General features: G+C 39.5%; 12 protein-coding genes across 16 annotated transcripts; 7 read left to right on the forward strand and 5 right to left on the reverse strand.

The window, feature by feature from the left end:
* The first annotated feature begins 6,225 nt into the window (after positions 1 to 6,225).
* LOC115742527 (protein NIM1-INTERACTING 3-like) lies at positions 6,226 to 6,963 on the forward strand. The gene has a single exon (XM_030676869.2). The coding sequence runs from the start codon at positions 6,323 to 6,325 to the stop codon at positions 6,785 to 6,787; it is 465 nt and encodes a 154-aa protein (XP_030532729.2). The 5' UTR covers positions 6,226 to 6,322; the 3' UTR covers positions 6,788 to 6,963.
* Positions 6,964 to 10,415: 3,452 nt separating this feature from the next.
* On the forward strand, positions 10,416 to 11,157 carry LOC115732638 (iroquois-class homeodomain protein IRX-4). The gene is given in 2 exon segments (XM_030663325.2): positions 10,416 to 10,734; positions 10,737 to 11,157. Coding segments are annotated over 2 exon segments (462 nt in total). The 5' UTR covers positions 10,416 to 10,541; the 3' UTR covers positions 11,006 to 11,157.
* A 9,925-nt stretch (positions 11,158 to 21,082) lies between these two features.
* LOC115742434 (GDSL esterase/lipase At1g09390-like) lies at positions 21,083 to 26,055 on the forward strand. Of its 3 annotated transcripts, XM_048282225.1 has the most exons (6): positions 21,105 to 21,373; positions 21,793 to 21,978; positions 22,084 to 22,241; positions 22,346 to 22,616; positions 22,700 to 22,734; positions 25,818 to 26,055. In XM_048282225.1, the coding sequence occupies exons 1-6, from the start codon at positions 21,106 to 21,108 to the stop codon at positions 26,013 to 26,015; spliced, it is 1,116 nt and encodes a 371-aa protein (XP_048138182.1). In that variant the 5' UTR covers position 21,105; the 3' UTR covers positions 26,016 to 26,055. The 3 variants fall into 3 exon arrangements, with proteins under 3 accessions (XP_030532574.2, XP_048138182.1, XP_030532575.2); XM_030676714.2 differs by lacking the exon at positions 25,818 to 26,055 and having other exon boundaries at positions 21,083 to 21,373; positions 22,700 to 22,969; XM_030676715.2 differs by lacking the exons at positions 21,105 to 21,373; positions 21,793 to 21,978; positions 22,084 to 22,241; positions 22,346 to 22,616; positions 22,700 to 22,734 and adding exons at positions 24,215 to 24,567; positions 24,822 to 25,007; positions 25,091 to 25,245; positions 25,315 to 25,585 and having other exon boundaries at positions 25,783 to 26,055.
* Positions 26,056 to 27,164: 1,109 nt separating this feature from the next.
* Positions 27,165 to 31,410, forward strand: LOC115742436 (ADP-ribosylation factor-like). 2 transcript variants are annotated; one of them, XM_030676718.2, is made up of 7 exons: positions 27,165 to 27,322; positions 28,892 to 29,047; positions 29,240 to 29,310; positions 29,833 to 29,952; positions 30,805 to 30,923; positions 31,017 to 31,098; positions 31,196 to 31,410. In XM_030676718.2, the coding sequence occupies exons 2-7, from the start codon at positions 28,900 to 28,902 to the stop codon at positions 31,199 to 31,201; spliced, it is 546 nt and encodes a 181-aa protein (XP_030532578.1). In that variant the 5' UTR covers positions 27,165 to 27,322; positions 28,892 to 28,899; the 3' UTR covers positions 31,202 to 31,410. The 2 variants fall into 2 exon arrangements, with proteins under 2 accessions (XP_030532578.1, XP_030532579.1); XM_030676719.2 differs by having other exon boundaries at positions 27,274 to 27,432.
* A 1,321-nt stretch (positions 31,411 to 32,731) lies between these two features.
* On the reverse strand, positions 32,732 to 34,406 carry LOC115742435 (galactinol synthase 1-like). Its single transcript, XM_030676716.2, has 4 exons — positions 33,989 to 34,406; positions 33,570 to 33,890; positions 33,295 to 33,429; positions 32,732 to 33,177 (listed from the first exon to the last, which is right to left on the reverse strand). The coding sequence occupies exons 1-4, from the start codon at positions 34,316 to 34,318 to the stop codon at positions 32,956 to 32,958; spliced, it is 1,008 nt and encodes a 335-aa protein (XP_030532576.2). The 5' UTR covers positions 34,319 to 34,406; the 3' UTR covers positions 32,732 to 32,955.
* Positions 34,407 to 44,091: 9,685 nt separating this feature from the next.
* Positions 44,092 to 45,791, reverse strand: LOC125316004. The gene is made up of 3 exons (XM_048282652.1): positions 45,672 to 45,791; positions 44,323 to 44,842; positions 44,092 to 44,230 (listed from the first exon to the last, which is right to left on the reverse strand). Exons 1-3 carry the CDS (start codon positions 45,789 to 45,791, stop codon positions 44,193 to 44,195), a joined length of 678 nt encoding a protein of 225 aa, XP_048138609.1. The 3' UTR covers positions 44,092 to 44,192.
* A 12,251-nt stretch (positions 45,792 to 58,042) lies between these two features.
* Positions 58,043 to 59,348, forward strand: LOC115742489 (transcription factor MYB108-like). Its single transcript, XM_030676795.2, has 3 exons — positions 58,043 to 58,323; positions 58,471 to 58,600; positions 58,699 to 59,348. The coding sequence occupies exons 1-3, from the start codon at positions 58,188 to 58,190 to the stop codon at positions 59,258 to 59,260; spliced, it is 828 nt and encodes a 275-aa protein (XP_030532655.1). The 5' UTR covers positions 58,043 to 58,187; the 3' UTR covers positions 59,261 to 59,348.
* A 19,474-nt stretch (positions 59,349 to 78,822) lies between these two features.
* Positions 78,823 to 82,601, reverse strand: LOC115742562 (gibberellin 2-beta-dioxygenase 2). Its single transcript, XM_030676949.2, has 4 exons — positions 82,558 to 82,601; positions 82,077 to 82,519; positions 79,590 to 79,953; positions 78,823 to 79,439 (listed from the first exon to the last, which is right to left on the reverse strand). Exons 2-4 carry the CDS (start codon positions 82,454 to 82,456, stop codon positions 79,158 to 79,160), a joined length of 1,026 nt encoding a protein of 341 aa, XP_030532809.1. The 5' UTR covers positions 82,457 to 82,519; positions 82,558 to 82,601; the 3' UTR covers positions 78,823 to 79,157.
* Positions 82,602 to 103,467: 20,866 nt separating this feature from the next.
* Positions 103,468 to 108,274, forward strand: LOC115742512 (SWR1-complex protein 4-like). Its single transcript, XM_030676838.2, has 16 exons — positions 103,468 to 103,776; positions 103,867 to 103,953; positions 104,438 to 104,503; positions 104,591 to 104,650; positions 104,814 to 104,870; positions 105,037 to 105,166; positions 105,259 to 105,323; positions 105,446 to 105,538; positions 105,656 to 105,703; positions 105,910 to 106,083; positions 106,242 to 106,352; positions 106,684 to 106,779; positions 107,219 to 107,290; positions 107,458 to 107,515; positions 107,670 to 107,704; positions 107,811 to 108,274. The coding sequence occupies exons 1-16, from the start codon at positions 103,663 to 103,665 to the stop codon at positions 107,889 to 107,891; spliced, it is 1,347 nt and encodes a 448-aa protein (XP_030532698.1). The 5' UTR covers positions 103,468 to 103,662; the 3' UTR covers positions 107,892 to 108,274.
* A 792-nt stretch (positions 108,275 to 109,066) lies between these two features.
* On the forward strand, positions 109,067 to 110,462 carry LOC115742567. The gene is made up of 5 exons (XM_048282488.1): positions 109,067 to 109,453; positions 109,582 to 109,700; positions 109,814 to 110,002; positions 110,147 to 110,198; positions 110,304 to 110,462. Exons 1-5 carry the CDS (start codon positions 109,145 to 109,147, stop codon positions 110,418 to 110,420), a joined length of 786 nt encoding a protein of 261 aa, XP_048138445.1. The 5' UTR covers positions 109,067 to 109,144; the 3' UTR covers positions 110,421 to 110,462.
* A 4,895-nt stretch (positions 110,463 to 115,357) lies between these two features.
* Positions 115,358 to 118,025, reverse strand: LOC115742374 (probable glycerol-3-phosphate acyltransferase 3). Its single transcript, XM_030676610.2, has 2 exons — positions 117,093 to 118,025; positions 115,358 to 116,393 (listed from the first exon to the last, which is right to left on the reverse strand). Exons 1-2 carry the CDS (start codon positions 117,822 to 117,824, stop codon positions 115,455 to 115,457), a joined length of 1,671 nt encoding a protein of 556 aa, XP_030532470.2. The 5' UTR covers positions 117,825 to 118,025; the 3' UTR covers positions 115,358 to 115,454.
* A 3,264-nt stretch (positions 118,026 to 121,289) lies between these two features.
* LOC115742437 (cleavage stimulation factor subunit 77) lies at positions 121,290 to 141,276 on the reverse strand. 2 transcript variants are annotated; one of them, XM_048282223.1, is made up of 23 exons: positions 141,000 to 141,276; positions 140,837 to 140,917; positions 140,670 to 140,732; positions 139,446 to 139,555; positions 136,990 to 137,090; positions 136,632 to 136,693; positions 136,394 to 136,534; positions 136,140 to 136,268; positions 133,513 to 133,559; positions 132,831 to 132,894; positions 132,459 to 132,579; positions 131,858 to 131,916; positions 131,694 to 131,762; positions 131,053 to 131,193; positions 130,585 to 130,649; positions 128,885 to 128,981; positions 128,410 to 128,469; positions 127,373 to 127,525; positions 126,315 to 126,381; positions 126,127 to 126,228; positions 125,470 to 125,568; positions 122,381 to 122,593; positions 121,290 to 121,698 (listed from the first exon to the last, which is right to left on the reverse strand). In XM_048282223.1, the coding sequence occupies exons 1-23, from the start codon at positions 141,036 to 141,038 to the stop codon at positions 121,538 to 121,540; spliced, it is 2,244 nt and encodes a 747-aa protein (XP_048138180.1). In that variant the 5' UTR covers positions 141,039 to 141,276; the 3' UTR covers positions 121,290 to 121,537. The 2 variants fall into 2 exon arrangements, with proteins under 2 accessions (XP_048138180.1, XP_030532580.2); XM_030676720.2 differs by having other exon boundaries at positions 121,328 to 121,698; positions 125,470 to 125,643.
* Positions 141,277 to 141,424: the final 148 nt, after the last annotated feature.

Here is a 141,424-nt window from a genome sequence, read left to right on the forward strand (position 1 = left end):
TGTGAAAATGTCTGGGACTAGATTGGTCTAATTAAAAGATTTGAAACTGAATTAATACCAATGCAATGGGTTCATGTTTTTTTTGATACTTTTATTGAAAATTACCCATTTAGCCATAATCTATTACACATATGTCAATTAAATCCTAAACTTTTTATTTGTCAATTCAATCTTAAATCTTTGCACGAAATTTTATTGTAGTCCTTTTGGTCAAGTTTTGTCGAAAATTTCTAAAGTGGCGGTTCGGTCATCGCCGGCCGTCCTACTCGGCACACTGTCGCACGAAGATTTTTAGCGAAAATTTGGTAAGGAACTTTTTCTTAAAGATTTGGGGCTAATGAATAAAATTAAAAAGAAAAAATGAATCCCCATCCATATAATAAGTTTAATTTACGCAACTTAACTAACAAAGAGACCTTCAAAAGGACGTAGTTGCTCCTGCTTCTAGTCCTATTGATGTCAAGATTCGCAAAAGCAATTCGTCACTAAGATCACGTCGGCGCACGTCATCCTCCATTGTACTGTTAATACCTACTCTCCCCTTGGAATTTTGCGTCCCACTTTGTGATTTTCTTTTCTTTTTCTTTTTCTTTTCTTAAATTTTTGTATTTTCGACCGAAAGACCTTTCGGGCGTTTAAGTCAACCGAATTTCCATTTTGTCGGCTCGCTTTTTACCGGCAAATTTTCTCGCGATTATCTTTAACGGGACGGCACGAGCTAAAGTGGCAAAGACTTGCAAAATAAACAACCCGATGTCTATTGCGAGATAACTTCTATCGTAGAGGTCGAGAGTATAGCCACGGATGAAGGCTATATCGAGATACCGAGCGATCATGAAAATAACGATAAAATAAAGGGTCCGTCATGTTGATGGTCTGTTTGTAAAATAAACGAAAGGTGCCTTATCCAACATAAAAAAGATGCGAGTGTGCTAGTCAATGTATAAGTGTGGAAGTCTTCTAACCCTATAATTGAAAATCATGGGCTAATTGGGCTATACCCTACAAGACCCTGCTTGTGGGTGCACGAATAATTAGGCACACTTAGCACTTGATGTGCTCATAAATCAGAATTGGTTATGTTTTTTTTTTTTTTTATGTATATTTTTGAGTTTCTAAAAAAATACAATTTATAATTTTTCAGACATAAAAAGTCTTGTTCTTTTTGAAACATCATATTTGTTCGCCAAAGGTTTTAGTTATTTTATATTCAACGTTTCTATTTAGTGTTTTTTACTTCAACCTCCCTTTTTTTTTCCTCGCAATATAGTAACTATTTTCTAATTATTTCGTTTTCAAGAGTTTCTTGGAGGAATACTAGAATTGTTACTTAATAATCTCATTTGAGACATTGTTATATCCTGTAGAATTTTTGCCTCGAAATGTAAGTTCATTCCTTACTCTTCCCAACACGTTATGGCCGCCCGGGTATTTGCATTTTTTAGCTGCATTGACGAAGGTCCATAGTTACTCGGTACCGACGTAAGCACCGAGGAAAGAAAAAGCCCGCGGACTGGTCGTTGGGGTCGTTGAGAAGAACCGTGTCCTCGAAGCAAACCTCGGCAGCAAAAGTGGCCTTTGACGACAGGCCAATAATGGCTGAAACAGAAACCCTAGATCGTCAGAAGGGGGAATTCGTGAGAGCAAGGAAAAGGAAGGCAGTTAGTTCCTCGTGACCGCAAAAGGGAAGAACATTCATTCTGTGTCCGAGGACGGCGATGACGGGGAGGAGGAGGAGGAGGAGGAGGAGTTCTTCTTTGCCCTAATCAAGAACGTTCGCGTATCGCTCGGGCGAAACCGATCGTTCGGGGCACTGGTCGTCGTCGCGAGAGGAGGAGGCAGATGAAGGACTACATCTCGGCCTCTGGGATCCATGTTTCCCGACTCGAAGACGTCGAGGAAGAAGCTGTGTCTGGGAAGAAGGCCACGGAAACCCTAGCTTTCGGAGCCGAAAAACAACGGAGGAGGCGGCTTAGATCTTAGGATTTCCCTTTAATTTAATCGACAAATTGATATTATATTTTTTTTTTGGTAAGGACAAATTGATATTATATGTTCCCTGCTTTTTTCTTTTTTCTTCTTTTTTTGGGTAATTTGTAGAAATCACAATGCAATTGGCTATGAAGTTCAAGCGGTGTTTGAAAGCTATGAAGTTGATGGCCTACCTACCTTAAAAATGTGAGGGACCACGTAATTATTGGGTTGGTCATAGGTAAATTTCTCCGTCTACTTCAATATAAAATGACCAAGTTTTTTTTTTTTTTTTTGGGGGTCGGAAAATGACCAAGCTTATAAATCAACTTTTGGTGGGCACAACAGTAAATTGGAAAGATTTGAGATTTTTTTTATTTATAAATTTAAATAGTTCATGATATTCCCTCGAAAATCAACGGTAAAAGTGTATTCACGCTCTTCATTTTCTCAACCACAAAGTAGTAGAGCTTGTCTTGGCGACCGTCCAATCTTGCAGCTCCTCCCGTGAGATCTACATGATTCGATAGCTTTCCGTGAGGGAAAAAACATCAAGGATTGCAATTGCGTACACTTCAATTATTATGGGATTGCCAATGATATATGGATGGTCTATTCGAAGTTGCTTTCTCTTTGAAATTTCACGAGAAAAGCACAAGAATCGCTTTTTAAAGTAAATCAAATAGACTCGAAGGGACGAAAAAAAAAGAGAAGTTGTGTTTGCCCTTTGCATGAAAGGGAAAAAGCACCGCACACGCCATCAATGGCTTGTTCGGGCAATAGAGGGAGGAGGAAAATATGAGGGCCAACGAGAAAACACTACAAAATATTTTAAAAATTAAATCACGCATTGTTCAAACATACTACAAAATCCCGCACATGTCACATTTATCTCAAATCTATTTTTGTGCAACAAAAAAATCTAAAAACTAAAAGTCCATGTCGCATTTATTCAAAATTAATATTCATTTCACAAAAAATCCTAAACCAATATATATCCGCGACGAATATACTCCTCGTCGGCTTTTTTCTTTAACATTTTTTTATGCCAATTTGAAAAAATCTTGTAGCACAAAAATATGAGAAAAAAAAAAAGAAATTCCAAATTTTTCGTGCCACTTGTCATATTTCTCCCACGCTCTTTAGACAAAGTTACGAGTACCTTCTACGCTAACACTTACCTTTCGTGATGGGAAAGGAATCTCCGACCACGTGAGGATTCAGACCTCGTAGCACGACATGGACCATAATAGGACTGCGAATTCCTCCTCTCATTACAATTGCACATGCTGGGACGCACCTCACGATGCCCAATTATATCCATTTTTTTTTTACCGCTTACTTTAATTCGAAGAATAACAACATAAATGATTTGTAAACTTTAATTCAATATACAATATTAATTCTTAAATTTTTAATTTAACCAATATAATACTTAGTCCCCGAGCTAATAAGAAGATGTTTAATGCGGTTGTTCTACTGATTCATGTTCGGGGACGACATTTGACACTTTCTTAATGTTCAAGAACTAAGTTGAATATATTTCAAAAGTTTGAAAATCATATTGAATAATTAAAAGTTTATAGACCGCATTCTAATCATATTAATTAAATTAAAAGTTTCGAGATCACGTTACGCGTTAAATCAAAGCTTGCAAATTTGTTTGCGTCATTTTTCCTGTGCGCAGAGAACGTGAAAGAGAAGTAGTTTGCTTGTCGTCCAAATGATGTCAGCATCCGGCAAAAGCAATGCGTCACTAAGAGTCGTGCGGCACGCGTCATCCTCCAATCACGCTCGGCAATTACTTCTTTCTTCGTTTTTTATTTTATTTTTTCATTTTCTTGTACTTTATGATTGCTACTGCTACCCACTCTCTCCTTGGAATTTTATCTCCCACTTGGCGATTTTTTTTTAAATTGTTTTATTATTTTTGTATTTGTGGCCAGAAGACCCTTGCGGGATTTTAGTCAACCGAATTTTTATTTTCTCGCCTTTTTTTTTTTTTTTGGGTCGGACTGTTTTGTCAGTTTACTTTATTTTAATGGGACGATGTGAGCTAAAGTGAGAAAGACTTATGAAATGACTTATGGAGTAGAGTCATGTCTCGACTCGATACTTAAAACACCTCAAACTTTAATATTTGTAACAATTATATCCAATTTTTTTTTATCTCATAAAAAAAATCTTTAACTTTTACTTTTATCTCAATTCTACCTCAAACTTTTACTTTTGTTTCAATTCTACCAGGCCTAGTATAAAAAAAAAACCATCAGCTTTAGCATGTGTCACATATTATATCAAAAATTTTTTTTATTTCATAAAAAACCTTCAACTTTTACTTTTATTCCAATTTTACCACCATTAACCTTCCGTCTATAATCATCATTAGTTAATCTTATGTGGCATTTTCATGTCATTAATGAATTACACCTCAACAAAGTTGATATGAAAAAATCCCAAACTTATCTTCCGTTATTTGCTTGCCCTACATAATGCCAGGAGATACATAGTCACTCAATACAACACGTTTCGTATTCTCTTCGGCACCCAACGGCTCAAAAAAGACTAGACATGGAGATATTCAGACGAACTATTTAAAATCTTGTTGTCCCCGAAACCTACTATTTCTAAATTTCGAAGATTCATTGATAAGTTCGGTGAGAAAATTCGGGCCACTTAGGATTAACTAATAGTGATTATGAACGGAAGGTTGATGGTGATAGAATTGGGTAAAAGTAAAAGTTGATAGTTTTTTTATGAGATAAAAAAAAATTTGGACATAATTAGGATATATGCTAAAGTTGAGGATTTTTTAAGGTATTAGACCAGTAGAATTTGGACAACAATAAAAGTTGAGAGTTTTTCTGAGATAATATTTTTGTTAATATAATTATCCCAAATGCTAAAGTTGGAGGTTTTTTTAGTATTAGATCGTCTTGTCTCGGATGCATATTTCAAGGTAAAATCCCCCAACGTAACTATAGAAGAAGATTGAGTTTGGGACCCCACCTCCTAAGCGTTCATCATAGTAATAACAAAGGAAATGTTTGACGCGCTATTCTTGTATTACCTTTTTTGGTTTAATCGGCACATGTGTGTTTGTGTAGTTAGCCATCGGACGGTCTCTTAGGTAATTGGCAGCCATGTGAAGTAAATGATGAACGGCAGGGGTAGATGACGACAAGTTTTTTGCGAAGGCAAAGGTTTTCACTGCTTAGGTGTCTCTTAGGTCTGTTCACGTAACGAGAGGGCATCATTTTTGGCTTTTTTTTTTGACTCCATCCTCATATGATAAGTGAACTTTTTTCCTACTTGAAAGAGCCACGGACCCCAGAAACTTTTAACGCCTTTTGCTGCTCTCTAGAGGCGCTTAGTATGAAATAATTAAAGCCGCACAGAGCTAGTTAAATATGCTACATGGAGGATTAGATTTTCTAGAGTTTAATCGCTACTTTTTTACCGAGGCAAATTTTCCTTTTTTTTTTCCTTCCTTTTCGCCGATGGCCAATCTTAAGTGATGGTTGGCCCCCAACAAGTGTTGGACGAGGCCGCCCTCGACGGTGGCCTCACCTTGCCCGGGCGAGGGTCGCCTCGTTACGGTTAACGAGGGCCTAGGCGACCCTCACTTGATCATCACGTTGTCTTCTTCTCCTTTGCGGCCATGATCGACTATGACTTTGACACCTCTTCCCTTCACGAGACACCTCTTCGTAGTTGGCGAGGGCCCGAGCGCCCGGCCTATGGCTATTAAGGCGGACCCTAGCCAATCGCAACACGAAAAAAAAAAAAAAAGAAATGGGAAAGAAGAGAGGGAAAAAATAAATGAAGAAAATGCATTTGGTCATGTCATTCTTTGAAACAAAAGGCAAAATGTCAGCATTTATTTGAAATAAGATTTACTTTAGGCACTTATTCAAGAAAACGAGACATTTTAGATCCTTATTTATAAAATTTCTCTTGTAATAGAGACATGGGATATGCTAGTTATGGTGGAATTATCCGTTGAATTTGAATGTATTCTAATTTAAGAATAAATCAAAATAAATCTTGTATCATAATTTTTTTTTAATTTTATTTTGTTTGTGCGTCTTAGGATTTCCTAAGACAGCTTTGATGTAAAGTACTGAGTGGGCCTTTGGTAAATTGCAAAGGAAAAAAGCAGACATGAAAATGATGGAGCATCTGTCACTGACAGGACGCAACATTATGTCACACACTTTTGGGACGGTGAGAAGAAGCATCCTCGAAGCAACCTCGAAAGCAAACGGGCACCGTTAGGCCAACACACTCTGTTTTTCCGCGTGCCTGTCGTGTATCATCGTTGCTCTTTCGTGTGCTTCCGAAGTCAATAATGGCCGAAACCGAAACCCCGGATCGTCCAGCGGGGATTCGCGGAAGCAGGAAGAGGAAGGCCACAGTCCCTCCCGACCGCGAAAGAGAAGAACGTTCAGTTGCCGACGACCGCGGCGGCGGGGGCGACGGCGACGACGATGAGGAGAAGAAGATGGAGGAGTTCTTTGCCCTACTCAGGAACTTTCGCGAGGCTCGCGATCGCTTGGCCCGCTCGAGGCCGTACTCAGCTGCGGGCGAAACCGGCCTCTCGGATGCTGATCATCACGAGGGGAGGAGGCGGAAGAAGGGCTCCGTTTCGGCTTGGGATCCGAGTTTCCAACGGGAAGACTTCATGGAAGAAGCCGCGCCTGTGGAGAAGGCCAGGGAAACCCTAGCTTTTGGCTCATCAGGATCAGCTGGACCTGCGGAGGGCGCTGAAAATAACGGAGAAGAAGGAGAATTAAATCTTAGGCTTTCCCTTTAATTGAATTGATAATTAATATGCGTTCCTCGCCTCTTTTTTTTTTTCTTTTTCCAACCTTTCTTGTTAATAATTATAATTTCTTATGCTCTGAAATTGTCATGTATGTTCTCTAAAAGTTATGTAAATTCCCAAGTTTGGTCTATTAAGTAATTTTCCAGTTGTTATGTAAATGTCCATCTTCTCCATTGGGCACCCATATTTGTGACTAACGTTTTTATACATAGCATAAATAGGTCACGAATTTCGTTTGACTCTTAAAAAGTCATATGCATTCACATACTAATAATAAAATTAACAGAGAGTTGACAGCCGAATATTACCTAACTGGTGAAGGTTCGAGGGGCAAAAGTGCATTACGCCCAAAATTCATTGGAGTTTTATGTAATTTCGCGCAGTTTAGTCACTTATGTCATACCACGCTTTTTCACTTTGATTTCATACCCATCGGAAAAAAAAAAGGGGAAATTTACCGATAAAGTCCAAAATTTATCGTAATTGTGCCAATTCAATCATAACTTCTTTTTTTGGCTAATTGAGTTTTAAAATTTTTGTAATTGTGCTAATTCAATCAATTTGACCGGCCGATGCCGACGCGGCAAGTTCTTTTATAATATTTTACAATATTTTTAAATTTTTTAATCTGCCTTTTGTTTTTCTTTCCTTTCTTTCTTTTATGGGTTGTACCCGCGGAAATCTCACCAACTGGCCAAATGGAATGAAGTGGCACAAATTGTAAAATATTTATAACTCAATTGCAAAAAAAAAAAAAAAAAGAACAGAGAGTTTATGATTAAATTAGCACACTTGTAATAGGTTTAGAATTTTTATGATAATTTTCTCGAAAAAAAAAAATACATAGAAGCATGTAATCGGGCATTCATGTAGCGTGAGGTAAAGGGTTCATTCGATATTCAAGGAGTATCTTTAAAAAGTGAAAAGCTCTCTCCTATCATAAAGACTAAATTTCTTGTCTATAGTCAAGAAAAAAAAAAAAAAACAAAACTTTATTGCATGTGATGTGGGTGAATCTAATACCCACTCACCTGCCGGTTCGTCGCTTTCGGGCATTTGGCGAGACGGCGAGTAACTTTTTCGAGGAAGTTTCGCGGGTTGTCGATATGAGCATTGGATTATTCTAATCTCGACAAGCAATACTATGTACATTCGATTTCCTGTCGAAAGTGACCTTCAATATTCCCTATCTAAGTCACAAAAGAAATTGGTACCAACTCTATGCAAAACTTTTGAAAAAAAAAAACATGCCTTTAAACAACAAAGAAAAATAATTTAAAAATATTATAAAAAAAGTCTCTCGTCATCGCTTGAAATAATTTAATACATTTTTCGAATAAGTCATTCTCCGCGAAACGAGTGGAACGTGAGTTACCCATGATTTCACTTCCTAGACCCGATTTGAGGACTTGGGGGTACCGTGGTAATTTATGGGGTAGGCACCGAAACTTAAAAGTGGTCTCTTTATATAGTTTAGAAAAATAGATACACATAGGTTTTTTTATTTTTATTTTTATGGAACTTATTGATAAAAATTTTTAGGTAGAAATCATCTTTTGAGTTCGCTTCATGATATGGAGAGATTCAGTGTCAGAGAAATGGAGAAGAAAAAGAAAAAGAAAGACACTATGATTTGGCCCTAAGCATGATCTTAAAAAAAAAGGCTTCATTTGAATTTTGGAATGTAAAATTTGAGGATATTCCCTAGAATGAAGGGAAGAAAAATATTTTCTCTCAACTTAGGAGGATGGCGGTGGAAAAGGTAAACTCCACGTCAACTTCGATTGGTTACCACTGGGTAGGCAGGTATAGCAGCCTCCCGCGCCTGTGACAAGTCATCGGAGTTTTAGCTCATGCATGGCTGGCCTATGTTTCACACGGTGCTTATTAACTAGCTTGCTGGCTACGTACCCGCGGTCAATAAGCACCGTGCACACGTGGCATATGAGCGGAAAAATGGAGAAGAAAAAGAAAAGGAAAGGCATTGTGATTTGGATTGTTCCAAAAGACAAAAGTAAATTCTCTAGGACACGGTTAAACTAATATAAGAATTCGTCGTGGGTTTTGAGAATAACCTGGTTATTTTGTGGGGGCTTAGAAACTATTATGTGGAATTACCGCATCCAAATTAAATACACCGTTCTCAATTAGGGCCACATACATAGGGTCAAGAAACCGATTTGCGAGGCCTGTAAGTAGCCAGGCCCCCCACGTTTGTGCCATATTATATATACGGAAGAAATGAGTTGAACCCTTGCACCCGTGATATTAGCGTCCTCACTTCCTTAATTCCTTTACTAGCAAAACCACATGTCTATTGGCGTATGATTACCTTCTCAAAATGCAAGAACGCAAGAACGGTTTCTTGATGCATCTTATGGACACAGAGCGCAATGCATCTCGATTATTAAATCCCGTGATTTTCATGCCGAACCGACCCGTATTTTCGCAAGTGCATCACGCCCGTGTGCATCCGGATCGCTTCAGAATTCCTTGGGCATCCGCTGCGAAAGGATTCCTCCCATGAATCACGAGGCTCGTGACTCATGCGTCCAGCTTTCCTGGTCATTTTTTTTTTTTTACCGTACTTGCTTTTATCTTTTTGTGTTTATTTTCGGTGAATAAAAATCCCAAGACGAAGAGGACGTAAAATGTAAGGCGGAAGACCACGAGTTGTTTTAGTCGTCTTGCCACGTCATCGTTTTGCTTTCGATTTTGCTTTTGGAACAAAGTTTTCGCCGTAGTGGCGACAAGTAGTGACGCGCCACCTGGTCCACGGGGTTGTTCAACCATCGCGACGAGACGACCGGGAGCCATCGCGTTCTCGGGCCCCACGTGAAATCGTCCCACCTCGCTGACGTCAGCCGTGCCCACGTCAGCGATACGTTGCGTCGCGAGGCCCCAGAATTCCGCAGCGCCTAGTCGTCGTGACGTTTGGACGCTGACGAAACCCCCGACGTCATACCGCGTCTTTCTCTTTCCCCAAATTACATAAAACCCCCTACGCTTTCAACCTAATCACGTGTTTCCTTTTTTTTTTTTTTTTCACTTCTAGCAAAAAAAAAAAAAAAAAATCTCTTCCATATGAAATAGCAAAAACACACGCAGCGCAAAGTGGCCGGAGGAGGTTTGCGCACCAACCGGGACGAGAACTCCCGTGCCACGATTGCAACCAAGCTCGGTGGTGATTTCGTCTCGCATCGATCCGCACAGAAAGTGACACGACCCAACACTCCGACTCATTGATTTCGAATCGGACATTACATTAATATTCGAGTTGAAATGAAATGATTTGAGTTCATGTTCGAAAACATTACCATGAATGCATTCCAAATCGGCTGCTTATGAGATGTCAATGGAGATTTTATACTTGTGGTTGTGATTTGTGCTCACATGGGGCTTAAAGACTTCACGGGATTGGAGTTTTAAATCCGGGTACAATGAGGTACAAAAATTGAAATTATCTTTTGCCAGATAGCGGCTCCATTCCCGGGTGGGTGTGAGACTCGAGGGCAATACCGTCATTTTAACCTTGCCATTCATCGTATAAATCCTTTGTGTTCAGGGCCAAAATTAAAGCGTAGAGATTTCGAATAGCAAGAGGAGGAAAAAAAAAAAAAAAGAGAGGAGAGAGATCCAATAAACAAAACAAAAAGCGCTTCACTTTCCTGCGAAATTCCTCCGTTTCGCAATCGTTTGTCGCAGATCTCTGTCTCTCCTCCGTTCTTCACAGCGACCCGAAATGCGGAGTGCGGAGTGCGAGAGCGACGTCGGAAAGCCCGAGGATCGCGGCGATCGCGGACGAGGCGAGGGCGAAGAGGAAGAAGGGGAGGAGGAGGTGGAGGAGGAGGAGAAGATCGAGCTGTTCTTCGCGATCCTCAGGAACTACAGGGACGCGCGGAACCGGAGGAGGATCGAGTTGATGGGGGAGCTGGAGCGGAGCGGGAGGCGGAGGAGTCGAGGCGGAAGAGGAGGAGGCTGGCGGAGCTGGACGGCGGGGATCGGTGCTCGAGCTGGGTCCCGAGGTTCGAGCCGGAGGATTTCAGCGCCGACGTCGAGTTCAGGACAAGGCCTCTCCCGCTCCCTCATCCTCATCCTCCTCCTCCTCCTCCTCCGCCTCCGGCGACTGTCATTTCGCCGGCGAAGGCGGTGAAGAGGGAGGGGAAGGTAAGGGACGATGGGTTGGAGCTCAAACTGACGATCTGATGGTGGATATCCTCGCCGGAGATTTCGTAGGATCTGTTTCTTCTGCGATCGCTCTTGTTTAGGAAAAAAAAAGGTGGGATGAATCTGATCAGCAATGCTCTTTCCCTTTTTTTCCCTGAAAATCCTGATCGCTTTGGTTTAATATTAACTGCAATCTCTCTCTCTCTCTCTCTTCTCTTCTATCTCTTCTCTTCTCTCCCTCTCCATCGTATCGTTCGATTGGTGATTTCGATGCGCGGATGAACGAACACGGAGCTTTAAAAATTCATGGAAGTGCGTCTGGCTTCTGAACCTTCTCGCAACCAGGAGAGGTCCGAAAATTCAGTTGAAGTCGCCAAGTTCGGTGAAAATTTGTTTTAGGGTGCTGAAGTTTTGGAATTCTTATATTTCAAACCCCCACTTTCTATTTTTTCTTTCGCACAGCATCCTTGTGGAGAGAAATGACTCCGTTTCTTATAGGCATACTAAAAATTAATCCGCTAATTATCATTATCGGGCCATTAGCACCTCCCAAAAAGTTGCATCTTCAGTAAGACGATTTGATAATCTCAAAAGAGAGAGAGAGAGAGAGAGAGAGAGAGAGAGAGAGAGGAGGATTACGAGAATGTTTTTAATTTCTTTCTGCACTGACGTTAGGATTATTGGGAGGTCAACGGAAGTCAAGTCTGGTTAAAGTAATTTAATCGAAATGAGATTGACTTTGGCAAACCCCCGTCAAATGACATAATAATGCGACTCAAGTCTAGATTAAGTCTTGGGTAGCGGTTTCGGGTGACCATCCTTAAAAGGTCACCCTAAAAATGTCAAATAGTCCGACAAAAAGTTAATTTAATATTTCCGATAATCTATCCTTCGTTTTCATTTTGCCGAATATATTGGAGTATCCCGTAAAATGCATAAAATTCGTGAACATGCACGCATTTTAATGGAGGCATTGGCCAGAACATTGACGAAATGTAGACTTGAGTAGTATCAGTTTGAAATTTTGGAGGTTAAATGTGTCGTCAGGAAATAAATTTCGCCAAGTGAGACAATACAACTTAAAGATTAGATGGTGATTTCACAGTCAGAAGGTTCAACGATTCGCTACGGGCATTGAATCGTGACGGAATGGAAGAGTGGAGTCTAGAAAGTTTTGACTCTAGTCGAGATTATAGAGATAGAGAGAGAGAGAGAGAGAGTCGAATGCAGAAGCATGGAGAAATGGCAAATGCGAGAGCCTAAGCTAGTCGTAGAGGGTTGGCAATGCGAGTACAAGTCCCTTTCGGCTGAGCTCCTATCGTCCCCAACAACAAATGCTTTAGAGGGAACGAGGAATCTGTCGCTTTTGAAGGCGAAGAAGGAGCGGGCAACAACGAAGCCCATTTCCATGTAAAAGTACGTGGTCGGGGCCCTTCGCTAGCTGCCCGGAACCGGTCGATATGATTCAAGGTGCGTTTATTTCACTCGAAACTTTATGATAGGGGATTTTTTTTTTTTCACGATTAGTTTTCGTTTGTTTGATGGTTTAGAGATAATGATTTCCTTCTTGTCAGAAGAAAAGCCGGTTTCCCACGATCTAATTTCATTATTTTCAGTCAATGAAAATCGTCTTGCGTGGATCTTATTAGTTCTTCGTTACCTAAATATTAGAAAGTCTGAAAGTAATTTTCCTGTCAAATGAACGGATCCTTAGGGCTCGAATGACAACCATTCTCTTTTCGAGCTCTATTTCTACTAAGAAATAGATATTTCCCGGACTAGTTTCTGAGCAGAGTCATGCGTTTAATAACTATGCAAAATTTTTTGTTCTTGGAACAGAAATTTGTTTTACAACTACACAAATTTTCTATTCTTGAAACAAAATTGATTGATAATAGTATAAAATTTACGGTTGTCAACTGCTGAGCCTCGGGCGGCGATCGATGGACGGTGAACGGAGACTAGCGGCGGGCGGATGGCGAACGGAGACCGGTGGAGGGGCCTTGGCCAGCGATCATCGGATGATGGTGACGAGCGGATGGAGACTATCGGATGGTGAACAAGAGTCAAGAACCGAAGACCGGTGGCGGGCGACTGGCGAACGAAGAATGGCGGGCCGGTAGATGGTGAATGACAAAAGGCAACCAATGGATGGCGAATGGCGAATGGGAGCCGAGGACCGGAAACCGACGACCGACGAACGGTGGCCAGCAAATGGCGAATGGTGCCGGGTGGCGGGCGATCGATGACCGGCGGGAGGGACTTGAGAGAGGGAGACCGCACGCGATAGAGAGGGAGTGAGCAATGAGAAGAACTCTTATTTTTATTCCAAACCTATTTCGAATCAAAAAATTTATCTTGAAAATAGAAAAATGAAATTGCGTTACCAAGCGGATTTATATTCCAAACATGTTCTCCGAAATAGAAAAATAAAAAATAAAGAAATAAAACTGTTGTCTTGCCCACACTTAGTCTCGAACGGGGACAGATGGCGGGTTTTAGGACAAAAACTTAGGTTAACAACGACTGGGATTCCGTGTTTTTCATGAATAAGTTTTCTCATTGAAGCCGACACGTTTTCACTCAAGAACTTTGCTTATAAAAGTCAAACGTGCTAACTTGGTACTTGGCTTAGTTGTGTAGGTATAGGGTGGACGCAAGGCCAGCATTATCTATTTTCGTGAAAGTTTGGTGAATGCGAGGGAAAAATAATTTTTTGGGCTAAATCCCACCGTACAAGGAATTATTTCATATATCAATTATATGGCCGATTATGTATAACTGAATAAATATATTATCAATTATACTATAGAGGTATATAAAAGGCCTTGAAGTTTTGGCGCGTGCGTGGGACGGGTGAATGTCGTCTTGAGTGATGGATGAGAGAAAAAGAGGATGGGAAAGAGAGTTCGGGGACGGATATTGATGGATGCCAATACAAAATCGATACGACATACACGAAGGGCGTAAAGGAGGCACCACCGGTTGACGATACAGATCGTGATTGACGAAGCTCCTCACCACGGTCTAAAGGCAATGCCACCAACCAAGGATAAATGTTGCGTTTGGTAATCGGGATAAAATTCAGGATAAAATAAAATTTATCCTATCATGTGTTTGCTGCCTAGCCGTGACATGATAAAGAGGGATATAACCGAGATAAAATTACCCTGTGGGGGAGGTGGAGTAAAGGTGGATGGGATTTTTACCAACTCTAATACATGAGTTATTTTTTTCGAATAACAATTTTCTCCAACTAATAAAAATAAATAGTAGTAGAATATTAATGATATTTCATTTATAATATAAAAAATTCAAAATAAAATAAAAATAAAAATAATTTCATTATTTATTTCCATTTTTATTTATGTACTCAACTTCATTTCTATCTTATAATATAATTTTTTAAATTATACCATATTTATATTTATTACATATTTTAGGTATTTTAGTAATTTTGGAATATTAGTATAATTTACTATTTAGTAAAATGTAATTAGAGAATGGTGGAAGGGGAAAAAAGAAATAAAAAAGGGAAAAAAAAAGAGAAGGAAAAAAAAAAAAAAATAAGCAATAAAAATGAAGTAGGTAAGAATGTCACGAGGGATTTTTACCATTTCCGTTTGTGCAATTTTTAGGTTCATTTACACCGATATGTGTCGATACCAAACAATAAACAAAATAGGTTGTGAAAATATCCGATATTGTTATTGTGAGTCACCAAACAATGGATAGGACATAACAAAATCCTTAGATTTCATATTCTATCGTATCCAATTTCATCTTATTTAGAAATCCCGATGACCAAACGCAGCTAAAGGGCTTTCGGGATAGCAAAACTCACCACCAAGGTCTAAAGATATCACTAGCCGAGGATAAAGGGTTTTTTGGCTCACCACCAAAGAGTAACTCACACTCCAAGGATAAAGAGACCAAAGAGTTATCCACTCTCTGAAGATATTCACTCAAATTAAGCAAACTCTTATATATATTCTCGTTCATCAAATAATCAAGTCCGCCTTACAATTGAGATTCCGCCTCTTTATATAAAGGACCTAATACATATGATATAGACTAACCATTAAAGACTCTACAACCACCCAACTAACAATGACTTGGGAACTAGAGAACCCGTTAAAGTCTTAGGAACCATAATATGTAATAAATCACCTAGCAACTAGTATTTTGACTCTCAAAACTTACAAAATAATTTAAGACACCTAAACTAAGACTAAAGACACTTAACTAGAAATAATCAAGACTCTACACAAAGACTCCAAATTCGTCCGTCGGCATTGATAGCAAATAACCATCTTGGGGAATCAGAAAATGACTAAGGAAATAGCTTGAAACAGTCGCCCTATTGATATGTGGTTGGTTTGCGTCGAAATCAATAACTTTCTTGGTGAATCGATACCTCAATCTGCAAGGAAGAATCGATAGCTCTCTGATATTATTTAACCCACCGTAATAAGTTATAGCCATAATCCGACTTGGCCCAAATGATCATAGACGTCATTGGACTTGTCTATGGGACCAAGTGGATACTTGTAGATGGAGCTACGTCGGAACTCAAGGATTGTTTCGATGAGTCGAATGCTCTTGCATCGAAATAACTTTGAGTTTTGATATCTTGAAAGTCTATCAACAACTCCTTTGTAGAATCAATATCTTCACCTAGGCTCCATTGAATCAAGTTATGCTCACAATTGGTCTTTTCATGCAAGAATAAGAATTGAGCCGGATCAATCGACGCGTTCCGAGTTATGCTTGAAAATCGATTGACTAGAGCCGATGCTTCTACATCAAGTTTCAAGCTTAACAAATCCTAAATAACTACCAAATAAAACAAAAGTTAGAAAACAAATAACAAAGCATACTATTATCCCTCAATAACAAATCTGCCACAGTTAACGTTCGGCGGCCGATCACCAAATTTAGTTACGAGCACAGGCTGAAATTGCTCACTTCATTTGCAATGGCTTGCGGTTGCATGTTTAGGTTTAATGTCCTTATCACCATCGCCGTACAGAGACACCGATAGCAAAATATCAAATGCCTATAAGGAAATCCCGAATCTACAGCTAGATCTAGTTCGGGAGAGTAAAACACCCCAAAACTTGACCTAAATCTAAACAGAAGAGGAGAGCGGCTTTATCTCGGAGAGGATGTGGAGTCAAGTTATGAGCATTCTTCTCGATGGCTGTCAACTAAACGAATGGCCGAATTGGTCTCCACGTTCAGCCAAAATCAGTTGCAGAAATTTATTCACATGCAAAAACTCCCAGAACGGATGAGGAGAGAAAAGAAAGACAAAGAGCTTCAAAAGAGGGAAGAGAGCGCGAGAGAGAGAGGGTCTCTCCCTTAGGGATGGCACTGCAGAAAGGCGGCGGCTTCAAGGGAAAAGAGAGGAAACCAAAACCCATCGTCCATCTACTTGAAAGAGCCTGAAATTTCAGACCAGTCCGATCCGCTGCATCTCTCTCCTGTCCGTGCACACACTGCCCCGCCATCGATCATCACGGCTGTTGCCCCCACCTTGGACCTCCACCACCACCTCCTCCGTCGTATCTGGCAATGGCTACCCTGCCACACAGCAGCTCTAGAGGATCCATCACATAGGCTCAACAAATCCTTTGCATAGGCTTCTCCCAACTCTACTAGCTACTGGGACTGAATGGATCTGCAGATCTGGTGTAGATAACATACAAAACTCAGAGAATGCTCGATTTGTTCTTTCAGTAACCTTCGCATGATTGGAAAGCACCCCATTAAGCAGGCCAGCGTTCCTTCCCTCCTCCGCATATGCTCATAAATGGAAGCCCCATTTAAACATAATAGCCCCTCCTTTTGAACATTCAAAACATCGAACTTGCACGCGCGACATCGACCGACGTAGCGCAGGTATGAATACGATTAGGCGAGTCGTTCGTTCACCCATCAAGAGAGGCTATGATAATTCGCCGGTTAATTCATTTCCCGATCACCGGTCACCGAGTTATCTCCTACTGAATTCCATCCACGAAACGTCAACGCGCAATTTTGTTCGTCTCTCTTTGCAAGGCTCCTCTTTTTGAGAAGCATTCCAATGCAAGACTGCAATAGAAATTGAACGGGCCCTTTTGTCCTTGTGTTCGGTGGGATCAAGATCCAGCAGGGACATGGCCTTGCCATTTGCAGCAATTTACAGTCCATTTACAATCACAAATAGCATGCATGATGGAGTGGTCTTCCTTAGACCCAACTCGGCCTGGTCTGGCCTCGTCTTGCCAAGGTCCGAAGAACGATTGTGGAAAGTAAGGGCCTACATGGTAACCATTCTCATTCTCCGATTCTCATCTCAGAACAGTAAAAAATGAGAATGCTGTTTGGTAACGTAAATAATTCTGATTCTGTTTCCAGAATCGGTTTTGGAGAATCAGAATCGGTTTTAGAGTAAAATACGTAAACAAAAAAAAGTTACTTCTGGAAAAAGAATGACTTTTAAAAATAGCAAACAGAATAAAGTCTCACATCTCTAACTTTTTCCTTGTAATTTTCTCGTCATTTTTTTCCCTCTACCTAATAAAAATAAAAAATATTTAAAAAAAAAAACAAAAAATTTAGAAAATCCTAAAAAATAGAAAAAGCTTAGATTATGCTAGTTTGACCTTATTTTCATAAAGTTGGGCCTAAATTTCATAAATTTCATAGATTTCACTCTCCTACAAAGAATATTGCAGAGGATGAGGGCATCCAACATGCATACTGGTAGCCGTGCGTCACAAGATGTTTCTATGTATTTAGAAAACGCAACATTTAAAGAACTTTAAACATCATGTATTAAAATTTGTATTTCATTCATGACATGCTAAAAAATAATGTATTTTAAATTATTTGAGTGTGCATTGAAAATTAGCCTTTAATTTAGGATGAAATTTTATAAATTAATTGCATAGTTATTTGACTTAAATGAAAAAATAGGGAAAGAATCATTTTTTTGAAACATAAATTTTGTGCGGTTATCAAACACGTTTCGATTCTCTAAAATTCATTCAAGAACGGAATCAAAAAATTCATTTGAACCGTAATCAATTTTTTTGGATCAGAATGAGAATCAGAGAATGAGAATGGTTACCATGCAGGCTATAAAGCTATTTAGTTATAGAGTTCAGCTCAATATGGTACGAGCCAGGCTTGCCCCGATCCGGACGTAGTACATATGAAGAATGACATCAACACCATCACTCGGAGGGATTCGTGGTATCAAGGCGGGTCACTCTCGGTGTCGTTCTTATTGAGTTTCATGCATAACTCTCACGTTAAAATGTCGCACGAGGTATGATTATTAGTTAATATACTCTCTAATTGGACATTCCCGTGCTCAAGATCGACCACACTCGAACAACATTCGCATCTTGGCACGATCTTAATCCGAAGGAGTTGGCGGTCTAATGGGATCGGAGTCCGATCCGTGCCCGTCGCCTTCTCCCAGATTTGTCAATACACGATTGTGTGGACGCACCTAGTCATCTGTGTGCCATACTTGGAGCTTGTTTATCATTGCAATTGTTTGGGAGAAATTACCAAAAAAGTTCTAAACCTACTGCAATTTTGGGTAATCTAGTACTAAACTTTTTAATTTTGCCTATTCAATCTTAAACCTCACTTTTTTCCAATTGAAGCTATCCGGCCAATTTTGGCAGGATATTATTAACGTGGATGCTAGCCGTTCACGCGCCACGGCCGACGCTGAAGTTGACAATTTTCATTAGATTTTCATAATTTTTGTTAATTTTTATGAATTTTTTTCCTTTTCCTTACTTTCTTTTTTGTTTTTGGAATTATGACCGACAACTCTTGCGGGTGCTGGGCGAGGGCGTCACGACACTCATTGTGGCTAGCCGAAGGCTTGGCAGCACTCACTAGCCAAAGCAAGGGCGCGTGAGCCCTCTCCCAATGGCCCCATGAGAGTCACGACACCCTCACCCAGAGCTGACGACTCTCACCGGCTCTCACTCCAAAAAACAATATAAAGTAAGGAAAATGAAAGAAAAAATAATAATAAAAAAGATGTAAAAATTCAAAAAATTATTAAAAGATTATTAAAAAAGATACAGATTAGCACCACCCGTGCCACGTAGTCTAGATCCATATTAGTAATTTTTGACCAAAATTAGCTAAAGAAACTCAATTGACAGAATGTGAAAAATGTTTATAACATTTTTCGTAATTTTTCTCATTTGTTTGTGGTAAGTTCTTGCAATCGCCGAGTAGAAAGGTTAGGACATAATACTTCTCAACAAAGATTTCAGCAAAGATTTAGAGAAATGTATAATGCGGAGTACGGAACGCATCGTCAGTGCATCACGTGAACAAAGCAGAGCGGACAGTGTGGATTTGGGATCTTCCGGAGGCACAATTTAAGAGCAAAACGTCACGGGCTTCGTCTGGTGGGAATGAAGACAATGCATGATGGACCAACTGTATCGATCGCATTATCATCTTCCCCACTGAAGTTTGAAATTGCTCGTGCCCTCTTAGAAAGTGGTACGTAGTAGGTGGTTCCCATGAGGCTTGGAATGATCTCAACTCGGGGACCTCCTGCTTCGATTCAGTGATAAAGATTTTGTAGATCGCTGCCGACTGTTTTACAAACTTAATCTGTTTGATGGAGACGTGATTTAATATTTAAGACATCCGACAGCTTTGTTGTTATCCCCATTGACTTTGATTAGTACCATCAAACTCTAAAAATTTGCAATTTTCAGGATTTGCTAGATTCTGTTTAGTCAATGATTATTCTCGTAATTCTCGGGTTACAATTCTAGTCTAGGGGGAACGAAGACGATATATGGACCATTTGTACCGATCAACTCATTATCTTCACCACTAAAGTTGAAATTGCTCTTGCCCTCTAGAAAATGGTTCGTAGTAGGTGGTTCTTATGATTTGAATTAAAGCCATCATGCTATGATATTATGTACAAATTATGTGATTCACTGTCAAAAGTTCTAAAAACTTAAATTATTAAACGAATGCGTTGTTTTCTATTTAAGTCTTTTAACGGTTTCATTTTTGTCCCCCATTCACGATGATTAGTACTGTCAAACTTTTATATTTGCAATTTTTTTTTTTGGAATTTGCCAAATTTCTTTTTATCGATGATTTTCGCAATAAATCTCGGCTTGGAGGTCTAGTTATAGTAGGAGACAATTGTCAAAAATAAAAAATCTAAACCTATTATATGTATATCAATTCAGTTTTAAACCTTTTAATTTGGCCGATTTAGTCCTAAATATTTTGTCAATTTAGTCCTTCAGTCATTTTTGGTTGGAAACTACCGACGTTGATGTCGCTTGTTTTACGTGACACGGTCGCTGGTGACGTGGACAATTTTGAAGAATTTTCTAAATTTTTATATATTTATTTTTTTAATTTTTTCCCACCATGGCAGCGAGAGTCGTCGGGGGCATTGCCGGCCTTTTGTGGAAATAAAAGAAAATAAATAAATAAAAATATAAAAATTACATAAAAATTATCCACATCAACGCTGGCCATACCAAGTAAGATAACCGGCTTTCGCAATGGCAATTCCCGAAAGGACTGCATTTGCAAATTGTCGAGAGGCAGTTTAGAACTGAATTAATAGTCGTGCATAGATTTCAGACTGTTTCAGCAATTTTCGCTGCGAATTATTTAGAGACTCTCGAGCCATAAAAATGTTTGGTACGTGGCTGTTGAAACTAATCATAATGCTCATTACCAACCTACATAAATTATGGCTAGCAATATCGAAAACGTGGAACGATATACAACGATAGTGCCTGCGAATTTGACATCGAAGCTTTATTGCGAAGACGGTCGCGGGACGTAATTCAAATGAAAATGGCAACGAGAGAGCCCCTTCCAAGTTTCTGGAGTCAATAAAGTCCCTCGCTGTCGACATTGAATGCATCGGAGAAAATCTAGCACGGATGATCTTTTTCTTAAGGACGTTTCAGACTGTCAGCAATCACCGTAAGAGGGCCAGGACAAGATCGCCAGAACGACGTTGGACCCAATTGCAAGATTTTGTTCCGCCCGGTGTCCACGTCCACAAATTTAAGTTCCTCCAGAATTTTCGTATAAGCAGCTTCTTTCACGCTTTGCCGAGAGATATGGCGAGGGAGAGGGGAGGGCTCTGTGTTCCCAACCTCCGTGCTTCGGCATGCGCCGTCGTGTTGGTTCTCGGCCTCGGCCTTCGGAGTTTGGTCGCCGCCCAGTGCAAGAGGGGACCGGTCGTCTTCAACTTCGGCGACTCGAACTCGGACACCGGCGGTTACTCGGCCGCGCTCGGAGCTAACTTCGGGTTGCCCAACGGGCGCGCTTTCTTTCCCGAGGGAACCGGCCGGTTGGGCGACGGGCGGCTGATCATCGACTTCCTCTGTGAGTTCTTGCCCTCCACTCTCTGATTTTCCGAGGGGACCTCCCTAGGCACCGGACTATAGAAACAAATCGGGAGCGCTAGTTTGACATCTATTGCTCGAGGTTCTCATGTGAGCTAGGGATAGGAATCGGTCTCATGGACTTACACCTCATGTCAAATTTAATTTACCACGTCAATGATTTCCATATCGCGATTGGCTTCCTCCAAGAGTCGGAGAACCCGATCGCGCCGGATATAAACTTTGGTGATCAAATTGCGTAAATTTAGAAAGCTAGACGACTTCATCGAATAAAATAAAAATTATAGGGACCAAATCGCGGAAATGCTGAAATTTAAAGGACTAAATCTACTTAAACAGGGGAATATTTTTAAGCAAGTTCAAGAAATTTTGGTGGGATTTGTATGAAATTGAAAACAGGTGAGAGCTTGAACACGAGTTACTTGAGCCCGTACTTGGAATCACTGGGCCCAAATTTCAGCGACGGAGCCAATTTCGCCATCGGCGGGGCGGCCACCCTCCCCCGGTACAAGCCCTTCAGCTTGGACGTCCAAGTCCTCGAGTTCCTCCGCTTCAGATCTCGTTCGCCTTTGCTTCTCTCAAGAGGTAATTTGCCTTTATTCTACTTTAAGCAAATGAAGCAAATGAGATAGGTGTACGGAAAATCCTAAAACTAAGATATCTTGAATCTGGTGTCTCGCCCAAATTCAGGTTATCCAAATTTGGTCGGTGAGGACGGCTTCGGGAACGCTCTTTACACCATCGACATCGGCCAGAACGACCTCGCGGGTCAGTTCGATCACCTTCCGTATTCGCAAGTCGTTCAAAACATCCCCACCTTCATCGAAGAAATCAGGCTCGCCATCTGGGTTAGTCGAACGATTAACGAGAGATCTTTCATATCTATTATGGAAAAGTAAAAATTAATCCCAATATTTCGAAATTTAATTTACATGTCTAATTGTGATAATAGGGTATATACAAAAGTGGAGGGAAAAATTTCTGGGTGCACAACACCGGGCCGTTGGGCTGTTTGCCTCAGAAATTGGCTACGATCGCCCACAATGCAAGCGATGTCGATGAGCATGGGTGCCTCAAATCTCTCAATGATGCTGCTCGGGTCTTTAATCGGCAATTGCAATCCCTTTGTGAAGAACTGAGGTCTCAGATGAAGAACGCCACGATCGTGTACGTCGACGTCTTCGCGATCAAATACGATCTCATCGCCAATTACGCCGAGCACGGTAGGGTTCTGTCTGTCGTCTCCGATCCCGAGTCCATTCGGCTCATGTTACTGAAGTATGGGTCTCTTGTGTTGTACGGATAGGTTTCGAGACTTCCTTAATGGTGTGCTGCGGCAACGGCGGCCCGCCCTACAACTACAATGTGAACATTGGCTGCGGCCAGAGCGGCTATACCGTGTGCAAGGAGGGGTCGCGCTACGTGAGCTGGGACGGCGTCCACTACACCGAGGCGGCCAACTCGTTCGTGGCCTCTCGGATACTCTCCGCTAATTACTCCACCCCTCCCGTTAGTTTTAATTTCTTCTGTAGCGTTTAATTTCAATCTTAAGATTTTTTGGAGTTTGCTTGTTTAGTTGCTATCCGAGAGGCCACGAACTGATCTTGAGACTAAATAAGCAAACTCCCAAAAAAAAAAAATAGTTAATTTCACTCGAAGGTCACATATCTCCTCCATAAGAGCACTCACCTCCTAGTTGAACTGATCTTGAATGGATGATTTGGATCATACATTAGAAAATATTGTTAAAAGCATATTAACGCTGGCGCCGGCCATGCCACATAGGATGGCCGGCGTCCACATCAACGATTTTTTATCATAACCGATTGAGTAGACTCGATTGGCAAAATGTGAAAGGATAAAAGACTCAACCGACATAATTAAAAGGTTTAAGACTAATTTGGCATAAGTACAATAAGTTTATGACTTTTTTGGTAATTCTCTCACATGCTATACTTGGAGCTTTGTTGTCATTGCGATGGTGGTAAATGCTTGTTATCTTTTGAGTAAGAAAACTAGGTGTCATATTTCTCATCTCGCTAAAGAGAGACAAATCCATAGTGTGAACCACACTACACGTCTTCAGCACATCACGTGAAAGGATAATAACGCAAATGATCCTTAAACTTTAGTGCAACGTGTAATGCCGCTATTAAGTTTTTAATTTATTTAATGAGGTCCTTGAGCTTTGGCCAAATGTGTAATGTCATATCTATAATTTTAATTTGTTTGATGTGATCCTTAAACTATCACTAATTATTATTATTATTATTATTATTTTATCGAAACGAGGATTTCATTCGTTAAGCAAAATGAGAGTCACGAAGAATGCTTTCAAGCCTAGCAAGTCCCAAATAACTATAGAACAAAGCAAAATCCGGAAAGTAAATGGCAAAGCACACTATGCAATTACGAGCACACTCTCATTCCTTAAGAACAGATTTGTCATTGTTAATGACCGGCAACCGATCACCAGATTCTGTGATAATCACACGCCGAGATCTCCCACGCCATTTGCATCAATCCCGCCGAGGTTCCTCCTTCACGCCATTTGAACTACATCATGTTGAAAGACAGAACTCCCGGATCTATTGCTAACTATACCACAATACTGGGGATGGGCAAATAATTGCAAATTGTCACGTGCTTCGTCTAGGGGAAGTGAAAGACAACACATGGACCAAATTTTCTTAGATTTCGTTTAGTCAATGATTAATTAACCATTAACTCCCATGACACTTTTATTTTTCAAATGATCCTCCGTTGAGACTGTCTAAAAATTGTCAGCAAGCCATGTTCTCCCCTGTCTCGAGATCCGCAGCTCAGATCCCTCTGAAATATTCACATAAGCGGCTCCTGTTTTGACCCTTTTGCATTCTAATTCAAAGCCAAAAGAAGAAGGCGCAGAGAAGAATATGGCGAAGAAGAGCGTTCCCAGCCTCCATGCCCTGACGTCCGCTGTGACGATGCTGGTGCTCGGCCTTGGCCTTCCGACCTTGGTTGCTCCTCGGTGCGAGACGAGACCCATCCTCTTCAACTTTGGCGACTCAAACTCGGACACCGGCGGTTTCACGGCCGCGTTCGGGATCGACTTCGCACTGCCCGACGGCCGCGCCTTCTTTCACGAGGCCACCGGCCGGCTGTGCGACGGGCGGGTGACCATCGATTTCCTCTGTGAGTTCTTCCTCTCCCTACTCTTTGATTTCCCAAAGGGACCTTCCTAGGGAGGTGTAAAGCACGTCGTGAGCACCAGTTAGATGTTAATTTTAAGGTTCTCCAGAAAGTTAAGAGGACTTTATTGAACGGCATAAAAGTTAGAGGATCAAATTGCGTAAATGCCGAAATTTAAAGGGCCGAATCTGTTAAAAAGGGAATTGTCTCAAGCACGTCATGAAATTTTGTTGAGATCCGCACGAAATCCAATACAGGCGAGAGCCTGAACACAAGTCTCTTGAGCCCGTACTTGGAATCTTTGGGCCCGAATTTCAGCAACGGAGCCAATTTCGCCACCGCCGGCGCCGCCACCCTCCCTCGCTACCAGCCCTTCAACTTGGGCGTCCAAGTCCGCCAGTTCCTCCTTTTCCGATCTCGCTCGCCGCTGCTTCTCTCGAGAGGTAATCCGTCCTTAACTAAACAAATTAACCTCTGCAAGAAAGCAAACATGATACATCTCAATTCGGTGTCCCTAATTGTATAGGCTATGCGAATCTGGTCGGTAAGGATGGCTTCACGAACGCTCTCTACACCATAGACATCGGCCAGAATGACCTTGCGCCGTATCCTCCTATTCCGTATTCGCAAGTTATAGGAAATATCTCAGTCTTCGTCGAAGAAATCAGACTCACTATCTGGGTTAGTCAACAGTTATCTATATGGAAAAGATCAAACATATCCCCATTTTTGTAAACTTAATTTTTGTAGAGCATATACCAAAGCGGAGGGAAGAATTTCTGGGTGCACAACACCGGGCCATTGGGCTGTTTGCCTAACGTATTGGTTAACCACCCCCATGACGCGAGCGACATTGATGAGCTCGGGTGCCTCCGATCTCGCAACGATGTTGCTCGAGAATTCAATCGGCGATTGCAATCCCTTTGCGACGAGCTGAGGTGCCGGATGAAGAACGCCACGATCGTGTACGTCGACGTCTTCGCGATCAAGTACGATCTCATCGCCAATCACGCTAAACACGGTACGGTTTCCTATCGCCGCCGATCCGAGCGCCTTTCGAGTTCCTATCAGAATCGACTGTCGGAATCGCAACTAGATAACCAGCGGGCATTTTGTTGGTTTGTCTCGTGCCCGCGAGAGCGGTGACGATGCGTCGATGACGAAAGTCAATGCTGAAGTTTGTCCGTTCTTGATTTTTTCTGTGTTGTGATGTGGTAGGATTCGAGAACCCGTTAATGGCGTGCTGCGGCAATGGCGGGCCGCCCTACAACTACAATCCCAACATTACTTGCGGCCGGAGCGGGTACACCGTGTGCGACGATGCGTCGCGCCATGTCAGCTGGGACGGCAACCACTACACCGAGGCGGCTAATTCTTTCGTGGCCTCTCGAATACTCTCCGCTAACTACTCCACCCCTCCCATTAAATTTGATTTCTTTTGTAACGTTTAATTTCACTTGAAGAGATTTCTGGAGTTTTGCGAATATCCGGACGCTTGGACTGCGTGCCGGCTTTCGAGGGATTGCGCTTTCACCGTTCGACAACGGTTCCAGACCCGTAACCCCATACCCTCAACTCGTCGGGTCCTGGTCTTTCATTTCAAGATTGGATCGACCTATCTTTATTTCCTCTGCGAGAAAGCGACATCCGCCAAAATCTACTCGTACTTGATTTTACGATACTTGCTTCTTTTTTTTTTTTGTTCAAATTACTTACACGGATCTCAAATTATTTTTTTTTGGAAAGTTTTTGCAATTTTTCCTATTTAAATTAGAGCAGGCCGAGGTTGTGAAGGGGCAACAGCAATTGCCCAGCTAATAAGTGGCCAGATGACCACTTCATAAGCATTTCCATAAGGGAAGTAAATGGTAAATTTTGATGTGCTCCGTATTCATTGCCAATCAAATCTCGGATTTTGATCTGCGCCATCGATGTTAAGACATGGTCACGTGCTCATTTCGATTTTAAACATTCCGTATTTGTTTTCACATTATGGGTACCAATATCTCGAATTTTATAAATATAAATTACACAACAATTCTTGTTAGAAAAGTAATTATGTCAATGAAAACAAAAAAATGAACTGAATTTCAAATTGCCCACGTTCGGGACAATTAGATTCGATTTCATTCGACTCATTAGCCCGCCACCCCCGCTTAGGTGGAAAATAATAAGATTTCTGCTATGTCGTTGATCGAGTGGCCACACAGGACAAGTTTTCGTAAAAATATCTAAAGCGTTCTCTCCGTCGCTCGTAAAACCGAATGGATAATTTGGATTGCATGCTCATTAAAGATTGCTCTTGCTAACCTAATCCTCCATTCGAAAATAAATTGAGAAACTAGTTGATTTTTCTTTGTGCGCTCATTCATTTGTTCTGTCGTGATTGAGATCGGCATTACATTTTTCAACTCGCTCATTATGTTTTTATTAACTAGAAATAAAATAAGTTCAAAATCGAAACCCAAAATATGAACAACTATTCTCCTTTGAATTTTTTTACCAAATGACATATATTTTTTTAATTCTCGATAAGCAAACAAAAATTAATTCATATATTTACTGTCCTATAAATTAAATAAAAACATTTTTTATTTGTTTATTTTTTGCGCGAATATCGCAGCTATAAATTCGCAAATGGGGATCTGCGTGAATACGTTGTCAATCGTTCGTTGAGGGACAGCTCCATCGTCGCTGCTTCGTTCCTTCAGATCTCTCTCTCTCTCTCTCTCTCTAGCTCCATTTGCGACATCGCCAGGCAATCTCTCTCTCTCTCTCTCTCTGTGAAATTGCTTTTGCGCCTGATCTCATCGAATTGGCGGAGGAAGGATCGATCCATCTGTCGATTCGACCGGTTGCGCAATCGAGGTTCACTCCGTCTCTGCGTTTTTAGATTTTGTCTTGCGAAAGCAGGTTAGGCGCTGTAGGATCTTGGTGGTTGGAGCGTCTAGGGCACGGTTTCTCATCTCAGGACGCTCGATCTGCTTTTTGCTTCTTCTTTTTTCAGGCGTTTGCGCTCCCTCGATCCTGTTGTCGAATCTCATTTTGAATTTCGCGGATCTCCGGATCATTTCGTCGCTCTTGCTTGGTGCATTGCGTGCGTGCGTGCATCGCTCGTGGTGTTTCGATGTTCATTCGATTCTCTGTGAGTGCAAGTTCCTAGTGTCTAAGCGAATGGCAGATCTGGCGCTTTTCGGTGCAGATCTCGGAAAGTAGATGTTTGTTCTTGCCTTTTCTTTTGGTTTAATTCTCGTACAACCAGGATGGTTTCGTATCTATGTGATTTTACTAACGTCTAGAAAGTTATTAATGAAATAATGCAATTAGCAACACAAAATCACTACCACATTTAAAAATCGAGGATTATCTATTAAATATTACCCACTCACGGAGCAAAAATCCGCTATATCAGTTCATGGATTTGATGAATTCTTGCTACCAATTTCTTAATCTTCAAAGATGAGTTTCAGAATTATTTTGAGTCAATTACATTTTCTGGAGCGGAGTTTCTTGTTACACATTTAGTGTTTTACGTTTTTGGTTCGTAATACTTGAAGTGTATTTGTGTGTAGACTAGTAAGTTGCTATTCCGAATTGCCAAACTTTAGATCATTAAATACAGGTCCTTAAAAGTCTTGGTTCCAATATTGCATTCGGCTTGATTGCAGGCCAAGAATGTAAATTAGACTCTTGTGTTTGAGGAAACACACAAATCTCTTAGAGGAAACACCCAAGATTAACTTTTACAGAGTTTAGGAGCTATTCAATGGTAGTGAACCGCTTGCACATCATAAAGAGATAGTTTGAATGACTAGTAGAATTTGTAACATGATTTAAATAGGTGTCTGGAGAGTAGGTTGAGAGTCTGACTGTAAAGTTTGTAGGAATATCGAGCAATAATCTCAATAAAGTAGATGCCTACAACCTGAGGACACTCTGCGATAAGTCCCTACATCGCTGCAAAAAATGCGTTTTACACTGAACATTCTCGAACTTCATATGTTGTCAACGGATCAATTTACGTAAGATAATTAGTAAGATGACAAACTTTTATGTAGTAGTTGTCATGTGACATGTTTGTACAGTGAGTCTTTTGGTATGAATTGCTGTGTACGACTTCATTGTAAAATAAATGCTTTTGGCTATTCATTGCCTATTTTAGATTGGCTTTGAGTAATTTACCTGGATGACGGTTGTTCCAATCAGGTCATTGTTAGTATCTCTTAAGTTACTTTATTGCTTTTTTTCTGTATTCTCCTTGACTTTCAGTTATCTAATCTGAATGAATTGGAGAAAGTATGTTAACTTTGATAATTGCATTTGGCAGGCTTGAAAATGGGGCTGTCTTTCACGAAACTTTTCAGTAGGCTGTTTGCTAAGAAGGAGATGCGTATTTTGATGGTGGGTCTTGATGCTGCTGGTAAGACTACAATCCTGTACAAGCTCAAGCTGGGAGAAATTGTCACCACCATTCCAACCATTGGTGAGTCCGAAACTAATATTTAGCAATGTAAAACATTTTTCTTAATCCAATTAGGAACATATTTCTGGTTAACATAGAGTAAGGAGTCCTTGCTTACTGCACTTCTTGATTCTTATGCTAATCTTTCCTTGTGCACCTTGGGGAATTATTTTATGTCTTCTTCACAATTGACCCTGTTCCTTATGTGGTCAGGATTCAATGTGGAGACTGTTGAGTACAAGAACATCAGCTTCACTGTCTGGGATGTTGGGGGCCAGGATAAGGTCCATTTGTCTATGAAGAGTTCATTTATTCATGTTATATGTGGACTGTTTTGCCTTTGATAAGTAGTGTCACAAGAAGATCATGACAGATTAACTTTTCCTAAGTCAAAGTGGCATATGTATTGTGCTGTAATTCCATTTAATAATTTGAACCTGTGACACTGATTTATGTGCCTGATAAATGCATCTTGTTTGGTGGATAAGTTGGTACCTTGAACATGGGAGAGCCTCCTCCTTTATTGGAGAGAGTCATGCTTGTTTTACTGTTTCTAGTCACAGAAGTATATCATTTGTTGCGACATAATGGTCAAATCAGCAAGCCTGTAACTTTGGACTACCTTTCTTTATTGAACCAAGTTCGAACCTCATTTGGATGCATTCTTCTTGTTGTCACATTCACGGAAGATGCTGGGATTCTATACTTTATGCCATGGTCATATTTTCATTCTTATTTTTGGTTTTGTCGATTTGGCTTGTATGTTTGACCATGAGGCCTCTAATTGATTGATCCTTTTGCTTCAGATTCGCCCCCTGTGGAGGCATTACTTCCAAAATACCCAAGGCCTGATCTTTGTGGTTGACAGCAATGATCGAGACCGTGTGGTTGAAGCTAGGGATGAGCTGCACAGAATGTTGAATGAGGTACTAGAAAGCCCCGTGTCTGCAACTATTGCTTCTAAATTCGATAGAACTAGAAGATGCAATTTGTTAACGAGGGATGCAAATATTATGTATCCAAGATTATCTAATTAATATGGTTAAAATTGGTAGTTCAATCTCCCGTCTAAAGATATCACAATATTTCATGCGACTCTGTGCATGACAAACAAAATATGACGAGTTACAAACAGAGCCTTATTGCGGTTTTGGACCAATTCTGCAAAACTTTGGTGGAACATATATTTGTAGTCTACTATCTACCCCTTGCAGTGGTGGAAAATCTGAATCTTCGATTTTGATTTATTGCTCAAATATGATGCTGGCAGAATCCAACATTAGATTTGTATCTTCTGAGTGAAAAGAGATGGGGCAGAGAACCTTGTGCTGCTGGAAAATCTGTTGCAGCGTAAATCATAGGTGATAAGATTGAGATACGGAAGATTATAAATTCCAGAACCAGGAACATAGGGATGAGTTGTCAACTAACTTTGCTCCTTCATAACAGGAATAGAATAGTTCAAGCATAGTAAGATACCATTTTCCTGCTACAGGGATACCATGTCATTGATCTTTCAAGTATTTGATGCTATTTGTTTAATGGAATAGGAAAAACAATTAACACATACCGACGCTGACAAGTTCTGACATTCTCACTCTCAGATGAAAATTTAGCCAAATCTGAGAGATGGCAAGGTCGAAAATTATACCTGACAACTCTAGTAGTTATTCTCTCTTAGGTGATCTTGTCTGAAAGACGTAGGGAAAGCTTTTGTGGAATTCCTATTGTAAAGGAAAGCAAGTGACAGAGTAGACTCACTGAATTTGTGGTTGCAGGATGAGTTGAGGGATGCTGTGTTGCTAGTGTTTGCTAACAAGCAAGATCTTCCAAATGCAATGAATGCTGCTGAAATCACCGACAAACTTGGCCTTCACTCTCTCCGTCAACGTCATTGGTAATTAGTTTTACCATCTCCATCTCTCTCTCTCTCTCTCTCTCTCTCTCTCTCCCTGGCAGTCTCATCATCCCAAACATATGCTCATCACAGGTACATCCAGAGCACTTGTGCCACTTCCGGTGAAGGCCTCTATGAAGGACTGGACTGGCTCTCCAACAACATTGCAAACAAGGTGATGTTTCTCGAGCATTATACTCTTAAGGCATGATTTATGGAGAATAATACAAAAGAAGTCTCATTCCTATTGAATTTCTTGTATGTCTGTGCAGGCATAAATATGTTGATCCTGAGGCATCTCGGTTCGAGGGTTCGAGTAGGAACTTTGCATTACTTTCTGCTGTACTTGAATTTCGGATCTTTTAAACAGTTTGTGTTCAGTTTGATATGTTACTGATTTTCATTGTCGGTGATATCTGTAGTTAAACAAATATTCGACGGATCTTATTCTTTATTGTCATTTGTAAAACGTTATTCTTTTTCCCAATGTGGCTTTTTGCACGCGTCACCGCAAATTCCCGTTCTTTGAAATCAAAGTGCCAGATTTAGCATTAAGCCACGTTAAAAGTGCGAATGAATTCAATGTTTTTGGTTGACCATGGAGGCAATTCAGTTGTGGAGTGCAAATAAGTAGTTGAAGTGATCTTTTCGTTAATATAATTCTTTTTTGTAGGCAAACTAACCTCTGAACTGAAGGGTTGTGTTCCGACCGAAAAAAAAAGGAACGGTAAAGGATTTGCTGTGCATTATTTTACCGAATAGTGAAAAAGGATGATCATACGTTTTTAACAAACTGACGTCCGTTGGAACTAAGCCTGACTTAGATTCTGCGCATGATTTTGCTGGCTTCATGCATTTATTTTGCTGAACTAAAGTAATCAGCATCAAATTGCCACTGTAAGCTCTTCTATATAACGAGGGAAAAGAAATTCACAATAGGGTAAGAGGAGAAAATACCAAAATCTTCCCTCCCGCATTGGGGCTAGATTCTCAGAGTATCTCAAGACTTAAGTAAGACCTTTGAGCGGACAACTTTGCTCTAAGTGAGCGACCCCCCAAGCGCATCGGTATCCCAAAATGTTTGGTTGGACGGCGAACGTGCGCGAGTCAGATGTGCATTCGTGTGCACACATAAAAGGCTTCCTATTCTGCCCAAATACACGCGGGTCACTAGAAAACATCTGATTAGGAAGAATTACTGAAAAAGCCTAAATTTATTTTAATTATTTCAACTCAGCCATAAACCTTTTGCTGTTTTGCCAACTTAGTCCATTCGGCTAATTTTGGCTGGCCAACTTAGTCCATTTTGGCTGGCCGACGTTGAGGTGAAATTTTTAATGTTATTTTAATAATTGTTTGAAATTTTTATATATATATTTTGTAATTTCTTTCTTTAGTTTTCTTTTTTCTAGACTTAGCCCCAAGTAAAGGTCACTGGCCGGCCCTAAGTCTAGAGAGAAGAAAAACTAAAAAAAAAAATTACAGAAAATTTTAATAACTATTAAAGTATTATTTTAAAAAAAAATACGTTAGAGATTTTCAGCTGAGACCGATTCGTTGAACTGAATTGGCACAATCTAAAAGATTTAGAATTGAATTGATACAGTTAAAATAAATTTAGGGCTTATTGGGTAATTCTCCCTATCTCATTGGGTTCGCATCAGCTCATGACTTTCTCAATCCATCCCTCGTTCCACACTTGCACTGATTCAATCCCAAAAGTTAAGGAATTCTCCAATTTCTTGCCTCTTCTGCATTATTTATTATGGATTTTGACCCAAATTGCACAAATTGGAACCTCATGCACGTTTCCATCGATGATAACATAACTTGTCAATTCCCATTTCACGGTTCATGACAGAATCTTTGCTTCATACACATAGACAATACTGCTGACTCCCAACCCAAAAACAGAAACCAAACGACAACTTTCTCCCCATTTCTTGACATGAGGGTGGTGATCTTTCCTCCACCCCTTCATGTTCCGAACTCCAAATTATTCCAGGGTACTATTCGGAAATGGAGTTGGTCCCTAAGCTGCGGACGGGGCGGCGACATATTGAACAGGCGCAGCTTCGGACAGAGCCGCTATGAATGGCTCCATCTTCACCGCCTTCTCCACGGCCTCGGCCTCGGGCCCCTGGTAGTCCAGAGACTCGTCGTTGTAGATGTCCCACCACTTCTGGACCAACATCTTGATGTCCTCTCTCTGCATGTTCTCTTCCTTCCCCGTGTACCTCCACGGCTTCGACCCCTGCAATTTCCACGACATTACGCAGGATGGCATCAGAAAAGTTAAGCAATTCGGGTTCAATTTGCCATCTCATCTTAGTAAACTTTGCATAGGATTTTGAAGGCTGATTCTGCTTACCGCTGCGCAGTAGTGAACCACCTTCACTTTCTCGAGCTCAACATTCTCCGGGTGACGCCATAACATGGCCAGCACGAGATTGTAGACCAGCGGAATCGGCGTGTAGACATTCCTGAAGTACATGTTCAAGAAATCCTGCCACAGAAATTTCAGAGTTAAATATCGAAGATATCACCGTTCGCTTGTTAGACAATGGTAGGAAAAAAAAAAAAAAATCATTTCCCCAAAATGGATTTGTCTAGTTAGCTTGCTGATTAAGTTATTATGCAATTCACCTGCTCAGCAAAAGGTGTTGGAGGAGTGATCTTGACGGTCTCCAAGAGGTCTGTATAAGTGGCGATGCTCGGCTCGTAGACGAACATGCCGGCGTTGAAGTAAGGTGCAGGCGGCTCGCCCATCTCCGCCGGCCAGTTGACCTTCTCTGGCGACTGCTGGCAGTACCCGATCTTGTACTGTGGGGTGTGGCTCCACGTCTTCTCGCAGAAGCAGTCCATCACGGCGTAGAAGTAGCCGTCCGGCAGGTCGAACAGATGGTCGATGTTCTCGTACACTTGGATGTCCCCATCCAAGTATATCATCTTGCTGTACTCCACAAACTGCACACGCAAATCAGAAAATGAAAAACGTCACGAAAGGCAGATAATGTTTTTACTCAATTCCCAAACATGTAACCCGAGAAATCCTAAACACGCACCTCCCAGATACGGAGCTTGGAGTAGTTGATGACGTAGTAGGCCATGGCGAACTGGGTCTGGTTCTCGGGCGGGTAAACAGGCTCTATCTCCCGGACCACGCACCCCTGCGACTCCAGGATCCGCCGGTGCTCCTCCGGCACGTCAGGCAGCACCGCGACCACCAGAGGGTATGCCGCCTTGGCCTTCCTCAGGCCCTTCGCCAGCCCAACCACCCCCTTCACGTAGTCGCCGTTCCCGGCCAGGAACGTCACGTACGCGGGGCCTGGGAGGTTCGCGGGCACAGGTATGTCGGCCGGCTTCATCAAACTAGGGACCAGCTCAGGTGCCATTACTGACGATGATCGTCCTGCTTCGCTCGGAGTGTAGAGATTGGCGAGAGCGCGAAGAAGATGAGAGCGCAGGAGGATTCTTTATCTGAGTGAGTGTGCATGGAGTGCGGACTGCGGAGGTGTATATATAGACACGGGGGAGGAGAAGGAACGAGGTTGGCGAAGTTGGTAGAAATTGGAAAAGCTGGATGCCTTCGATTTGATAATTTTTATTATTATTATGGTCGCAGTTTCTTTGGATCGATTTGAGGCCACGTGTATTATAGGGTTGATCGGACGGCGATTGTGGAGGCTGCCGGAAATTTCTGGAGAATGTATAATGTCAAGAGACATTACTAGAAGAGCCCGCACAGTTTTATATGGACTAAGGTTTCGGAAGAATGGAAGTGTTTATGTGTTAGGTTTAGGAATAAAATAACGTAGCCGAAGTCCATTTTGTGAACCAAAAGAAAATTTTTTTTTTACCCAACTTATGTAATTGTTTGAGATATCAATCTATTGAATGCGAATATTGCCATTTGATGTGATAGAGGGAAAGGAGGACAATAGGACATAAAATCGAATCACCATATCATGTCGATAAATCGCACTACTTTTTATCGTGTGATCTTGTAAGAAGTGTTTCAAAAAAAAAAAAAAAAAAGCTTGTAAGAAGTGATCAGAGGATGCGAATTTTAGCATAGCAAACTTTTCTTGGTATCACGTGTTTCGTCTAAGAGGGTGACTATTCAATAAGAAAAGGAAATGCAGAGGGATAAGAAAAATTCGAGGTCGGGACTTAATTGAAGTAGCAAATTTACCGCTCGTTGGTTTCTTTCTTCCTCTTGCTAAACTTTCTAATTGCGTTCTGGTGAACCAGCAATAGATACAAAAACAATATTAGTTCGTGATAGGACTGATCGATTTTAAGATAGGTGGTCCCATCCCAGAATTGAGAACCACCCGCTAGGGACTGGTTTTGCAAAATGCGGAATCATAAATCACTTACTTGTTACATGGATTCACCCGAGAACCGTACCATCGGTCGGTCCGGTCCGATTCCTGAATGGATCCATGGAATCAATTTTACCAAGCACCAATATCAATTAAAAAAGATGCTAATATATGTTCTTACAATAACTGCCGGAAAAAAAAAAAAAACAGAACATAAAGCTGTCCTGTGTACCAAATAAACCACCAAGAAAATTGATCCCATTGAACTTTTATGAAATAACATTGCGTCATAGGAAAGGATAAACTAGCATCCAGAACGATTCATTGAGTGTTGAAGTGAATGTTTTCAGGACCAAGCAGATTGCTGAACAAGGTCCATTTCAAGTTTACAAATGCAGAGAATTAAAATGGCTCAGCCCACCTGATTGAAAATTTGAGGATTTTAGCTTCAATTAAAAATTTACATATCTATATTGTATCAATGGGTTTGGTTCGGTTGAATGGTTGGATGGAATGAACCGAGCCGGTACCCACCTGATCTAGAAAATTAGAATCGGAAATTAGATCGGTATCCACCGGTAATCATCCAAAATTAGCCGGTTGGGTACGGTCCGGTCCGATTTGATTGGATCTTGATTTTTTTGCTCACCCCTAGTCCGTGATATTGGTTCGTAAAATGACACGAGACCCTTGTTGAGTGATTAACAAAATTGCTCGCCAAAACTTCAAATTTTGTTAAATAAAAGCGCAACATATTCAAGCTAACTTCTGGTCGAAGTGCGTTCTTCCCTCTTCGAATCATTGCAACTTTCGCATGCCAGCCAAGTAAACCTGACCACCACATACTTCTCTTCGAAGTTTGCCTTCGCTTTCTTCTCTATGGATGCCTTGGTTTGCAAGTTCTTCAGCGACAGTGAGTTGAGTAAAAAGGGCAAAAAAATAAATTGAAATAAATATATAGCAAAGATTGCTTTTTACCCGATGCCGTGATACCAAGAGGGTTTTAAAAAAAAAAAAAGGATGGCCTAGAATAAAGTACGAAAGGGATGAAATGACATTTTGTCTCTTTCTTAGAAGATAAATTTGTAGGAAAATTATGTTAATATGTTCATGTTGGGAAAGAATTTATAATTATTGAGAGCGCATAGTAGAAATTCGATACCTTTATTTGTAGAGATCGTAATTTTTTTTTAAGGTTGAGCTCGTCAAAATATTTAATTGGATTAACTTTCACTCAAAAGTTTAAGTCAATGAGTTATGAATTAATTAGATATATTAACTGTTTTATACTATATTATTTTTTTTTAAAATATAACTTTTTTAATACAACTCATACGGCCAATTTGACAATAATTTACGGAACAGTAAGTGCCCAAAATCAGCCCACAAATTCAGTTTAATTTGGACCTTCAAGATGGTCGACAGAACAGACATCTGGGCGCTAGAAACATGGAGAAACATTTACAAAAGTTGACAAATGGCTGCCTGAAAATTCAACTTTTCTTCTTCTTTTTTCTAACACGTGGCGAGAATTGAATTGCAACCCACTTCTTGTTGGCCATTCATCAGCAAGGTCCAGACAATCACCGTCACAAATCACATTCGAGCAAAACGTGGATTAAAAAAGATAAATTTTTTTGTGGGGCTACAAAGTGCTCAAGAGATTCTAAGGTCAAATTCCCGCATTGCTTGTTGTCTTGCCTCCCTTGTCTTCGTTAGGTTTTGTGGCTCGTAACGTTATTTTTATCTTGTGGGGTTGCAGCTGATTCTATGTTCTTGGCCAAGCAGGAGACTGCGTGCAACATCATCAATTCTCAATCAATCGAGCGGAAAAGAAAAAGGAAAACAAAAGTAAAAGTAGACTGCTTTTATTCCACGTACCAAAATTCCATTCCATGCTTTTTTGGGAATTTGACAAAAATGACTTCCTTTAGAAGCAATTTTTGGAAAACCCTAGAATTATGTTTGATAGTCTGGATTTTTAATCAAGATAGGATTTGTTAGGATAAACTATGAAATAAAGAGATCTTGTGACATCATTTTCATTGTTTGGTAAATCGCAATAATAAAGCCGGATATTGCACATCCTATCAAGTCTTTTATTTGATAGAAAATGCATACCGGAGTATATGAACCTAAAATTGCACAAACATAGATGGTAAGAATCTCTCACGACTCTCTTGGCTATTGCATTTTTATTTGCTTATTTTTTTTATTAATTTTCCTCTCTCTCTTTTTTTTTTTGAATTTTTTATATTAGAATTTAAATACTAATTAGATCTTATTTTAATTTTATTAATTTAAGAAATTTGTTATTCGAGAAAAATAACTTTTGCATTATGGATACTAGATATCATATCCACTTTTATCCCACCTCCTTCCGAGGATAACTTGATGCGGGTTATATTTCTCGTATATCCGACTTTATTCTGTTTTGAGCAAATACTAAACACAAGATATGATGAATTTTATCATATCCTAAATTTCTTCCCGACTACCAAATGTAGCCGGATGTCGTGTGAATTGTGATCTTCCTTTCGAGGTTGAGTAACATTGATGAGTCGAAGCTTTATGGGCTAGGTTCGTGGATGCGTCTGTTTCTTGCTTTTACTAAAGTGAAAAATTCCCATGTTTCATAGCGGGGGAGATGACAAAAGTTGTGGCCATACGATTCACGATCTCAATAATTGGTATTGGAATCGATTCATGTGAGACGTATGCGCGTGGTTTACTGTATCTCTTCGAGTTTGGGATGATAGGGAAAATTATATATAAAAAAAAATCATAAATATATTGTAATTGTGTTGATGTAATCATAAACATTTTTTTTTGTCAATTCAGTCATAAACCTTTTACATTCGTGGCAATTCAGTCCTAAACTTTTTGTATTTATGTCAATTCAGTTTTTCCAACTAATTTGAATGGAAATCGCTGACATGACATGGCCGATGCTAAGGTGGCTGATTTTTAATAATATTTTAATATCTTTTAATATTTTTCTTTTTTGTATTTTTCTTTTTCTTCTTCCTCAAGCCATCCATTGAGCCCGGCGATCAGCCAAAGGTGAGGGCTAGCGAAGCTTGCCCCCGCTGTCGGGGGAGGTTGTGCCTCACCAAAAAAGTAATTAAAAAAAATTAAAAATTAAAAATATTATTAAAAGTTGGTCACCTCAGCGTCGGTCGCTCCACGTCAACTTTGGCCGGGAAGGACTAAATTGACACAAATGCAAACGATTTAGGAGTGAATTGGTACAAATACAAAAGATTTAGAATTGAATTGACAAAAAATAAAGTTTAGGATTGAATCGGCACAATTGCAATAGGTTTAAGACTTTTTTGGTAATTTTTCCGAGATGAGATGCCTTGGGCGGCAAACCCGCCTTAAAGGGATAGAGATCTTCCATATCCCAAGGTGCTTCCTTTTGGTATCTTGATCAATCTTTGTCGCTGATGTATGCAACTCAAAAGGATGGAGAATCCGCATCCGGTGATACGATATCGCGGAACATGTTTACCACCTTTGAGGTGGGTTTACTGCATGAGGCATGATGCCCTAGGGCATGGTTTGCGTACGTAAATACTTCTATAAAGCAAATAATTTTGTTTAATTAATCGGATCCAAGATAAGGAATTTCACATAAAAGTGAAAAAGGTCGAGAGAGGAAAATTCGAACAAAGCTAAACAATCTTGCTCGAATTGAGATATATATTTGTTTTGCACAGTATCCCTAACTGTGTATTTTAATAAGGAAAAAGATCCAAACAATTAATTTGAAGACGGGAGCTAGAGAACATATTGAGACTCGGAATTCGAGAACAAACATGGTGAGACTCAGAATTCGAGGACAACATCCGAGGAAAAGACTAACAGCCTCAACTAGGGTTGTACAAGCTTCTAGGTGGATGGGATATTTGCCCTAATTTCGAAACCTATTTCATAGTCATTTGGTTCCAAACATTTGAAACCTCTGCAATCATCTTGAAGCTTGCATTCGTGAACCCGACATATTTTATCACCAATTTCCAAATCTCGAAACTATTTGGAACTTGAAAGCTACTTCCGCGACCTTGAGTACCCACCCTTGGGACCTATACCGCCATGTCGGTTTTCGCACACTTAATAACTTCAACCAGCTGAAAATAAACTCTTCTTTAATTCGCACCGTATAGGATGCTATTTACCCCGCCACCAATGCTTTTCAAAAACTAATCCATATAGGTCCCGCAACAAACAAGAAGAAATTCTGTCTCCCGAGCCTAATCGGAGCTTTGCACGTGCTACAACTCACGTGCCAAATCGGCGATGGAATGCAAGTTTGTTCTTAGTATGATGATAGAGATATGACTTCCAAAGTTCCAAAGGTTTGGTAATCTAATTTGAAAAAAGATATGGGAATCACTGCACGACTACTTTTCCCTTCCCAAACCCAGAAAGTTCCAAGGGTTTGGTAATCTTATGTAGAAGGGTACATCTGGCCCGACCCATATTAGAAAATAAACACTGTGTTTTGGGCCGACACCTGGAATTTTCCTTTCACTCGAAATCTCCTAAGTCTACTGAACAGTAGGAGTTCTACGATCGATGAAATCATCTTTTAAGGATAAGATTGGTCTTATATTGTGCCAGGCCCGAATTTATTCGACAATCGACAAAATATCCTTCAATCTATGTTTGTCCCACGCCCAATGTAAGGGAGATCCTCTTCCACACATGGGATTCCTGTCTGTGTTTCAACCAATCTCAACTTCAAGATATTTGATCGTAAATTTTGTAAGGGAAAACGATTATGTGAACGTCCTTAATTCACTGTTCTGGATCATGAGAAAATAACAAAATAATTAGAAACTATTGTGGGGTCCATTCCTTCAGGAATTTTGTTGCCCACAGTTTGTTGTTACTCCTGTCGTCTTACGGTAATCCAAATATTGTTATGCCATCAAAGCCCTTTCACAATTGCTTGTATTCATGATTATCGATGAGAAAAAATAATAGACGGAGTTCGTTTTTCTATGTCTTTGGTTAAGGTTTGACTTGAGAGAAACCATGCAACTATGCTTGTAATTCCCCGATCAAGATCTAGGTTCGAATCATCGCTTTAACGTATCTTATTCGGCGAGCTAGAATTAGTTGAGTTCTCAAGGACTTGCATTTTATACACTTCATATTGCTCAAAGTCTTGCCTTGCCTTTTTCCCGAATAGGCTACTCCATCAACAAAATAGAGTGAGAGCCCCAAACACGTGCTGCTAGACCTAGTGCGCACGTGCTTTGGAGTTTGGATATGCTCAAAAGTTCATCGACCGACCATTCAACATAAGTTCCACATGCAACCCCCCTCACTTATTTTTTTTTGAATAAAACTTTGACCCACTTCACTCTTGTCCCCCTCTTCTGGATTGAATTTTTTTTCCTTAAATCACGTGTTGCATATGGATTTTAACATAAATATACTAAAGTTTCTAACCACAATTCTCTGAAAAATTGGTGATTTATGACACACGTGCATATCATTCGAATAGCATTAAAACAAAATATTAGAGCTATACATTTCTCTATTAACTTGTTCAACATTACAAAAAGAGAGAGAGAGAGAGTTCTGAACCTATTATACCAATGTCAATTCAATAATAAATCTTTTAATTTTACCAATTGAATCTTAAACTTTTTGACGATTTGCCATTGTTATTCTTCCAGCCAATCTTAATTGGAAATTACTAACGTGAAAGTCAATCGTCCTACGTGGCACGGATTGCTGGCGACCCTCCCTAGCCAGGTTTGGCCGCGAGCAAGGGTTGTTGGCCATCTGGGATGGCCCTCACCAGCCCTTTCCAAGGGAAAGAATGGTGAAAAGAAAGAAGGAAAAGGAATGGACCTTTTTCTCCATGGAAATTCGTTACAATATAGGTGAATATTTCTCGAATGCTTTTTAGGGTTTTTTTGGCTCTTCGGAGATGAGAAATGAACATCGGGGTGTATGCGTAATTCTAATAGTTTTGAGGCTTTAAAAACAGGATGATCTTCCAAGGTCGTAGTTCTTCCTTGTATTTTCACGTTTATTTCTTCAGGAATTAAATCGACTAGAAACAAAACAAAACAAAACAAAAAAAAGAAAATTCCAAAAATTGAACTCGAAATGCAAAATGCAATTCAAGCTTATCGGCTTAAAAAGGGTCAAAGCCACTGGACGATTTCAAGTGTCAGAAGCTTCCATTTTGACCAAAACAGTCAAAAGGAGCCTAAGACTCCGTGAAGCTACAGAACGGAAATATTTTTTTCGATTACTTTATTAGGTGTACGTGGTCTTGTCGTATTCGTCGTTTGTGCTAGTTTTCATATGCGTAACGGACCAAGCAACTTCTATGGGTACTTTTTTAAAAAAATAAATAGGCCCACCTATTTTGGCTTTTGGACTTCAAATGAAGGCACCCCTATTTATATATTGTTGTCTATATATGTTAACCTAATTTTTACCTTATCTATGTCGAATTTACGGGTAAATCTCCGGTAATACAGTGTTACTGCTAGGTAGATTACATCATGACAATGAGCGTGTACGTGTTCTTGGCAAGTTCAGTTTTCTTTTCCAGTTCAAGTCAACATTAAGAGTTGGCAGGAAAAAAGAAGGGACGAAAAGTTCGACCCTAAAGAAGTTGTTCGACCTTGTTGAAATATCAAGATCATAATCTGAAATGAGATACAGCCATCGAAATTTTTCGATGGAACAAGAATTAATACTTTGCATACACATAAGCCTTGTAGTGAGATCAAGGTCTCCTTTTGTTGATATTGACGCCGTTGCAAACGTGGTAAATCACTCATGGGTTTCCTTCCGTGTATCCATAAGTTTCAACAATCGATCCGTGAACGATATCGTTATAAATATTATTTGCAATTCAGTCCTAAATCTTTCAATTTTGCCAATTGAGTCTGCCTGGCCAATTTTGACAAGAAATTGCTGAGGTGGACGTTGGTTGTTAACTCGTTATACGTGGCACGGCCTGTGCTTATGTGTGTGTATAATAATTTTTATATATTTTTAATAATTTGTAATTTTTTTTATATTTTCCCTACCTTTTTCGTTTAAACTTAGGGCGGGAGACCACTGGCAAAAGCATCGCGGCCCTTGCCGGCCCTAGACGAGGCCATCGTGGGCCCTTCCCGACCAAAAAGAGGGTAGTGGCCTCTCGTTAGATTGGGCCCGGGCCTTGCTCGTGGTCGGCGAGGGTCTGCCGGTTGGCCCCAAGTTAAAAAAAATTAAAGAAAAGAACAAATAAACAAAAAATTCAAAAATTATTAAAATTTACTAAAAAATGTACACATCAGCATTGGCGGTACCTAGTAATAAGACGGTCGGCATCCACGTCGGTGATTTTCAGCCCAAATTAGTCGGATGGACTCAATTAGCAAATTGTCAAAAGGCTTAGGACTTAATTGGCAAAATTGAAAGGTTTAAGATTAAATTGGCAAAAGTGCAATAGGTTTAAGACTTTTTGGACAATTTTCCTGCCCCCGAGAATAGGTGAAAGAAAACGGATTCCAAAGTACACATGTACATCCATATCATTATCACGTCTCTTTGTTTAGCGAAAAAGATTTGCACGTCTCTTACAACTTCACAGTTCATCCTTTTCCGTATGGAACTAACTAGCTTGTTTTCCTCCCACAAACATCGACAATCGCCCTACTTTACACCCCGGCACTACGAATGATTTAACACTGCGACACCGAGTCATCACATCCAAAATGCCAACAAAGAAGTCTTCACAAGCAAATTTTGTCTCCACAGACATTCAAGTCTTCACAGGTTATTCTGTCGCCAAAATTCGAAGTGTCTTCTTCGTTATGTCGATTGTTGTACAGCGACGGGGGTCATCTTCCGAGGACCAACTTCGACATCGCTGCTCCCTCGGAAGTGGCCGGCAACAAATGGCACCAAGAAGGAAATGCAGTTTTGGGTAGGGGTGAGCGGTTCCGGTCCGGGTCCGGTTCCCATCAAAAACCGGGAACCGGACCGGTGGTCCCAATTCTCACTTTTTGGAACCGTGGACCGGACCGGCCACCCTCGGAACCGGGAACCAAACCGGACCATTGGTCCGGTCCGGTTCCCGGGCGGTTCCAAAAAAAATTTCAATAAAGGGGCTGATCACAAAAAACTCATTACTTGTAATAAAGGGGCTAACTTGCTCTAAAAACAAGTAAATTCTATTTACAAGTAGGCATCTTCAATAAAGAGGTTGATCACCAAAAACCCATTACTTGTACCATTCAAAGAGGCTGCTCACTGCCCAGTGTCTAGTCCAAATTCAAAAACCCAACAACAAGTCAACGTGTCCCCATATGATCATCAAAAGCTCATTAAAAGCATACCCAAAGGAAAAAAAAAAAAACGTACACTTGATCACAGAAAATTAACGGAAATGACGGTGAAATAGAAAAATGGGAAGATTTCTAAACTTCAAGTCCTTTCTTGATATTTGATGGATGAAACAAAAGTGCGGGCAACCTGCAATAAGTATATATAAGCAACATACATTAGTTTTGAATTAGAAATGGAATTAATAGAAAGTGAACTCAAAGGGATCATACTTGGAGAAAGAGGATGTTGATCGGGAAGGTATAGGTGACTTGTAAGTTGGGACTTAGCAATAAAACAACTCACATCTTCCTGCAAAGTTAACTCCAAATAGCAGCAAATTAACAAGTAATGAGCTTTTGGTTTGGAGAACTTAAGACAATGTGCTTATGCTAATGGTTTCAAATCTGTCATACACATGCATCACATGGCATGCGAAATTGCTGCAAATGCTTCCCCTTACAACAAAGTGCAGAAGAGTTGCAGACTGATTTTTAAGCACGGGCTTTAGCCAATAAGATGCAAAAACCGAGGCGAAAATTAGTGAATGAAAATCTCACCATATATTCCTTCCACCAACTTGTAAACTCTATTTACCGGTAAGCTCCGAACAAGCATCATCCATAGCTAGAAAAAACAAGATATTAATAAGAGCATTCACTTATTAGATATACAAAAGAAATACAAGATACAAAAGAAAAGATATATCCATGACTTACCCGACTCGAACTTTTCTGCGTTCTCGATGCACTCCTCCATATTGACCGGCTTGTTAACCACTCTCAACCAGTCTTGAGCGCAAATCAAAGCTTCCACCACTCTAAGAGTCAAAGAACTTCGATAGCCATCAAGCACACGACCAGATGTGCTGAAAGTAGACTCCGAGGCAACGGTTGTTACGGGAATAGCCAAGATATCCCGAGCCATCAAAGAGAGGATTTTAAACTTTTGGCCAGCAATATTCCACCACATCAAAATGTCAAGAGTACGACCTTCTTCACGTGTAGCTTGAAGATATTTTTCGATCTCGGATAAATTGCTCTCGGCCCCTTTTTTCTCCTCATCCATAAAGAATTCGAATGCCTTATCCCCATCGAAATTCACATCAAAATCCACGGTGAGACCAATCTCATCTTTGTGACCTTTCTCATGTTGACCGCCTGAACTACCACCAGCATCAATTAAAAGTTCACCACACAATTTTTGTCGAAGGTCCGGAACCACAAGACTTCTCGAAAACTAAACAAACGTTCCGATAGTCTTCACATAATCGCACCTCTCATTTACTATCTCATCATCATCATAGATTAGTTTATAACAATATCGCACATACTTCATCTTTTTCTTGGATCCAATATCACCGCAATCAAAACCATCATGTTCACTTTTTGAAACTCCCATAATATTTGTCAAATTTTTCCTTCATCTTCACCCCCATGGCTTTCACTCTAGCATCGAAGCATTCGCCGCTTGTTTCAAAGTTTTTATAAACCAGCTATCTCGTCAAATAATCATTTGAAGTGATATACAAAGTCCTACATCTTGTTGGTGGAATCATAAAACTTTTTCAAAATATGACAAGAACTTTGGCATTTTCCCAATCTTCATTTTTGGAGTTTCATTTCAGCTCTAGATCATCTTTCTGCCTTTCAAGCTTTTCTTGCTTTATGGTCACATTGTGTTCCACCTGTGGACATCGACTGAACCCTTTACACCTTGCACCTCTACAGCTTGGATGATTTGCTCATGGAGAACCTCTCCTCCTATTTATACTGTATGATCGATCTCGTGCATCCATCCCTCCACAGTTCAAATATGGCCGTGACCTCATGTGTAGCTTCACCATCTAGATCACAACTTTCTTTTGAAACTTAGCTTTAAATATGGCTACATCATTGGCATTTCCCTGATCGTGGCACTGTTTCTTTTCCTTGTAGATGCATTCTCATCATTTTCCATTTCTTGCCCTTGTGACTAGACATTCCCACGATGATTCTTTTGTGCAATTTCATCATCATCAATAAAATGGTAGACATAATGTTCGTGTGCTCCTGTATGGTCGTGTGACCTGACTTAGCTTGCAAAAATTCTTCAACTTATTCTTTGATATAACTTCTACAATCTCTGCCTGTAATCTTGATGGATAAGGGTTGTGCTGTTTTAAAATCCGGAATCCCACGTTCACCATGAAGGTTGTTCATCCACTATAATTCAACAGCATTTGCCTAAGTTCGATCAACTCCCATGTTGATAAGTCATTCCTCTGGTTTTCTGTTTTGGTCCTATCCACTCTTGTGGACAAAACTTTTGTTCTTTTTTTGATACTTTTGTTTGTCAGTGCTTCACTGGTTTTAAAATCCATCTGGCGCCATTTTAACACCTCGTTTTCCCTTCTTATTTTGTTGCCTTAATAGCCGCTTGTGATGATTTTCTTTACGTGTTGGACCATTTTGTTACTCCTCTTACTTCTTCCCTTTGTTCTGTAGTCCATTGGCGTCATCTCATATGGATTTGTCCACTCCCTTGATATGGTAGATCCCCGATCAACTTATAGTTATAAGCTAAGGGAGATCGATTTTTAATTCCAATGCTTAAAGACACCATAAGCAAAACCTTCAAGAAATCAATTGAATTGAAAACAGCAAATCAGACATGCAAAATCATCCAAACATATTAATGCTGTGTTTGATTGAGATAGTGAAGCAATGTGGGCTATGTTGTGTCGGTAATTGGGCTTTCATACTTGGATGTGCTGTTAAGCGAACGGATTTTGTTGGGCTGCCATCACTCGAAACATATGGACTTACTCCACTTTCTATCCTCATTAGAAGACACCATCCTGATTAAATTTTAACTGTCCACTATGTTTATAAAATCAGAGAGATACCAACTATGATATCGCAAATTCCATGCCTTCATTCCTAGTCGCCAAGAAGAAAGAACGCTCCACGAAGGCAGCCAAAGGCGCTCGAATTATGGAAATAACATGGCAATGGTTCGGTTTAATGCATAAAGTACCGACATTGCTCGCGACCAACACGGACCATGGCAAGTGAATGTCCCAAAGGCCACACAGCATCGTGAAAAGGCACATCTTTACCCAGAACAATACCGGGACTCCCAAAACTAACAAGAGCGATCGCGAAGGAGGACCACTTCAAAGAACGAATCCACCTCAAAGAATAGCACAATCATCCCAGGCCACAGCATCGTGAAGATGCAACATTTTGCCCAGAACAAATAACCGGACTCAAACTAACAGAAGCGATCGCGAGGAGGACCAACTTCAAGACGAATCCACCTCAAGAATGAAACGCACAAATCATCGTGAAAGACTCCCAAACTCGTGGATCGAGATCTTCGAGGGACCGTGTGGGGAGCCTTTGGGGTGTCAGGGTTCGTGTGTGAGACAGGTTGGCGTTGGCTCTTGGCGGTGCTCGTGCTTGTCGAGCTGGAATCGGTCAAATCGCTTGCATTGCATGAGGGTTGGCTTGATGCGGAGAAAACAAATTGAAGAGGGGGAAAAGGAAACGAAAGAATGATCAAGGGAAAACGGGGGAGATCGGGGATGGAGAAGAAGGAAGAGATGTTGGGCTCGCAACGTAAAGAAGAAACCCTAACGGCTAAACCTAACAAGTAAAGGTGGATTTGTTTTTTTCTTAAAAGAAGACCCCGGTCGTGGTCGTCCGGTTGCCTGGACGCGGTCCGTTCATTTAGGCGCCGACCGATCCCTAAATCGGCCGACATCGCTGGCTTTTTTTAGTTTTGGGCGGCGAAGCAAGAAGAGATTCGTCCACTTTTTCTTAGGTTTGAGAGATGATAGATGGAGAGCTGCTAATGTGACGGGCTTTAGTCTATTGTGAGATTCATAGCATGTCGTGAGTCCCGAAAAAATAACAATAAATAATTAAAACTTATCATAAGGTCCACTTCTTCAAAAATTTATGGCCCACGATATGTTGTTACTCTTGCAATCACTCAAAGACTGTTATGTTACCAAAGTCTTTGAGAGATTGTGTGACACCGTTAGAATATTTAAATAATAAATCACATCTCCGTCTGAATAGTTTAAATTTTTAGAACATCACAAGATACACTGATAGTTCTGGCCATTGGTAAGCTCGGCCCATGAACGGCAAATGAAATCGCGGATTATACATGACAAAAGCAAATCTTGTCTTCTTGTCGGTCACCCTTCGCGCATCGGACTAAATCAACCTCCAATCTTATAAGAAAGGAGTCTAACAATTAATACTGGTATATATTATGTTAATGTTCTTTTAATTCAATCGAGTCCGTACTGATATAGAGATTGAATTTGAATATAACTATAGCATGTCCACTTTGGACTGTCTAATTGAAAAATCATCTAGCTTTTGCTAACATTCCACGTGGTTTCAATTGGAGATTTTGTTTTTCAACTGGGTACTGCTGTCGTGTGTCGATTGGTTGGTTCCCAAAACAGGCCGAAGCATTTCTTTTTTTTTTTTGAGTTTTTGAATATTAAAATTGGAAAGGCACAATAATCAAATCGAATAATTTCAGTGTGATTCCCATCTAGAAAGTTAAAAAAAAAAAATACATATTCTGTAATTTTTATTATTCATTTCTTTTCGTTGATGCCCCCACAAATCATTTTTTGCAAGGGGTAAGAATATAAATGAAAATAACCCCCAAGTGCGCAATATGAAGTCCGTCATTATCAATATGGATTCATCAGTCATCATATGAAACCGGTGCAGATTATGGACATATTTTAACAAAAGAAAACAAAAGAAATGCCGATTGAATGTATGAAATTTTGTGGGACCATTGTTAATTATTTATAAAATGACTAGTTAATAGACGAATGCGTGATTTACTATTTAAATACTTTAGCACCCGTCCTCACGCGTTCATCTGAGATTAAAGCATGAAAAATATACAATAGTGGAGACAAGTATTGGTTTGGAAAGATTTGAACCGACTCTAATACCACATGATCACTACTAACCGTTTTAAGAGTAGTTGATCAATGAAGGCATGGTTCGATATCTAATTTTTTTTAAAAAAATATTAGTTAAGGGGTGATTTAATGTTTAAATACTTTAACACCCCTCCTCACGGGTCCATCTAAGATTAAAGCGTGGAAAATATACAATGGTGTAGACAAATATTGGTTTGGGAATATTTGAACGGACTCTAATACTTTATGATCACTGGCGCTGCTAACCATTTTAAGAGTTCAAGTTGGTTCATGAAGGCGTGGTACGATATTAAAATTTTTTAAAATTTTTAAAGGATATTGACAAGACATGTCTATTTTGGAAAAACCATTTAGCATTTTTTGAAGTTTAGAATATTAATTTGCAAAAGAACAATAATCAAAATCGAAGAATTTTAGTGGCGATTCCCATCTAGAAAGTTCGAGTCTCTTAAACAAAGACTTTGGCCGGGCCTATGGCATCATAAAGTTAAATGTTCGGTAATATTTTTACTATACTTTTCAATTCAATTTCCGTTGATGCCCCATAATCTTTTTTTTTTTTCCTTTGCAAGGCATAAGAATATAAATGAAAACGACCCTTCTTACGTAACACAAAGCACGTCATAAATCATGGATATTTATCTTGATCAGATATCCATCAACCGTCGTATAAAAGAATGAGAGAAGGAGCTGAGACCGAATGTTCAATTGATACGGTCAATAAAGAAGATGTTTTATTTTACATCTTGTGTTTATCCACTTTGTAGGATATAAAATCCGATAGGAGGGTGACCACTGACCAAATATGTTTAGGAAAAACGAAAGACAATAGAGGCTTTTTGCAGAGGAGCAAAGAGATCTGGTCAAAAGAATTGAGAAAAGGAATAAATCATATCCATCAACCGTCGTATAAAAGAATGAGAGAAGGAGCTGAGACCGAATGTTCAAATGATACGGTCAAGAAAGAAGATGTTTTATTTTACATCATGTGTTTATCCACTTTGTAGGATGTAAAATCTGATAGCAAGGTGACCATTGACCAAATATGTTTAGGAAAAACGAAAGACAATTGAGGCTTTTTGCAGAGGAACAAAGAGATCTGGTCAAAAGAATTGAGAAAAGGGAATAAAGGGAAAGGCATGGAAAGAAGGATGTTCGAAAAATTAATGAAACTTTTGATCATTTGCACAATTTATGAAAATGGTTCTATTGAAAGGCACGAGGCTAATAATATTTTCTTGGTACAAATCCACATGTAGGAATTTAGTACGAACTGATGCTTTTCTCAATTTATGTTGCGTTTCCGTTTGCAATATATCTCGTGTGAAGAGACTTCTTAATTTTTAGCATCTTAGTAGGGCCGCATTGAATGAATTTTTATCTTGAACCTTGGGATCGCATATAACGATAGCAATTATGATTCAAACCAAACATTTCGTATCGTGGAAAAAGACCCTTGCAGTAGTATTCAAAAGGAATTGCTAGTGCTGGTTACCCTTTTAAAAAATTTCACATATGTCTAAAAAAAGAAGTAATTTTTTTTGCAATGATCTTAAATTAGCTGTTGCTTTCTTTCATTTGGTTCTTGGGATTGGGACACTGAAAATTAATTTAAATAGGGATTATACTTTCTTGGAACATATCCACATGCAGGAATTTAGTACGAACTGATGCTTTTAAAGGAGGGTCTTGCATTTGCACAAGTAGTCAATACTTGGTCTGTTTGCAAGGGGTTTAGTTTAACTCAAGCCATATACTTTGACATAAAGTAATTTGTTAAATAAATTTTATTTCTTACAAATATAATTAATTGTTATGTACTAATTATCATTTGTTAAATACAGCATTACCTTTTGGATTTCATGTTTTGATCTCAACCCGCTACCCCGTTTGTGTCCCATCAGGTTTGGACGGGTAGAATAACCCTATAATAGCCATCCACTTCCATCCCTAATCTCGGTCCTAATTGTCCTCAAAATTTGTACTTTACCCCTAAAGTTTTGTTATTATACAACTTTTGTTTAGAGCTTGTAATCTCCCTTACGATATCGTAGGTTTGCACTGGATAGAATAAAAATCAGCTAGGATAATTGTTAGAGTGTGATGTATACTTTCCATCAAGGGAAAACATTGGGTCCCGCTCCCCAATGGTTAGGCGAGGGTTCGTGAGAGCTGCTTTGGCAGGATTGTAGAGGGCAACAACCCTGGACGCCAAAGCCCATATTTTATTAATATTTTGGGCTTACGCACATGAATAACTACTACTTACATAATTTCTTTATATTGTAATTGAGAGTTGTAACATATCCACATGCATGAATTTAGTACAAACTGATGCTTTTCTCGATTCATGTTGCTTTCCCGTTTTGCAGTATATCTCGTGTGGAGAGACTTCTTAACTTTTAGCATCTTAGTAGGGCCGCATTGAATGACCCTTTACCTTGAACCTTTCGGGTCACATGTAGCGAAAAGCAATTATGATTCAAACCAAATATTTTGCATCGCAGAAAAAGACCCTTGCAGTAGTATTCAAAAGAAATTGCTAGTGTTGGTTACCCTTTTCAAAAATTTCACTATGTCGAAAAAACAAGTAACTTTTTTCCAATGATCTTAAATTAGCCGTTGCTTTCTTTCATTTGGTTCTTGGTATTGGGGCACTGAAATTAAGTAAATAGGGATTATACTTTTTTCCCTCTTTCCTGTTTGGAAATAATGAAATTTTTTTTTTTGCCCTTTTATTTTATGTTGCTTAGTGGATTGCTCCTTTATCTATTTATTATGCTTGGAGTAGCAGGCATCGCTCAATCCAGCTTTTCTATGTGCCAACATTGTACTTTCACTTTTTCCCTTTTTTGGTATAGATTGGTGCTAACATTAGTGAAATAAGTTGTCAAATGCATAACACATCGCTCTATTAAGATCTATAATCTCCGATAAGATTTCGAACTTCAGATGGTTAGAAAACTACAGGACATCATAATGTCTCATCTAGAAAGAGTATTAGCAGCAAATCCAAAATTGAAAATTGTTAACTGATAATAAGTGCAAATTCAATCACAAACCACCCGTTTTGATATCGGTCAATCCGGTCGCTCCACAGGAACTACAACCATAGCTTCTATGTGAATTTTTGCTTCTCGACCACATAAATTATGTAAGGCATAAGGTAATTTTTTTTACTGTCCTCCATTATAAGTTTGACACGACAGGTATATAAACCTGAAATTCCACCTCTCTTTTGACTAAAATAAAGGAACAAATTAAACACTCACTTTGAAGTGGCAATGGCATTTCTTTGAATATATTCGGCTCCATTTATTCTTCTACGCCCAATGGAAAAGCTAGCCTTTTCGTGCATTATGTGTGAGGATTTACATTATATTCATGTTTTTAACTTTTGACCCGTCACTCATATTTTTACCCCTCCACTTGATGAGATTATATGCGATGCACGTTAGACTTAATTTTTTTGGGTGGCAGCACCTTTCCATCTAATTCAAACTTGATCTTTCGCTTTTGAGAATATAGTTGACGGTCAATCGGTGCTGATGCAAATAATATAGTCGACGTTCAATCGGTCCGATGCAAATCTGTATTGATTTGAAAGTAGAGAGGACGAAGCGATACGAGTTTGTTGTTACATTCATATTTTGATCGGACGAGGTGTTGATGAGACATGAAATTTAATGTACAATAACAAATAAAAATTAGTGGTGGCATCGGTCAGAATCAAATCATGTCAATTTTAGATCAAACATATCATGTACGACGTGATTGCAAAAGAATATAGAATGGCCAGACACGCAAAAATCAAATGTCTGTGCTTGTTATAAGAAATTGTGCCTTATTAATGTTGGTAAGTTTCATGGTAGATAGATATAGATTGTTTGACTCGTCTCCTAATAATTCAAAATTTTGCGGAGAACGGTTTATATAACATAGAACGCGGGTTATGGGATCAAATTCTGATATTCGTTCAAATTTTCTCATTAATAATTACCTTAAATCGAGATTAATTTTTGCCCCCAACAATCTTAAGGAGAGATTAATTTTTCTCCCTTCTTTGCACTAGGAAAGTGGGGCAACAATGTGTAGTTCCTGTTCGAGACTTGTTCATCCTCACGTGGTTGGATTACTGTTGTCCTCTTATTCAGTAAATTTCAACTTAACAATGTTGTTCTTTTCACACTATAATGCTGAATAACTAGCAAATGTTCGGTATTGCAATTATTAGCTACAAAAATCGTTTCTGCTGGGTGTTGACACCTGATTTTTTAACGGTCTGGGCGACATTGGGTAATGCCAGGGGATTGCAAACATTTCGTTGACTTGTTGAGTAAGCTAAACCCCACTATTTTTTTTTTTTTTGAGGGGTGCGATCACCAAGCTACCAAGGATATATCTATTCAAAGTAAGAGCACTCAAGGTTGGAATAATTGAAAACATGAGAGAGTGGAATGCATAGTGCTTCTTGATAATTCCAAGGTCTAAAAATTGTATTCGTCAAAAAGTGTTGCAAGGAGAAAGAAAGTGAAAATCGAGACGTGGAAGGATCTCATCCACATACATGTTCATTTTGTGGGAATTTGTTCTAGCTTTAATTTTATTTTTGGTTTTGTTGTTTTTTAGCTTTTGTTTGCCTTGTTCCGTCCAGTCTCCACAGAGGGAGCAGAACCAATTTTGAAGGTTTTAACCCAAGAATTATTCTTGGTGTTACCTCATTTTGACTGCCTACCTTCACAAAGGAGTCCCCTTTATTCTTTCTTACTTTCTTCAATCTTGTTGGATATAAAGTACTTTAATTTGTAAAATTCCTCCGCCGTACCTTTTTTTAATTTGGATTTACTTTAAATGATCCAATGAAGCTACGGATTTTACGGATAGCATATAATGTGGAATATAGGATCGGTGGATCTATCTATAGATTAAGAGGGAGATGCCAGAATAGGTTGTACTTTCAGTGCCATTGTTTTCCTAGGCGGGATATCGGAACATTATATTGTCTTTATTTCTCCGAGTCATTGGTCCTTCATGTGCATGCACAACTTTAAATAATAATATACTAGTTGTTTTCCCTAAAGGAAAATTGGAAATACAAGTTATGATCCTTTTCAAGTGACCATTTTACCCTCGAAACAACATTTATACTAAGAAGTTAGGAACCTTGGGGTCTACTTCTCTTTTCTATAGTAGCACTTGAATAGATTATTCGAGCTAATACTATAACGTGGCTTTAATCTCTACTTCTCTTAATGCGGGTGGAGGAGAATCTATTCAAGTTATGACATTTGGCATGTCCTAATTGCTGTAAGAAGGGTAGGATGTTGACAATTTTTAATTCGGTTATGATTTTCAAAAAATCGGAGACCTGTGTCATGATCATGTATAATCGATAGAAAATAGAGGGGAAAAGTGTCAAAAAAGTCCTAAACCTATTGCATTAGTGTCAATTCAGTTCTAAACCTTTTTTTGTGCCAATTCAGCCCTAAACATTTTGCATTGATGCCAATTAAGTCCTAAACCTTTTATTAGTATGAATTCGGTCCTAAACCTTTTACATTAGTACCAATTTAGTCCTAAATATTTTGCATTTATGCCAATTGAGTTAATTAAGCCAATTTTGATCGAAAATTAATGGCATGGACTTCAATTATCCTACGTGGCACGGTTGGCGCTAACGTGTATATTTTTTAATATTTTTTATGTTTTAAATATTAAAAAAAACAAAAAAATGCTTAAAAAATAATTTAAAATATTAGAATGATACTGAAAAAAAGTCTAAGTTAGCGCTAGCCGTGCCACGTAGGACAATCGATATCCACATCATCGATTTTCGATCAAAATTGACCGAATTAACTCAATTGGCATAAATGCAAAATATTTAGGATTAAATTGGCACTGATGCAAAAGGTCTAGGACTAAATTAGTACCAATAGAAGGTTTAGAACTGAATTGACACCAATACGAAAGATTGAGGATTGAATTGGTACAAAAAAAAGGCTTAGGATTGAATTAATACTAATGCAATATGTTTAGGACTTTTTTGACATTTCTCCCGAAAATAGAGACATGGTAAAGATCTTCATCATATACTGGACGATGTCCATACATACCAAATGACATAGACATCGTAGCCTGTTTATAATTTACCTTATCTATTACAACCAAGCAATTATTTCCATTGACAAAGTAACTGACTTCTTCAATTCTTGTACGTTTGGGTCTCTCACCCCACGATTTGACTTAATCATCTGCGTAAATTTTTGTTGTCAACTTATTTGAAGAGGTAGCGTGCGACTTCTATATGAATTTTTGTTTTGCTTTCTTCACATAACATTTATATAGATAATTCAACGCTTGACAAGTAGTGACAAGGTCAAAATTGAAAGGCAGAGAGGTTCTTTAGACGCTTGACATTTTTTTTTTTTTGGGGGTCGGACTTTAGACGCTTGACATTAAGGGAGAGCATTTGTGGACACTTGACCCCAAAGTAGCCGGCGCTTGGACAAATTTCGATCTAAGTCCCATGTTTGAGACCATTTTGTAAGAGACTTAAACCCTAGAAAGCACCTCAAAAGTTGAGAAGGTGAAATTGCATTGAGCAGCTCCTTCACACCCCCATTTTGTTTGGTCAATCGTCAAGAAACTGACGCAATGTTCGGGACATATGAGAAGATTAATTAACAATTACAGTTGAAAATTAGGTTTGCACTCTACGCATTTCAAAAACTGCACATAGATTTACGTGTTCCACATGGTGCCCATGCCCACAAGCGAGCGAGTAGCGAAAATACACTCTATTGAAATTGAAAGTAACCAAGATAATCACATTATCATCGAGTTCCCGACAATGACATCACAAAAAGTAAGCCGTTTTTTGGAAACAGTTTGTGATCTTGAATAAGTTAAGAACCAAATTACATCCATGAATTGCATCTCCGCTTCCCTTGTTTGAATCTTGGGTTCACGGTTAGGCAGATCTCCAAGATCATTTTGCTTCAATGGTTACACAAAAATCAATAAAAAACATTGTCCTCGGTTGACATTCTAGGTTCTTTTTTCCGGTACACATCATTCTTCTATTTAATCTCCAAATAAAATCATATTTGTCAACTTATTGTAATTAAAATTATACCCATTTGACACTCTAATTTCTCTATTCGGGTTCCTCCCATTCTTTTATTTAACCTCCGAATATCATCTTATTTGTCAACTTATCACGAACAGTACCTTGGATTATTCTCTTCTAGATCGGTCACATGAAGCCAAAATAGTTAGTCAACTCACACATCTGGCAGTTGACCTTTTCCCCTCCTCAGCATCAAACCCTAAAATCTCCCAAAAATATTCTTGACTCACCTAACGCTAGCATTGAAATTGAAGATGCGAAATGTTTTGTCCTATGTTAGTGATTTTGTCACCATTCTTGAATGGTTGACCTTCCAGATTTGACTCAATAATGAAGAGACAAAGAACCACAAGAGACAAGCAACTCGTGTACTTCCCCGAGTTGGGACAAAACTGTTGTGGCGTGGACGACCAATAGGGTCACTCTACAAGTCCACGGTGGCCTAAACAAAACGTATAACAATAATTTGCCTAAAAAGCAAATTGGACATACTCTTGTGGCCGGTCCACATTGTAGTTTTGTTTAAAGAAAATTGGGCATGATCTACACATGGAGGAGACCACATTGTCCGAGCTGTCCCGTAATTTGGTTTGCATACGAGGATTTAACTTGTAACCTTCTTGTAAGAAGGTGAGTCAAGATGTGAGAATTTTCAATGGAATTGTTAGGAAATCAAGTACAATAACACTCCGACCAAAAAAAAAAAAAGTACAATAACACATTGACCGCTCCATTCAAAGGGGTAAAGAAATTTGTACAAGAAAAACCTAGTTTTCAACGTTGAGATAATCCACGTCATCACGTCGTCACCTACATGATGCATAGTGCATAAAACTTTTAGGGGGTTGAACTTCACTTACGTCGCTAAGTCATAACAACATTTGCCAATAAGTTGATCAACTTTGATTTTAACAATTAATGCACTGTCATCGGAATCGGCGGTCAGTTTTCCAACAAAGAGGATGACGGAGCAGTCGTGTGGCAATGACGTGGCGTTTAGAAGTTCAACTTCATGTCTGCGACGTCAGAAGTTTGCTAGGAAATTGGTCAGGTTCCAACCAACATACGTTGGTTATTAAGAGATGAATGTTCACTGTTTAGGGTGATTGGAACTGAAGTTTAGTGACTTCAATGCAAATTTCAACTGAATTTCAGTGACTAGAGACGGGATTTACTTAAATTTCGAGGCTCCTGCTGTATGTCTTGGTGTTAGAATTATTAGGAGCCATGATGTCGAGAGAAAGAAGGAATCGCTTAGACAAAGAAGAAGAAGAAGAAGAAGAAATAATGAATAAGAATATTTTCTGCCATTTTTATCCATTGATACAACCTCTTGTATTGATAGGAATCATATCTACAATTAAGGAATCACAAATGGAAACTAAATATTTGATTTGATGATTGATGGAAAGAAGAAAAGTCTGATTTCTGATTTGGTGGAGCTTGATTTTCGGTGTTGTGATTCTGTTAAGACTTGGGTTTGTGTATGTCGAATACATTATAGTCTCAAATTATATGTGAACCTACGTGATCCAGTGGATGAAATAACATTTGGCTACTGTATGAACCCGAGCATGTGCAATGGTTTAGGGGATGATTATATTCATAGCCGGAAATAGGTGATCGCTCTTGGTCCTTATTACAAAATAGAGCTTGTCCTGTGGTGACTGATCATCGACTAAGACTCTTCATCGACTAAGACTCTCTCAAGTACGCGACTCGATTTAAAATTGTGAGGGGCACGGGATTCGGGTCATCCTATAATCACGACGTATCACTCTGAAAAAAATTATACCTAAACCGTCAGGGGCATATACAGATCATGTACCATCATGTGTGATGCATGGTCAACTTGGCATCCGAGTCCAAGGATCGTATTTCGGTCTCACCCGGGTCATGACGCTATGGACAATCATGGGGGTGAGAATAATAATCTAACCCAAACTCAAAGAAAACCTTGTTCAAGATGTACACCAACAAAGATAAAGTACTAAAATCTCCATGTGGGGCTTAAAGAAAGGAGTTAAACAAACTCACCTCCCCCGCAGAGAATCAAGCATGTTTTGCGACTTGAACACAAGAAAATTGTATTAAATTAATCTAATCTTGATGGTGCCATTAGTGCAGCGCGTGCGGAGTTTTAGCAGAGGCGGACAAAGTCAAAGGGTCAAACTTAGAGAATATTAAATTCCCAGTCGCTGAAGAATTTTAACGAGGTTCGCCGGCTCTTCAAATCTGAAGCGCGTTTACTACCATTTTGCCACTTTCTCTCTTTCCCTCCTCTGCAATCCATCGTCATCAATCTAAAGCCCTTCGCTCTCTCTCTCTCTCTCTCTCTCCCCTTCTCTATATATACCCTCTTTATCTGAACTATCTTTGCACGAGTCTAGTTAGTCTGAAGCACTCCCATCCACCCAAAACAATTCCAAGCTTTCGACTTGTGTATTGACCACGACAGCCATCGTCTCGTGCTTCTTCAGCGGGAAACAATGGACGTTGGAAGCGAGAACGAAATGGTTACTGACGTCAAGAAAGGCCCGTGGACCGAGGAAGAAGACGCCGTGCTCCGGACCTATGTTGAGACTCACGGCGAAGGCCGGTGGAACTCCGTCGCTTATTTCGCTGGTACCCACCTCTTCCCTCTCTCTCTCTCTCTCTCACACACACACACACACACACACACACACACACACACACAGAGACACAGACACGCAGATACACAAACACTGTGTGTTTTCATAACTTGTGAAACGATTGATTTCGTGCATGCAGGCTTGAGAAGAACCGGGAAGAGCTGCAGATTAAGATGGTTGAATTACCTGCGACCCCAAGTCCGACGTGGAAACATCTCTCTTGAAGAACAGCTCATCATCCTCGAGCTCCATTCTCGCTGGGGCAACCGGTACTTTCAACGTTCCCTCATGAGCAGCATGTTTCCTTAGGCTTTTCTAAACGCTTCTTGAAAGACTGATGTTTTCTAGCTGTTGTCGATTCGAAAAGGTGGTCGAAAATCGCGAAACATTTGCCGGGGAGGACCGACAACGAGATAAAGAACTACTGGAGGACCAGAGTGCAAAAGCAAGCCAAGCAGCTGAAATGCGACGTGAACAGCCAGCAATTCCGGGACACGATGCGCTACGTGTGGATGCCCCGGTTGGCGGAGCGGATCAGGGCCGCCGAATCCAAGGGTCGACCGGCGTGCCTCCCCATATCTTCCTCAAACGACCCGACATTCGATGACGTAGGTGCCCACACAGCTGAGCTCAAGTCGGACCGGAAGGACCCGAGCTTCATGCCCGAGCCATCGTTGGGGATCTCGTCGGACTCCTGCTCCGAAGCCCAAGTTTCTCCAGTTTCGGGACTCACCGAGTGCTACAATCTGCCGGACGGCTCGACCTGCGGGCTGGGGAGCGGAGCTGGGCATTTGGGTTGGGATATACCGGGTCAAGAGGATATCATGAGCAGCGAGTTATTATTGGACGGCGGAGATTCGTGGGATAGCTTGTGGAATGAAGAGAACATATGGTTCCTGAGACAGCAACTATCCGACGACCACTTCTAGAAGGAACTTGCATATTTTATTTTTTTTATTCCTATTTTATTTCTTTCATTAGGTGGGGTTAAAAGAAAAAAGAAAAAAAAGAGAGAAGGGAATTCGCTTACGTGACGTAATTTGGCACTTAGTTGAGCTTGGGGAAAGAATGATCCAGACATGATGTGGCAAAAAGAAAAATTTTTGTTGAGTCACGCTTTGCAAAACCCTAATGTACGGTCGTGCATCATGGTTTCAAAAGTCGCTTGATGTCGAAACCGGATGTTTATCATTAACTTTATTCAACGTGACGATAATGTCTTCATCTCCTGTGGCCAGCCCGTGATAAGATTTGATCGATAAAGATCATCTAATCTAATTATGTGATTACATATTCCAAATGCTGATCAATCACCTAATTATGGTTAGCTTCATGCAAGCATGCAAGCCTCCGAAGTGATATGCCGATAGTCAACTTTGAGGGCTTGCAGCTCATCGTGCTTCAGTTGAATTCATTACTAGATTTGAGTCATTCGCCTATATAAATCAGAGATTAGGTCCTCTTAGAACCTTACATGTGGGTACACGAAGGAGACATTTTTTTTTTTTTTTAGGTGTATGACATTGATAATGGCAAGTCTCCAAGAGGGGCTACTGTAGCCATCGCGAACCTGACTATTAGGTTTTTCATTCACCTGGATAATAACATATGTCATTCACGAGAGGTACGACAGGTTGGTCAACAACAAATGCTTGAAGTGAAATATTTGATGGGTCTAATCTTATTCAAAGCTCAATGAGATGGTATTCAAATAGTATCGAGGTGAAAATTGCGGCAATCTCATGCATATTTCATTACAAAAGGTCGGAACCAACATGATTAGGGCTTCATACAGGCCAAAAAGAGAGTGACCAAGAAACTATTCCAACACACATTGGTTACTATTAACGTGACAAAACGTTTTACACAAGCGGCTCTCTCCGCCATTGATTTAAGAGAGTCGACAGTTAAAATCCTCAAATCAACAGTGGATAAAACGCCGGCTGTGGAAAAATTTTCTCGACACCAGCGGCGGCGTGTGTCCTCTATTGAGGTTCCCTCCTAAACTCAAATTCCTATGTCCGCCCCCATCCACAGGTTTAGTATGTATACTCTTTGCACGCGATCGAGAATCTTTTTTGACCTTATCGGATTCTCACGTAGAACTCAACCAAAACAACTATTGGCATTTGAAAAATAGAGGAAACATGAGATGATGAATCGGATCGGACCACCACGATGGAAACTTAAGACTCCAAAACTTCTCATTCGGTTGAAACAAGAATAAGCACTCAAAAGCCGCAATAGATTCTTTGAACTTGTTCTAGTGCTGCAAAAGAAAAAAAGAGTTAAAGTATAGAATTTTAGTAAAATAAAGAGCACAACAATTCGGTTGAAACAAGAGCACCCACACGGGTCTAAGTTGACATGATTTCATTGAAAAAAGATACTTTATACCTCAATCGATGTCACAAGTTTGGATTTGTTCTACCTCCTCGTGTACTTATTTAGACTTTTTAGTCATTTACTCCAAGACATTTCCCTAACTTTTTTTTTTCCTTGTTACTAAGGGCGCGCATGACAACACTTTTGAAGTAGAATTTCTGCTTCAGAAGTGTTTATAGAGCAGAAATCTATTTGGTTACGCAACTTCACTTTTCTATTTCTGAATTTTTTTTTTTTTTTGTTTCAGAAATAGTTTTAGAGTTATTTGAAAAAGTAAAATAAAAGAAAAAAAAATTACTTCTCTTCAAGAGTAGAAAAATCAACTTATGATAAAGTAAAAGTGTCGCCGTATTGAAAAATGAGAAGTGATAAGGACATTAGCCAATGTTCGTTGGTCCGACCAGGGAGGGATCCTGTTTGAGAAGGACGTTGAATTCCAAAATGTGCCCCATTATTTTATGCTTTTTTCTAGATGGAGCTGCTAAGTATTGTTTAATTTGCTAATGGAGGGGTCTGCCCTCAGTAAACGGGTAAGTGGAATTCCAGGGTAATCATGAGTGCCTTCTGCACACGAAAATGGGATCACTGCTTACGTCACCCGGATGTAATATTTTAGCTCGAGGCGGGTCCCGCCAAAAATAATGGGCTGGTCAAACTTATGATGGACAATATGGCATGTTTGACGAGGATGTGTGTACGCAGGACCAATTTTCAGCTCCTATGCGACTTCGGAAATTTTCGGCGACCGACGTTTAACTAACAAAGCTGCTCCATCATGACTTGCATCGTTTGCAGCCTATTCAAAGATGGACAAATTATAGTTGTAAAACTAGCAGAAACAAAATTAGCACAAGCATGGCGCACCTCGGTTGAATTTTTGCACGTGTGAGTTATGTTAGAAAGTCTCACTTCGGAGAATTGAGAAAAAAGTATAAAAAATGTGACGACCTGAATTTTACCGAAATTTGGATTAATCAGAAAAAAAAATGGTAAGTGGGGCAGTTAATTTACACGGAGTAGATTATTAGACTTCAGTTGCAACGGGCAGCAGTGAGATTGAAATTGGTGAAAGTGTGAGGCGAGGAGTTACTATGGATTGCGAAGAAATTGTTCACGCAGAAATTTGTACATGGTTTGGGCGCGAACTTGCCCAATCATCTCTCTCTCGTGGGATCCGTGAGCCGCCCCCGGTTTGGGGCGAACTCCCTCATTGCCCCGAGCCCCCCCCCCCCCAACAATCCTTCTCTCTTGCTAGAACCATCCCCGAGCTCGGCTTAAGATGTGTATGGTAATACATCCCGAAGTGGATTTTTCCTCCATAAGTGCTTTTGGAGCACTTCTAAAGTAAAAATCCTTTTGGTAATGTAATTTCTGAAGCGGAAATCCGTTTGGTAAAAAATTTTATTTTTGAAAGAAATTTGTACTTCCGAAGTGAATTTTTACTTATGAAGTTTTTTTTTTTCTCAATTTGAGAAGTTAAAAAAAATCACTTCTCAACTCAAGAAGCACTTCTCGCCTCATCCTTGTTTCATCACACCTCACCCCCTTTTCAACCACGCTCGCCTTCGCCGCCGCCCATGACCACCGCTATTGACCACCGTCGATCGCCGACCATCGTCAACCTCCACCGGCTGCCGCTCATCGCCGCCCGCAACCATCGCCAACCACCGACCATCGCCTGCCATTGCCCACCGCAAACCTCCGCTGGCCGCTGCCCACCGTTGCCACCCTTTGATCGCCCCCCACCGCCAACCACCGCCAACCCCCGTCACCAACGGCCGACCACCGCCCACCGCCATCTGCCGGCTAACCGCCGACCTTTGCCGCCGAGTCGACATCTCCAACCGTCGGAATAAGAGATAAATAATATTTTTTTGTTCTTAAAAAAGTAAATGATATTTTTAATAATAAAATTTATTTTTTAAATAAATTTAAAAAGTTTAAAAATCAAGGAAAAATTTTTCTGCCACCGACAATAATTTTTTATAGAAGATTTTGCGTTAATAATGTTTTAGAAGTAGAAATTTTGAACCGTTATCAAACGAATTTCTTTATTTAGAAATCAACTTTTGGAGTAGAAGGAGAAAAATCAACTTCTAATTTTAAGCAAAAGTTGATTTTCGAAGCAGAAATGTTGTCATCCACGCCCTTAACTCCGACCGGTGCCACAGTTTGTCGTCAACAGCCCTCGAGACCAAGCGCCGCAACTCTGTCGCCCACAACTCGCCGCCGACCTGGGTCCACGCACAGCCGAGAGGGAAAAGTGAAGTCGAGCTCATTTCTTCATCCATGCTGCCTCCGTCTCTTCGCGCATCCTCCCAGGCGAGTGAAATTTCTAATCCTCGCTACTGAAGCTAGATATGGGATTGCGGTTTAGGCGAAAACGCTCGGATTGGTTTTTAGTGCCGCCTAAGTAAGATGATGCTTGCATGGTATAGTGAATGGCGTTGCATGTTGAAAACGTTTGTCAAATTAAGGTCCCGTAGATATGGGTAGTCGGTATTTGGAAGTTGATCGTCCTGGATGTCGACGAAGTGAGGTGGATTAGAGATAGACGTGGGTACGAGTATTTGTCCGGGAGCCCCACATGGGTACTGACGTTACTAGTGCTTGCAGTTCAAATCAAATTGTTGGATTACGGACTTACGACTAGAGGGTGTTCAGATTCAGGGGTTGAGCGTTGCACGTATCGTTGAGATCGACGAGAATCAAAGGTGGGAGTGTGTTGTGGTAGTCCGGCCGAGCAGCCCCGCAGGGGGGGGTTGGAATCGTGCAGTATTATATCGGCTTGCTGGCTCCGCGGCTTAAACTGGACTATTGAGATCACTAGTAGCCGGGTGGTGCATCGAGTGTCGTGATTCGGGATCCAGGTAACACGAAGTGTAGCTGCACTACTCCTTGGATTCCGACCGTGAGCTGCAGGCGTGGCCGCAGAGGTTATAGTTTACGTGTACCGGTCCAGGCGGTTCTGCCACTCGATTTGTGAGATTTGTGACTATCCTAGTGCTTGCTGTGGAGTCCAATAGGTTTGTTACGTATCGGTTCTTCAACGTCCTTGAGATGCAGGACGACGACGGACTTACGGGACCGATTCCATTTGCACCTTCTGGTGGCGGCGGATCACGTCAAAGTTTGACGTGGGTGAAGCCTGAAGAATGTACAGATAGGTTTTGGACGGGTTCGCGATCCTGGGGTCCCTTTTTTATTATGGTCGTGCAGTAGTCAGGGGTGGACAATAGTGTCCGTCGGAGCTGATGGCCGTTGGTGATGGGGGAGCTGATGTTTATTAGTTATGGACTCCCATATGGTCGTTCCTTGTTTAATTTTGAAATTTGGGATGATGTCCTTAAACTTCTTATTATACATAAAGTGAGTATTTTTATAAATTTTGTTGAATAATCTTGCTGCATATGTGCTATGGGTTAGGAAAAACTAAGAGTAAGACCATCTCATTTAGATATCGTGCCTGCCAATTTTCTTTTTGCATACACTTGTATTTTTGTCCATTCTTCCGCATGCGTCCCATTATAAGTAATAAAAGATTAAAATAGAACGCGATTAGAGTATGGATTAAGGTCGGGGTCCCGATAAGGTTAGTATCAAAGTACGAATTAAGGATGGGCCGTGATATAAAAAAGTCCTAAACATATTGTTTTGGTGCCAATTCAGTCATAAACTTTTTATTGGTGTCAATTCAATCCAAAACTTTTTGTATTTGCATCAATTAAGTTCATCCGACCAAATCTAATGAGGACGTGCATTTGCAAGCCCAAAAAAGAAGTGAAAGAAACGAAAGTGAAAAAAAAAGAATAAGCCAAAAAAGCTATTTAAAATATTTAAAAGATGTTCACGTTAGCGGCAGCCGCGTCACGTAGGACAATTGACTTCCACATCGGCAATTTTTGATTAAAATTAGCCATATGAACTCAATTGACACAAATACAAAAGGTTTAGGACTGAATTGACTTCAATAAAAGGTTTATGACTAAATTTGCACCAACACAATAGGTTTATGACTTGTTTGACACTTTTCTTAAGGATTGGTGTGATACAAAATTGTTAATATATTCTAGTTGGCTTGTAACTCATTGATTTATACTTTTTAGTAAATGTAGGTCTAACTGAATATGTTGAAGGACTCGGACTTGAGCTCACTCTTGGTGATCTTTCCGGATAAAGGTATTTGATTTCTCTTGCCATAGTGCATGATAAGGTTGGGGGCCCTAATCTGTTTTGATATTTGGTGAATATCTTAAGAAAAAAATCTAGTGACCAACACGATTTTCAGGCAATTGGCGTTGTGATGTAGCAACGCGGTCGACAGCAGCCTTCATGGCCTAGTCTGGAGAAAGAAGCCAAGATAAAAGTGGGCATTTAATACCCGAATTAAGGGAGAGCATACCTAATACTGAGTTCATGCATGCATGAGGGGGGATTGTTGAGATACATATGTAGATTGTGTCAACTAATTATTCATATATCTTACATGGCTCCTCTCTTGGTAATCTCCGTAAATAAAGGCAAGAGACTTTTACCGCGCACTCTTAACATGTACTACAAAGTTGTGCATAACCCTTTCTCACATTTGTGTCTAACTCAAAACTTTGGAAACCCTACCATGGAAATATAAAAAAAATAGCAGAAGTCAGAAAGTTTGGGTAGGGTATACATGTATGACATTAGAGAATGCCATTTGGAACCGTGAGCCCGGAACCGGCCCGTTGACCGGGCCCACGGTTCCAAACCGGAACCGGAACCGGGAACGGAATCGGCCCGGAACCACCGGTTCCGAGCCGGTTCCGACCCGTAATTTTGAAAAAAAATTATAGTGTTAGTGGGGCAAAGAGCTGTTGGGCTCTTTGCCCCCTAGGCCCTGCGGGCTCTCCCCTCCCTCCTAAACGGCTCTTTGGGCCGTTGGCCCAAAGAGCCGTTGCCTTTTAATTAAAAAAAAATTGAATTATTTTTATTTTTTACCTATAAATACCTATACTCTTCCTTTCATTTTTCTCACAAATTCTCTCAACAATTCTCTTAAATTCTCTCAAATCCTCTCAAATCCTCTCAATTCACTCAAATTCTCTCAATTCTCTCAATCCCGACTCAATTCTTTCAATCGGATTTCCGATCAATTCTCTAAAAAATGGCAAGTGGAAGAAGAAATGCCGACAAGGGCAAGATGGCTATATAAGATTCCGAGCATCCCATTCCTGAATATGATCCTCGTGAGTATGCATGTTGGGAAGACGACGACGATAATATCAACTATGTCCCGATTCCGAACGTCGAGCACATCCCAACACAAGAAAGTCTTCATCCTCCCACGGTGTCGAAGAAACGTCAACGGCAAATGAGCCGGAACGGAAGGGCTGAGATAATACATCCGACTTGTGGCTACACTTCGACAAGGTACGTGATGAAGGCGAAGGTAAGTATAATATAAAATGTAAATATTGTTCGCAAACGTATAAATTTACGAAATGAGAGGGCTACGGAACATTCCGTAGGCATTTGACGAAAAAACATCCAACGCAAGCGGGGATCGACAATACGCAATAATAAATTTCCGGGTACGCCACTTCTAATCCTCATCCTATATTTCGTTACACCGATGCATTTTATAAACAAACATTAGGTGAATATGTTGCCCTTGATCATGCTCCATTTAATTTTGGTGAAAATTTTAATATGAAATATTTGATAAATACTGCGTTGGTTCCGCAAGCACCAACTATTCCAAAAATACTCTTAAACGCAAAGTTTTTCATTTTTATAAAAAGGAAAAAATCTTTAGCAAAATTTTTTGAATTCAATGGACGTGTGCATATAGGTAGCGATATTTGGAGTGATCCTTGGCAAATTCATTCTTATATGGGTGTCACGTGTCATTGGATAGGTGACGATTGGACTATTCAAAAAAGACTTATTGCATTTCGAGTTTTTGATGAAAGACATTCCGCTCATAATATTTATAGAATAATTAGACAAGTTTTAGAAAAATATAATTTGATAAATAAAGTATTTTCAATTGGTTTTGATAATGCTGCCGCAAATACCGCTTCTATTCCCGAATTAGAAAATATTTGCAAACCCACTTTTGGCGGACAATTTTTTCATATTAGATATGTTTGTCATGTTTTAAATTTATGTGTGCAAGATGGTTTACGAACTCTTGACGCTTCTCTCGCCCCAATAAAGGGTGCAATTAAATTTTTATGGAGTCGTCCTCATTTTATGAAGTTATGGGGAAAATTTTGTAAACAAAATGGGAGAAGGGCAAGAAGATTTCCAAAAGATATTCCAACTCATTGAAATTCTACGTACAAGTTGCTTTGGTAAACTTTTGATTATAAAGATTTATTATGTATGTTTATTTCAAAAAATATTCTCGAAATTACTTTACTTCCTCAACATTGTGACGTTTGCAAAAAAATTTTAGATTTTTTGAAAATTTTTAATGATGCTACTAAGACTTTATCTGGTATTTATTATCCTACTACGCATTTATTTTTAATAGAGTATATTAATATTGATAGTGTTTTTAGTGAATATGAAAATGATACCGAATTAGCTCGAACTATTTTAGTAATGCGAGAAAAATGGTTGCATTATTATTTGCAAATTCCTCTTGTCTATTTAGTTGGTATTTTTTTTTATCCACGTATTAAATTAGACGGTTTATTAGATTATTTGAATATGTATTATCATGATTGTTTACATTTGGAAGATTCAATAGATATTTCAAATATATTAGGAGATGTTAAAGAATCTATAGTAGTATTATATAGAGAATTTTGTAGTAGATATGATTTAAGTGATTCTGGATCTTTACAATCTACTGTCTCACGTAGCGAAGGTGATAGTTCACTTAGTAGAGGGTATAATATGCTCAAGAGTAGGCCAAAAAAAACAAAAAGGGGCAACATGTAGTATTTCTGAATTAGAAAATATTTAACCACTCAATTTGAGTTTCGTGATGCAGAACATAGTACGGATTTCGAAATCCTGAAGTGGTGGAAGAGTCACCAAATCGATTATCCAGTTCTCGCCCTCATCGCTCGTCAAATATTAGCAACCCCTTCTTCAACGGTTGCAGTTGAATAAGCATTTAGCGCTGGAGGATTAATTTTGGACTCTCGCCATTCAAGATTAAGCCCGAAGTCTATGGAAGCTCAAGCTTGTGTCGACGATTGGACAAGGGCGAAATATCGACATCAAGAGCTGGATCATAAACACGAATTTTTTAGCGATGATATTGGAGATACCACCGCCACGGGTACCACAACGGGTAGCGACAATTGACGATGAGGTAAGTTGGGGTTATCAAAGGTAAAAAAACTACATGGGCTTTGATTCTTCTATCCCCAAAAAGATATGTAGGCGCTTAATAATAATTCATTAAGTTCAAGTCCATTCTTCCTCTCTTTTTTTTTCTCACATTTTATTACAATGTACAATTTGATTATATTTTATAATTTATAATTTATTATGTTCATTTTATTATTTATTATTTTAAAAATTAAAATTAAAAAAGGAACCGGAATTAATCGGCTCGGAACCGGCCCCGAACCGGCCACCTCTATATGACATAATATGCCCAGACGAAAAGTAAAGAGACATTGGGTTAAGTTTTACATTTTAACATAGTGTGCACACAGCATTTGACAAGATATTTGGATTTTCTTTGGACAGTACGATTTTATGGCTTCGTTTTCAAATAACAAACGGATTTTTTTTTCCTCATACCGGTAGATTTCTGAAAAGTTGGTAATTGTAAAAAATTACCGATCACGTGATTTTTCAATAACTTGTTGATAACCTATTGACGCTTTTATGAAATTGCGAACTCTTTTTTATACTATCCGTATCTTGTCTCAATTTTTTTTATCCGTTCACCATTCGACAGTTTACATATGAACAATTCTAGTTGCAAAACTAACTCAAAGCACACATATCATTAATCTATGTGTAAACTATAGTTTTGCACTAGTGGTGGGGCTAAGCCTATAATCATTGGAAAATGGAAGAAGTAATTTTAAATTTTTTGGCGAATTTCTAAGTGACTCCACATGTCAATATTTGATTGTTTCGACGAAAAGAAGTCGAATTCACAATTCTAAAAAAAAAAAAAAAAAAAGTTGAAAAGGCGAAAAGTAAAAAAAATCATTAAAAAGTATATAATTATCAAAATTCAGAAGTCTGCGACTCATGTTTGACCACAAAATAAGTCAATACCGGCAGGAAACTACAAAGCAAGCACGGTTTTTCCAGATTTGATTAACCCTTTGGTGTATTTTGGTCGTAGGTCGCATTTTGATCTCAAGCCCAAATCGAAGCCCATCTTATTGGCCCAGTCGAGCTCGACCCTCTTGTAAGTTAACCAGGCAAAGGGAAAAAATTGTCTGAAAAATTGTCCAAAAAATTCCTAAACCTATTGTACTTTTATCAATTGAGTCATCAAATTTTTAATTGTGCTGATTTTTTTAGTCGAATAATTGTGCCAATTGAGCTCTAAATATTTTCATGTTCTACCAATTGAGTTCATTCGCCAATTTTGGCTGAAGATCATTGATGTGGATGCCATCCGTCCTAGGTGGCACAAGAGGCGTTGACGTGGAAAATTTTTTCTAGTATTTCTTTTATTTTTTTCTTTTCTTCTCCTTATTTTTTCATTTCTTCTATTTTTCTTATTTCCTTTTTAAAAATTTTTTCCTTCTCTTCTTTTCTTTTTTCTTTCTCCCTTTTTCCCTCACCCGGCCATTGACATGGCAAAATAAAAAAAAAAATAAAAAACAGAAAAGAAAAGGAAAAAAAGTAAAAGTAAAGAAGGAAAAGAGAATAAAAAAAAAATAATCAAATATTAAAAATTGATCACGTCAACGCCGGTCGTGCCACATAGGACTTGAATGTGTCCACTTCAACGATTTCCGATCGAAATTGGCCGGATGGACTCAATTGAAAAAACATGAAAAGACTCAGATTCAATTGGCATAATTAAAAAGTTTAGTATTAAATTAGCAAAAATATAATAAATTTAATATTTTTTGGACAATTTTCACTCTTGATGGGCATCAACGTTCCTCCTAAGCGGGCCTTACCGTGAACTAGCGCCGAGACAAAGTTTACTACGACTTGGTGGGCTTAGGAGGGCCCAACGAGCCACAAAAACCCTTTGATCGTGTATAATTAGAGGACTCTATGAGAAATCCGATGGTGTAGATGTACTTGGCTGCGTGTAACAACGATCTCCAGCTAAGCTAGACTAGCTTCATTCTAAGAATGAAACTAAGTTAAGCTACTCGTCAATGACTCGGGCTCCACTCGATCGTCACTCGGGATCAGCTCGTTCGATCCCAAGTCGAGCTCGGCCTTGAGGTCAAACTATTCAAGTGTCCAAGAATCGAGTCCGAGCTCGCCGATACTTGGCTCCACAGGCTTGCTAACCTAATTGAGCTTCTTTTATAATATCTAAAGTATTTGGTACTTATAAATGCTGGGTCAATATAAACTCACGTATCTGTAAGAGCGTAAGAAAATTTTTCGAGCTCTCTGAGATTGAGCTCCTTCATGAAATGGTTGTCCTCGAGTCGAACGATTCGTGCTCAAATACCTGGATTATTAGGGCTAGTTGATCCGCCTCGTCGGAATGACTCCAAACCTTACTTATCAGAAGGAAAAATACAGCTAATTGACGCAAGTAATCCCAAAAGAGAAGCGTCTGGTTCCGATCTTCATCTTCATGATCCTTCATCACAATTATTCTTACGTACATCTTTGCTTAAGGCCATACATTATAGTCACCAACCTTCCAGCTTTGACCAACCTTTTCCTCGCAGACGATCTCGCCGGAAATCCGGTCGTAATCTCCCGTGCTTCCAAGTGCTAGCCAGTGGTTTCCGTCGACACCGTTGCCACGATTCCCCGCACGTTGTTCCTCCACACCTTGGCCGAGAAAGTCGAGGCCCATGTCGCGGCGGGATCTCCACAATGCTTCGAGCAACAGAACTAAGGAAGCCATTTGATCACAGCTTGAACTTGCAGGGGTTGAAGCTGAACCTATATATACACAAGACGGACGCTACATTCATTATAAAGCACACGAAGTTCCAACTTCTTCAAACTAGCCCCTCTTCAATCTTTCACCCACCCATCTTTCCATCACGCTTCACTAATAAATCTGAACGGGTTTAAATGGTGTTTATTGGTTTTTAAGTGCGGGCTCGGGTTGCTTACTTGGCAAATGGCGATTGGTCGCTGGCTAATTAGCTAGTGCTTAGTTAGGTTTTGGGTTGTTGGCTCGAGTTGATCAAAGGGTTCGTGCATGTCGTGAGTCTGTGGACGTGAAGATGGGTTCATGCAATGGCGTGAAGTCTTGAACGATGTAGTTTTGGTCGCTGGAGGATCTTGAGTCACAGTGTGCTCGGTCAATGAGCTGATGAACGACTCGTTGACCATGGTCTAATCAAAAACTTGATCTATCGTCCTTCTTGAAAACTTTAATTTTAGTCAAATCACCACCCAAGTTCTCTATTTTGTACTTTCCTCTTGTGTATGGATGGATGTGTGACCGCGGAAACCATGCAATCTCAGCTTGCTTTGCGAAAAATGAATAATTTGGACAATATTTTTTTTGAAAATAATAACTTGTATCGTTTGTAATAATTAGTTTCTGAAAAATATTTTCATTATCGACTACAATCTATGCCCAAACATTTTCGTTGACATAAAGAAAAAATTTAGGTTTATTCATTTTTATAAGAGGTACAAGCGACCGTTTTTTCAAAAAATGCTTTTCAAGTTATTCATTTTTTACAAAACAAATAGCGCCGAAACATTTTGTTCGAGCGGTAGTTCGAATCGTCGCAGTTATGCGCTTTCTTAAGGTCCTCTAAGAGAATGAATGTACGTTTTGATAGTAAATTAGCCACCGTCCCTCACTAAAATTAAGAGTAATTAACTACCGATGACTAATCGTATGGTCACTTTGCGACAAATAAAGCAAATAGATAAAGTGAAGTGGATAATGTAATTGTGAAATTTCTGTACATCTTTTATTGACTATACGGGGGCCTATTTATAGGCTTTACAGAGCATTTATCTATAGTAACGTAATATCACAATATCAATTACAATCGAACCTGATTACAATTCATAGAATCGTAATCGTAATATATCTAATAGAATCAACCTAATTATTCTAACAATCGTAATCGTAAAATAAATAATAGAATCAACCTAATTATTCTAACAATCGTAATCGTAAAATAAATAATAGAATCAACCTAATTATTCTAACATCCCCCCTCAAACTCAAGGTGACATGGAAGAAGTCAATTGAAGTTTGGAGAAAAGATCTTGCAAGCGTCCAGGTGGATGTGCCTTAGTAAATACATCAGCAATTTGATTAGCATATGAAGTTGAGATAAGACGAAGAGTACCCTGAAGCACATGAGAGCGTATGAAATGGCAGTCCATTTCAATATGCTTGGTGCGTTCATGGAAAACGTCATTATGAGCTATTTGGATAGCACTCCGATTGTCGCAATAAAGCACTGTTCCACCGGTATGACAAACACCCATGTCTTCTAGTAACCATCGTCACCATAACAACTCTGTTGTTGTATAGCAAGAGCATAATATTCTGCTTCCGTACTAGATCAAGCAACAACAGTCTATTTTTTGCTACGCCATGAGATAAGTGAGTTACCTAGAAAGAAGCAGGAGCCGATAGTGGAGCGATGATCATAAGGGTCTCCTACCCAATCAGCATCAGAATAAGCCTTCAACTCCAAGGCGGATTGAGCAAAAAGTGAATATCATGAAATAAGGTGCGCTTGACATAGCGAAGAACTCGAAGAATAGCGACAAAATGAGTTGTTCGAGGTGCAGTCATAAACTCACCGACAATATGAACAACATAAGCGATATCGGGACGAGTGACAGTGAGATATGCAAGACCGCCAACTAGCTATCGATAAAGAGCAGAATTGGGAAGAAGAGTCCCATCTTTGTCATTAAATTTGGCATTAGTTTCTATGGGAGTAGTAGCAATCTTGTTATCGGTAAGTCCCGCTCGAGAAAGAAGATAAGTGGCATATTTAGCTTGAGAAAGATAATACCCTTAGGAATCAGAAGTAACCTCCAAGCCTAAAAAATAACCGAGTTTACCAAGATCTTTCATTTCAAATTGTTGACTAAGATACTGTTGAAGCTTTGTAATGCCAATATGACCATCGCCAGTGATGACCATGTCATCTACATATAAAAGGAGCATAATATACCCGCGAGATGTTCGTTGAACAAAGAGAGCATTATCATAAGGGCTAGATTTAAATCCAAGGCGTTCCATGGTAGAACCGAACTTAGAATTCCATGCACGAGGAGCCTGTTTCAGTCCATATAATGCTCGACGTAATCGACATACTTTGTTAGAAGTAGTATATCCAGGAGGAGGTTCCATATATCCTTCTTGGGAAAGATCGCCATTGAGAAATGCATTTTTAACATCTATCCGAACATAGACCATTGTTTGCTAGAGGCGACAGCAATAAGACTTCGAACAGAAGTAAAACGTGCAACTAGAGCAAAAGTCTCATCATAATCAATCCCATACTCTTGAGTAAATCCTTTTGCTACTAATCGAGCTTTATAGTGTTCCTCCATACCATCTGCCTTAGTTTTGATCTTACACGCTCATTTACAACCTATAGTAGACTTTCCAAAGGCAAATCAACCATATTCCAAGTATGAGATTTATCTAACGCTTGCAACTCACCCTCCATTAGTTGCTGCCAAAGAGGATGAGTACGAGCTTCTCTATATGTGCTCGGCTCATGAAATGAGACAATAGTAGAACAACAATGAAAATCACAAAGTCGAACATAAGGTTGACTTACACGGGTAGAACGACGAACATGAGAAGAAGGTAGCACTAAGGATGAAGAATCCGCTGATGGTGCAAACATGTCGGGAGCTGCCGAAATGAGATCGCCTGATGTACCTACATTATGATTAGAAGAAGACAATTCCGAAGAGGAAGATGCAAGTGTGTCATCTTCGGAAAATAGTTCCATTGAAGGATTAGTGAAAAAGTGAATGGTTGGAGATAACTCAAAGGAATGAAGAGATGAGAACATTTTGTGTTCCCAAAAAGTGACATGACGGGAAACACGTAGATGATTAGAGACTGGATTCCAACATCTATACTCTTTATGCTCAATACCATACCTAAGAAAGCAACATAAGCGAGCATGAGGTTCTAACTTTATATGTTCCCTGGGAAGTAAATGCACAAAACAAGCAACGCCAAAAACTCGAAGAAGATTATAATTTGGAGTACTTCCATACAAGCATTCGTAAGGAGATAAGTTACCTATAGTAGGTGACGGAATACGATTGATAATGCATACAGCAGTATGACAAGCTTCTCCCCAAAATTGTTCTAGACAAGAAGCTGAGATAAGCAAAGTGCGCACAGTATCTAAGATATGCCTATGCTTATGCTCTGCTCAATCATTTTGTTGGGAAGTTCCTAGACAAGAACAATGAATGATAGTACCGTTTTGGGAAACAATGCGAAGAAATTCAGCATCTCTATACTCCATGGCATTATCAGCACGAAAAACCATGATTTCTTGAGAAAAGCGTGTTTTGATCATGACAACAAAATTACGATAGAAATGACTAATTTCAAAGCGATTTTTCATAAGATAAAGCCATGTATAACGAGAGTGATCGTCAACAAAAATCACAAAATAACAAGATCCTCCCATAGTTGGAGTAGGAGATAGCCCCCAAATATCAGAGTGAATAAAATCAAATGGAGCATGAGAAACAGAATCACTAAGATCAAATGGCAAAGCATGATGTTTTCCCAACTTACAAGATAAGCAATCAAAATTTTTATTAACAACATAGCCTAAACGACCACTGGAAATTAAAGGACTCAATCTGGAAAAAGAAGCATGACCCAAACGAGAATGCCAAATTTCATATGAAACCGTGGCAGCACAAGTAACTGAAGAGTTCAAACATTGTAAGGAAACAAGCTCAAACAGACGTCCCACTTTACGGCCTGTCCCAATTGTCTGTCTTGTCTGTGGATCCCGCACATGACAACCATTTGATGAGAAATGAATCTCAAAACCAAGTTCACATAGTTGTCCACAAATATCAAGTTTAAGGAGGGTTAAGGAACTAATAACGTGTCGGATAAGGAACTAAGAGTTCGAACATTGCAAGGAAACAAGCTCAAACGGACGTCCCACTTTACGTCATGTCCCAATTGTCCGTCCCTGTCTATGGATCCGGCACACGACAACCATTTGAAGAGAAATGAATCTCAAAACCAAGTTCACATAGTTGTCCACATATATCAAGTTTAAGGAGGGTTTAGGAACTAAGAACGTGTCGGATAAGGATAATTTGGATGTTAAAACATTCCTTGTATGACTAACTATCATCCGTGAGTTATCATCTGTATGAATAGTAGGTACTTGTGAAGCGAATGCTTTTGATTTGAAGACATTTGAATTTGAAGTCATGTGATTACAACAAGCGGAATAAAAAAACCAAGAATCGGGAGTACTTGGAGTAACTGTCATAGCAGAAGTGCTAAGAATAGAGGAGTGAGAAGTACTAGATTCTTAAAGAATAGAACAAAGATCCTCCAACGATAGAGTAACGGATGAATCTTTGTTGGAACCCTCAATGATAGCAGCGGTGGATTGACGTGCGGGTTGAGATGGACCTCTATATTGTGATCGGTTGTTTGTCACTGTAGGTTGCTTAGGCTGTCATCAATAATAGTTGGATGCAAGATGGCCGGATCGATGACAATGCGTACAATAATGCCTGCACGAAGAGGAAGAACCGGGGGTGGCAAGCACTATATCTATAGGTGAAGAATGTTGCACCTTCAAGGTAGCAAGTCTAGTCCCCTCAGACAGCAATCGTGAGACAACCGCCTCAAGATGAGGTAATGGGTCTCGATGTAGAAGGGAAGCTCGCACAAGCTCAAATTCATCATTAAGTGCCATTAAAAATTGCATAACACGCATGCGATCGCGATATGCAGAAAACTTGTGAGCATCGGTTTTCGCATCCCATTGTGGTTCCGATAATGCTAGAAATGGATTTAGAACGTTGAAATACCTCGGGAACTGGTCTAAAAACACCAAGAACCGTTCTCTTAGCGAGACCGCTTCACGGCGTCGATTTGGACCACTATGGTCGGACGGTGCCGTTGTGTGGCTGCGGTTGCCATGAACAAATGCGACATATTTGGCATGCGTTTGTTAGGAACAGATGCTCGGAGACCATTGGCTTGGATACCAAGATAAAACAAATAGATAAAGTGAAGTGGATAATGTAATTGTGAAATTTTTGTATATCTTTCATTGACTACACAGGAGCCTATTTATAGGCTTTACAAAGCGCTTATCTATAGTAACGTAATATTATAATATCAATTACAATCGAACCTGATTACGATTCATAGAATCGTAATCATAATATATCTAACAGAATCAATCTAATTATTCTAACAGCGACCTTCGTCGTCTAAATTTGGTGAACGACGCAAAGAAACTCACATATGTAGTTTGCATGCACTAGGCTATATAGCTAGCTAATTCATCACATTATATAACCTAATTTGTCATGGATTCAAATAGGCATAGTTTGGAGTAAAATAAAAATTTTTAAAGTTTGTGATGAATTCAAAAACCCATGAAACTAATTTTTTTGTCGAATAAAGAATTTTTGTTTCACTTGAAACAGCGGTACATAACTACAATATAAAGATGTAAACTAAACAAAGCAAGTAGTCTGATAAATAAATCAACTTGGTATATAGCTTGCAGAGACTCGCTCATTTCACAAAGACGAGTCTATTATTGTATCAAAGCACAACCGGCGACCGATCATCGAATTTCGTATTAACATTAGTGATGAGCACACGATTAGATTTCCTTCTCCAGTAGTTACGGCTTTTTCAAAAAGCGATGCACATCTAGATTTGGTGTCCACAACATCATCACCATTTAAAGGCGATAACAACACCAATAGAATTTTTTTTGTCACAATGTCGACAGGTGGACAGAGCGCAGAAGTGCTTGTAAATCCCGGAACTATTCTCATATCATTATACAAGAGCATACAAATCTAAATCTAGCTCTAGATCGGCAGAATACCAGCAAAAGAGATATCAATTGATCACAAAATCACTTTCAGATAAGGTAACTGCTGAAACATTAGAGGAGTCGCGCTCGATTATATGAAGTAAGAATCGAGCCGGAGCAAGTGAGCAGGTCTGAAATAGTAGGCACATAGACTAAATGGTTCCACTAAAGTTTACTAAATCCTCCTCACTCCAACCACCCCCAACCCCCCCCCCCCTTCCCCACCAAAAAAAAACAAATATAATTATTTCCCCTAATTTGGACACGTAGACCTAGCCCATCATCAAATTACTCAATTCATTAATGAGAGCAAGACGTGAAGGAGTCGATCCCATCTTAATTAGTAGGTTAATTTCACTTAAAAAAAACGATGAAATTTATTAATCTTGAGGAAAAAGTCACCAATAACCTCAGATTATGCTTAGTGTGACACATGGACTCAAACTTTTTCTTGTGACATCAAAAGCCCTAAACTTTTATCCGTGTGACATACTTACCTCAAAATTTGGGGTAAATGTGTCACATGCCTTTTGAAAATAATTTAGGGTAAATGTATCACACGAGATAAGGTTGGAATTTTTGGTGTCACAAAAAAGTTTGGAGTAAATTTATCTCACGAATACAAGTTTGAGATTTTTTGTGTCACTAAAAAAAAAAGGATAAACGTGTCACCATGAGCATAGTGTAAGATTTTTTACTAGTTTTTTTTCTTTTATTTTGTCTCGAAATGTTGTCTCCACGTTACTCTATCCCTTGAAATCATTACTCTTCCCTTTTGGATAAAACCACACAGCTCGACGTGGACGACGGCCTGGCTTTCTCCTCAAATAATTCAACGGTAATAATTAGGTCAAGCATTTGGATAATTAGCCCTAACTAAGATGTGCTCATTCCTCACCTACAAATTATTATTTGCGCATGTTTTTCGCGATAAGCTTGAGACACATTGATGTCGACTTACCATAAGATCTAGGCCTCATCAGTCCGCGCGGAAGCTAGACAGAATCCCACCTTAAAAAAGCAAAGTACTATCGAATTGTTGCATTGCCCGTTTTGTGTCGTCATCATCGTCGTCGTCGTCATTTTCGCACCTAACAGTTGATCCAAATAGCTCATCTTAAACCCGCACATCCGTTGACCGAACTACCATGGCTGATCCGATCGATTTGTCTCCCTAGTTGGTGTGAAAATTATTGTTCATTTAACCCTAGATGGCTTTTCATATTCACGGTCGACGCTACTAGTTTCATGCACATTTTATGTTGCTATCTTAGTAAGTTAATTAAGGGTTAGATGAGCTTATCCAGTCAATCATGGAAAAGGCGGATAGAGCTGAGCTTAATTAGGCGTATATGATTGTGATAGGAAACGGGTCTAATCAAAGGTAAGCCTAAGTTGTTAGGCCAACCTGGTCTTGCAATAATTTTGTTGTTGGTATACCTAATTAGATCAATGAAAGACGCACGAGCACATCAATCTAACTCGAGAGATGAATCTGTCGAACGGTTAATCCATGTGACTTTTGAAGGGGGAAAAAAAACAAGTTTTCTCGATTATCTCCGCTTTTCACTCTATTTCACCCAATTTTTATTCCATCTGCCGTCACCAAGGTAAGTTATTTCGATTAGTGTTGACGGGTATTCGACATATGTAGAGCAGAATCTAGAAAGTTGATAATTGTTATATATAAATCGTCGAATAGATGTCGAAACTGCCTATTAGTATGACTCGACTCAACAAAATCAAATGAGAATTAACAATTTATTTTTCCCTCAAGTAATAAAATATACATACATGCACAACATAACATATACATACATGTACATATACACGCACGTGTGTAAACATACGTTTTTTTTTTTTGTGGTCCAAATGTAAACATACGTTAGTCAACTACATTTAGAGAGAGAGAGAGAGAGAGAGAGAGATTGAATGCTAACCCGGCATGTCAATACTACGTAAGTGATTAAGTACAAAAACAATTCAACATCCTCATCAGGCAAAACTTTAACAAAGCCGCCCCAAAATAAAATAAAATAAGATAAAAGTACACTTTAAACTATGAATACATGAAAAATAAAAAATAAAAAGAGGAAAAAAAATTAAAAGAACCTATCAATACCTTACCCAAGAAAATAATCAAGAAACACACTTCAAACTAAAATCCCTAACTGATGTACATCTCTCCAACTATCATTCCATCTCTCTCTTTTCCCCTTCTGTAATGATCTGTAAACTGCGATCGAGCTTTCAGCTTGTGATGCTAAACGATGCAATCGATTCGTGAAGCGATCTTGTTGCTGCTTTGGATCTTGAAGAGGTCGAGGCGAGAGTCGCTGAGCCGGAGCGAGTACATGGCTTTCTTGTACTCGCCCCAGGTGAAGGGCCTGTACAGGGCGGGGGATTGCGGGGAGACCAGCTCGGGCAGAGGAGAGATCCATGCGTTGAGCCGCGGGGCTCCGAAGTACACCATCGACAGCCTCGGCTTCGGCGAGTTCGCCATCGCTCGGTGCCTCACGCTCTTCAACCTCCCGTTCGTCAACGCCTTCGTTCATGCAAAGAAAATTTTGAGTGAGGTCGAACTACGAGCTTTCAAACCCTAACTATGGAGGCACTATGGAACTAACTAGCCCCCTTAAGGAAAATTTAGACTGATTCTGATCATGTCATCCGAGCAGTGTAAGGAGACTCTCACCTGAAGCGCGTCGCCGACCATGACGTAGAATGCGTTGGGGTCCGGAGGGACGGGGATCCACAGGCCGTCGTGCTGGCACATCTGAAGGCCTTCCACGTCGTTGGACCACAGGAGGGTCAGGATCTGGGGATCGGAGTGCTCCCCAAACCCGACCCGCCCGCTGCCCCGGTCCCGGTCCCGGCCGCTGTTCTTGACGTCCTTGGCCGGGGGATAGTGGTTGATCCGGAGGAGGGAGTCGCTCTGCCGGTCTCTGACGAGGCCGCTGAGGGCGTACTTGTCGGAGAGCCACAGTCCTTCCGCCAGCAGGTCCAGTATCACGCACGTCAGCTGGCGAGCCGAACCTATGTAGTCGTTCACGACAGAACTGCAAAGCGCAGACAAAATCAAAACTCTCTTCAGTTCGATTCAAAGCAGATCGAACTCCACTCGTGCCAATACAATACAAATCAAACATTTTTTTCCCCAAAGACGACCCGAAGGCTTACATCAGCACCTGGCTATCTTTCCTTCTTTTTAACCGCATTGCAGTGTGAAGATCTGCAACGCCGAAAGCGATGGGGGGAAAAAGAAGGTGGCGTCATCCCAAGTCCCTCTTTATTTCTTGTTTTTCCGCCATGAAAAGACTCTCCACTTCAAGAAACGAAAGGTCTCCTCTTTTTTCCCCGATCTGACGTGAAATTTATCGATCTCTCCTCTGACGTCGCACCACGTATCGCCCCGTTTTACTTTTTTCTCTTTGTTTTTATCTATCGTGTTCTTACGCTAGTGCGGTTCTTTAATGGCCGATGTCCCCTGTCAGGTAAAACGTCCGTACATCTCGAGGGTCCCCATGCGAGGCCAAACATCGACACTTCAGACAACTCAGAGCTGGGGTTGTGGGGGAAAAAGCAAGATCGCGTTCATGTCCACCAATGTGAACGCTTCTTGATCTCTCGCCACGCGGCGGATCATTCTACTGGTTTTTTCTTCTTCCTTCTTTGGCTCTTGTTGCAATTTCAGTGGGACTCCATGAATTCTACAACCTCAGATCGAGACACCCTTTTGTTCTCCCCCTCTCTATCTCTTTCTCTGTAGCATGGTTGGGTGGCGTTTGAATGATGATGGATTGAAGTTCGGGTTTTTGACTAATCAAAAAAGAATATGACTGCAGTTCGATGAAAAGGTCCTGCTAACCAAAAGAGAGTCTGACTTCGAGGGTCGAAAGGAAGATCTCTTTCAAGTACCAAAAAAAAAAAAAAAGTACCAAAAAAAATCTGACAAAAAAAGTACAACAAAAACAAAAGGGTTCTTGAAATGGGCAAATAGCTAAAAGTTTCCATATTTAACTTTTGGGCACGCCTGCCACCAAAAGTGACAGGGAGTGTGTTTAAACAAAGACGAGAACTTATGCAAAGCACAATTATATACATAAAAAAATGAAGTAGGGATTTATCAAATTGATTTATATGGAATGAGATAAGAGGAATTACTATCTATTGATTCGCGTTCTTCCTAAATACCCGTTATTCGTAAACTTGGACAACGGAAGCCTCGGATTTGTCCCGAGGCAATTTCATGCGTTTTCCCATGAAAAAAAAATTGTGCTATTTGGCCTTAGTGAATAGGATTATGATGTGACACTGTGCTTAATTAATCACACGCATTACGGCATCAAAAGGGACTTTCAAATGATGGCCAATTAACAAGCAAAGTAGAGAGAGAAAGAGAGAGAGATTGAAACGAAACATTAATGAGGAAAAAAAGGAAGATGAAAGTTACATGTTTTTCTGGGTTGGACCATGAAAAGAGTGGTGGTGTCCAACTAATTTAAAGAGCCTTAGAAGACAGAAAAATAATGTCAAATAAACAAATAATTCCCCTTTCAGGTATCACGTAGCCGAGTTTCGAGAAAAGAAGACAACCACTGCACAAAATCAAACATAATAAAATTAGCAAAAGTTGACATCATCGCACTTTCGTGAAACTGAACGAAGAATCGGTTGGTCGTGACTTGCGGACCAAAGAAAATTCCGCCCTTCCGATAAACATTTTTATGTCGTTCTCAAAGCGTCCCACCGTCCTTTCATTAAACAACAAATGGGAAAAACCCAAGAGAGAAAATCTCTCCCAACCCATTTCCATCAACAGTCGCCAAGAACAAGTTTCTCTTCAAAATCTCCCTGTAACACCCACATCATGTTCATGCGGTCGGATGAAACCAACAGCCCGAACGAAATCCGAATACGTCACGACACGAACGAGAGTCCCGGGTGAGAAGATGGATCGGAAGACCCTTTCTTCTCCGACACTCTTACTATTCTTAATCGACATTCTTGTATCTTTTTCATGACTATGCAACATTTTTTTTTTTTTGCCTTGACTTAAAGTCTCCAAGAAGACAACCGAGAAAGCACACACGCGAATGCATGTTCACTGCTCATCAGGGGAGGGTGGGAGGGAAAGAGAGAGGGAAGGGATTGATTTCGTCCTTTTTTTTTTTTCACGTACCTGAAATTGCTCGGGTCGCTGCAAATGGTTGTGGATCTCTCGGCAATGGAGATGGGATCCGAATGGAGGAGGAGGTACTCGAGCTCGCCCATGTCCCCATTGGGCCCGATGTTCTTGCATCCGTATCCGAAGGGAGCTGCCGGCCCCGCCTGCTGCTTCTCTGACATGGGCTTGACGAAGAACTCAGCTGCCTCCTCTTCCAGCCTCGAGACCGTCCTCTTGGGCACGCTGTGGTTCGTTATCTTGAAGAAGCCGTGCTCCTCGCTGGCCCGGAGGATCAGCTCGGACAGCTCGGGCCGGCCGAGGGAGAGGTCGACGGCCGGGATCCCGACTGCCCGGGTTTTCTTGGTCCGAATGCGGCTTTGAGACGGCATGACCATTTCTCTCTCTCTCTCTCTAGTTCAAAGTGAGGAGCTGAAGTATATGGGAAGAAATCTTAGGGAAGGTATAGTAGAGAGCCGAAAAGTTGAATTGGAAAGAAGCGAAGAGAATTTGAACCTTGAACTTTGGAGGGTATGATCATGGCTGAGTTGATGGCACTCCTTACATATATTTATACTACTCTAGAGAGAGAGAGAGAGAGAGAGAGAGAGAGAAGATTCTTAATGCAGGTTTGATAATTGAGAATTAAATTAAAATTTTTTATTTTATTTTAGGGATATATACTATTTAATTTTTTTTTTTTAGTAACGAAGGAATTATGGGGGGTGACCACAGTGGACGTGGACTTCGCACATATTGATAACATTGACAGTCCAAAAGAAATGAAAAAAGAATCGAGGGTTGGTGAAAACGACATCGTATCGATTAGAGGTTTTTGGGGGTTGGGAGGAGCGAAGTCGCGCGTGGAGAGAGACGCGCGTGGCGGGGCCGACGTGGAGAGTCTTAGCATTATCGGCCAATTCAAGCGGACGCCTTTCGATAGCGCGTGGGCGTGACACGGGGGAGGGGTGCACTGTCTGGTTTCCTTCTCCCACCCTCATATTCGCGTTACGCGTCTGTTGACTTTTTCAACCCTTTGACTCCATCCCCCTCTTTTATTTTACAGCGGCATTTTCTTATTCTTTTCCTTTTTCACGTTTTAACCAATAAAAAAATGACATAAAATGTCGGTCAATCTTTCACGGGCTTCCATTGCTGGCAGATGGGTGTGATGCGATCATTTAATTTCCTTTCGAATCATTGCGTTCGTGGTGTTTCGTTTCGCGCCATTACAAAAATACTTCAACGTAATTAATGAATGTTCCTCCTTTCGTCAAGAAAATGACCGAAAACCCCTTTTAATATGTGCTTATTTCGAGTTAAATCTTGTCGTGTCGCATTCAAGTCATTTTCATTCTAATAAGCGATATGCAAGACGAGCTGCCGGAGCTTCCTGCACGATATTAAATTACGTGCGACGGTTCTAAATCGAGGATGACTCATAGGGGGCGGGTGCAATGCAAGCCGTTTGTCAAGGATCAAATCCCTGTCAACACCTCATTGTCGTGCCGCGCCTCGGGCAAGGCAAGAAAAACCCGTCATGGAATCGGGCCCCTCGATCTCGCCAAATTCGAGACAAGCACGTCGAATGACTTAGTTACACACAATTAAACAAAAGTAACACCATTTGACCTATTTCGTCCTCCAAAATAGAAGTATGGGGACTTTTGGTTTGGGGGGCGAAGGGGGGGACCAATTTGAAAAACCATCTCGTCTCCAGGGTCCATTGTACTTAGTCAAGAAACCATAGAGAAATATTCATTAATTATTGGCTAATCTGGTCCAACACGTAACTAAGCACGATTAACGACATTCAATACTTGCTGCCCGTGCGTTCAATCGACTGTAGATTCCAGCTCCCAACCTGCCGTTTGGACACAAAATCAAAGCGCCAAGTCGCCACCAGCCAAAGCGCCCCCAATTGTTATTCTCTCGGCAGGAGTTGTCGGATCGTGTCGTTTCCGACATTTTCTGTCACCGCGACAGAGGATTTTTTTTTTTTTTTTTTTCAATTGGGCAAGTGAATTTCGATGTTAATCATCATCGGTTATGTAATAAACCATTTATCTGCTATAATTGATGTACTTAAGCCAAAATCCATTCGACTTCCCATCGAAATATTGCCGTGGTGTTCATGTGAAAACGTCGTGGTTTCGAGAAAATGGGTGGATTCCAATCAGAGTGCCTCAACTGCAAAATGAAAAAGTTTCGTGAACTGGATGATCGAAATTAATGTCCAATTAACTTAATTGCAAAATCCATCACATTTCGAATATCACGGATTGAAAATTTAGCCAGATAAGATCTGATCTCACTTCCGATTGTTTGTTCTTTCTTTTATTTTTCATCATGGGGGATTTAATTGAATGTCCGATAATGAAGTGCATGCATGTGATGCTCCTTTTCAAGTTCGTTGAAAACAAGTTTCCTACATAAGTTGGCAATTAGGGAGAATTAGTCAAATCAAACGGGATTATGCTCGAATCGTCCATATGCACAAGACATCACTGTAATTAACATGACTTGGAAAATTCAACTCAAAATTTTCAAATTATTTATCTTGACCTAGATTAGCAGGATGTGTCTTGACCGGCGATGAAGAATTAGACTGTTGAAATTAACGCTGCGAATGGAACGGCGGCCAATCTCTGTTGAGTGAAGAGACATTGATTGATCTGACAAGATTAAGACAATCTTGTGTACAAAAAAATAAATTTAGAGAGTTTTAAACGTAGCTTTCCTTGGCAACTGCCTAAACCTTGAAGCTACATATATTTCGCTCTAGGAGTTTGAAATGAAATGTAAATTTGAAAAATATTTCGCTCCTGGTTCCATCATATTTGTCACAATCGAACCCTATAATTATGTCCACGAACCCTCGCTCCCTGCCACTAGGCCAAGCGCCCAGTGACCTTAATCCACCCTAATTTCTCATTCGAAAAAGTTTACTCCCAATCATTCTTCTAATTTCCAATATCCCCTCTTTTGGAATTTTTTTTTCCTTCTTAAGCAAGTTTAGAGCTAGTTGGGAGTTTCATTAGAACAAACTTAGCGGCTATGCGGACTCGATCTAAACGAAAATATTAAATTGGTTTCTACTGGCCTCTCTTTATAAGACAACATGTCGGAGACGACGCTAATCAATGCATGGAGTCAACCAGCCCCACGTGCACACGTCGAACAGTGATCATTGGCCGGCATCAACCATATCTAAACCTCGAGTTGGTAGATGGGTATGGGCTAGAAGATTGATTAATGCTATTGCTACGGGCATTAAGGTTTGATTGATAGACCATATACCTATATTACTAAGGGACTTGACTGAATTTAAGCGTGATTGATGCTGATTTGCTTTAACAATACCTTTTTTCTTTTTTGAAATGTGGCGTATGATACCGCCGGAGGTGTAAATTTACTCGCATTTATAAGGATAAGATTCGAGGTTAAGACATAGGCGGAGAAGAAAGAGTGGAATACACGAGAGTCGAGTTATATAAAGTTCAACCCTGATCTGGGATTTAGCCGATCTAACATTGGAATGATGGGTGCAATGGTTGGTCTTGATATGAACATGTGTTAGGGTTAGTTCGATCCGGGTAAAAGGTGTGAGCACCTCAATCTATTTGAGCCAAGATTGAAAACGGTTGCATAATTTAATTAGCTCGTGTTGAGAGGAGGAAGTTATTGCAACACACACGACTAATCGGAGAGTCACTATGGTCATTCAAGTGGAGAAGATCATGCAAACGTGGATGGTGTACGATTTCAATTTTTAATGATGGTGAAATCCAACATATTCGTGTATTTTTTTGGATTCTTAAAATACTTTGGACATGAAAAGGTGTGTAAGTTCCCAAAATTGACATCCTAAATACGATTTTATTTGGACTTGATTGCATGGGAAGTTGAATCAATCAAAATATTACATCGCTCAAATAGGATCTTTCACATTAATGTCACAACCGTTATATGAAAATCGAGAAAAGTACTAAACAAAAGTCCTAAACCTTTCAATTAAATCAATTTAGTCCTAAACCTTTTAATTGAATCAATTTAATCCTAAACTTTTCCGCATTGGTAGCAATTCAGTTCTTCTGACAAATTTAGGCCGAAAATTACCGACATAGATGTTGACAGTCCTACATGATATGGCTAAGGCTGACGTGAACATTTCTAATAATTTTTTTTTTGTTTTTTCTTTCTTTTGTTCCATGCATGCGCTGGTGCGGGTGGCCGGCATGGGCCATGGAAGAAAATTCAAAAAATTATGTAAAAAAATGTTCTCATTAGCACTAGCGGTGCTACGTAGAATGACCGATTTTCATTAACAATTTCCTACATAAATTGACATGATGGATTGAGTTTGTACCAATGTAAAAAGATTAAGGGCTAAACTGGTGTAATTGAAAAGTTTACTGAATTGGTAACAACGTAATAAATTTAGAACTTTTTTTTTTATATACTTTTCCCTTTGATAACATAACTGGCGGATAAAGTAGGGTCCAGATATTTTTATATTAATGCTTTGTTTAATTTGGTAAAGGATTATGATTCAACACCTCTAATCAATAGGCTTAATTTATCCTTTTCGCTTCAACAATGGCAGAACATAACGTAGTTCGCGGCAAGAATTTTGTGGCTGATTTACTCCTATCGACCATCTTTTTCTAAAAGGTTATCAATATCATTATCAACCCATCTGGAGTCTAATAACGAATATTATATTGTATGCTTTTCAAGGCCGCTTTCATTCGGACATTCAATGACGAATCATGTCATGCTTTTATTTACCTAGCTAGCACCTACAATGCAGAAAAATATCGTCAAGTTGGGTTCAATTATAATCGCAAATCATTTTCATGCCATCGAGCTCTGGATGAGCTCGAAAGGTGCGAGTTCTTATTAGAAACGATAGTGTAAATTTTATTTGAATGTCATATATGTTCGCAGCTTAGAAAATACCCCCTTATGAAATACTTATTCATGATAATTATAAGCTATGGTTGGGAAAAATTATCCAATTAGTCCTGAAGAAATTGTACAGATGTCCATTTATATTTAAACTTTTCAATTTTGTCAATTCAGTCTTAAACTTTTGTGCAAATATTCAATGTAGTCATGCCGGTTAATTTTCGCAAAAAATCGCTGATGTGGCGATTTAGAGCCTGTTTGGCAATGATTCTGATTCTCTCATTACGTTTTTCGGAATAGAAAAAAATGAAAAATCTGTTTGGTAACGTAAATGATTTTGATTTTCAAATTCTCCGATTCTATTCTTAGAAACATATTTGGATAAAAAAAAAGAATAATAAAATTTGATTTTTTATTTCAGAATCACTTTTAAGAAACAAGTGGAGAATTACCAAAAAAGTCCTAAACTTTTTATTTTGGCCATTTGACTCATAAAATTTTTTTTGTCAGAAGCAAATTTTCAATTTCACTTGAAAGAGATGTACACCGCTTCAAGATAAAGATGAAAATCAAACAAAATAAGTAAATCTGAAAGATAAATCAACTTGGTACGGTCTACAGAGATTCGCTCACCACCACAAAGATGGGTTTGTCATAGTAACAAAACTCAATCGGCAGCCGATCACCGAATCTGCATCAATGACGAGCATACGTCGAGATATCCTTCTCTACTTACGGTTTTATCAAAAGATGGTATGCGTCTAGGTTCGGCGTCCTCAGCACTATCATCGAAAAGAAATAATAACAACACCAATAGGTTGAATAAGTATAGAAAATACCTTATAAATTCTAAATATATTTCTAGATCGGAATGGAAGAGTACCCAAATCTAAATATAACTATAGATTGAAAGAGAAGACATACAAAAGAGATACCAATTGATCACAAAATCATTTTCGGATAAGTCGACAACTGAAATAGTAGAGGAGCCGTGCTCGACTATATGGAGGAAATAGAAATTTTGTATAGTTGCCAAATGGACTTATGTTCCAAGAACAAAAACTTTGTGTAGTTACCAAATGCCTTTTGATTCTCTAAAAATCATATATAGAATAGAATAAAAAAAATCAATTCTAATCAAAATTGATTTTTTAGATCAGAATCATTGTCAAACCCACCCAGTTATTGCCGATTATCCAACGTGGCACAATCCTTTATGTTAGCCATTTTCGACGAAAATTAGCCATAATGACTATATTAGAATATTGTAAAAAAAGCTTATAACTAGATTGGTAATATCGAAAAATTTATGATTTAATTGGCGTACGTACAATAAGTTTAGTAAGTGCATGGTTATATGCAAGCCAACTGTAAAAAAAAAAAAAAAAGTTAATTTGTGATTGAATGTAGGTGATATCGAAGTTGCAAAACTACAAATTGTAAGACTACGTATAGCTTAATTTCTTTTTTTTTAAAGGAGATTAAATAGGGGGGAAAAGGATGGCTTGCTTTATATCCAAAGTCTTCAATTATTGGTAGGACATTGTCATTATCTTTCAAGAACAAGACCGGCCTAGGAAAATACAATTTGACGAATTAAGCAATGACATGATCATCCACTCGAGTACCAAATTATTAAGGGACAAATTAAGGTGGGGCCCGAAATCTTCCTAGCAGGCCACGTGGCGCCACTTGGAGGCCATAAGCTGTCACCATGAATGAATGAATGACCGTGTTGTCCCAGCAAGTGCTCTGGGCCTCTGGCGTTGTTCTCCCTTGCATTATTGTGTTGTCGAATTTTGTATTTTAGACTTTTCTAAAAAGCTTTTTTTTCCTTTTTTTTTTTGGGAGTCATGTAATCCCAATTAATGTGAACTATCTGACGCTAACTCTGTGAATTATTACGATTTACTGTTTTTTCATAATAAAGGCGAAATTACGCGAATGGTCCTTGAATAATGGCCTAACGTGTAATGTCGTTTTTGAAATTTTAATTTGTCCGATATGACTCATGAATTATTGGTAAATATTAAAATTGATCCCCGAAGCATACGAAAAAGTTTAATGTCGTCGTTTTGTTAATTCAAGTTGATGGAATCAACCGTGTGGATGCCAATTTGTTAAGTTTGAATGTTAGATAAAATAAATGTTATACACATATTGTTCACGTAAGATATTCATTCTAATCCAGGAAAGAAAAAATTCCAAATGAAATATTTGAAGTCTTAATTGTTTTCTTTCCTTTTCTAAACTAGATGGATAAAAGGATGATCATGGTGACTCATCGTTGTTAAAAATCTAACGCATTATATATTGGATATTTACCAATGGTTAAGGGACTATGTTCAATATTTACTAATAGTTCAAGAACCATATTGAACAAATTAAATAATCACGGACCACATTACATAAATTAAAAATATGAGGATCTTAGTGCACATTCTACTAAATTTTAGAGACCATTTGTGTCAAACTACAAAGTCGCATTCCAATTTCGATGTGTCACCCGGTGCAGTAGTACCTAAACTAATTCCTACAGTTTCTTAAGTCATCTGGATTCCTTTTCATCTTCCAATTCCTTCATTCTTACATGCCAAACAGTGGCTAAACAAAAATCCGGCCTCATTTCGATTGGCGGCATTCGTCGCGTCATTGGGTTTCTCTCCACTTCCACAAAGTCAACAACTTAAAAAAAAAAAAACACGACAACTCCCCTCATTTTGACCTGGTCAGCAACGAAAAGCTAAGGCCTTCGGGGCTTCAAATCAAACCTCCATTTGTCCCGAAGTCGTAACCTGTCATCCAATGGTTCGAAAAAACCAAAAGAACAAGAGCATGCTAACGAATCGAAGAGCCCTGCGATCGCATGCAAACCCTAGCATTAACCCTAGGAACAAGTTACTGTGCGCAATCGATCTGCCTAGTCGTAGTGAGATTCGCGCATCAAGAAGAACATCACCATCAATCAATGCATCGGCTCCGGGATAGAAATATACGGTTGGGTCACGGTTCTCCAAGTGAGGACGATGTTTCGTCTGTTCATCTCTGCAAAACCCTCCGCAACTTGGCGATTCTTAAGGAGACGCGAGCTTAGAATAATGGAGGATGAGCATGTGGATGGCGACGCTGTTGACAACGCTGATGGCGACGGTAACTCCCAAGAGAAATGAGAAAACCATCGTTGCAAGTCTGGCCTTCAAAATTGTAACGATCAAGCTTGTGAAGGGAATGGGCCTTTTTTTCATTAAAATGATATAAATGTCCATTCAATTGTGATTCAATATTTAACATGGTCCTTGCATTTTTAATATATTTAATGTGTTTCCCAAGTTTTAGCCTAATGTACGATATCGTCCCTATACATTTAAACTAATCTCTAGATTATACGACAACATGCAACGTTGTCCCCGAATTTCAATTAATAAATGGATAGCATTTATTACTTTCATAGGACTAGTATGGCCATTTACCAAAGATCACATTGCGCATTGGACTAAAGTGCAATGATCACATTGAACAAATTAAAAGTTTGAAAATCACATTGCACATTAAACTAAAATTCAAAGACTATTTATGTCATCATCGCTACATTGCATTGTCACTCAATCGTATTCAAGGGGTTTACTACAATCTTTCTCGAAAAAAAGGAAAAGAGGTGGTCGAAGAATTTCCTACATTGGTTGGACCTTTCCCGAAATCGTTTTGGAAGTAAACAGCCCCTTTATGCTTTGTCTAAATCTTTGTAGAGTAGCTAGAGCGTTTCCTGAGGAAGCAAATCTCTCTCTCTCTCTCTCTCTTCCAAAATGCGCGAGCGAGCGCAGATATACACGAAAATAAAGAAGATAGGCACAAGGCAAATAGTGCTAATTATGATTTTCGGTTCTTGAGAGACCAAACCCAATCGATACTTCCATGTACGAAGAAACCACCGTGGCGATGGTGGCTCAAATATGGAGCCGACGACGGCAGGTTCGGCGGTACTCGCAAGCGCAAGGTGCAACAAGAATTATGGGGGGAGAGAGAAATTATTAGGGTTACTTAGTGAGGATATATACTTAGTGGTGTTGTTCGTTAGGATGTTTTTCAGGAAAAATTGTTAACAGAGTTAAATCTAGTGTATTTTTTTATCAATTCAATTATAAGCCTTTTATTTTGTCAATTGAGTCTTAAATCTTTTTAAGTTTTTTCAATTGAGTCAATACGGCCAATTTCAATCAAAAATCGCCGACGTAGACGCCGGTCATCCTAACTAGTCCTCAAAATAGAACATGCATCAATATGCTACCATTTATCCTACAATCTTTCTCGCGCCCCTCACGGGTGTTTCCATCGAGATTAACGCCTCCTACTTGGATGCTGTTTTTCTTGATGTGAGCCTCTACCTATTTCTCTCCCCTACCACTTACTCACAAATGCATCTCTTAGAACATCCAGTCACAACTACTGAGCATTGATGTGTGTATTCTATTTTGGTTGACTTAATATAATATTTGAAGCAATAATATGCACAACACTTGAGACCATGATGACATATTTAAGCTGAAACAAATGGTTCTTCAAAGTCTATTTGGCTTTCTGTCAAATGATAAGCGAGAAATAGAACTAAATGTCCAAATAAGAGTAGTCATCCCATAATCGTAGTATTATTTCATGTTTTATAAGCACCCTCATGCAGACTTCTTTATGATTTTTAAGTTCTCCCTTGCAAAGAAGTACCCACATAGAAATTAGTTTTTTTTTTTTTTGGTCGAACATAAAAACTAGGTTCATCATGATATTAATTGACGAATGTGATTTTGTAGGGATTGGAGACTTGTTCCATGGATATACTAGGGAACTGGACCGGATCGGTGGTTCGGTTCTCATGTAGTTCCCAGTTCCAATCTTTCGAAACTAGTCCTTAGTAGGCAGTTTCCAATTCCACGGTGGGAACCACCCACCCGTACTATGCTCACCCCTAATTATTGTTACGTCCACTGCAGATGTGAAGACTTTTCTACACTTGGTGTGTATACTTATAGACAGTTTTCAGACCGAATTCATTCACATGCCGCGAATCGACATTGAACGTGCAAAAAATTCTTTATATCGGCAGTGCACCAAACGAAAATCCTTTAGTTTAACTCGGAAGAAGAAGGAATCAAAGCCAATTCATTGAATGAGTGATGTCACATCCCTCTATGCACATTGCCCTCACATCTACGTTTGGCCTCGCGCACCCGAAAGTGGGAGCATCGGCACAATTGAAATGACCTTCATATGGCCATTCCCATGTATCTTACATTCAAGTCAACCTCTTCGGATGATGGCACCAGCCCGGCCAAATGTCTCTATTTCGTTGCATAGCTAGCTGGAATCCGTAATTCCCCTTCAAGCTAGTTTTGTCTCGAGACTCTATTTGATTTCCCCGAATTTGGACCTAGACTCGCACTAAATAAAGCGACTATAGGACGGGACACTCGCTCGCACGCGAGATCGGTCTAGCTAAGATCGATCGAACTTTAGGGTTGCAATCAATGCTTGTGTCACACTCTGACTTTGAGCTTAACCATTGAAGAAGCGAACGGATTATTGAGATGTGTACATCTTTAGGCATCGTCATATACGTCTGCATGGCTAAGAGACCAAAAGGATAGGGAAAAGTGTCTAAAAGGTCCTAAATCTATTGTACTTTTGTTAATTTAGTCATAAATCTTTTAATTTTTTCAATTGAGTCTTAAATATTTTCATGTTTTGCCAATTGAGTCTATTCAATCAATTTTAACAGAAAATTCGCTGATGTGGATACCAATGACCCTACGTGACATAGCCGACAATGACATGGAAAATTTTCAATAATATTTTTAAATTTTTTCTTTTTTACTTTTGCCTTTTTCCCTCATGCGGCCACCGCAAGGCCTAGTTGATCGTCTGCATAGGTTGCCGGCGTCAAGTGAGGGCAACCCTTGCCTTCTTCGATCCAGTGAAGGGCTACACTCACCGGCCTAGGCGAGGGCAACTCTTGCCTCGCCAATCTAGAAAAGGGCTACTCTCACTTGTGGCCAACGATCGTCGGCCAGCGACGAGGCCTGATGGTGATCGGCAGAGGAAAAAAGGAAAAAAGTAAAGAAGGAAAAAAATACTAAAAAAATTATGAAAATACGAAATTATTATTGAAAATTGTCCACGTCAATGCCAGCCGAGTTACTTATGACGGTTGATGTCTCCGTCAGCAATTTTTTGATTAAAATTAGCCAGATAAACTCAATTGATAAAACGTGAAAATGTTTGTTACTCAATTGACATATTTAAAAATGTTCATAAATGAATTGACAAAAGTACAATAAATTTATAACTTTTTGAATAATTTTCCCTTCATACTATGTCGGCAACTCAATCTTGTCGCACACTCGGCTCTTTATGGTCTATCGTTCAACTTATGGTACTATCAAATCCCCAATTCACCTATCTTGCAAAGGGTGGATGACCAACTAATGCCTTTCAAACCGAGCTGGCATTCCCTTTCGCATCAATGACGAAAGGTAGAATTTATTGGGCTGGATACTAACGTCCACTCATCCTGGACAATCGCCAGACATAGAATACCGAAAAGACTCGAAGCATATGCTTATGTTTTCTGTTGCCACTTGCACTTGTATAGCTCTAAAAGCTTCAAGTGTGCTCGATACAAATTATTATCATGGTTTAGCTGATGAGAGTGATAGCTTTATTTTGCTTAATCGTGATTATCATGATGCTAGAGGTGGTGACAACATGTGGGGACATCATTTTGATTAATCTACCTTTTTCTTTCCCGAGTCAAAACGCAAGCCGAAAAGCATTTGCAGGCAGCTAAAAAGGCGTGAATGACAATTATTCTATTTTCGAGAGCTATTTCTAGCAGAAAATATGAAAGTGTGGCCGGTGCACATATTATGTTTTTTGGCATGTGCTTCTCGGCAACTATCTAGCATTGTACGAGTTTCTGAGCAAAGAAACGCTATTAATAACGACACAAAATTTTTGTTCTCGCAATAGAAATTCGTTTACTATGCTTGTCGGCCACTAGCCGGTACCGGGGACGCTAGAGAGGGGGAGACTGTACACAAGAAAAAGAAGGAGTGAGCGATGAGAAAAATTCTTATTTCTGTTTCCGTTTTAAAAAAAGGAAAATAGATAGAAATAGAAAACTAGAAAGTTTCTACTTCTAATTTCTACTCCAAATCAATTTCTAGGCTAAAAATTTTTTTTGCAAATAGAAACAAAGAAATTGTTTTGCCAAACGGATGTTTGCTTCAAATTTGTTCCCGAGAACGGAAACATAGAAAAACAGAATGGTTATCATTCGCGCCTCGATCGCCGCGTCATATTGAAAAAGAATAATCGAACATCGTCACTTAATTAAAACCCTAGGCCAAATGGCACCAGGAACAAGGAATGAAACGGGGAAGAATGTTTGGGAGATGGAGATGAACGAGTGAGGACAGTGGCTAATGATCGAGCAGCAAAATGTCTGTGGCTAATAACGAGTGGGGAAAACATGGCACATGAAACAAATCATTCAGACATGATTGTGGGTGTGCTTATACGGTCGGAACACAAGAGAAAGTCCAACGGAAAAGTCTTCAACCTTTATTGCTACCTTTATATGGCCGAGGCGACAAGAGTTGGGAGCGGTGGGAAAATAAAATAAAAAATATGAGAGAAACAAATAATAATAATAATAATAATAATAAAATAATTCGACAGCAAAAAAGCTAATGCCAGATCCAAAGCGCTCACGTCAAGACGGTAATGGTAATATATGGAGTTTTCCATAATGCGTTGGAGTATGCATGCATACACATTTGACCATTGGAGTGCAAGTAGTCCTTGGAATCTTGTGTTATCATATCCCACATGTACATCATCTCTAATGTATTATATAGAACCGTATCCCGCATTTTTTTTTTTAAATTTTACATTGACGAAGTCAAGATTTTAGTTTTTTTGTGACATCGGAAACGGATTTCAGCCACTTGGAAGGATCTTCCGATCGATCCGGGGATCATTTCTATTCCATTCGTAATGAAGATTCGGAATATCACACATTGGTCAATTAAAGAGAGATCCAGCATACCGTGTGCATAAAATCCATCCGGCGTGTATCGTGCAGTGCATGAATCTTCACGAGCTCGGAATTTAGCCCGGACGGGGCTCTGTAGCGTCGGTGGGCTTAGAAAAAAAGGCGACTCGCGAACGGTGCTCGTGCCTGGTTGTAATGGATTTTACATTTGTCATGAGCAGTTCTTGGTCGGGCTACAGGCCCCAAAGACTATGTTAGACTTTATGAGAGAGTCCACCTAATAAAGTTCCGTCGATTATTAACTTATTAATCTGGTGGTGCTGGTGCTTTGAAAAGGGGAGGCTCTCTTCTCGACTCCAACTAAACATGTCGCCTTCTTCTGTCTGTCCCCCAATTTCAGCAAAGGGGGTATCATTTGACCGAATGGCTACATTCACAAGCGGCCCCGACCAGCCCCGAACATAATTACCAACTTAAAGTAATGAAAGCAATAAAGCGATTTGGTTTAAGCCCTAATGACAGTTGGAAACGATTGTACTTCGAGCAGGCTGAGAACGATGCGGGGTCCTTGTGGGGCTGGGGGGTTTAATCAGAAGGCGACTCGATCCCACGCCGGAAAAGAGCGGATTTTTTAGGCCGAAGGACGGGCTCGTACATTACGACGTCGGCCTCGGGGACGACTTTTCTCGTATCATGTCTGCGTTGTCCGTGCGTCCACCCGATTTGTAAGTTATATCACGTTGAAGTTGAAGGTGCGTAGGTTGACGACGTTTTTTACATCTGGTCTGGGTGTTATCGTGTTAACAGGAAGGCAAATTACGCGTTGAAAATTTTTCGGGCTGGGCCGAAATCGGGCTGGACTGAAATGGGCTGACTCGACATGGGCCAATTTCGGTAGTTCGGGCAGGGCCTGGTGACCACGTTCGTAATCCTATGAAATAGCCTGTTCGGATCGGACCTTAGCCCAAGTTTTAGTGCATCGTGCAAAATCATTCGTTCATTTATCTTATTTGGGGTGTAATTATTCAAGACTTCCTTTGAGTGCCCCACTAATCTCTCTCTCCATTATGCATATTTTTTTTTTCTGGTCGGAAGAAAAGTTTTCATTTCACTTCAAACAGAGATACGTAATTCCAAGAAAAAGATGCAAATAAAACAAAGCAAAGGTTAAGATGGAAAAGGGGCAAATAAAAGGCACAAAGAGTTGTTGTCGACGGCAATCTTGCTCCAGCACCTCCTAATTCAACCTAATGCATCGAGTCGTAAATCCTTGTTACTAAGCTCGGCTTTTGGTGATCTATGAGGATTTCGATGTCGTGCTTTTAGCAATGACGATACATTTCACCGAATGGGAGCTCCTCCTCACCTATTTGCGACTATTCAATGGTCTCTTTTCTCTTGGCCTGAAGAATTTTTCGCAAATTGTGGCTCTCTCTCTCTCTCTCTCTCTCTCTCTCTCTCTCTCTCTCTCTCTCATTATGATTTATCACTAGCTCGGTTTGTTGGGCTTCAACTAGGACTAAGCATGTGTAGGTAGAGATAGACGTGGCCGGTTCGTCGGAACCGCCGATTCTCGGGCCCAACCGCTCTTCTCCCCCGGGCCTCCCCCCCTCCCCTTTAAAAAAAAAAAAAAACGGGTCGGGACCGTGGACCCGGTCAATGGGGCTGGTTCTGGGCCCCCGGTTCCATTTGGCCATATCTAGGTAGAGAATACTAGGGCACAAGACAACTCTCTCTAAGGAACTTGACAAAATAGCACGGTAACCTCGGGAGAAGCAGATACCTCCTCACAAATGCATAGAATTTATCTAGGGAGAGTTACTTAAAGTAGGAAGTGGGCGATTAACCTCATAGTGGAGGAAACGGGCTGATGGATGGAAGCTCACGGTTAGCTGCCTTTCCTATTTTTCTCGACCGCAATTGCCCTGGAATTATGCACGTGCCCAATTCAGGATGGGTTCAGATGATTTTTAGCAAAAGATCATGGATATGAATTTCGAAGGTACATGCTCCACAAAAGTAGGACACTTGATCATTTGAAAAGTGAACACAAAACTTGAAAAGCTGGCTTTATTTATGGTACATATGTAAATCACGGATATAGATCATCTTTTGCTTATAATTTTGAGATAATATCAAAAAAATTCATCTCAATATATAATATCATTCTAGAACTTTTAATTTGTTGTGGTCCCTAAACTTTAGTCAAATATACGAATTTATAATTTGTTTAAAGTGGTCGTTGAACTTTTGGTACATATTAAATTTAGTCTCTAGATTTTATAAAAATATTTAATATTGTCATTTCATTATTTTAGGTTGATGGAATTTGTTGATTTGGATTTGAATTTGGTATGTTTGAATGGTGGACTTAAAAAAAAAAAAAGTCGCACTTGAATTATCTAAATAACATATTCAACTTAATTTAGAATATGATAATCCTTTTAACTTGTTTAACTTGGAAAAATGATTATTCATGGTATTTGACGACATGGATTATTATATCTTGATTTAAGTTGAATATCTTATGTGTATAATTTACGTGCAACGTTATTTTTTTGTCCACAGTTCAAACGTACCAAATTCGAAGCCAAATCAGCAGATTTCATCAGCCTAATTTAATGGATTATTCATGTTATTTGATGACATGGATTTCTCTATCTTGCTATAAGTTGAATATCTCACGTGGATAATCCACGCACAATTTTTTTTTTGTTCACCGTTCAAACTTTATCGGATGAGAAGCCAAATTAACAAATTATGCTAACTTGAATTAATGGAATGATTATATTGGGTATTTTTATTTAGTCTAAGGATTATATTGAATATTTAATAAAAGTTTAGGGACAATATCCCACAAATTAAAAATTCGCAATTGCATTTTGGGCTAAAATTTAGGGACCACATTAAATTAGTTAAAATTCATGACAATATTGCAAGTTTAGGGATTATTTGTGTAATTAGTCCTGGAATAATGTTTAAAGGGAAAATGACCAAAATAGTCCCTGAATTTTGATTAAATGTGCAATCTCATCCCTGTAATTTCAATTTGACACAAATGGTCCCTAGACTATTGATAAATGACCAATTTAGTCCTTCTGTTTGTTCAAACTGTTAAGTGGTGACGTGGAATAACGTGGAGAGCTGAGTTGGATTTTAAAAAATATGACTCAGCATATACTTTTAAAAAAAGAAATCTTTAGTCATTAAACTAGGGTTTCTATATCCCTCTTCTTCCGATCGCCTCTCTTGGAACCAAAGAAAGGAAAAAGCCGTTGTTCTTCCTCCTCAATTGGATTTCTTAAAATGCTTGATCGACAATACAACGAGAGGGTGGGTTGGGTCGATGCCGGCAACGTTCGGATCTTGGGATTGTGGGCGCACGCCACCGCCTGTTGGTGGAGCTCGTAGAGGACGCACGCTCGGGTTGATTGAAGAGCGGAGGAAGCCCATATAGGTCGCACAAGCCATCCGGCGATCTTTGTAGTCGCAACAAACGCAGCGTTGCGCCCTGTTAACCGGTGGGTGCGCCCATCAACTGATTGTGTGGAGGTTTTCATTTTTGGGGGTCTTTAGTCACTCTGGTCTTTGCTTTGTTCAACTTCAGTAATTTTGGTGTAAATGCCAATTGAAGCAGCGTGATCGTGGGCTTTGGTGGTGGTGTTTGAAGATGGTGCGTTTGAGCATTTTAGTGTGGCGGCTATAAGCTTGGCGGATGGATGACACAGAATAGCTTGGGATATTGTTCGTTTGGAATTTAGGACTTGCTTCTAAGAAGGGATAACTGGTTGTCTTCTTGGTTGATTTTCACTATTGCCCTTTGCGTTGATTATGCTAGATCCTTTCGACCAAAATTTCGAACCAAAAAGCTAGAAGGCGTACAACAATTGAAGAAAGAAAGAGACCAGAAGTGAATATGAGGCACAATTAGACACATGAGGTGAACTGTGGCAAAGTGGCATGGTTGGACATCCATGTAATGTCCCGGGTTTGTCATTGGAGGAGAAGGAAAGAGGGGCTTTGATTACCATCCATGCAGGGGCGGGAGCAAGAGCATATAATTTCGACTCAATCCATGTTTTTCCTCGGACCAACTTCCCTTGGTTTGGTCTATACATTATCTTTCTGTATCGACATTGATCGAGCTTCCCAAATTAGCATTAGGCCTGGTGATGTGATTTGTTGCAATGGCAATTGATTTTTAGGAATGAAAATGTTAAAATCATTCAATGCTCGTGTTAGCAATGAAAATTGATGTTCTTATACGAAATTCGTTGAAGTTGTTAAGAAGGAAAATTCATGTCTATCTCTAAACAAGCTAGGCTTGTTATTGTTGAAGTTGAAGACGGGATTGGGAGATATGCGGTGGCGATATGGCTATCAAACGATTTGAGAGTGGGGATGCGGAGGAATTGCCTTTTTTAGTCTCTTTTGGTAAACCTTCGTTGAAATGCATTTTTGAAGCGGTGATCAAACACAACAACTTTTACACATGCAACAAAATTTTTACAAACAAGAATCCGACAGCGCACAAACAACTATTCAAGAATATTGGCTGTCTCTTTAACACCAACAAATCAAATGAAAATAAGGTCAGCGTACTTCTTTTAAATATCAAATGTACTACCAAAAACAAAAATTCTTGTCAGTGCTCTTAATAGCATATTACCACATCTTAAACACTTCGAACTACAAAAGGAACTCCATCTCTTGATCTTAAATTCAAGAGGATCATATCAACAAAAGTACTAGAACTAATCCTACTTTCAACTCTTCAAACAGCTACTACTAGTATTTTCTCTTTCTTGGAGATCTTCTTGATCCAACACTTCCAAATCGTTCAATGCTCCGGCTTGTTTTGTTCTTCTTGCTTCTTTTTCATAATGCCTTTTGCCGCTACAAAAGAAATGCATCAATCAACCAAATGTCATATCTTTACATAACAGTTTACTAGCATAAGGTTGTACCTCTGGTCAATTGCGTGATATATTTGTGAGATGCACTTCATCTTCTTGCATTGATCACATCATAGTTGGCATTCCTTGGTAGAGAAGTGGCTCGACTACCTTCGGTCAAGCTATTAAGAACGGCAATACTCAAGCTAAAATTTACTTATAATTATTCAAATACATAGTCCTTCCTTAAAGTAATGTCAGGTAACCTTTTGAGTGGTGGCATTGTTAGGTGCATCGTGACAAATGGGTTGGCTTTCTGTCCGCTTTCTCTTCATCTGTTCGTTAAAAAATGAAGTCTAAAGTATTGATAGGACTAGAGAACAAGATGACAACCTTACCTTTTTCTTTTGTTTCAATGAATTCCTTGAGTTGTGACCTGCTTGAGAAATGGCATGTGTTTTTGTGCCTTGTCTTGACACTTTGAATCCATTTTTAGATTCTCCTTCCTTTTTCCTTTTTTTTGGCCTCGGGCATTACGGCGTTGGTGCCACAAGGTTCTCTATCCTGGAAGGCCAAGATTATCGCCGTTCATTGCTTCCAGTAGTGGCTTATGTCTTTAAATATATATCCTTCTTGTACCAATGGGCGACAAAGTTTTTTCTTCCCTTTGAATAGAATGACACAATTGCTGAGGGCATGGAATCCCCTAGTCCATGGCAGAACATGGTGTTTCTTGTGTCCACTACAATTTTCGTTCCTTGCGCACTTCAATCCATTTTTCCATTCAAGCATGCAAAAGCACTTTCTTTTTGTTGCCTTTTTTCTCTATATCCTTGGGGATGTTCTTTTTCTTTGCATGCGTTCTTTTTTGTTCTTGTCCTCTTTTTAATATCCTCAAGCATAGATATGGTGACATGTGTCAGCTTCAATATTGATCCATTAAATGCTTGCAGTTATTGTCCCATATGACTTTATAGTTTTAAAGTAAGCTTTGCACCAAATTTTGGAGAAATCCTATCCTTTCTGTCTTCTTTCCGTTTTAATGCGGGATTGTAGTTGACTTTGCCATCCAAATTGCTTACGTCGTTCCCCTTTTCTTCGCATTTGCTAAATATGTCTTGATCGTGGTGTCGTGGTCTCCTTTCTGTCAGCAAAGAATACATGATATTCTTATATGTAATGATGTAACAATATGGCCACATGGAAAGTCTAAAATGAAGGAAGAATAATAGCATTATCTGAAAATCCGTTCCACCATTTTGTGAGGTCTACTTAGGCCTTCCCCATGATCCTTATTCTCGACCTCAAACGGCCCATGCATGGGTACTTTGATTATTTGCTCCCTCCCACGTTAGTAACTCCTTCAACTTCCTTTTAAACCCCATCCAACCCTATCAAGGTCTACCTTCAGAAAACCCTTTCTCGATCAAGCAAACATAAAACCGTTGGGTCTTGTTTTGATTTTTTTTATTTCGGGATTTCTATGAATAATTTCTTCACAATAATTCCACAACCTGTTGAACTCATAAGGTCATCATTTGTTTTTCGATTACCTTGTTTCGCTTGGGTTATAGTAACATCTAGCTCTTGCTCTCGCACAATTTTTTGAACTCATGCAACTTCATTGGGGGTGCCCTCCAAGCTTAGATAATGCTTGGCCGTATATGTAGATGTAAACCTCCTCACTCGGAAAGACCAAGAGCATGTGTGCTCATCCTTAAAAGTTTTCACTAGAAACAAGCCCGTTTGTATCTCTAGTTGCATAAATTAACGTCATTTTTGCCTTGTTTTGCCTTCTCTCATTTTGTCGTTCTTGATAAACTCAATATTAACTCTTGTGGTGCATATTTGTTGTAGCTTCCTTAAGCTTAGGTCCATAAATATCATATTCAATGCAAATGAGGTATCTCTATGGTTTCTCATCTGTGTGTACTCTTCCTTCTGTTCTTCTTTTCTTCTCTTCTTCATCACTGTGACAAAACTCCATTGAGTCACTTGAGTCAAGTATTGTCGCAAGTTCAACATTATCTTTACATGGTCATTCGGTTCTTTCCTCCTCCTTTTGGTTCCACTTCAACATCTATTTCACTAGGTATCTAAACCTGCACTTTATATGTTATTTGCCTTATAAGTTCTATTTTCCCTAGGCTTGGTTCTTCTTCTTCTTGTGATAACCATGGGACCTCAACAGCTCATCATCTCTTCATTTCTGGTTTTGCGTGTAGCATTACACTCCTTTATCTTCTCCTAAGTTCATTGGTCTCTTAACTAACCCATCTCCAGCGTATTCCATGTTCAATAAATATCTCACTGTACCACCAACGTTTTCCCAAATCCTATCTTTCTGCGAGTGTCATCTTATTAATCTTGGCCATTCTCAAATTCTTGGCATTAAATAATGGATTTCTCAATATTAGAGTAACCCATATCTTGAACCAGTGCAAAATCTCAAAGTAACTCGGTTTATCTGGATCATAAAACCACTCACTACTATGACCATCGGTACTCTACTTTTTATCACGAACAAACCTACCCCAACCCATAGAGTAAATCGAATGTCTCATTGGCCATGTAAATCGCAAAAATTGCATATAAAAATCAGTAAAACTAAAATAGAAAAGGACACGGTCAATATATTTGAATTGTTTATACAATATGAACAAACAATTAGCACAGTATAATCTTAATACAAGAAAACAAAGACAAATGCGGGTCAAGTTCGAAAGCCATGAAAAGCTACAACCTAAGGCTCGCAAGTTGGGACCACACTAAATTAGTATAACAAACGTGCGTGCATTTAATATTGTTTTGATACTCTTATAGGACATTGCGTACCACAACTGCCCAAACAAGCTATTCACCTTACGATAATCATGCATTTTCATCTTCAAGAAAGTTCTCATTAACCTATCTTCAAGAAAGTCGTAATTAATCCTAAATAAAAGTCATGCAGGCCTACCAACACGTCGTCTTGCAAACCCCCCTTGTCGGCCGAGTCTTCAAAGAAAGGAAAGATGAAAACCTCCACAATCAAGGACACTAAAGCTGAATGTTGGTGGGTTGCCTCAGGGTTAGGGGCGCAATCGCTTGCTTCGCTCGGGAGATTGTTGGTGGTTTGTGCGGGGGGCTTCGCTCTTCAATCCCGCGTGTGTGCCTCCGGCTCCCCAACAAGGCGGTGGTCGCTCTCAATCCCAGATCCGATGGGCTGTTGACCCTCTTTTGTATTGTCTAGTTTTGCGTTGAGGAGGAAGCGGCGTTTTTCCTTTCTTTTGTTGGCGTGATCGTGGGGGGTATCTAAAACCCTAATTTAATGACTAAGATTTCTTTTTTAAAGTATATTGGTTTTTTTAAATCACTGGCTTCGTTTTCGTCCTTTTTGAACAAACGGGGACTAATTGGTTTTTCATGTGGGTCTTGTTCATTAGTGGGTGGTTGTTTAATCAGTGTTTTGTTTTTCCATGTTTAAACTACAAAAAATAATCTTCTTTATTTGCCAAAAAAAACACCAGTGAGATTTTTCTGTCACCTACCGAGGGGATCACCCAAGAAGACTGATCCCCCTGCTGCTCCAAACTCCAAAGTCCCAAACTTTCGCGCTCGAAAGAAGCCCTAGCTTCCCAAGTTCGCTCTCTTCTTCGCGATCAGACGTCAGGAAAAGCTTCCAGCTTCGAGCTTTTGCAATTCGGACCAAGAATGCCTGACCAGACCGAATTCAACCTCTGAGGATTCCAAAGACTCCGGCTAGAGTTTCGAAATGGATGCCAAAGACATTCTGGGACTGCCCAAAAATCAGCTTCCGATACCCCAAGAGAAGAAATCTAGGCCGCCGAAGGAACCTCAGAGGAAGCCCGATGGCATTTCGCGGGAGGTGATTGGTCGTTTCAGTCGATGTTGTTACTTTTCTTATATATCTGTGAATTTCGGCTATAGTCAGTTATGTATCTACTAAAACTTGTAGGTTTATGCGCTTACTGGTGGTTTGGCACCTCTCATGCCGTCGATCGATGTCTCTCAATTGAAACGACGGCCTCCTTCAGATGAGAAGGTTTGTTGAATTTCAGTTTAAGGTAGTGTAGTGAGGTTGAATTTGCGATTTAAATTCTTTGATTAGGTCTGGAGTAGTAATCGGATTCTCTGTCTGGCACGTTTGTACTTAAATATTGGTTAAAGGGCAGAGTTTGATGTACCTATCCTGGTTTGTGCCTTGGTATTGTTGTGTCATGAATCATGCTGTTAACACTGTCAGTAGGATATAAGGAATGACGCGTTGGTCGATTAACACTCCCAGTAGGATATAACGAATGACATGTTAGTCGATATAGAGATTTTGTAGCATGCGCATGGGCTGTTCCCCCAAATGAAAAAGCTTTCTCAAATATAGATGACACTTTCAGTTAATCCACATATCACCCATCGCTTTTGTAGAATAGGATGACCAATCATTCTATTTACTATTTCGAGTTCCAGGCTTCTTTTATGTGTAATCTCTTGTATGAAAATGACTTAAGAGGATTCTGCCCTTTGCTTAGATTACTTGGCAGTGGCTACCTTTCACAAATTCTGCTAGAAAGGATGATTTGCAGCTCTTCCATTGGGTAATCTTCCTGCCTTGCGCACTTGAGAACTTTTATATCGGGATGTTGTTTGCAGCAAAAACTCCCCTGTTTCTTAAAAATCTGCAGGTCAGAGTTGTGAATGGTGTTCCACCAACTGGTGATTATGCTTTTGCCAAATACAACAAGGTAAAGCTTGTGTTGTTGGTAGTTTTTTGTATGTTCTCTGTTGAGTGAAGGTTTCAATGTTTATGTGCGTATGTTAGAGTGAAAGTTTATCAATCTGTCTCTTACATGGTTATGATTTAATTGTTCAATGGTTTGAGTTTGTTCTGTTTCTGATGTGATGCAGTCTGTCGACATTATTAAGTATACTGATGAGGAGTATGAGAAGTACTTGACTGATCCAGTAGGTACCCTCTCAAGTTTTGTCTTCATAACCTCTGAATAGATACGCTTACTGTTTGGTTTTTCTTGTTGGAAGAGAATACACTTGATGCTTGTTGCACGACTTTATCTGTTGGCTATCTTTTCAAATTTTCCTTTCCTAACCAAGTTGTTCTACTTGTTATCAGACATGGACCAAAGAAGACACGGATCAATTGTTTGACTTGTGTGAAAGGTTTGATCTTCGCTTTGTTGTGATAGCTGATAGGTTTCCCTCATCTCGCACAGTGGAGGAACTGAAGGATCGCTATTATAGTGGTAAGTGTGTGTTTTTGATGTTGAGAGAAGGTTTGTTCACATTGACTTTCTTATTTTTCTTTTCTAATGGCTACGCTGCTGCATATGTTTAGTATCTCGTGCTCTTTTGAGTGCTAGAGCTCCTCCTGGAGATATCGCCAGTCACCCTCTTGTAAAGGTTGGTGATGAAGAATTAAGGACCTATATTTGTATTCAGATAGTCAATTAGGGCAGTTCCCTGAGTTCACTTTGTGCCCAAGTTACAAGATTGCCATGTTCATCTGTTTCTTCATGGCACAGGAACCTTACAATATGTCACAGGAAGTAGAGCGCAAACGTGCCTTGTCAATGGTCCTCTCTCAAACAAAACAGCAAGAGAGAAAAGATGCTGAGGTCATTATTTTGCTATGCCGTTCGACAGAAGAATCTAGCAGTTCTTGACTGGTAGATTCATTGATGAGCAAATATCAACCTTTCCTTTTGTTTCTCATTTATTCGTTGTTTTCTTAGGTAGTTGCTGAAGCAAAGCGGATAACAGAGTCACGCATGGCTGCTAAGGTAGGTCTCAGTGCCCTATTGCATATCTTTCTAGTTTTGCTTTCCATTTTCAGGAAGAAGGCGTTATAGCTCTTCAGAAAAAATGAAAACTAATAACGCCGCTCTGGTATCCAGAGAAGTGTCTATTCTTACTCCAATTCTGATATTGTGATTGTACGATTTTTCTGGAGATTGCCGTTCGTAAGTATTTTTTTCTTCATTTCCAGGGCCCTGAAGAGTCTGAGTCGCCTGTAGCAGCAAATGTTGGTCCAGAAAATAGTCAGAGGGCTGCGGTCACTGGTGACGCCGTAACTCCTTCAAATGCTACACTTCCCTCTGCTATCGCTGCATCATCAACGTTAATGGCAGACAATGCATCGACTCTTGCTTCTCTTCGCATGGTAGACACTTTTTGCATCTAAGATGACCTTCTTTTCCCCTTAAAAGTTCCTTTTGATTTTTTCCCACTAATTTTGCTGCCCCAGTGTGTAGTTTACTGTACACTACTTCTGATATTAAACTCTTAACTTTGTCCCACAACTCTCTGAGAAAATTTCAGCTCCGTGTGTACTTGAGAACATATGCTCTTGATCAAATGGTGCAAGCTGCAAGTGCATCTGCTGGACTGCGGACAATCAAGCGGGTTGAGCAAACATTGCAAGAACTTGGGGTATGTTTATTCCTGGAATGGTTTCAGGAACCTTTCTTGGCAAGGGAATTTCATGTAGTTGTTATGACATAATTTCTTATTAGGATTTAAAAAGAGGTGCTTCCTGCTCTATGTTATACGGATGGATTTATTGTTCATTTTTACTGATGCAGTATAGCCTTTGCTAGATATTAATTCTCCTGCCACTTGGTTATAAATTTTTAAGCTTTAGTTAGTTTCATACATTCCTCTTTCTTTTTGCAGTATCTTTCTTTTTAAGTGATGGCAGATTCAGCTATTGTTTTATTGTCAAGAAATGTACATGATTATTTCTATTCCTTCTATTTTTCAGGTGAATTTGAAACCAAAAGTTCCAACCAAAGCTGTTTGTGCAGAGCATCTTGAGTTAAGGAAAGAGATATTGACTCTTCTAAATCTTCAGAAGCAGGTAATTTCTTGCATTACCATAATTATATTCATTTGTTTGTCTTAATCTCTTGATATCTGAATTTTTTATGAGCGGATTACATATCTCTAAGTAGATTTTTTTTCAATCAAAAGGTCTTGCATTTTGGTTTATATGTCAGTAAAAGGGACATTTACTCATTTTGTTATCATCTGCTGTCATGACATTTGAATTAATACAAGTAACCATGATGGCCTGGTGAAGCTGTTATTTAGTTTCTGGCAGTAATTGTTTTGAATTTGCCTGATATACCTGCTAATAGTACTTGGTTGCTCACCAACAATAGATTATCTGTGTTTTGATGAAATGAAGAAAATATGCCTGTTCAGCAGTGAAGCACATGGATAAAGAATAATTAGATTTGTTGAGCCAGAAATTTTTTTAACATTATCGGTAATGCGCATGCCCGCTCACATTTCAGCTTCAATATAAGGAAGCAGAAGGTACATCTTTTCATGAGAGTCCTTACTCAGAAACACCAGGCACCCCAAAGGTCAGTGTTTCGATACTTCAGCGGACTGAGTTGATATGGAGCTGAGTCTCTGCAATCATTGCTTTGCATTTGCTACTATTATTCTAGACTGCATTCCGTATCCCACAAAAGTACCGCTCTCTGGTTTTCTTGTATGATTAAAAGTCAAATGTCTCTCTTGATAACAGCGCATGCCCCGTGGGGACCAGGACCGGCCATTTATGCCTGACCCTCTTAGTTTTGGAGGTACCTTTTGGTGGTTATTGTCAATTTTCCAATTTTTCACTCTGTGGAACCTTTTGGTGTTTCCTATTACTAGTATCCTGAGATCAATCTCTGCAAGTGAACCCTAGACCTGTAGCTTGAAATGAGTGAATTCAGATACATGAATGAATTGCAGGTGATAGATTTGGCAAGAGGGACCAGAAACGCAAGGTAAGCAGGTTCTCCTATTGAGTTAAAGATGCACTCATTCTTGTACAACGTCCAGTGACTAATGTCATGATTCTTTTCCCTTCTATAACAAATTTGGCATCTTCAGGCACCTGCAAGAACATCAGAAGCTGCACAATCCCCATCTCAATCTAAAAGGCCTCGCAAGATGAAGGCTTCTGACATCTAGCTAGTTGTGGGATGATTGAGTTTAGGGCTCTTGGTAACAGTGGCTTGCGGCATGATGGTTTGATGCAAAATTTATGCTTCCTCAGATGCTTGGTCAACAATTAAGCACGAAAGCAGATTAAACTCCCTCGAGATTGCTTCTTTTTGTCGGATTTGGAGTTGAGCAGAAGCTTAGACACCAATGCTGAGCTCGTCCTTGAATGAGACTGGTACACATGACAATTACTCATCAACGTTCGGGTGCCCGTCCCAAGCATGAAAGTTCTGCTTCCTTAGCTGACATTACGTATGTATAGAATGACTATGGTGGTGATCTTTTGTGGATGAGGGGTTTTTCCCAGTAGCGGCATCTTGCTCTGGAATAGATGAAGAAGGCTTCAATTTGAGTGGGCGAAGACTTCTTAATATTGGGAGATGCCTGCTGCTTTTTTTCGTCGAAGCCGGGGGGATCTCAAAATTCAGGAACGGACGTGTATGTATAAGATGCATGTAAACTTTGCTGGTCCGCATCAGATCATCTGGTTTGAACCCAGTCAAGCATTTCGTAAGGCCCGGTCGAACCAACTAATGTGGACTACATATGGTTTCTTCTATCCTTGTGGTACAGAACTTCAATGTACCTAGCTAGGCCGGATTGTCATCGCTCCATAAGTATTAAGAACCATCGTGTTCTGTCGAACTGAACTCATAATCCTTTAGAAAAAGATGCAGCGAGCTCTTAGTAAAACTATAGATACGGCCTATTTATTTGGATGTATCTCATTGGTGGGTCCAAATTAACCTATTTTTATGCAATACAAATATAGTGAATCATACTCGGTTGAAGCCATATATAATTAGTATTCGACCTAATTCATATTGCTAAAAAAAAAATTAATGTAGGAAAATTCATACCCAAATTAAAATGAGAGGGCAGGGTGAATAAGGGTGAACAATCGAGTGAGGGTAAGAGGGTTAGAGAGTAGGGTTGAGTCTTTGTAGGTTGTGAATTCATTTAATATTTATATTATTTTGATTTATATTATTTTAAATTTATTAATTGAATATGACTAATCTGTATAATAACTAATGTCATCAATATGAATCGAAAAATGATTTTATGACTCGTTATGATAGGCCCAGCGTTGGTCATATGTTATTTAGATAAGTCGGCAAGATATATTTCCGTGACTGACGGAAAAAGCCTGGGAAAAAAATGATCTTGTTCATCCTAAAGCCATCCCAAAGTGCTACTTTGATGCGTCCATCGCCAATATGCAACCTCTCGTTGCTTTTGGTTCCCATCGCCTCTTCCCCCACTCTCACTCTCGCTTTCACTCGCTTTCTCCTGGTACTCAGCTGCAAAATCTCAGACATTTTGCCCTCAAAACTCGGTGCACCTTCAACAATGACCGAAGCTCTGTGACCGCCAGTAAACTCGGCAACATTTGGCCGCTCTCACTCTGCCTGTTCGGATCAGGCTTCTTCCTGGGTACTCTCATCGATGGACTCCACTCCAGGGTCAAGCTCGTCGTCTATGAAAATGGGTCAATTGATCTTGGCCCTCTCCACACAAACATCTGGGTAAAAAGCCCAATCTTTATTTGTTTTGCTCTCTACACTCGACTCATTTACTCAGAATTCTCTCTCTCTCTCTCCATCGCTTTAGCATAGATTTTGAGGATATGGCTTGTGGGATTTTCTAATTTTAGGTCCCTCCATTGCTGGGGTTGTTCTATTGCACTGTTGGTTTGCTTCAACTCTACTTGGATGGAAGAGCTTCTTCAAAGGCTTCACAAGGGAGTTTGGAGAAAACAGCTGCTTCACTGGTGTGAGTATTCGCTACAAACGTTTATTTCAAATTTTGTCAAAAGATAAGGGGAGAAGAAAAATTTATTGGTCCTGACATGATCATTGATGACTGGAGCGATTTGATGAATTCAGAGGACTGGTGGGTTTCATTGAATTGAGCGCTGAACTGTACAAAGCTGGAGTGGCAGACAACGTTGAGGCATACATTCTGTTTGCGGTGGCTGAGTTTCTGTGGTTGTCCCTGGACAGAAGTTGGTTTGGTTTTGCCTTCGCTTGCGTTGTTGGTCTTGCCTGCCCATTGGCTGAGATTCCTCTCATGAAGTAGTTGTCCTTTAGTTCAGTTCATTTTATATGTGGGAATTCTTTAATTTTGCATGCTATACTTTTTGCCCTTAACGAAGCAAATTGATGATGTTCTAAAAAGATTGTGCATTGATTAGTTTTTTTCTTGGCTAAATCTCTCAGGTTCTTTAACCTCTGGTATTACCCACAAGCCAATGTTGAAATCTTTGGTCAGGTAATCTTGTAGACACCCTCATTCACCAGCTATCCACAAATATGACCATTGAAAACATAAAGGAACTTTATTTCTATGTTGTTTCTGCACACTTTGGCCTTGCAGGGGTTAGTGACATGGACAATCACTTGCTACTTTGTTTACGCACCATTCCTGGTGAATCTGTCTCGTTGGTTGAGGTCTGTGATTCCTTCTCGTTATTCAGTGGACAAGTCCTCCTAGAGGAAATGCATTTTTCTTCACTCGCAGGAATCAGAGAGAACATTCCTTCTCATTGGTGGGTTGGTTAAGGCCATTTCCATAGCTGTCATCCCAAAAGCCATGAGGACTTTTAGCGCTGATTTGAGAAGAGTACTATAAATATCCTCATTTTATCTACATGTATATATTTTAAGCAAACCAAAAACTAATGCTATATTGCCATAAGCTCCAGAGCAAAGGATTGTGATTTTGCTCATGGACAATAGTTAGGTGTTTCTGAATTGTTGGTTCATGGACAATAGACAGGTAAACTGATATACAATGTCAGGTGAATTATGTAACTTTGTTCTGTGATATTTGCCTAATAGTTCAAGAACTCTAACATAAGAGACACCATGGCCATATGAGTAGCCAACTTGTCTGGTAGCATGGAGATTGCGAGTTTGAATCATCGCAATATCCTCTGTCGCATTCTCTTTTCACCCAATTACGAGTTTCCATTGGTTGGTTTTGACCAATCGTTCATCTATGTATCGTAGCTCAATATCGTCATACTTACATGCATCATTAACCATTGGCATTGGAGAGCGTTGTGGTATCATTGTTCTCATGTAAGTGTGTTGAAGTACAGAACACAAAAGATTACAAAGATCCTACTAAGTTTTACCCTCATTTCAAGACCCTAAACCTTATAGTGTTTTGGAAGGCATCCTGTATTTACTGTACTTTCTTAGACTTTAAGGTGTAGAGTGCAGGTTTTCTGAAAAAGGTGCAAAGTGCATATTTTCGAGGTACTAGTTGTGAAAAGTAGGATTAGAGAAACTCAAGGATGGTTTACAGTATTTCCTCTGGAGAATATAAATCCTGTCATCCTTTCAGATTTAAGAACTTAGGGCTGTACACATCCTAAGTGAGAACCATTAGCATGTCGAGGAACAAAAATCATTCAAATCCGAAGTACAATAGCAATGCGCATATGATATTATGTGAAATCCACTGGACTAACGATACCAATGGTCTTTAAACTTTCACATGATGAACGATGTTGCATTTAAACTTTATTCCAGCTAAATGGGTTCTCAACTTTGTTATAAAACTTCATTGGTATGGCGTTCATAACGTGGTCAAGTATTACTACGCTTTTATCTAATGTACAATGCCAACTCGGTCATTATCGAACCGATGTCATGACTCATGAGATTGCTCCTCGAATGTGCTTTTGTTCACATATAGACTTGCGAATCCCATTTTACTCGCGAATAGTCTCGAGAATTAAAGAACTAATTTGAATATTTTTGCAACCGGAAAAAAAGTTGTTGAATGTTGAAATGTGAAAGCAACATCCACTTGATGGTGAAGTCATGCAAGTATAGCAGGCAATGCTGCACATTGTCTTGAAGGTGAATAGATAAGACCAGACAATAACTATGAGTGTGAAAGAGAGAGATAGAGTTCGGGATTGATCCTCTCTCTTGTAGAAGCACACTATGGACTCAAGTGGATCCAATTATTTTAGGCCGACAGGCTGGAGATTCGAACCTATGAATCAATTAATGATCACACAGGCATCACCAACAGTCTGAAATGTACGTCCTCCATCTGATGCGTCGAGTCTATACGTTGTCGAAACCTACTCAATTGCGACCGTTGATTCTGCTGACTTGATGACTGACATTTAGGGTCTGTTTGGCAGTGATTCTGATTCTCTGTTTCTGTTCCCAGAAACAAAAAAGGATTAGAAACATGTTTGGTAATGGAAAAAAAAATGATTTTGATTCTGGTCCCGGGAACACTTTTGGACCACTTTTCGGAAGCAAAAAAAAGATGATTCTGGTGTTTTGGAACACTTTTGGGGATCACTTTTTTACACAATATACTTATGACTTATCCCTCATACTTATAATTAAATTTTTAATATAAAATGATATTATTTAAAAAAAAAATCCACGTGGATTTTCAACTTTACATAAATTAAAATAAATTAAAATTAAAATTTAAAAATTGCAAAAAACTAATTTTCTTAGATTAAAAATTTTATTTAAGGAAAATTTAATAAAAAAATTAAAAATTTAAGAAATGGGGGAAATAAAAAATATTTAGATTTTTAATTTAATAATTTAAAAATAATTAAAAAAATTTAGATAGAAAATAGCTAAAATTTTGAAAAAAAATTATCATCACCAGATTCTTCCCTCCCCTTTTTTTTTTTAAAAAAATTAGTTTTTTTTGTAAAATTTTAAGCCTATTTTTAAATTCAATTTATATTTAAATTTATATTTAAAAAATTAGTTTTTAGAAAATTTTTAAATCTAATTTATTTTTTATATTAAGGGACCTCTAATACGCATTTTTTTTCGAATTTTTAGCTATTTTATTTTTTATTCTAATTAATTTTTATTTTTTATTTCCTATTATGTTTTTTCAACTTTTATCTTTTTTTTTATTAAAGATTGGACCCAACCCTCCGCGTCGTCAACTAAATCTCCATTTTTTCTCCATTTTTTGAGCCACACTAAAATTTTGTCGAGTCGGGTGAAGAAAAAATCAATGTAGTTGAGTTGCGGGTTTTGTAAGCTTGTACGATGTGTAATTACAAGAGTGCAAAACTATAGGCGGTTGCACAATGAGGAGCTTTTCTTTCATTTTTTTTTGGGTAATCAATCTAAAAGTCATGAGAAATAATAACAAAGAAATGATTTAGACAAATTCTGTAAATGTAATACGAATTACTTTTCAAACAATATAAACGATTGCATACTCATGAAAAATCGACAAATGAATTTGGGAACAGAAATTTTGTTACTTTTTTTTTTTTGCTCCATAATCACTATTTGATTATTTTCCCTCTTTGCCATCAAATGTGATTATATAATTATTTGATTTAAATGAAAAATTGGGAACGGAAATTTTGTGCAGCTACTAAACGCGTTTCTGTTCCGGGAACAAAAATTTTAAACAGTTACCAAACGCGTTTTGATTCTCAAAAAATCATCCAGGGAACAAAATCAAAAAAAGTGATTTTGATCGGAATCATTTTTTGGGAACAGAATCACCGCCAAACAAACCCTTAGTAACCTGAACATAGTAATGATCCTTTGATCCGCCCTTCATGCTCTTGCACTTTGCAGTCTCAGAGACAACTTGCAGAAATGATAGATTACAGTGTCTTAGCGACCCATCAAGGTCAAGAGGATGCTCATTTTGAATTCTGCGCATGTTGTAAGATCAAAAAACTATTGAGTAGTAGACCTGTTAATGTTACAAATATATGTAGTTTGATCGAAAGCCCCCATGACTTCTAGTTTAGTCGGACTCGCTTGGTCAAGTGAGGAACAAGTGAAAGCCGAACAAGTTAAATGAAAGAACTCAACGCCAATGGAACAGCGTGTTCCTTATTTTATGATGATTAACTAGTCGATGGCAGAAAGAAAATTACCGGTTCAATTGGAATTTCAAATATCTTTTCCCAATATTGTGAACCATTGCCTGTGAGAAATAGGGTACGAAGCTTATAGAGTTGAACTACATTGGCTCATCCCTTTGGTCCGGTCATGCCTGCTGACAAGCTGATTTTCGAGTCTTACGTTATGGGAATTTTCGACACACCCGCACGCCATTCAGGTCTTCATACGGCATCTGAAATTGACAATTCATGCTTTTTGGAGGACCTAATGAATTCATCTCAGTAGAAACATCATTGATCGAAGACTAAAGTCAACGAATACCGTGCGCCCACTCAAATAGTATAGCATAGCGTCATCAACAATGATCAGCAATTCGGCACCCTACCATTCACTCCTGGTTATATCTGTAGTTGCATTGCATTCAGGTTGGAAATTGGGGTTGTGGCACCCGAAAGCAATTGAATACCGTGTAGAATGCGGTTTGAAAGGATAGGATCGGGGGTTTGACACAACTCTCAACTGAATCATGCTTATGGGCAAGCGTCTGAACTGCTTATTTTACTTTACTGAAGAAATAGTAATCCAGTACGACATTTTCCTGATCATATAGCAGCTTTGTTAGTTCAAGAAGTTGAGTACGATCAAACTCTATTATGCGCAATATCTGCATCCAAGATCAAAAGCGGACAGCAGTGGATTTATGTTGCCATACTAATTACCAGTCAAGCAGGTTGATCAGTTCGTCAATCTCAGCAATCCGCAATATAGTCCCCAGCTGCAATGGGTTGAGGAATCTTACCCTATTGTATATGGATGAGTTATCAAAAACTGAACATGTCAAGATTCTTATCTTATTTTTGGGTGCATCTAGGAGAACATTTCAAAGCAGTTTAAACCTCTGTTTTTCAGTAAAAGAAATTCGGATAGTCAAAAGCAACCTTGGTTTCTGGGAATGGGGACTCCAGCATTAGCTCCTCGGTAGGTGGCCGAAAGGGAATGACATAAAGATCAAAATGACTGGTGAGCAATAACTAGCTCTGTACCTGCAAATGCATCTCTAGCAGTGAGCCATCTAAATCTTAACTATCCTAAAAGAGAGTCATTTCTCGGACAGAAAGTTATCCAGGCGGCCGACCGAATCCAAGGTAAATTATGCTTCAATTTCCAAAATTTGTTGTGCTGATGTGGTGTATGGTTAGATATGTAACCTATGTTTCTGGCAAATGTTTGCACCAAATGGAAGGCAACAACTTTAGCGGTGGAGACGTCACAAGCACTCCCTATATACGGCAAATGATGAATCAGGAAACTTTGCTAGTTTAGTTATTTAACAGTTATGTTGTGTCATGACTCTTAATAGTCCTTTCATTATCTCACCTAAACCATTTACTAAAGAACAGAAAAATTTCCAATAGAAAGCAAAAGGAAAAGAAGAAGAAAATCATACTGCGAAGGGCAAATTAACATCGTATAAAACCCTAATCTTTTCTTCTTGTCATATACAAACACCTAACCACGTACCCATCTGGAAGTATCATCAATCCAACATCACAGTTCACCAAAAAAGAAGAAAAATTTATTATAATGGGGTCATTGAAATGGACACACGAATAAATCTACAATTTCTTTTTTTTTTATGCCTTTTCTTTTATCAATTTCTACTGCTGGCAATCCCTTCATTACCGGCCAAGATCAAGTACTTATCCTTCCTTGTGAGCTTTGTGCACTCAAACCCCAGAGCCTTACCAATCTCCTCCTGCACATAATTTGCCTTATCAAACCTTGTAGTCTTCTTTCTTTCACGACATTCATTACTATCGCAATTATTGCAAACCCCAGAAGAGACCACCACCTTCTCAAGCAACTGCAGCTGGTAACTCGGGTTTGGGTTCATGAAAAAGAAGAGCGGGTCGAAGCACTTGAGCCCGCCCGCGGTCGTGCCGTGGAACATGTCGACGTGCACGTCGAGCGCCACGGGGACTACCTGGTCGCTTATCTCCGAGAACAATGGGCTGAACCGGAGCAGATAGGGCTCTCGGCACGTTGTCCCCTCGGGGCAAATGACCAGGTCACCTTGTTGAAGAAGCTTCTCCATCGTCTCCGCATCTTCGTCACGGTTCCGTGTCAAGCGCACAGTCTTGATCGGGGACAAGATCTCCGACACCCGGCTGAGGCTGTAGGTGACGGCGGTGAAGTTCCTCTTGAGGGCGAATGAGAGGTAGAGAGGGTCTAGGAGTGTCCTGTGGTTGCAAACATAGAGAAGGCCTTTGGTCCTTTTAGGTTCAGTTTGTTTGTTGTCTATGTTGTTGCTGTTGGTGTTGTTTAGGGTTGTGGGGAGTGATACAGTGAGGTGGAGACCAGAGAAGCAAAGGAGTGGGATGGAGAGACTGAAGGGTAGGGTTATGCCAATGAGGATTCTCAAGAGAGAGAGACAGAGGCCAAATGGGAGCCAGATGAAGATGGCTAGGGTTGAGATTGGGGTGGGTTTTAGGGCTAATCTTCCATCATGGAAGATGAGTGGCTTTGGGTAGTTTTCTCTGGGGAGGTGATGCCAGCTTCTCTTGTCTGATTTGCTCACCAGGTATATTTCCTATGGAAAAGGAGAAGCAAAAGAAGATTTGACATCAGACTATATAATCTATGTAAGTATGCACAAAAGTATACCCAGGTTGTTGGATTAAGCAACACCGTACTTGTTGGCGAGTTTTAGGAAGTAGGGCAATATACTTGTGTTAATGCGAGAGAAAGCGATGGGAAAAGTGAGATGGTATGTCCCAACAATATGTGCGGTCCGATTTGTGCCTATTCTCACCCCTATAGTATATGAAAAGGGCACTTTCAAGAAGATGAACACGTAATGGCACATATGGTAGGTCCGATAGATTCGGTCCATGCACCTAATAGATGCGAGGTCTTGCACGATTCAAAACAGCTATGACGGAATTGATTCTATAGTGAAAGTCGTGATAGAGAAATATGAAAAAATTGCGTGATCTAACGACCGCTGTGAAAGACTAATCAATAAGCAAGAGGGAGAGAGGCGATGGCGACCATAGCTTGGATGGTCTTCGTCGCCTTGAACTGCAGCAACAAGCGAGCGATCTCCTAATCATGATGGATAACCACATTGAAGTGGTGGTTGTGTCTTACAAATTGAAACATGAGGAATTGTGCAAGACGACAACCACCACCACGGGGTTGCCGTCACTTACGGACCTCCACCACCCCCGTCGGTAGAGAGAGAGAGAGAGAGAGAGAGAGAGAGAGAGAGAGATTTTTGAGCACTCACCTTGCATCTTGAGAACAAAGGATCATGTTGGAGGGACTTCTTGTAGCTGCTAATGCCAATGAGACCCCATTCCGAAGATGTCTCCTCCTTACCGAGCATCTCCTCCAGCTCATCCACCACACTCCGCCTCTTCCTCTCCATAAGCCCCACATAGTACCCACGCGCCACCTTAAGCTCCCTCCCAACCACCATGTCAACCTCCAAATAATCCTTCAAGAAGGTCTCAACCATCACTTGCGGCAGCCCACTCACCCCAACTCTCTTCCCTCCTCTCTTCCTCACCATCTCAAACCCTTCCAAACCCACGTCCTCAAGCAAGAACTTGGGCAAAACAGCACTCCCCACTCTGAAACTCTCTTCTCTCAACCCGACGAAGCAAACCATTACCATTATCTCCAACCCTAGCTCAGCACCACAAAACCCTAGAAATGGGTATGCCATGAGAAGCAAGAGCGCCCTCATGAGGCCCCCGGCTTCGACGGCCACGAGCATGAAGTAAGGGAACAAAGACTGGGACCTCAGCAGGACCCCTTCGACGTCGAACACGATGGTTTGGTCGTGTAGGTCTTGTCTGTGAGCAAGAGAGTTCGACCTCTGGTACTTTGAGAAATTCGCGTGCAGGGCGGCATTGCTTTCGCTCCGGTTGAGGACCCTCGCGGTCCTGAGCTTCCCTAGGACGAAGCGGCAGAGGAACAAGGCGAGCGACTTGAAGAAGAAGACTTCAGGGAGCATATTTTTGGATCTCCGTAATAACGTCAACACTTGCTGAAGGAAGAGAAGTATTGTGCTTTGTTGTCTGAAGGGCAAAGACCCTTTATATACAAAAAGGCTTCGACGTCGAGATCTCTCTATCAATTTTCAAGAACTTCCTCCATTGGCCGGCACATTGTACATTTTCCTCGTGTTTTCCTAGTTATGATATGACCTGCTACGGCCCGTATTTATTAACCTAAGTTGTTGTAATAACAATATCAAAATTTGGGGACTAGTTCGCTTTTCCCTATATTAAGTTTGCAAATGATGGACAATTGGCCATGGTCATATACCGAGAGAAAGTAGTATGTCGCATATGTTGTGCTGGCAACGTACAAAAGCAAGCTAATAAATTGCTGGATCGAAACATGTTGCGTTCTGAATGGCGGGAAAGAAAATGCGTAAGTCTCAATTGACTTAATTTTTTTTTCCACTTGCCAGCGAGATGTGACCGAAGTCCCCCCCGGATGCTTAAAGACTCATCTCAAGTACTAGGCCCATTCCTCGCGATGTTGATTAATACCAAAGATTCTTCAAAAGCATCAAGTTAAAGGTGCCAAGTTCGCTACTCACACGTTTTGTCCACAAAAATGAAATGAAACCATTGAAAACTTTCATTCCTACCGAGTCAATGGTAAGTCTGTGGAGTAATTAAAACAATGTACATCATAGGCAGCGACACTACCAACCGCGATTGAATTCGACCAGGACAATAGTCTCGTACCAATCACGTCAAATTATTAACCGCAAATCCACAAGGTGGTTCTACGACAATGGTCCTTGGAGATAACCCAAGGACAAGGCGTTGAAGACAGAAAGCAAAATCGAAACCTTCCGCTTCTCGATATGCAACAGCCCACTTGCCGTGGGGCCCACCAAAAATTAAAACGTGGGCCCACACGTTGCAGTCCAGTGGATAAGGTCGAGCTTCACCCCCGTTAAATCAAAGAATTATTCCAGCTAAAAATCCTAAACTGATATACCTAAAATAAATTTACTTAAAATCATTTTTCTGATAATAAAAAATCTCATATTAGTATACTTATGATAAATTTATCCCAAAACCGATATGTCTGTAATAAATTTACCGGTAGTTAATTTTTGTTAAATCTAACAGTCAAATTACCAAATTAGATGACACGTAACAATTGACGGGTGTACTAGTTTGAGATTTTTACCCACTGTTTGTTATAGGTCTATCAATTTGAAATTTTTTTGTGACATTAGTCCAATTTAACAGAGGATAAATTTGTCACGGGCGTACCACGTTGAGGTTTTTCATGCTAAAAAAATTAATTTAGGTTAAATTTATCACGGGAGTATCAATTTGAGATTTTTCGTGATCAAAAAATAGTTTTGAGTAAATTTATTATAGATGTACCGATTTAAAATTTTTCGTGGTATTAACCTTAAATCAAATGGGCGCGGGTCGCCTCGTTTTGGACTTCCTCGTAGATTTCCGATTTCTGTCTTATTTATTACCTAGTATGCTACTTGCTAAGGGGACATTGCACATTAGCCATTCCTAAACTAAAGTGGACCTTAGGGACACGTAGATGACCAGCAGGTCCCACGTCGTGGAAATGATTGATCTGCACTATCAATTCCAAGGAAATATAACACCCATTATCCAGCCAGACAATAGCTCCTAACTTTCGACCAGATCCTCCTGAACCGAGCTATATTAATCGAGGGCACCGTCGCATAATCGCAAAATGTGGAGCAACCAATACAGTGACAGCAGAAAAATTGTCCAAAAATTCATAAAACTTATTGTACTTTGTTAATTTAACACTAACCTTTTCAATTTTACTAATTGAGTTCTAAACCTTTTGATAATTTGCCAATTGGCTCCTATTGGTAGGAAATTACTGCAGTGGACGCAGAGCTTACGTGACACGGCCGGCACCGACACGAACAATTTTTGTAGTTCATTCAATTTTTTTGAATTTTTTCCCCTTTGTATTTTTTTTTTTCATTGTGCCGGTGACCTCGCTGGTGCCAAAAAGAATGCGAAGGCCTTCGCCACCAATGACGGTCACTAGCACAATGAAAAAAAAAAACAAAGAGAAAAAAAAAAAAAATTAGAAAATTTAAAATTTATTCACGTCGGCGCCGATCATATCACGTAGGACGACAAACATTCACGTCAGCGATTTCCAACTAATATGATTCGATTGAAAAATTATCAAAAGGTGTAAGGCTTAATTAACAAAATGTGAAAGATTTAAGACTGAATTGATAAATATGCAATAAGTTTTAAGACATTTCGAACAACTTTATAGGACGACAGCGCAAATTGTTTCTGTGGCACGCGGGGACCGCAGATGGCCAAAGGTCGATAGACCCTGGGCCGGAGGGGGCCGAGCGCAACAACTGTACTCGAGGGTTGTCGGGTCGACGCAAGGTAAAGGGTGCACGGAGTGAAATCATTTATGAGATGACAGGGAGCCTCCTTGCTTGACTTCTCGAGAAGAGTCTTGGGGTGGGGTTCGAACTCCCAGCTCATTCGGCCTCCGAAGACGACCAAGATGGAGAAGGAAGGCAACTGTCGATCTGAGAGCGATGAGCATTTAGTTCCTTTTTGGCGAGAGGTGAGCATTCAATTCACGCATAATACACACGCATTGACCGACCGACACGCGTCCGCGAAAAGGAGACGATGAAGTGTTTTCTTTGTCTTATTTTCTCTCTCTTTTCTTGTTTGGCCTTTGATCCAATTCTCTTGTCCACAGGAGAATACCGTCGGTGAGGGCATGAAGGGTTGGAGGGAAGAGGAGTCTTTTTACCTCATCACTTTTCACTAGTTTAGTTGATCAAACATTCACATTTGATAAAATGCTTTGCGACCCACATTTGGGCTCCCATAAGCTTTCTAAATAAGGTACTTTATGCATATTTTAGCTTTCAGCCATATGTCGGTGTGAAGCGAATAGCTTTGACACGCGCATGTCGACACTACTCACGAACAGTAGGGTTTAGAGATATTGATAATGGGTACTTCGATTCTCCAAAGTGAATTTACCTCATGTAACCTGACCACAGAAGCCCACGTGAATTATATAGCTTGCTGGAAAATCTGGTTTTAACGAGCTTGTTCGCAGGATCTTTTCTCGGCCAATAGAAGCACAAGGACTACAGTAAGTCTTCTGCATCAGTTAACGAAGCCTTAGATAACAGACTATTCAGACTTATATTCTAAAACAGATTCCTGATCGTACCATCGATTTTACCATATACCTCAAATTCGACATCATTGTCCACACTCGTGATCATTTTCTTAGCCTACTGATTGTAAAGATGCCGAAACACTTTGCACGATCGTTACTAGATAACACGAAACAAGAGCCAAGTGCCATGAAATTGAAACACGAGAGTAAGGACGCACGTCAATATAAAAAGAACTAGTACAATTTGTATGAACTCCAGTCAATCTCGTTATAGTAAGAGTCAGCATCTCGGTTTCACTTTTCAGTGTGGAATAAAATCAACAGCTCAAAGTGGATTTATAGCAAATAAGCATCAAGCTGGGAATGCATTAGAAAAAGTCGTCATCAATAAATTGGAATCCAACTACCATTAACAAGCTGGAAAAGATGAGGCTTTAAGCTACTTAAATAGTCTTCGTCTAAAAACTCGGGTAAAAGGATGATCAATAAATCATAAACAAAACAATCAAAGCAACATTACTTTCAGCTGGTGCTGCCAGAGAGATCTCCTGAGAATGCACTCCCATAAGATGTGGAACCTGTTTGCGAAGAAGTAACTCGAGCCCTCTGAATCTGTCGTATTCTGAAAACATCTCTCGGGAGTGGTTGGCTTTGAACAGTCACACTATCGTCGTCATCTGGCCCTAACATTCATTAAAAGCATTTTCATCAATGCGGCAAGAAACTCTAGCCATGGTTCAGGAACAAAAAAGGGAAAACGTAAAGATGACTACCTACTGTGCTTCTTCTCGTAAATACAGTACATACATGTCAAAGTCACGTCAAAGGAGAGTACTGACATACCACATCTTCCATATTAGTGTTTTAGTTTTGACAGATTTTGCTCAACCATTTAAAATGAAGGAGCTATAACCTCCTGCGAGCCGTTAGCCACACCGTATCCACATCTGTACGTGCGCCCGCATGCACACAATTATATGAAAACTACTATCATAATTAACATGGACGAATGTGCAACTGTTGCAGTTCTCAAATTCTAAGAAACAACCAACTGAAGTTTTGACCACATCCTAGGTCCAGAAGATTGTCCTCTTCTGATGTGGAAGTGCATAACAGTTAATCCTCTGATGGAGCAATGCCCAGGAATTATAATGGGAAAAACGATGGTATCTGACAGCACTTTATATGCATATAAAGAGCAAAGTAAACTTTGCCAAGAGGAGGTTACACAATCCCTATAAGACAATGTCCAACGTGATATTTCAACACTCTACAGTGAGACACATGGCTTAGATCTACAACATCATATTAGCCACAAATATGACAGAACAATCATGAAGAAGCTGACAGACTTATGATCCGTACCTTTCCTTTTTCCAGATTGCCTGTCCCCTGTTTGTTTGTAAGAGGAACCACTTGGCATAGGACGGGACTTGCTTGAACCAGACACCTCACTTACACTGGGAGCATGAACTGGGACCGATTGCTTGGTCATAGACCCAGATTTCCCCTTCTGTCCGGCAGGTATATTGCTCTGCAGACATATAGATAGAACGATATCCACATCTGGTGTTGGTCCTGGAGCACAAGATGACTATAATAAATAATAACCAAGAGCAAAGTTGTTCCATAATAAAGTTTCCAGCGGAAAGATGTCACCAGATATTGGTACAGAAACACCATAAATGAAAGTCTGTCTTATTTATGAGATTGTAGTCTGTTAATAGCAGCAATCTTTCGATAAAATCAGTTATTACTACTCATATAAAAGGAGTTAGACTACATTTTCTTTTCTCACTCTATTATGGGAGTAAGGATGAACTTTGGTTGAACAGTTCCTTACTTGAAGATTCCTCAATGCTTATTTGGCCAATTTCACCAAGCAACAAGCTCTTATACTTGATAGAGGGCTACACTTCAACAGTACCCCAGACTCCAGTAAACTTAACATACAAGTACCAGTGCCCCAACAAAGAGAGATTGGATATACACATAAAGGAGAGAACTTTGGCATAATCTGACTTTGGTGCTCAATTAGCTACGATCAACCGAACAAGACACAAGACGAAATCACAGTAGTAGTAAGCACTAAAATTTTCGATGTTTTGCAAGGTTGCGTTTCATTACTAGCAGCAATCTTCTAATAGACCCGGATAAAGAGAAAACTAATTTAAACTAGTTTTCACACATCATGGAAGTGAGGATGAATTTCACATTCAGCAAAATCCCATTACAAGCCCACGGCAACTTGAATTTGACCATTTCTCTTTAAAGCAAGAGCACCAGTATAAGCCTGCAACATAGCAGAACTTAACTGCAAAAACATAAAAATACAACAGCAGCATTCAGCTTAAACTATCTGAAAAGAAAATGACCTAAAGATGCCCTCTGCTACGAAATTACAATATAAATAGTTTAAAAATGAGAATATGTCAACCCACATTCTTGACACCTCCCATTCGAATAAGTAAGCACAGTAAAGAGAAAAGTGATTCCACCCGCATTTTTCATTCTTATGAGCTCTCTAAGACTCAACTTTCTGTCTTCCTACTGATGTGAGAGCATCGCGCTCTATCGATGAACTCGCAAGCTCAATTCAAAGCTCGTCAATTCCAGCTCATGATGCAGGGGCATCTAATTCAATGGAACAATCATTAAGTTCCAACTTGATTCCATCGACTAATCTAGCACAATAGGTGTTCATTCAAGCAAAGGCAGATTTTGGTTACAACTTGCTTCAATGAGTCAAGAATGAAGTTATCAACATAGGGGATCGAGTTATCGATTAAATAGTTGTTGATTCTTCCTTGCCAACTATGTTTTAAGTTACCGAATCACCAGAATAGTTACCGATTTTGAAGCCATTACCAACATATCGAGGGCAGGCTATTATCAGCAGTTTCCTTGGATATTTGCTGATCCTTCAAGATGGTTATTTTTTGGCAGAGGCTGGTGAACAAATTTAGATTCTTAATTTAATTATTTTGCATCTGGTCAAATGTATTTAGTCTAGGGTTTATAAGTCTTAATCGCGTTGTGGGTCTCAAAAGTCAAAGTTCAAGTCTCTAGGTGTTTTAATGCATTTTTTCGTTCCCAGGTCTTTAATGTGTTTTCTAGTTCCTATGTCTTTATTAATTGGGTAGTTTCCATATCTTTAATGTTTGTCTATTTCCTATGTCGTAGTCCCCCTTTAAATAGAGGAGAGTTCTCAATAGTAATGCAGAGTAGATAAATATATGAGAATTCCCCTACGTGAGTGAATATTCATCCGATTCTTTATCCATCATCGTTGGAGGTGAATCGAACAGTTCTTTATCCTTGGCCAGTGGAGTGATCCTTTACCCCGTGGTGGTGAGCTGCCATCTGTGGTTCTTTATCCTTGGCTGGTGGCTTGTGCCTTTACGCTTTGGTGGTGAACCTCTCCATAGTCTACATCCTTTACGCAATTTTCCATTACCATTTATACACCCGTCTGTACACATAATCCAGAAAATCCCCCTTCCTGGAATCACTCATCCCACGCATGCATCACCTATCAATACCATTGTACTCACAAATCTTCCATCTTTCTGTTACTGATAAAATTCATGCTAATCACATTCTACACACAATTAGATTCCTATCAACCAAAGCTCTCCCTATAAAGATATAATTCTTTAACTTATCCTCAGTCTTCTTTGGATTACTTTGACCCATCCATCTCGGTGAAAATCAACTTAAGTTAATAGACCACCACAGTATATGCAAAGTCTTCAATAGAGGAAACGAGAAGCTCAGACTTTTATATAAGCATATACTTTAAGCATAGCTGTTGAGAACTAACATTTGCAGCAATAAATGAAAACACTGCAAAACATATGCAATCCGAGAAACCATCAACAAAAGCATTTGAGGCAGAAAATCACCATTGACCATTAATCAAGATGTATGTAACAGGTGACTATTGCAAAATGATAACTGGTTTTCAATCTATTGTTCAATTTACATACTACATGTCTCTCACAAATTTAACTAGCAAGTCGACACAGCTTCTCCAAGAATGTCCAATATATCCCAACTGAAAATACAAACAGGTTTGCAAGTTCGTTATTACAGGTAGTTCCTATTCGTGAGAATATTGTTCCCAATCTATATGACCACAAGCAAAACTATGATACTTTTACAGAAACTAACACATGAAAGCAATGGTTCAAGGAAAGTTCACATTAACAAAAGCCTTAACTCAAACAGGTCAACAGATGAAGAACCGATAACGGCAATTATAACTGTCCTATGACACATAAGGCTATCAACTTTATCTCAGATTGAAGATGCAAACTAGCTGTTAAGCCCAAGGATCTATTTCCTATGAACACGAGAATAATAAGCCCAAGGATCTATTTCCTATGAACATGAGAATAATACGGATGAACTGTTGCAAGAAAAATACAACTGGAAATAAGTCGAAAGCTCACCTTCCACGGCAGGCAAGTTTGCTAAAAATGCCACCAATGCAGGTGGAGTCACTTTCAATATGTCATCAAATGCACTGGTTGAGCTGCCACCTGCACTTCCCACAAGGGGGTTTGGCAAGTTGCTAGAAGGAACAGAAACTCCAGGACCCACAGAACTCGAAAGGATTGTTGACCCTATAACAACATAAAATCAAGCACTAAGCACAAGCGCACCAGCTTCCATTCACAAAGTTCATATTCCAATGAAAGCAACAGTACCACCTAAAAATACTCCCAATTTTGCACTATACAGGTCCAAGCTGAGGTCTAGAGTGTTAAAACTATTTGAAGACTAGCCACAATTATTTCATATAGCATATTCATCCAACGTCAGGTGACTGTTCTACATAAACTGAATAATTTAAGAGAAAGCAACTGCCACTGCAGACACACACACACAAACATTGTATGTAAGTTTACACTATCTGATGATCATATTCAAGTTTATATGCTCATAGGAATGCGTGAAGGAGATCCACATGCTATAGAAAATCACTTTCTACAAGCAAGTAGCAGCAACATCATTTGCACCTGTGAATTCTAAGGTTACAACCTTAATTTGTTCTTTCATAACCAAATATCCAAACTTAGTCGCAACAATATACTAGCACTTCGTACCAGGTTTTTGTCCTGGGTCATAGATCACCATGAGAGATGTATTAGGATGTATAATATCCGCAGATCCAATTGAAGTGCTTGTCAGGCCGGACGCTCCCCTATCTAAAAGAAGATGGACATGAAGATAAACCCCCAAGCAAACAAATGAAATTGAAACCGAATAAGAAAACACGATCAGTTTTGATTACCAACAAATCCAGGTCCACTGGGCAGAGTTGGCTTCTCTAATTTCTTACTGATGTATTTGGATAGCCGCTGAACAATAGAATATGTTTTTCGATTAGTAAACTATGCATTAGCACAAGGTCATCTACAGCTACCTTCAACCATTAATCACCTTAACCATCCTTATAAAGTCATGTTATATGCACGATACATATCGAGACATTCTTAAGATAAAAATCCCTGAAGCCACTTTGAAGATGCCTTTAAAACTAGAGGTAACAACACTGCTTATTATTTCTGAACAACAAAAGTGAATATTTTATAGAAAGTCATAACCTTTTTTATGAAAGGTGAATCTCAGCAAAACAATTTAATACCACTCCCATCGAGTACAACATTATGCTATCAGTTATAATTTGAAAGAACTGCAGAATATAGGAAATTACTAGATGACCAGCACAGGCAATGCAATATACTTGTAAAGTTATCCTTAGCAAACATCAACAGGATCATCAGCAGTGGTCACTACTCACGACCTAGTAGTGACACACTATTTACAGATGGGCAAAAGAATAGATGGGCAACAAATCATGAAAGTAACCAATCATGTTGACACCTTCCATCTTCAGCAGAAGATTCTAGGGTATCATTGTTTTCACATTTACTTCTACAAATACTCAGGGTGGTTATGGTGACTTCTGCATTTTACTTAACAACTCCTATAATTTCCTGTTGTGTTTATTATTGTACTTTTTGTTCAATACTTAACAGTTAACAAACAAACAGTATTGATGCTTAAAATGATTTTCAATGCTTCTCAAGATATTCTCAGTGGGAATCAAAATTTGGGGCATACTAAGGAGGTACTTTCAATCAGTTCCTGAAAAAACTCTTTTTTTCTGAAAGAATCGAGAAATTCGAATAGCTTACTTGCGAGGACTGAAAGAAATGTTTTGTAAATGTGATATCTTTTTGAAAACAGTGACATTGCAATAAGAGTAGAAAGAAACAAATGAAGATGAGAAAAAAGAAAAACATTCACTACGTCAAACTATCTAAAAGGAATTCAAGCTAAAGATACCTCCTGACGTGACAAATGATCCAGATCCCGAGAAGAGCACGGCCAAAGATCCATGAAACTATATCGTGACACAATGTCTTGTAATGAACCTTCTAATGCTGATCCTCCATCTTCTACTGTTCCAAAGAGTGCCTCTTTTCTTCTTTGTTCAACCTAAACAGGTCAAGATGCTTGAGGATCAATATTCCAGCAGTTAAAGTAGTATGTGGTACAATATGATATCTATGGGATTTAATCCAGCATCATTCACCAAAATGACCAGAATCAGCTATCTATGCAAACAATACAATAAACTCACCTGAGGCCCACTTTAGGTTTCAAGTTAGGACATCAAAGAGATCGTGCAGCAGTTAAAAAGAACTAGTACATTTGCCCCACAGCATAATTGTGTCAAGGATTTCGGGAAAGGTTCCTCTTGAAAATAACGCAGAATTTGTATGCATTAAATCATAAGACAACTTCTGGCCAAATAAACATAAAACAGCTTCCTTTCTTTTCTTAGAAACTCAAATGCTTCCTCAGATTAACAAAACTGTGCTAAAGTCCTAACTCCTTTACGCTTTATGCCAAGATACCAATCCCTTTGACAAGTGCAACTGCTTCCACAAATATGCGAACGTGGTCAAGGAAGATGCAATGAAGAACGTCATATACAGGAATTATCATTATGCCAGTACAGACAAAAATTGCCAAATAGTATACCCTAAATTCTTAAGGTGACGAATTGTAATAGTATATTCAGATCCGGGAAAGAGTTAGACATATAGATCCAGAAAAGAGTTATACATATTGTTAAAATGATCTAAAGTTATCAAACCAACTGGCACACAGTTGGACCAACAAGAGGAAATGAATAGGAGAATTGTAACGCAACCGAATTATGGTAAGTGAACAGAACCATCATTTATGAAGAATTCCCTAGTTGTGTTTGGGGAAGCGCACATATAGTTGACAAAGGGAGACAGCAGTCCATGATCATGCCAGTCCATTTTTTCTAGCAGAAGGGGGCAAGATCTCCATAAATCAATCAGATTTACCTTCAAAACACTAGCAAGATCTCCATAAGTTTGCTCAAACTGGACAAAACTTTTCCATACCTAGCAAAGCAAGGAAATGATATTGAAGAGCAAGCCTACAAAAACATATATAGATGAAACGCGTAGTCTTGTTACAGTACTACCATAGACATATCTACACTGGACTCACATATTATGCCTTCTTAAGCTTCAGAAGTAATTTTCAAGGGGAACCATGTGATCACGGAAGCTTTCTTAACCTAGTCTTCTCAAGCTAGTTTACAAGGATGAAATGTTAACATGTTTAGATAACTAAACAGTAGAAGCATTAAGACTGTTATCAGATCATCAACGAACAATTCTACCTAACTTGTCACTGCTACATTGATCTTCCACTAACAAACAATGGCATCCACTAACCTAATTGTGTTTCTTTTTTCCCTTGATTGGCTGTGATATACATCCTCCTTTTCTTTATGACTCATAGAAATCATACCTCAGCAGATGCCTCAGCTGGCAGTGAGCTTAAAGCACGCTCAAATAAAGCACGGATGTTCTTATCGTCATTCATGCGAGACAAGAAATCTGCATATCTGTAAAGGTAATATTTTCATTAAGGACAGAGTGGGATCAGGGTATTATAAAAATCTAAATAACAGGACTAGAAGCTTTTCAAAAGATTTCTTGTTGGAGAGCAGAGATGCAACCCGCTTTAAATATGATACCACTTGATCAGAGAGGCACATCACACTAGTAAATTGACAAAAAGAGGAAGAAAGACAATATCCGGATGTTTTGGCATTGGCAAGGGGTGGCCAGCATTTGGCTGAACCCTGATCCCTTATCAATGAAGGTTTTCAAGCAGAACCTTGTAATGAAACGGCTCCTCACAAGTTATGGCTCAAATGGACAGCCTTTGAACATCAGCACTAGTGACAACCCATCGATAATAACTTGGAAGGTTAAAGAGGTCCTTTCTTACTTCAACATTTGGCTAGAGTCCCGCTAGTATACAAGAGAGTCCATGTATACATGGTTCAGCTCATGAATGGAGAGATCTCACAGACAAATGAATTTGCCAGATTTGCTCTCCATAGAGAAATCCGACCAAAACAAGTCTTGCAGCTTCATGTATGGATGAGGTAGGTTAGTGCTAGAATGTGATATAAATAGCCAATCATTTAGATAAAAAATGCTGTCGGACAAATTTTTATTGAAGAACAAGGCCAACAAGTATAATCTTCATCTTTCTTCATTACATCTCTTTCAGATCCCTTCCGTCACAATATGGATTGGAAGGCGGTCCATATGAGAGTGGATTTCTTCGTTAAGTTGGCTATCTAGGAATGCAACATAACCTTAATCACCTCCAAAAGAGAAGAGACACTGTGGTCAATAGATGTTCTTGTGCAAGGTGAAAGCTACCGTCAGAATTGGCGACAGATTTAAGAACTTGACAGGCACCTCATGTGGAAAGGAAGAAGGAAGTTGCATTTTTGTGATCCAACATACAAATATTGGTTTGCTTGGAAAGAAGATAATAGGAGAGCTTAAGGGAGAGAGTACCCTTGTTCGGAGAAGTTGGTTTTACACTTTGGCTTTTTGGTGTAGTGGATGCAGCAGTTTATATATGATTAGATGATAATCTATTACATATGCAAATCGCATCAGGTTGCATCCTCTTGGAGCCTCATCAAAGCAAGATAAATAGCACAGAAGCTACATTTTTATTATTTTTGGGTTAAATAGGCAGATGTCCTGCCAAAATTTGTTTATCTTCCTATAATCTCAAGCTCATGATGTTGAACATACAACAATATGCCAGACTGCCCCCATCTCTTCATACTATTCAGCTTTCACATTGAAATAAAGCAATAGATAATCTATTTTTCTATCCTTTCGCACATAGCTTATATCTTAATTTTTTTATAATCAAGGATGATAGCTATGTCACCTGAAAAGCTCATGAAAAGATACTACTTGCCCCTAAGCAAAGAAAGAATCAGTTGAAACTTCAACCAGGTAAAACAGGAGACCATAAAACCGTATCTAGCCTACCTTTGATCTAAGTGCAGTATATCATTTGCACTATTTGACATGAAGCTTCATCAAGCACGTCACAATACCATCATATTCATAATGAAACGGCCAATGCATGATTATCCAAAGTTTGCAAGCTTGGAGAGTTGAACTCACTCAAGAATGTATGCAGGTTCTTGCATATATCTTTTCATTCCAGCTTCAAAGACATTATGTGCTACCTGAATAAATGACAGAAAAGATAAATTGGGACCTGCAGTATGTTGTGTGAAGATAATCATAAGTTATCAGCCTTCTTGATTACTGAAATGAAAATGTAGGGATTCAGGGAATTTTTGCCCAAAATACTACTAACAACACTCAGCACGTACAGAAAGGAATGGTGCATATTAAACATTGTAGTATGGAGCAAGAGCTAAATTACAAAAATACACTATGATGCATTGAGAAGAAACTTAAGTCCACATGAACTAGTACTCAGAAAGGATTAGGATTATGATCAACTCACAAATGGAGAAACTGAGCATCATTTCAGCAGACAAATGTCATTTTGTCTTGGTGTAAAGTAAGCTGAGACAACAGACCAGAGACTTTGATACAAAACACGAGGATGGAGAGTACAACCTTGGGTTCTTTGTCAAGACAGAAGGCCATTGTAGCATAAGCGACATAAACATGATAAGTACAATTTGGTGATTGACGTGCATCTAGAAAGTACTTGCGAGCAGCTTCAAATCCCTCCGTCCTTCTCAAAAAGCGGATATACTGCAAGTTATACACAATTTAATCTCAAACACAGTTTGTGCCTCATAGACATTCTTATTGTAAAAAACCAGAGTGTACATGTCGAAAACAGTGTGTTGCAAGGACAAAACCCCAGTATATTTGTCAAAAATTCCTGAGGTAGTGACCAAAATAATGCAACAAACTGTAGGAAAATAATCCCAAAGGGTGAGCATTGAGGATGTTGTGAAGCTTCATGTGATTACTCATGATATCTTAATACATCGTGACAAAACAATTTCATATCTGTACTCCTTGGCACCAATAAAAGCGGTCTGGACCAGCAGACTGCAGCCCAAGAAAAACAGACTCAAGAAATTGGACATATAACCGCCACTCCACAGTAGTTTTGCTCAAGTATGCAAATCAACCAATACTGTTTAAAGTAGGCATACATCTTTTCAAGATCTGCCATTTGGTCACACCTGTTACATCTTTCCAACCGGAAAAAATTAACACATGAGATCAGTAAAATCACTTACTTGTATATGTGCTAGAGAAGCATTATGAGTGCCATCTGTCAATAGGCTTTCATACACTTTCTTCGCCGCCTTCATGAAAATGTCAGAATAGTTAGAGATGACCAAAAAAAAAAAAAAAAAATATGGACCTTCAAAAAAACGAAAACAAAATTCATCATCTAAACCTGAACTGCTCCACGGGATTCCTCCAGCTCGGCATATGCATACCTCAGTAGCTCAGAGTCTGTTAGTAAAATGTACAAATAATAATCTTATACTTCTGGATGCATTTGAGAGGTGAAGGAAACCTCAACTACGAGCTAAACATCAAAAGGAAAGTGAAGGTGGCATTTTCAGCTTTTAACAATGTGGAAGACTTTAAATTGGACCATGCTATATTTGTACTGGCTTTGGTTTCTGTTATTATTGGACCAGATCCTCTTCAATTCCAGGAAAGAGCAATAAAGTTGTGGGCACTTTTGGCTAGGAGATAAGTATGGAGAAAAAAAGGCAAAGACGCCCCTTTTTTAATTCAAAATCATGCTTTAATTACACAATCTAAATATTTCCTGTTCATCCTCCCAGCAAAAAGCAAATGCTATAAGCATACTCAGCAGGCTTCAGCAAGTTGCTCTTTTTTTCATTTTTATTTTTATTATTTCGTTCTCCTACAACAAAAACAATGCTTTCTTACAATAATATATGGCAGGAGAAACAATAAAGTGCAGAGAAATAGAGACCGTCAAGCAGTTCCTTCCTTTGCGTGGAAATAAGAATCAAATTTACCAGGAAGAGCCTTCAATGCTCGCTGAAATACTTTAATGGCAGCCTCCATGGAACCACTTTTTGCATGCCATGTCGCATAATCGTGCCATATATCAGGATAATGGTATAGATACATTAAACACTGGAATCCAACAGAATGAATGAGCCATCAATTTTTAACATAATCGACTGTAATTAGTGACACAAACATGCAACTGGAAAAGGGGTTAGCAAACCACCTTCAGAACACTGCCATGGTTTGTGAAGAGCATGACAATCATAATCAAGACTCATCCGAAATAGATTCTCAAGAGAATCAGATAAAACCTTCAGCAGAAGGATCGGAAAAACAAAAATGGAATCTGGATGAATTGCTCTAAAAGATGGCTATACCTGCTCATAAGTAAATACAATGCGCTTGTTGGCAGATACGGTGTCTATTCTCTGAGGATTCGCCCTGCAATAATATAACTTTCAATTAAAGAGATGCAGATTGCTCATCTTTAAAATTTGACAAAATATGAAGTAACCAGTTTAGCTGACGTGTCCATCCCGATAAGAGTGGACAATAGCTTTAGTTTATGCTAATGCAAGTGCTATTTTTAGTCCACATAGCATACAAACGAAATAAAAGTAAGATGAGAGATGTGGTCAACAAGGTTGCTTCAATTTCCCAACAGTACAACATAACAGAAGGTCCTAGCTTTCAATGCATTGAATCCCCATGGAGCAGAACTTGGCTAAAAATATATGCACCTTTAGATCCATACTGAAAATGCCCTACAGAAGTTTGAAGAATGAGCATCCAGATCACATTCAGACAAAAAAACGATACCCCACTCCAAGCTGATAATAGATATTGAGTGATGCATGCTATTCTTCACAAAAACCTTCACCAAGATAATTGTTCAGCTAGTTATCTAGTCTCCATGTTTTTCTATGGCAACCACATGAACTCCACATGAACTTGAAGCATTCTTGGTTGTGAAACCAAGGTATTCTAGACCAAATTCAATGACATAAACTCCACACATGACAATATACAAGACAAAGGCACTGAGGAAGAATTACTCACTTTTCAAAGGCTAAAAGTCTTTTCCATGCCATCCACTGCGATTCTTCCTAAAAGAAAAGTAGAATAAAACTAAAAATCACTCATAACAACTGGATTAGAGAGAAACTCAAGTCAAGAAAAGAAAACCAGTAAATCAATAGGAGAGTTCGTGTTACGAAACAAGAAAATTCAACAAGAGGACAATATGTTAGTATACTTTTCAGATAGCTGAAAGTAAATAGCTGGAAGTAATAGTGCTAGCTAATACTAATTCTGAAAATTACAGAAAGCACTTCAAGAAATCATTCTATAGTTACTAAGCCCAATAAAATGCACGTCGCCAAATCTGCAGTTATGAAATGTTGTGCGAAGCTGAAAAATTGTATTTGGTTTCATCATCACTTCCTTACATTCTGTCTTAGCAATCTTACTGACTGAAACAGTACGACTATTTCATCTAAACTAAAGAATACATAAGCTTACCTAGATCTTCCAATGGGGAGCATAAATCATTATAACTTTGCTAACCACATTGTAACCCATCTGAAGCATAACCCACTTTTGATGGAAACATTTCAACTTCATAGCAAAAATATCACGTAATAGGTCCACCATGAATTAAAAAACAAAGAGCACAACTAGAATTCAGTTAAGGTCAGCACCATGAAGATTTTTTTTCCGAACACATCTTTCTCTTGTGAGTTTGTAGTTCTCAGCTTCATATCTCATCTCCATTTCTTAACTTTTTTTCACATGCATCATTATTGTTCCAGAAGTTCCACAAAAAAAACTCCTTTAAAAATGGGAACAGTCCGTAATGCAAGTCCAAAGAAAGAACACATCAAGTAAGTCCGCAGAAAGTTATAGCTAAGTAAAGCACCCTTCAACCAATCAAACTTGCGATATTCCACTTGCTTGTTAGGAATAGGAAATAGTTCACCCTTCAATCTAGATGTCGGTTACGATCTGTAGTTCTGGGATTCGGTCTCAAACAGTCTCATTCAGATCATTCTGTATTTTACATTTAGTAAAGGCTAAATCTTCTCCCTCCTTCTCTTCAAATATCTGTGTGGTATTAGGGATCTTAGAATTGTAAGATAGCACCTCATCCTGCTAGTAAGGCCAGGAAGCCTTATGTTCAGAATAAGAATTGAGTTGGATGCTAAAAGTTGGTCCCTACAAGTAAGAATTCAGCTGGATGCCAAAAGTTGGTCCCTAAAGGGTAAGGCCTGTGAAAAGCATCACAATGGGACTGAATACCTGGATTCGCTAAGTTCCGAGAGTCCCGCAAGGGGCCGCAAGAGGACTGAATACCTGATTCTGTTCTAAACATTGGTGTATACATAGATAATATTGTTATCACTGGAGATGATGCAGTTGGCATTACTCAACTGAAGGCTCATCTGCATTCACAGTTTAACACCAAAGATTTGGGGTTTCTGAAGTACTTTCTCAGGATTGAGGTGGCTCAGTTTGAGCGTGTGTGTATATATATATATCCAATAAATTATACATTGACTAACTTATAGAAAACCAGATTACTTAATTTAAAGCCTGTATCTACTAGTTCCAAACGTCAAGTTATTACCAGGCGAGGGGAAGCCTTTTCCCAACCCCGGAAGGTACAAACATTGGCTGGTAAGCTCACGATTACTAGACCAGACATAAATTTTGCTTTTAGTGCTGTGAGTCAGTTAATGTATGTTGACAAAAATGCGCTAGGATGCATGGTTCAAATTGTGATGTTAAAGGTGCACCCAGCAGCAGACTGTTGTATCAGAATAAATGTCATACTCAGATAGTTGGGTAAAATAATGCTGACTGGGCTAGTTGTCCCTTTGATTGGGCTCCACACTACTGGATACTGCATGATCATTGGAGGAAATCCAATCTCCTGGAAGAGCAAGAAACAGAATGTTGTAGCTCGCTCTAGCGCAGAAGCCAAATGTAGAGCTATAGCAATAACCACTTCTGAGTTGATCTGGTTGAAAAATTTTATGGGTATGACACAGTTGCAACCGATGACATTCTGTGATAATCAGGCAGCAATAAATATTGCTTTGAAACCGTTTTTCATGAGAGGGTGAAACGTATATAGGTCGACTGTCCCTTCATTTGAGAAAAACTATCGACTTGGAAAATCAGGACTGTGTTTGTCAGAACTAATGCTCAGTTAGCTGACGAATCCACTAAGGCTCTCAGTAGTGCCCAAGTCAGGTATATATGTACAAGCTGGGCATACATGATATGTGGGCTCCAGCTTAAATATCACAGTATCACAGTAAATGCTTATGTTGATTGTGTAATATTAGGTAATCTTGGGTTTCCCATTTTGTCATTTTTGGACCTAACTCTCTAATCCTTTTTCTCATTGTCACGCTCCTTATGCAAAAGAGAGATATAACTTCAAGCTTCTCAATAGGCCTCATGAACCAAAGTGACATAAAGCCAGGTAACTAGATCCTCAAAATTTTTCATTCACAACTTCACAAAAGCCTTCCAATATGACTGCTGTATAGACAAGAGAATTGGAACATCTTTGTGAAAATCTCAGGGCCGATTGCCGATCAAAGCCACTCATTATTTCCAATCAACTTGAGAAACGTATCTAAAATTGCAAGGTGTATTTAGTAAATAGGACAAATTACCTTACTTGACCCAGTGGGTGGAACCGCGAGCATATTCCAATCAATTTCATCAACGTATTTCTTCCTTTCCTTGTAGACGGCCCTTGCGCTATTATACTTTGGTTGGTATTCAGATACGAGTCCCTTGGCCTGGTAAATCATAATATACATCTTGCTGTGAAATTCTCGACCATCAAAAGATACATCTAACACATACTTCTGTGAGCAATCAAAAATGGCACTATCACTTTTCCATCTTATAAGCAAATTATTACCAACTGACGACTGACAGAGTTCTCAAAGTTTTCATAGTCTCTCCAAAGTTGTTCAACATGATGGGTAGGAGTGACAATAGCTTTTTGATATGCTTTGCGCACAGCAGTCATCCGTTGTGACTCCTCCACTGCATTTAGAGCCTGCAAGGACATCTCATGCTAAGGACAAAGGAAAAATATCCATATGGTAAACCCCTTTCAAAACCAAGGTGTAAAGGAGAAGAGAGTATTGCAGCACCTGCAGGGACTTCAAAAATGTTATGTAGTCCATCCAGACTGGTCCAGATGCTATGTCAGAACCTAGTAAAACATGCAACACATGTCATTAGCATACCTTAAGTCTTCCTCATGAAAATAGCGATAAGATACGTGCTAATCCCATATCTACACACCCGAGTCAGCAAGCAATCAAGCCTAAAATTGCAAATAGACCTCTCCAGTAAAATAGGGACATGTAGATTCAATCTTTGACCTGTTAATTCTGTGAAAATATACTAGCAACTAATCTGTTTAAAATGTGAAGATAAAAAATTTCCAAAAAATTCAATCAGATGCTATGATACATCATACCAAAATGCTTAAAGGAGATGACGCACCTACATAACTAAGCATAAAATCAAATGCTTTCCTAGTCTCTTCATGACCCTCAGCACCTTTCTTCTCGTTGACCTTTCGAATGAAACGAATGTAGCACCGCCTACAAATGAGGATATTAGGAAAGGGAATTGTATATTCCTATCTTTTAATCATGTAAAGAAAGGCAGTGTAACAACTCTTAAACATTGAACATTACAGCTTGTTATAATAACGAATTTTAAAAGTTCAGTGACTTTTTTACTTCTCTTGGGGAGTGATGAAGGCATCCAGGTCAAAGTAAAACCTTTCAAGAAGTATGTATCAGAGAAACAAAAATCATAACTACATAAAAGTTACATATTTCAATCACACAAATGATAATGTAGATCAAGCAATCTGCACCCTTAACATTTCAAAGTCCCAAAGGCATTTGTTTTTCTTGCAAAAAATGCACATGTTTGTTGAAATCCAATCCTATCCTTACCCTCTCATAATCATCAGTTTTAAAACGGAATAACCATTTTGACCTTAGGTAAGTCTTAATTTTAGGATCCTCTAGGCTTCTGATCACAATCAATAGAGATTTACAAGATCACTAAGGTCCATCAAACATCTATTTACAACTAAAACCTATATTCCCAGATTTCTAGGGTCATGTCCCTGATCTCTAACTTCAGGACCAAATAATCCCACAGACCCCATTGATCCTACATAGGACACAGATTTAACAGCTCAGTCTCAGAATCAGCATCCTATCTTGCCTAACAGACCTTTCATGGGCACGTGGCCCAAGGACCGCCCAACTCACCTGTCATTTGGACAAGCTTCGCCACAATTTTCTCCACAGTAATTCTTATTTCTAACGACTGATTTCTTCTTGCATGAGTTTTCTGCTCAAGATATTCAGTAAAGTTGGATGATCAAGCAACCTGAGGCAATTCCATGCATCATTTTTACCTTCTATCTACAGAAAGCAATACTAGCTCAAATTCACATTTGGAGCTGCTTTCTCTAGCAGTAAAGATGTTTCTTAATTCCTTCTACATCATGTTCTTTTTACAAATACACGAGAATATAAGATACACAAACATATTTTGACATAGGAAAACCGTAAGAAGGGGCTTTGATACCAATGAAGCAGTTGGAGAAGTCAAAGAAAGCAAAACGAGCCAAAAATAAGGCTAGCTTTGAGAAGATTTGAAGCTGGCACAGAATATATACATAAAAAAGTGATGATGGTTATTGAATAGGAAAAAAATAATGGCACTATGACTAAACGCCTATTTATGCTAGGGTTACAAACAAAAGACGATCTCAAAACTTGAACTAAAATAATAACTTCTAATGGACCTCATTAAACGTTACATGATTGGCACATGACTGTTTATCAACCGAATTACGTAATGAAAGACTAAACAAAAACAACAACACTTAAAATTACAAATAGCATAATGCTCCTACGTCATTCCCCCTCAGGTTGGAAGAATCAAGCTTGAGTGTGAAGACCTCTTTGGCATGATCACAGTTCCCAAAATCAATCTTCTTATCTCCTCTCCAAAAATTCATGTAGCTTCTGTACCTGCCTTTTCCACTCATTTCACTAGCTACATTTTATCTGTGTTATCCTTCTTGGTCAGCATCCTTCCTCTTTGGTTGAAGAAAACCTGACCCTCAGTCTTGAAGTGTTGAATCATGAGATATACCGAAATCCTTTCAATCGTCATTGATATTCGTACCACATCATCACAACAATCAAAGTTCTCATGCTTCACGAAAACTTGCCAATTATAGCCTTTAGTTGAACCGTCAGATCGAGCAGGAGTAACAAAATCAATTATCGACCCAATATCTCTTAATGACATCTTGTACAGTTCCAGTGTATCAGGGTGAAGGAGAATTATGCTATTCAGTAATTTTAAGCGTTTCTCCTTTTTATTTAGTTTTTCATTGTGTTATCAAATTAATAAACAGTTAGTGCAGTCATGTGACTTTTAATGAGCTCCAATGGTTTAGAGTAAAAGTTGTTATGCTAGATCAAGAGTTGATGCTGTCTTACATCTATAATCCCAGCATAAATAGCCTTTCATATCACTTTATCTTTATCTTTTCGATTCAATAAACATTGTCAGTTTCTATCAACCCTAGATTACATCTGTTTTCTTCCAGCTTCCATTGATCTCGATTCGAGCCCTTGTTCTTGTTCGAGTTGCCATCTATTACCTCTCCAACCACATCAATTTGTATCAGAGCCCCTTGTTAGGGCTACTCCCTGAGAAATCGAACAAATATGCACCTTTTGGCGATGCATTATTAAATGAATACGAGAGAACCCATAATGTACTAATTTGAAGGTTGAGCAATCAAATCAGTTCTTAGCACGAATAACCAATATAAGAAACAAGATGTAGACATTCACAATATGTGTACTTAAAATGTGCACCAATGCCTTGATGCCAGATGAGAGGGAGAGGAGTACCAAAGAGGAACATGAAGACAACTCAGCAAACACCGACTAAATATCTGTTTAGTAGCATCGTCATTGTTGACAGTCATGAAAGCCTCTACGTATTGCTTCCAGAATTTTGCCTGGAGAAGGGAGGGCAAAGGCAGGTGCATCGGTCACTTGCTCCACAAAACTCTAAGGAGACAGCACCAGAAAGAAACAAACAAACTTGGTTTTGCAAAAGAGGTTCTACCTACTACATCGATACAATCACCTCGTGATGCCCAACCACATTAAAACAGTAGATTTATGGAGACCATGACAACTGTTTTACCCCAATGCAAGTTCCCACAATCATACTGGTGATACGGGATGAGAAGTAGAAGAAAATGTCAACTCATACAGGTTTAAACCTACAAAGAAAATCTAAGACTCATGAAACTCATTGAAAGCGTCACCATAATCCTATTGATCACGACATGGTCAATTTCTTTATCAAAATAGCACAGAGCAATATCAGCTCTAATTGTGGCGTCTAAAACAATCTGCACCCCGCTAAGATTTAAAGAGGATATTATTCCCAGAAATAAGTCATATGAAAAAGAAGCCAGGAATCAGGCAATTTCTAGGTTCTTTCTAGTATTGTACTCGACAAACTATCAGGACAGCCAGGAAACCAAGAATAATTACATCACTTCGGTCGGCAAACTCCGCCTCTAGAAACTTGTAATAATCAAAACCTACCAAGTTATTCATAATATCTAGTGCATCTGCAGCATGACACAAATAAAACCCAAAGCACCTCTAACAAATACCAGAAAAAACCACATATAATAAAGAGATAAAAAATAAACCAAATAAGTTCACAACCAGCACTAGATGAAAAAGGAAAAGCCCAAAATCAGCAAGTGTGCTTGCTTTTTTTTTGGGGGGGGTAAAGAGAAGTATGCTTGCTTTCATGCTTAAAGCAACTAAGAATGCTCTTTTACCACTAACCACCACGTCCTTGCAAAGAAGAATAAACTGCCTTGAACTACAGAAGCTAATTTGACATTATGCAACAATAATGCCTGGACAGCACAATGCACCCAGTATCCTTTGTCCACTATTGTCAGCAAGAAAAGTAGTCAAAGCAGCAAGACAACTTCTAGTAGATTAGCAGCAAATTCGTTTGTATTGCAGGCCGTGTTTAAAGTCAAAGCAATCTGTAAACTCGACAACTAGTGCGTAAGTCTTGCGCAGAGATAAGAAACTCACAGCGGTTGGAAACACAGCCAGGAGTTGCTCGTATATAGGCGCCGCGTCCGCAATGGGCAGATGCTGGAAATTTCAGGGCGACTCTCAGAAAATCAATCCGACCCATTCCTTCTCCAAGAGAACATCGATTACCATTAAGAACGCGGGAAGAGATTGAAGCACCGTACCAGCGCCTTGTTCGCTAAAGACTCTGCCGCCTCGATGCTGTACTTGTCGACCGCGGTGCTCGCGTCAGCCGTTTCTTTGTCCTGTAAAATCAAATCAAAGAGTCGACCCAAAGGAGCGATCGACCAAACTCGAAGGCGAACAACACTGAACTGTAGGCAGTACCTTTGGTTCTGGAACGGAGGGAGTCTCCGCCGAAGCCATGGAACCCGATCGAATATCCTTTTCGGGAAGAGAGACGAGATATTGACCAGCGAAATCCTTCACTTCGGTTCGTCGATCATCGGGAATTTAGGGATTGGGAGGAATTCGAACGAGGCGCGAACAGCGAACAACCCTCTGAAGTCGGAACAGTGAACAGCAGTCGAGCGAAGCGGAGAGTCGGTTTAGCGATGTCGGGCCCAATCGGATCGGCCCTGGACCGGACCGGCACGGACGCCTCTTGTCTACGTTGTCTTCGGTCGGATGGGAGGACTTCAGTGCTCAGTAAAAAATTGGTAATTACAAAACCGGCCCTCATATCATTACGAAAATTCAGTTTTGGCACTTAAATACTATATTTTGTGCACATTAGGTCCCTTTTCGGAGAA

This window comes from Rhodamnia argentea, chromosome 7 (genome assembly GCF_020921035.1).
Source record: "Rhodamnia argentea isolate NSW1041297 chromosome 7, ASM2092103v1, whole genome shotgun sequence".
NCBI lineage: Eukaryota > Viridiplantae > Streptophyta > Magnoliopsida > Myrtales > Myrtaceae > Rhodamnia > Rhodamnia argentea.

What these genes read in the sequence shown, in the direction of transcription:
- LOC115742489 (XM_030676795.2), top strand. Translation starts at nt 58,188, where the DNA reads ATGGACGTTGGAAGCGAGAACGAAATGGTTACTGACGTCAAGAAAGGC. An exon ending in CTCCGTCGCTTATTTCGCTG is followed by an intron (nt 58,324 to 58,470) that starts GTACCCACCTCT and finishes TCGTGCATGCAG; the next exon opens with GCTTGAGAAGAACCGGGAAG. An exon ending in CATTCTCGCTGGGGCAACCG is followed by an intron (nt 58,601 to 58,698) that starts GTACTTTCAACG and finishes CGATTCGAAAAG; the next exon opens with GTGGTCGAAAATCGCGAAAC.
- LOC115742437 (XM_030676720.2), bottom strand. Translation starts at nt 141,038, where the DNA reads ATGGCTTCGGCGGAGACTCCCTCCGTTCCAGAACCAAAG. An exon ending in TTTTATGCTTAGTTATGTAG is followed by an intron (nt 136,694 to 136,989) that starts GTGCGTCATCTC and finishes ATGTTTTACTAG; the next exon opens with GTTCTGACATAGCATCTGGA. An exon ending in CATTTTTGAAGTCCCTGCAG is followed by an intron (nt 136,535 to 136,631) that starts GTGCTGCAATAC and finishes ATGTCCTTGCAG; the next exon opens with GCTCTAAATGCAGTGGAGGA.
- LOC115742562 (XM_030676949.2), bottom strand. Translation starts at nt 82,456, where the DNA reads ATGGTCATGCCGTCTCAAAGCCGCATTCGGACCAAGAAAACCCGGGCA. An exon ending in AGCGACCCGAGCAATTTCAG is followed by an intron (nt 79,954 to 82,076) that starts GTACGTGAAAAA and finishes TGCGCTTTGCAG; the next exon opens with TTCTGTCGTGAACGACTACA. An exon ending in TGGTCGGCGACGCGCTTCAG is followed by an intron (nt 79,440 to 79,589) that starts GTGAGAGTCTCC and finishes GCATGAACGAAG; the next exon opens with GCGTTGACGAACGGGAGGTT.
- LOC115742436 (XM_030676718.2), top strand. Translation starts at nt 28,900, where the DNA reads ATGGGGCTGTCTTTCACGAAACTTTTCAGTAGGCTGTTTGCTAAGAAG. An exon ending in ATGTTGGGGGCCAGGATAAG is followed by an intron (nt 29,311 to 29,832) that starts GTCCATTTGTCT and finishes CTTTTGCTTCAG; the next exon opens with ATTCGCCCCCTGTGGAGGCA. An exon ending in TCTCTCCGTCAACGTCATTG is followed by an intron (nt 30,924 to 31,016) that starts GTAATTAGTTTT and finishes TGCTCATCACAG; the next exon opens with GTACATCCAGAGCACTTGTG.
- LOC115742527 (XM_030676869.2), top strand. Translation starts at nt 6,323, where the DNA reads ATGGCCGAAACCGAAACCCCGGATCGTCCAGCGGGGATTCGCGGAAGC.
- LOC115742512 (XM_030676838.2), top strand. Translation starts at nt 103,663, where the DNA reads ATGGATGCCAAAGACATTCTGGGACTGCCCAAAAATCAGCTTCCGATA. An exon ending in AAGAGAGAAAAGATGCTGAG is followed by an intron (nt 105,539 to 105,655) that starts GTCATTATTTTG and finishes TTGTTTTCTTAG; the next exon opens with GTAGTTGCTGAAGCAAAGCG. An exon ending in CTCTTGCTTCTCTTCGCATG is followed by an intron (nt 106,084 to 106,241) that starts GTAGACACTTTT and finishes AGAAAATTTCAG; the next exon opens with CTCCGTGTGTACTTGAGAAC.
- LOC115742567 (XM_048282488.1), top strand. Translation starts at nt 109,145, where the DNA reads ATGCAACCTCTCGTTGCTTTTGGTTCCCATCGCCTCTTCCCCCACTCT. An exon ending in GCTGAGATTCCTCTCATGAA is followed by an intron (nt 110,003 to 110,146) that starts GTAGTTGTCCTT and finishes TAAATCTCTCAG; the next exon opens with GTTCTTTAACCTCTGGTATT. An exon ending in ATGTTGAAATCTTTGGTCAG is followed by an intron (nt 110,199 to 110,303) that starts GTAATCTTGTAG and finishes TTGGCCTTGCAG; the next exon opens with GGGTTAGTGACATGGACAAT.
- LOC115742374 (XM_030676610.2), bottom strand. Translation starts at nt 117,824, where the DNA reads ATGCTCCCTGAAGTCTTCTTCTTCAAGTCGCTCGCCTTGTTCCTCTGC. An exon ending in CTTTGTTCTCAAGATGCAAG is followed by an intron (nt 116,394 to 117,092) that starts GTGAGTGCTCAA and finishes CCTTTTCCATAG; the next exon opens with GAAATATACCTGGTGAGCAA.
- LOC115742434 (XM_030676714.2), top strand. Translation starts at nt 21,106, where the DNA reads ATGGCGAGGGAGAGGGGAGGGCTCTGTGTTCCCAACCTCCGTGCTTCG. An exon ending in AAATCAGGCTCGCCATCTGG is followed by an intron (nt 22,242 to 22,345) that starts GTTAGTCGAACG and finishes TTGTGATAATAG; the next exon opens with GGTATATACAAAAGTGGAGG. An exon ending in CGCCAATTACGCCGAGCACG is followed by an intron (nt 22,617 to 22,699) that starts GTAGGGTTCTGT and finishes TTGTACGGATAG; the next exon opens with GTTTCGAGACTTCCTTAATG.
- LOC125316004 (XM_048282652.1), bottom strand. Translation starts at nt 45,791, where the DNA reads ATGGTGAACGTGGGATTCCGGATTTTAAAACAGCACAACCCTTATCCA. An exon ending in ATTTTTGCAAGCTAAGTCAG is followed by an intron (nt 44,843 to 45,671) that starts GTCACACGACCA and finishes ACGTTTGTTTAG; the next exon opens with TTTTCGAGAAGTCTTGTGGT. An exon ending in CGCAGAAAAGTTCGAGTCGG is followed by an intron (nt 44,231 to 44,322) that starts GTAAGTCATGGA and finishes TGTTTTTTCTAG; the next exon opens with CTATGGATGATGCTTGTTCG.
- LOC115742435 (XM_030676716.2), bottom strand. Translation starts at nt 34,318, where the DNA reads ATGGCACCTGAGCTGGTCCCTAGTTTGATGAAGCCGGCCGACATACCT. An exon ending in CCAAGCTCCGTATCTGGGAG is followed by an intron (nt 33,891 to 33,988) that starts GTGCGTGTTTAG and finishes TTGCGTGTGCAG; the next exon opens with TTTGTGGAGTACAGCAAGAT. An exon ending in CAACACCTTTTGCTGAGCAG is followed by an intron (nt 33,430 to 33,569) that starts GTGAATTGCATA and finishes TTTCTGTGGCAG; the next exon opens with GATTTCTTGAACATGTACTT.